This window comes from Phalacrocorax aristotelis, chromosome 5 (assembly GCF_949628215.1).
Source record: "Phalacrocorax aristotelis chromosome 5, bGulAri2.1, whole genome shotgun sequence".
Classification (NCBI taxonomy): domain Eukaryota; kingdom Metazoa; phylum Chordata; class Aves; order Suliformes; family Phalacrocoracidae; genus Phalacrocorax; species Phalacrocorax aristotelis.
In genome coordinates this window covers 45,740,319-45,884,167 of record NC_134280.1, presented here as the reverse complement: position 1 = coordinate 45,884,167, position 143,849 = coordinate 45,740,319, and the positions used below count along the sequence as shown (strand labels likewise).

General features: G+C 45.0%; 1 protein-coding gene across 1 annotated transcript; it reads left to right on the top strand.

The window, feature by feature from the left end:
- The first annotated feature begins 83,442 nt into the window (after nucleotides 1-83,442).
- Nucleotides 83,443-124,947, top strand: CD82 (CD82 molecule). The gene is made up of 9 exons (XM_075094284.1): nucleotides 83,443-83,531; nucleotides 103,780-103,861; nucleotides 109,473-109,545; nucleotides 113,019-113,143; nucleotides 114,312-114,386; nucleotides 120,946-121,053; nucleotides 123,331-123,522; nucleotides 123,810-123,893; nucleotides 124,406-124,947. Exons 2-9 carry the CDS (start codon nucleotides 103,799-103,801, stop codon nucleotides 124,481-124,483), a joined length of 798 nt encoding a protein of 265 aa, XP_074950385.1. The 5' UTR covers nucleotides 83,443-83,531; nucleotides 103,780-103,798; the 3' UTR covers nucleotides 124,484-124,947.
- Nucleotides 124,948-143,849: the final 18,902 nt, after the last annotated feature.

Here is a 143,849-nt window from a genome sequence, read left to right as displayed (position 1 = left end):
GCCTTGCTACTTCCAGACAAGAGGCATGGGCCAGATCCAGGCATTCCCACTGCTGCAGTGCCTCCAGAAGGTCCCAGTCTCTCCCGCAAATACCCCACCAGCTGCCCCGCTCTGGTTCCTTCACCCTGCATATCTGCTCTGGAGCACAAGTTCTTCTTCTGCAGACAGTGAGTTTTGGAGGGTTCCCCCTACTCTGGACCTCAAAGAGCTTCCAAGATTTCTGAGGCTGAGCAAAGTCCCTTTATAGGGCATTTTCCAAACAACTGGCATCTGTAAGCACACATATAAAACCCTGCATATAGTTCCTGAAATTAGGCACCTTGAGCAAACATCTTCTCAAGCCAGTGGAAAACAATAAAAAAAACACAACCCAGCCTAAAAAACAGAGAAGGGGAAATGGCAATTGATTAAAAAAAATCCCTTCAAATGAGTGAAATGGAAAGGAAACAGTAACTTTGCCAAAGTGCCTTGACTATGGTGGTATTTTCATTCTGGGTTGCACACAAGCCTACTATTGATATATCAGGTCAGAAGTCATATATTTCTTTCACTTCATAAAGCTGAACTCTCTGGATGAATTTGATATTAGAATTGAGGGGTTTTTTTCATTTTGGTTTCGGGTATTTTTTTTTGGTGTGGGTTTTTTTTTTTGTTAATGGCAAATTTGCTTCGACAGCTTTAGGAGAATGAAAGGACTGACAAATATGAGTCAAATTTTGCATACACACTCCAGCTTAGGACAATAAAATACTGACTTTTCTTAAAAGAAATTCTGAGTTTTCTCTTTGAATTTTTTTTTAATTTCTTTTAATGGTAAATTTTTGATTTTTTTTAAAAAAAGGGAGATAAAAAGAGAAGACTGCATTTTAGTTCGTCTGAGGCAGACATAAATCACCCAATTGCAGGCACTCACATCTGGAGGTGACTTTGCTGAGGGTCCATCCTGGATGATCAGAGGAAAGAGGGAAACTCCTCTGAGGGGGAGCTGGTACCTGAGCAGGACGTACAGTGAAGGTGCAGGGCGCAGACGCTTCACCAGCCACCTTCTATTAAAGGCCACAGGTACACAGATATTTTTAGATTTTTGTTTAATGTTGCTAAGACAGAAAACACGGAGAAGCAGGATCTTCTGAAAAAACAGCACAAAGGTAGATCATGGCAACAGCTAGTATGTGATTCTCAGGGCTGACATCCATATGTAAGATGGGACTGGAATCAGGAAGGTGTTTAGGGCAACAAAGTGGATTGTATCTTGATTTGATTTCTGAGACTCTGACTTGGAAGACTTCACCATTTACAACCTTGGGCATGAGCTAGCTACATATTTAGTGAGGTGAATTTATATGGCAAGAAAATGAACTAGGGCAGCTCAGGAAAATGAACAGGGTGTGTTGGTGGGGCAGTCGACTACAGATAAGTTTTAACTTGGTTGAATCCAAAGTGACACAACCCTGCAGGAGACCAAATATGGTGGCAGGCACACTAAGATGTTGGAAAGGTGGTGGACAGCAAGCATTCAAAGAGGGTCTCCCATGAACTGCTCAAGTCACAGATGTTGGATGTGGCTGGGCTGCCGTCAGTTGTTTCCAGCCTGGCTGTATTCCTGGACCTGCAGGACCCCTCCCCAGCAAAGACTGGTTTAACCTGAGCTTCTAGGGAAAGTTCTGTCCCTGATTGCTGGCTATTTTCCGAAGAGAGGAGTCCCATAGGCCAGGTCCCAGCATATTCATCCTCCAAGCAATCACCACGCCCAGAGCAAAGCCCACTGCTGTGGCCCATGGAGGCAACTGCCAACAAAGGCGAAGCTCCATGGTCCCCGCAGAGGTTTCACTCCAGCTGTGGGACCAGCATTATCATGGCCATGCTTTCCCATGTTGTGATTACCCTCTCGGGTTTCATGTGTTTCCTTGGGCTCCCTTTGGTAAACCTTTGTCAAACCTTTGGCTTCAGCACATTATTAGGAAAACAAGAGCTTGGTATTAAGTGATGATTACACAATTTATTCTGACAGCGAAAAACGTGAAAAGGGGAAATCGACATTTGTGATTTTAGTTATGCGCTGACAACTATAATTAATCTTAATTCCAGCAAGAAGCAGATAAGTGAATGTGATGGGAAAGCTTGCATTTTCATTGCTGATGCCTAGGGACAGCTACTTAATCATGGCAATAAAGTGGCACAAGTTACTTTAAACTAGTTTAAATAAAAATATAAAAGACATGAAAATGCAATGAAATTAATATACATAAAAGGCACAAAATTAACTATACAGAGAAATACCACTGTACAAGGGTAAAATAACAAGAGATAAGTTTATAAAGTTATAAAGTTATAAAACCCAGCAAGGGGCAATTGTAAACAGAAACAGGAAAGGGTTAAGCTTATATCTAATATACAGAAAAAGGCAGAGTAACTATTTTTCACTTAATTGGTTAAAAACTTTTTATGAAAGTGAATTAAGATTGATCTTTTTAATTTGACCTTTAAGAATGAAAAATTGTTTTTTTATACATTATTTTTAAACTAAAAACTACTGGTGATATTCATCAACAAAATACATTCACTGTGTTAAATGAAGAAGCCTAAGTCAGTTTTAAACCACATGAAGTGAAAACTAACATTTTTTTTGTAAGTTCTGGTGGGGAAAAAGAAAATCTTTCAGCCATTTCACTTCTGTTCATTATATATCAAATAAAGAGATGGTACCCACTGCCTTTGGGCAGGAGGACAGACTAGATGACTTCTTAAGGTCTTCTTTCCCTCTACTTCTCCTAGCTGTACTCGAATGGAATAGGATATGTAGTGTTCCATTTCCTCTTCTCACAGAGCTTTTTTTAGGCTTATTTAAAGAATTTGCTGAGTGCAGGGCGAGCGCTTGCTTCACAAATACAGCATTGACTGGGGTCTCTAGCCTTGCCATAATCGAGATAAGAAGAGAAGAAACCCAACTGCTGAGGAACATTTGAGTGGTGTTGGTATCACCCTGCAGTTACATCCAAGGCCATGGGTTCTTCCACAGATGCAGGTCTACCTGTAGTTTTGGGTACCCTCTAGGGTCTCTTGAGGGAATGAGGTATCTTCTCCCACCAACCGAATATACCTTAATTTTGTGGAATTTACTTCGTTGCAAGGTAGAGTCAGACTGTATTGTTACCAGTAGATCCTGTTTGGGTGTATCCCTGTTCTCAGCCTGTGGCTCCTGGCAGCTGGTGGAGAGGAACCCATGGGGCCAGTGCTTTTGGATGTGTCTCTCACAGAACATCCACCACTGTATGGAGCGCTGCTGGCTCAGAGGGGAGCCCAAGGTTGGTCCCATGCTTTCTCCAGATTTTAAATTTGCAAAATCTCTCTCTGTCCTGTTTTAAAACAAGTAAAACCACTCACATTTGTGCACAGACTCTACAACCTACTGGGATTCTAAATATCTAATACTAACTCTGTCTGACAACTAAGGCACAGATGAAAGTGGAGGTGGTTTGAAGTCAGCTTGAAATTGTAGACCAGGGTCTGAAACCCTGCCATTCCATTCACACTTTGTTAATAAATTACACATCTTGACTTTTTTTCTCACACAACTCTCTCCTCTCTGATAAACTGCATTCAGAGGGAAAACAAGCTTGCCTTCCATGAATATGGCCTGACCCTGATAGTCATCTCACCTGTCTGGCACCTGCCCTGTGCCAGTTACTGGCATGACCTGATTTGTCTCCTAGAAAATATGACCATCCATGGTGCTGTGAAGAGAATGAGGTTGAGCTACGACACTTCTGAGGTGGAGCCAAACAAGTTGTTCAATGCAAAATCATCCTGTTGGTGATTTTCAACTGCTTTTTGCTTGGGTAGAGGCAAATTTACTGGGGAGGGGAAGGGAGATGGGGAAGGCAACTAGGGAAGTTTCAGCTCACACCTGCCTGGACCCACCTCCGATTCCCCCTTCCAGAGTGCTATCAAGCATTCCCATCACAGCAGCACCATGGTTTCTTTATGGGCCAAAAAGCATGTGCTAGACACAGCAGGTCAGCCTGCTGATCAGCTACAGGCACATGGGTCCTGCTGCCACACGATGCTGCGTGCAGCTGGCAGCTGGCCAGATCACAAGCTTCTTTGGTCCACCGTGTGCAGTGGGGCACAGACTTCTTCACTTCTTCAGCAAATATGGCTCTGTCTAATGATACTCTGATGATATTACAATTCTTTTTGTGGCTTTTTTTGTTAGAGAAAACTGGTATTTTTTTTAGCCAAAATGTAACTTGGTTCTTTGAGTCAACTCTCTTAAAGAAATGTTCAGACATGTATTCATATGGAGTATCTTGATGAAAGTTTCTCTCATACTCAGCATTTTTTTTTACTTTCCACTGCCAAACATGATTCCTCATCTCAAATCATCCTCAGCTGATAAATTCTATATCCAAACTGAGGTTTACAAAAACCTCCATTTACAGTCAGCCTGTGGAAATCCCAACCACAGAAAGCTGCAAGTCAAATGTGGTAAATGTTTTTTTAAAAAATTATAAATAAATGTATAACTAGGATTTTGTTATATTTAGGATAAGCAAATCTGATACCCCATGGCATTAAGCCAGCCATGTGAGGGTCAGGAAGAAATTTCCACCACAGATAATTTCTGTACGTTACTGTACAATCAGACAGGTGCTTTGTGTGATGTTTAAGCTTGCTCTGGATAGAAAGGTAGTGGTCAACACAGACCACTGTGTAATGAACACCAGTGGTCTAATCTGGCATTTCATTCATTCCTTCTTTCCTGCAACTGTCTGCTAAGGCCCATGAAAGAGCCGCTGGGATTTTTTTTCTTGGGAGTTTCTCTCTGTGAGGCAAAAGACATAAAAAGGTTGTGAATAAGAAACAGAATCCCCCCTCTTGCATCCATCCACTGTCATGTGTGTCACCATTAATGAAAATGAAGGCCATGTGTTAGTCCATTCACAGAGATCAGAATGGTCATCTCAGGGCCACAAAATAGACTTTACAGCTGTTCTTCTTAAAGACAGCTAATGTTAAAAAGGTCAACTATTCCATCCGGAAAGCCATCCTGGTGGATAAATCAGAATACAAGAAGACATATAAGTGTTTTGAATTAAAAATGTAGTCTCTATGACATGGCTGGAAGGCTCCCAGTGCTGCCAAGCACCTCCTTGTGCACATCAACAGGGATATTTTTGCAGGGTTGGAGATGACAGCCTAGAGATCCCATCTAAGCCGTGGCACAAAAAGCCTTTTGTGTCATTCAATTCCACCTCCAGTACAAGAAAAATCTTCACCAGAAAGAATTTAAAAATTGCAACAGAGGTGATTGCGTAGCAACATTGACATTCAAACAGTGAGCTGCTTTAATAACAGGTACCAGAATAACAGCTTGGTTGAGAAATCTAGTGTTTTGAGACAGATTTAGTTGGAGATACAGTGTGATGTGTTAGATCATAGTTAACCAGGTTCATTAGTTCCTTTAGGGTTACTAAGTCTGCACTTTCTAGCCAATTACATGCCCACAAGAAGACACATTTACTTACAGTAACTTGACCATTATGGTGTCTCAGCATCCCGTTGAAGGAGCCTGTACAATGAGGGAAGAAAAGTCCTTGCTGTATCTCAGCAAGTAGCTACAGGGTGGATCATGTTGCCCAACCGCTTAGGACTGATGGGCTGTCAGACAATTTGCCTTTTTCACAGAGGGAACCACTGAGAAGAAAGAGAAACCATGGCACCAATTTTGCAAATAGGTGTGAATTCATTAACATGAATTGATTTTAGCAGTCTTACGCTGTGGCTGAACTTGGCTTATGCCTTAAAGGGAAGGCTTGCAGTAGGTATGAAGGAAAGTTATTGACAAGAACATTTTCCATGCTAATCAAAGCCTGTTTTGTTTTTTGATCTGCCAAGACTGTCAGTCTCCATTTCTTCTGCAACAACATTGCATAAGGATGGCATTAGAAGGCAGCATTCAAGTCTGCTGGAACAGTCTGTGATTCCATCAGTGCATCCAGGAGAAAAATTAAAAACTCCAAAGCTTAAGTGAGAGCTTGACAGGTAACTGAAAACAGAACCATTTCTTACTGCAGCACAAGATTAAATAACTCTTTGTATTGCCAAGAACAAAATAGAAAAATCCACCCAACCACATGACTTTGGAGCAATTTCTAGGCTGTACAAAGAGTGTGGTGGTGCATTAACTCTAAGGCCATTCTTAGTCTTGTAAGTCACAAACAGGTCTGAAAATGAAAACATCACAATTTTGTTTTGGGCTTTGTCTTGTACTAACCATGAGGCCAGATAAGGTATTGATAAGATAAAGGAAATGATGCTGATCTGCCTGGTAAGGGACAGAGCAGTTAAAATACTGAAATTCATAACCATGTGACTAAGGAGCTGTGTGCAGAGCCTTCAAGTCAAGATAACCATCACTAGCTCACCATCACCATCCTCCAAAAAAAGGAAGTAGCCACTTTAACGCTGTAACAACTGGCTGGGGTTCCCTGGTAACTACTCCTCTTCAGGATATGCAAAACTTGCAATATTTGGAATGCTACCTTGCAAAGGTTTCAGTGTTCTTTGACTATTGGAGACTTTATCTAGTAGGATACATTTCTTGATCCCAGAAAACATTTCTTTCTCAGCTGAAGTTTTATTTCAGAAGAAGCTTCTTTAGGGAAAGGCTGGATGTCAGCCCTGGGCATGGTGCATCCTTACTGATGAACAGACATTTGGATCTGCAATTTCAGCAGGCCTTGGAGAAAACACTCCTAGTTAATAAGTTAAATGTTTCCATCAGCATACATAGCACAGGCACATGCAGTTAAAAGACAGTCTGAGCTGGTTCAGAGGCTGCGTATATTTCCAAATAAATTCAATTTACTAAGACTGACTTCTAAATGGAGTCTAGTGTCAGTAAGCCCTCTAATGGAAAACTTGCAGTCTTTATATTTTCCGCACTGAGTAAGTACCAAACCAGATGGCACTGGCTCTGGGATGCAACAACAAAGTCTCCTTTCCCTGCAGGGACAAATGTGCTGACACTACATAATGCTTACAGGTGCTATTCAATATTACAAACACTAATAATAGACTTTCATCTACAGGAGTCTCTCGCCCAAAGGCCTCCAGGCTCCTGAACACAAATGAACTCCAAACATAATTTACATTAAACAGGCTATATGTCCGACTGAATCACATAGCAGGAACAAAGTCTGGGAGAAAATTTGGTATGCTGTGGTCATCTATCCGCAATGCTTAGCGGCAACATCAAGAGTGAGGAAGTTACAGCAGCCTTGTCTCCTGTTCCCTCTGCTTGTGGTAGGAAGGGATTCTCCCAGCTGGGAGGACTTGGATAGCAAGGAGCATGGTGCAAGAAGGACCTTTGCTATGTGGGCAATCCCTTACAGAGGGTCTTGGCCTATTACTCATTCCCTCTAAGATATACCCTGGCCCCAAGGATTTTTCAGGTTTGGATGTGATCCCAGCCCCATAAAATGTCTGGGAACAAAGCTATGCAAAGAAGAACTGGCAATTCCTGAGTCTTGGTCTATGGGTTTCCCTCTGGAGGTGAGAGCTGGCTGGCACATTTCAAGCAGAACTGACCCTCCTTCCAGCCCAAGCAGTCTCCTCCCTCCTTGCAGGGATCTGTGGTGAGCCTGTAACTACAGGTGTTGATGCTGCCCACTGTGAGCAGCAGCTGAGATTTGTTACTGTGGGGTTATGTCGGAATCCTCCTTATCCATGGTCTCAACCATGGCTCCTTACTCGTGGCAGACAAGACATGAAGACACAGCCCAAGAAAGACACGTCTTAATGATGAGAAAATATAAAGGCTGTTGTATAAACCAATGAAATCATCTCTTAGAGGAGTAGGTTAGTTCTCAATACTCATACAGGGCTAATGCCCATCTTGGAGAGGATACAAAGAGCTGGATCAGAACTACTAATGACCCCTGTCTATTCCATATGGGTGAGTTTGCAAGTAGTTTGCTGGCATAAACCCAGAGACCATAAAGCATCAAGTCTTCAGTCTTTACTGGAGGAAATGAATTACAAAAAAGATATTAAAGCAATATGTCTGCACTCATTTTGGATCAGAAAGACGGAAGGAGTTCATTTCAATCCTCCCTCCCCCCTGTCATCAAGTGTCCTAACACCAGTGAAATCCCTTTCACATCAGGTCAGGCAGATCGCCTTTCAGCGGCTGCTTCCCATAGCCAACAGGGAGAGCAGCACTGGCCAGGCAGCAGCCAGGAGCTGGGGCAGGCAGCAGATGCCGAACACTAGTGGAGCCCCAGTGTTGCCCACCCCTGAGACCAGGACTGGGCAAGCAGCAGCAGGGAGAGGGCTTTTCTCAGCTTGTGCTCTGGATGGGGCTGGAGGAATGCTGCATCACACCAGCATGCGTGCCCCAGGGCAAGCAGGATAGTTGGATGTGAGGGGATGCTGGGGCATCTGGGGCAGAGGTACTGCCAATACCAAGCCATTTAGGGCTGCAGGGGAATGAGTAACTCTTGGTTGTGTGAGCAAGTATGGGCTCGACAGGGTGAAAGCTGCAGAGTCTGCCCTCACCTCATGTTAGCTCTGGCTGTTGCATGCCCTCTGCAGTGCAGGGTATGCAGGGTAGGACAGGAAACACATGGCAGAGGTTGCAGCAGATGGGAAAGGAGAGGAATAGCACTGTGCTGAGTGTGGTTGACAAGGGGTGGTGAATGCATGAGTGGGAAAGTGCCTGCCGTGTGTCCAAATGCACATTCCCTGCAGTGGTTATTAGGATGTGTTTCTGTGCCATGCATCTACCTAATCACACATTCACAAACTTGTCTGCTGTCAGCCTGTTTAAACCAGATGTCTTGTGGACCAAAAGGCTTCTTTCATGTACAAGGGAACCACTGGCATGGAGCAATATTAGGTACAAGAGATGGTGAAAGACGGACGGGGAAGCTGGACACCACTGCACCTGTGGCAGTGAGGGGAGCCATGGCCTTGCAGCCCACATGCAGCTCCTCTGGAAAAGGTACCTAATACCCTTGTCACAGAGAAGGTTACAGCAAGATGAAGTGCAAGTTGAAGGTGCAGCAAGATGAAGTGGCTGTCAGATAATATGAATCCTGAACACATTTGGCCATTGGTGATAAAGATTAATGTCAACCCAAACCAACACCACAAGTGCCCCTGAGCAAATTAAAAAGATAGCTCCTCTGCCTTGGGCAGTCCTTGCTGGAGAGTGCCCTCCTGCAGTACTGCTGTGTGTTTTTCCTTGCTCTACATGCAGTTTGGGGCACTGCCAGATGTCAGATATTGGCTAGACCATGAAGGGCTCTTTTAATGTTCATTGAAGCTGGGTGAATTCAATTTCTGATACAGGCTGTCTGCCTATAATAGAGTTGAAGAGGCCATGCCACTGAGCAGGATTCCAGTGAGTATTAACTAACATTTATTTTTGAGTGTGAGGGGTCGTTTTTTAATTTTTACTACCACTCTCAAGCCTTACCAACACTGAGAACTTGGAACAAAAGAAAAAGTAATTGAATTTCTAAAGGTGGATAGGTATTACTATATCAGTTGTTACTTACTAAGACTGGGGTAGAGAAAGTCCTAAGCTGGTCCAGAAGGAGCTATGCCTCCCTTGTGTGACCTGTCCATCTAACAGTAGCTATAGGACTTTCTTGATTTAATTCTCAGTAGAACATATGTGGATTCATGATTGAGAGGGGCAGTAGATCTGTGGTCTTGACTCACATCCCATGGGTCATGGGACTGTGGGACAATGCGTCATTTACCCATGATCTCTTTCTTGGGAGACACTGACTTCATAACTCAGATGTTCCTTGGACCTAGGATTTTTTCCCTTCATTTTCCTCACCTTAAATTCACAACAACCACAACTTTTTGCACTGCTGAAGCTTCAAGTTCTCCTTGGCCTGATTTCTCAGCTTGCCAACTCTTAAGGCTGTGAGTCTCAGGCAGAGTGAGAGGTGATGAAGCCAGGGCAGTGGAGCAGCAATGAGGAATTATGAATGCTTTTGTTCAGGTGGGTTCCACTGTATCCAAACCCCAAAACTTCTGGCAGAGATGGAGGAGAATAACACTATTAATTAGCAGAGTCCTACTAAATGTAACAGTGCAAATAGGACATAATATTTAAAAACAGCAATGCTATGTGTAGAGAGAAAACCAAGAATCATTGGTATTTAGGTTCCAATTCAAGTTGTCCTTTGGCACAACATTCAATTAGAAATACATTAATTGTTTTTTTCACTTTGGAAAAAAATAAGATTTCTCTTTAGTTCCTCTTGTTCTTATACCAAGGATAACACTTATGCATCCAAACAGTTTCCTCATTACCTGAGAGGAATATTCCTAATTTCACCCTCAACCTTTGGCCTTCCCTGGCATACATAACAAAGCGAAGAGAATCTGCTTGACATATTACAAAGCCTAACAATCAGCATTGCTCATCTTATTAAAAAGAAGCAAAAGATGAAACTCTCAACCTTGGATTTTCCAGGTTCTGAGGCAGGATTTCCCACTACTCTGCAGCTGATCATCTCCAAGGGCTTAACAAGAACTTCTCTGGTTTGGAGCCTCCAAGGAAATATCCCTCGATATCACACATTAAACTAGATTCTTTTTACACGTGTCAGAGGATTGGAGCTATCACTGTTCCCGTCTCCTTTTTTTTTATGGTGATACAAAACAGGCCCAAGTATTCCCTCACTACCTAAATTTTCCATTGCAGAGGACAACCAGTCATTTTCCACGCAGGTTGACTTTCAAAGCACAGCTACTTCTCAGTTATGCATAGAAGGCCATGAAATGTGTTGCTGAAAAAAGGAAGAGGCTTGGACTTCTGGTCTTATGGTTTCTCGTCTGCAATGGGATCTCTTGTTCTTTTAGAGCCTTGTTTAGATTGATCAGTTTGGAAGTGAGGGAAATACAGAAAACACTAATGTTTACCATACACTCACACCCAGATTTTTCCATTTGTATGTGCAAAAGCATCACCAGGAGTCACTGGGCTGGGGAGCTTCTACTCTGCTTCTGTCAGGTAGCTACAAGGATACCTTGCCACCACAAACGGAAGCTTTCCTGTGGAGGCTGTAACCTTGCTCTTATGGCAGAGCAGGGCAGAGGCATTGCCGAACTGCTACCTCTCATCAAGCCACCTTGCTTGAAAAACTATGGCAATAATATTCTTTCAAGCCTATTTCATTCTGAAAGGATGAAAAGTCTTCAGCATTCCTCTGAAGAGATGTAACACACTAGTGAGTGTGACACAGTCCCAGCTGGACTGACATTGTTGAGAGAAAGGGAAGAAAACATAAACTAATAGGTGAACCCTTGGTGGCAGCAATTTGCATGTGGTCACTGCAAGCTTGATGGGTTGGTTTGCAGCATGTAAAGTAAGAATACAAGTGAACCTCAACTCTCCATGTGGAAACATCTGCTTCTCCAGTCACTGGGGAGCTGCTGCTCAGCTGAGCAGGTGGGCTGTACTGTTGGTATAGCTGTGCCTGCAGGCAGGGTCTGCTGGCCCCAGTGGTGCAGGCTTGAATTAAGTGTTGCTCAGTTGTTGCTCAAGCAGGTTGAACTAACTTGTACTTGCAATTCAGTGGAGCACACCAGAGGTCCCACACTGAGGTTCCTCCAGGAAGAGAAGTGGTCTGGGAGTACTGCTAGTGTGCTCTGCCTGAAAGAAGAGGGGTTATAAATGCAAGCACATCCCCTCCTAAACAAGGCTGGACTGCTTTCAAGGTCTCTGCTAGAAAAATCCCCTCAATGCAGTCCCTGGATGCAGGGACATGCCAACTCTGGACAACAGCAGCTCAGACCCCTCTGCAGTTCACTCCCTTGCAGGGTAGGAATATCCACAGTCATCAACACAAGTTGAGAATAATTTTTATATAGTAAAAAATGCACAACTGATATGAGAGAAACAGGAGGAAGAATTATACATTAAGTTTTGATGGCAAAGATGTGTTTGATGAAGACTTAACTGGGGAATTAGTAGAAGGATACAAGGGTACAAGAGTTCTCATCGATGCTTTATTACTTGGTCTGTTCTTTAAGAAGTCCAGGCCATTTTAGCTGTGAGAAGTCAGCCCCTTTGATTTAGAAAGCCTTGGATAGAGACCACTCTTTCAAAATAAAAACTATTACATAAGACAGGTGCCTTCTTAAACATTGATGCAGGTCCTTTTGTTGCTTTGCATTAAAATTTAAAGTGACATTAGCAAATCAAAGACTTTTGGGGTTTTTTTCATCTAGGAATGCAGAAGTTTTTCTATTTCTATATGCTATATTTCTATATTTCTATAATATTCTAAATTCTAAATATTTCTAAATTCTAAAAATTCTAAATATTTCTATATTTCTATATGCTATTTCTATAGAGATCAGAGGATAATCCTACTAGACTTCTGCAAATCTACTTCTTTCTCAAGTGAAAATGACTACTTCTATGCAGGGCACTCAGATGAATTGCAATGAAGTGTGATTTAGGAATTCAAGTTTATCAGTATGGTGACACCAGAATGCAATATTTTTCTACATTAAAAACTTTAATAGTCTGTGTTTCCTCTTTCAATGTTAGAAGGAAAAAATAACGCTTAGCCTTTTAGATTTGGTATTTTTCAGTTGTGACTCTTCAGATCCAGTCAGCGATGTTGAAGATTTGCTCCCAGAATTGGTAATGCTGATCTGGTCTTCTTACCTCCAAGCTGCAGGGCTGGACATACCCTGGAAACTGCCATAAGACATACCTTATAATCAGTACAGCTAATAAAGAGTCCTTTTGTTGCTGGAAACTTTTTGTGTAAGCTGTAAGCTGTATGCTCTTCTCCGTTTTTCCTTTCCCTTGTGGGTGGTCAGAGCTGGAAGTAAAACATTTTTAAAAAATCAAACCATTTCAAATGCAAGGAATTTTCAGTTCACAGACTGTGGTTCATTGTCACTAACAATTTCCTCTGGAATGGTGAAGAGAAGGTTTTTTTCTTTCTTAGAAAAAGCGACTTTTCTGTCTCTATTTTTTGGCTTGCAATGCTAGAGTGATGTACTCCATTCAACAATTCAGAAGAGCAAATCTTTTTTTAAAAAAACTGTTAAAATCTGTAGCTTAAGGAAATATTACCTTCCTCCCTCTCCCTCCTAATACCAACATTTTTTTCCTATAATAACTTCTTATTTTTGCTGAAAAAAGCGCCCCAAATTGTTCCATTAAAAATTATGACATTTTCTGAAATTTAGTGCTAGAACACATTTTGTCTTGTAAACAGAGGTTAAGAGAGTTCTTGTAAGCGGAACATTTGGAACAAGAGAGCTCTGTTCAGACTCCTGTTTAGAAAAAATGTAAAACCTAACCAGTCATTTTCCACTGTTAAATGAGGTAAGAGCTGCCACCTGCTTCCCAAACCAGTACTATTTGTATTTCACAATAATTCCTGAGAGGATGACACACATGGTAGTGGGGCTGTTGGAGCAGCTTCCAGTCCTGCTGTTCCCTGCACACCATCACTACTGGTCCTGTGCTAGGTGCAAGCAGGGCCCTGGCACCAACTGGGTCAGAAAATGGTCCCAACTCAGCTCTGCTGCACTGTAGTCACAATATGCATTACTTGTGATGTGGGGTCCTGTGCCTCCTTTTTACTCATACACATTATGACACTACTTCTGCTTGCCCAGACAAAATTACTCAATGAAAGTATACTTTTGGTTAGCTTCTTCAGATTCCTAACTGACTCCAGTTAAATCAAAATAACACTGATTTAAAGCAGGATGAGAATTACACTTTTTCCAATCTGTTTAAATTTCATCTTAAAATTTTCTCCTTTCTGCCCAAGAATCACATGACAAATGTCAGAACCCCTGACATTCCCAGTCAGGTACAAAACTGGCATCCCTTTCTGAAGTCCACCCTCTGTTATGCTGAAAAATTGTCTCATCATTACCACACCATCTAGCAACAGGACTTGGACAGGTTACCAAAATAAGAATTGGTTGGTTTTTATACACAATTTCTGATGTCTTGACATGATCTTGGAGGCAGAGGGGACAGCAAGAGGCATGTAAATCAGAAGGAATGCATTGGTTAGGGAGCATAGCAAGGCTATTAACTTGGAGCAGTGGACAGAGCTGGTTAATTGTATGTGTCCATTTTATCTCCAAGGAACAGAGGAGGATAGGAATTTGTTGCAGTCAGACTCAAGGAAAAAAGTCTTTCATTCCTAAAGCATACACAGCACATTGCATTTATTTATGTATTGCTCTCTGAAAACCGCAGTGGACAAAAGTTCCTGAATCATGCTCAGCATCAGGACTGCATCAGAACACAGTCCAGCTCTGCCCTGTCAAGGGATGGGGAAGCGGCTGTTAATGGCACCTAACTTCAGAGACCTTCCTAGGACAAGCCAGCCCTGTAATGTGAAAGAGCCCATTTTCCAAGCAGAAAATACACTAATATCTCAGCTAGCAAAGACAGTTCTCCTCCTGCACAGAAAAATGCATGGTGCAAGAGTCAGCTGGGAATCAGATCCCAATGAAACTCCAGCAAATCTTGTCCTGAGGAGTAATATTTAGGGCTAGAGAGGCTGATTTGCTTAAGTAGCTCCTCAGCACCATGCTAACCAGACCTTTCATTAGTTCCTGTTCAAGGGAATGTATACAAATACTGGGGGTGTGATGTTCAATCTGGCCTTGAGCATCAAGCCTGTGGTCCTGCCCATCTGTTGCAGACCCTAAAAGAAGCAGCTGCAAAGGAGCTGGAGTCCTTCCTCTCTTCAGCTGGAAGAGAAAAATCCTGAGGAAGTAGAAAACTAAATGTCAATAAACTTAGAAATGTAAACCCCAAACATTATTTCCTTGTCTCTGTACATTGCCGTCTTTGCCTTGCCCTTGACAGAAGAAAGTAGATTTGTAATTAATCTTCTGATTACAATTTATTGAATTATATAGAATTTATTGTGTTCTCTGAAGGAAGCTAACATGGCCAATATATATTGTTCATTCAACTGGTGAATCAATATACATGTTCAAGTAGACACCCTGAAAATATGCCTATTAAGTATATTTAACTTGGGGATGGCACATCTATTTGAAACATCTAGCTCCATTCCTACTTTCCTTTCCTCCTCAAGTATGACCCAGAAACGATTATTTTTATTATCTTTTTTTTTTTTTTTAAAATCAGAAGAAACATGGTCCAAATTAACCAATGAGACTGAACATGCAGATTATGTTTCCTATTTCCTTCCTCCTCATTATCTTACTTTCGTGAGCTCAGGAATATGTCCTCAGCTGAAAGAAGCTGGCTCTCCACTGCTGCAAGAAGTCCCAGGCCAGGGCTGAGAAACTTTGTGTGAAAGTGGGCCAACTGCTGCTCCTCTTGCTTTTGCAATATGCTACCCTTCTGTGTGTGGGCTTTGATTCCTGCACCCTATTGGAGGCAGTCCTAGGAATTTTTCAGCAGCTTCAGATAAATAAAAATGAATAATGCCTTCAGCACAATAACTGTTGTGCTAATTGCTTGGATATTAAGCTACATTCCTTTTACTTTGCCCTTACGCTTACAGATTCTTGCATTAACATTGCAGTGGTACTGTGGAAGTGGTTAGGGTGAAAAATGGAAAAGTTAAGGCATCTGGCTAGAAGAAACCAAAGCATTTGATATTTTGCGGCATGTGGAAAGCAATGTGGGACACTGATAAAGATTGCTTGGCTTTCTCTAGAAAAATGATGCCATCATGTCAATTAACAATGATAACTAGAAGTCTACAGACAAAGGTGTTAATGCCCCTTTGTCACTGGGATGAGCAGGGCAAGCTGCATCCTTCAGCTCTGGTGTCCCACCAAGATGTCCATGCTGTCCTGTGCAGCCCTCCATGGGGCAGCCAAGTCAAGCTCAAGTGGGAGGAATGTTTTCTGCTATGAAGTGAAAAGCACAGATTTTATGTCTGTGTTTCAAAGCCAGGAGTGGATTTTAAAGCCTTTCCTCTAGCTTCAGCATGGCATTAACGGAGCTGATTGAGCATGTTCAAAACTCAGAGTGGCTGGGGCCTTGGGAATTGCTTATGATACATGATCAAGTTTCAGTATAAAATTCATGCGGATCATAAAAATAATCTAAAATCTATGCTGTTTGATGTTATTGTCCAAAACATGTCAAGGAGAGCTCTGAACGGAGCAAGAGAATAATTTTGTTAGCACAAGAAGCAAAGGATGATTTCAATCATCAGGAACATCTCTCTCTGGCAGGAGAAAGGTATGGAGGGGGTGTCTCAGCAAAGATGGAAAGAAGAAAGGCCTCAAAGTACATCGTGGACAGAGAGACATTGAGGGAAGCTGCTCTAAGCAACAAAGGAAATTTTGAACATTACATGAACAGAGGTGGTAAGAGGCAACTAAGACTATTCATATTAGCATGTTACACAAAGACTGGAGGGAAACAGAAAGGTCAAAAAGAAGATTAGTTGTGATAAAGGTTTTTGTTCATCAGTGTAGGAAGTATTCTGAGTTTTCACAGACTGGGCCCTACCTGAAAAAATGTATTTCCTCTGAAGGGAAGCTCTACTCCAGTACATCTGGAACTGATTTCTAGGAGAAGCCAGAGGCATTTTGCTGCACTCCTATATGAGATGCACCTGTGAGAGGCCCACAAACCGTGTTAATAAAGGCAAGCATAGAAAGAGTCATGGGCTTATGCAGTGGGGAACCCATGTGGAGGGCTCAGATGCATGCTGGTGTTACCATACATCAGATGAGCCCTCCTGTTCCAGCATGTGTCCTCAGACATCACTCAAAGGAGGCAGCGTGTGCTCACTTACACTCCCTGCCTGGAGCTTGAGCCTTGGGGACCAACCCAGGTGTGCTGCAGGTTCAGGGCAGCCAGATGCCTTGGCTGGTGTGCAGCAAGTTGCTCAATTGTGTGCCTGATCCCTGTGACTCTGCCTGAGAGGATTTTGGTGGTGCTATGTGGTCAAGAAAAGCCACAACTATTCATCAGCAGCAAAACTTTAGTGCTACGGGCTACTGTTGTCTTCTGCACCCTATATAAGATGGAGAGAGAGAGAGAGCTTGCAGGCAAGGGGAGTTTGGATGCCTCATGTTCATCCTCCATGAGTCCAGATGAATGCTGAGTTGGGGACAGCAGCCAGAGCCACTAGAGGTCTCATGAATTATTTTAAACTTTGTGAAGGACAGCTGCTGCCAACATCCATTCACAGTGTCCTTCATTTGCTGGATTTTGAATCAGGCCCTGATTTGCTTCATCCTTACTGTCTGGTCTTGCTCATGCCACCAAAGTAATCTTCCTTCCAAGCTTCTGAATGTTTTTATTTAAGTATTTCCCTTCCTGCCCTGTGCCAAGGCTGCAGCCTAGCAGATGAGTGCCTGAGGTGGGAAGGATGATGACTAGCTGTGGAGGAGTGGCCCCAGACAGGAGCTTGGAGCAGTGTGTTCCCCAAAGCTTGCGCTGCAGAACTGCAAAGGGGAACAAGCAATTAGCAAAATAGATTGAGAAAGGAATGAGAAGGAGGGGGAGATTAAGGCAACTTTTTTTTTTCAGTACATTAGCTGGGCAGCGTTGCCAGCAGGTGAATAGTAGGTAGATGAAATATCACATGCAGAGACATGAGAATGAACTGAAAAATGTGCAGGGGGACTAATTTTCTCACTGGCTTTGATTGCCACTGTATCTTATCACTGGAGGGTATTTTCATTCATTTCAGTTCTTCTCAGAAGATGCTACATATCTTGAACAGACACAGGGAGACTTCACTTCCACACCCGTTCTGATCTTTACCATAATATCGTACTCATCTCCCTGTGCTTTACCTTATTTTAATATGCTGTCATTGAATGGGTCCCCTTCCAGACTCCTAGGTGGAGAAGCAAGCAGTGCAGCCTGAGGCCCAGTGCCAGCCACTCTCCAGAAAGTTTTGTTGGATGAGATCTCCCTTGCTGAGCACCTCACAGCACTTGCTGGAAGCCAGGGTGGCTGCAGCTGGGTGATTGCTCCAGTGCTCAAGAGCAGAGGGTCAGTGCCCTAGAATGTGGATTCCCTGGAAGATGTGGCTGTCTTTAGTGACAGCACAGACATGGTGCTGTGTCTTCACCGTTCATTCTGGGCCAGCCATTCAGTCCAGGAAATATGCAGGGAGAGCGGGGCTCAGAAACCAGGACTGGGCTCAGAGACCAGGCCACCTGGTCTAAGGTGGAGATGTTATGAAGGTGCTATATGCAAAGATTTCAGTCAGAAGCAGAGTTCGGCCAACAGTAGTGGAGAATTTCTTTAGTCAGAGGGCTTCCCAAGATTACACATTGAAAAACATCTATCACTGCAGCAACCAAGGCCACATATCCGTTAATGATGTGCCAAACTGAAAATACATGCAGTGAGCAAGAGCCCCAGCCCAAAGATGAGAGAGAAAAAAAAAACCTGAGAGATTTGGTACTGTGACAGACACAGCAGTAATGTGAATGAGGAAAGATCATGATGTTATGTGGCAGCCCCTGTGCTGCATTAGTGGGACACAAGCACAGTGTTGAGAGGCACTAATGGCAATGCTTATGTTGCCTGGTCCCCAGGTAAATGCTCCAGGGAGACAGGGTCAGGGCAGAACAAGGAGCAGAGCTCAGGTCATCTTTGTCCCAGCCCTTTGCTCTGTTTGTCTTTGTTGTTTGTAAAATTCTGATTTTCTGAAAAATCTCCCTGTACAGATTACCATGTTGCCCCACTATCAAAAATAAAAATCATTTATTACTTTAATTTTTCCCTGTGTTTCACATGTACATTCATATAGGTGCTTTGCAGTCATTTCATAGACTAACTCCTGGGGTTTTGTGGGGCACAGGATGCTAAGCACGTCTGTGCAAGTCTCTTGCAGGCAGAATGAATCAAAGGCCAGAGATTTCCAGCCTCCCTCAACACAAGTGTTAGCTGGCACATGCTTGTAGCTGTACATGCTTCATGTATGGGTGCAGCTCCTTTGTACACACACTTCACAAAGGACACATTGGCTTTCTCTCACCCTGCCACACACTCCCAGCCCCCCAGTACTTTCATACCCACAGACAGTTTTCTAGACAAAACCTCATCAAAGTCCTCCCAAGAGCCTGCATGCACCTCAGTTCTTCCTCATCTGAAAATAAATCCACTGCATTTGGAGCATTTCCTCCCCACTCCATGTGATTCTGATTTCACTAATTAAGGTTAATCTGATAAAGGAAGGAACTGCAGAAAAGAATAAGAGCAAAAAGGCAGGAAAGCAAGGGTCACCCAGCATACTACAGAGAGAGGGCTTTGTGGCTAGGGAGCCATGCTGCTGCAGGGCACAAAGGGATGTGGTAGATTGAACTGCTTCATCTGTTTGGCCTATGGGCTGAGGCTGAACCACCAGCCACCCTTGCTGCCTGTTCTGACCTCCTCACTGCCCTGCAGCAGAACCAAAACTTGCAAGGTGGGATCTAATGAAAGGCATCAGGGAACAGAAGGAGTGCTTCTGCACCCTGATTGTATTTATCCAGAACAAAACATGATGTAGGCTGGCTTGGGGGATGAGTAATAGATAACAGAGCAGCTTCTCATCTCCAGGCCCCTAATCTAACTGATGCCTGGAGGGCAGTGGTGATTAAAATTCTTTGCCACCTGATGGTGGTTGAAGGGCTTCTGTAGGAAATAAAACACTTGGATATCAGGATAAAATGGTGCCTCTGTGGACAAAATGGTTCCTGGGGTAAGGGAGCAGAAAGTGGAAGCAGCGTGTGGTGGTTAGTATCCCGAAGAGAGCAAAGCTGCTGTTCGTGGCTTTGCTAAATGCAGAGCTACTTCCTTCCAACTCCCCTGGCAACACTGCTGGGTGGAAAAAAAGCATGTTGGCACATAACAATCCAGCTCAGTGTGAAAGACACTCAACAAGGTGTTGTGTCTCTACCACGCAGAGCAGGCAGGGCCATGGCATTCAACTTGATTGTTCAATAGGTGGCAGCTACCTTCACCAAAGCATCCTAGGATCCTTGTGTCCAGCAGACTTATAGAGAAGGAGATCTTCAGAGAGAAATGACTGCCCAAGCCACACCTGTGCATGCATGGAATATCAGAGACTGATAACTGGAAAGTTAGGAAATGAGGTGAGTGCACTTTACTTCTTTTTTTAAATTATCTTGATGGTTTGGCAGTACTGGAATTAATTTGGTGGAGCACAATGCAGCAAATCAATCTAAAGGCACCAGGGATTAACTTTATCTAGCTTCTGCCTGGGCAACAAGCAGCCATAGGTAAGGTAGAGCAGGCAGCAGGATGGCCTCTTGCTCCGAACATGGTAACAGAGATGTTTGCAGAACATCTCTGCTGAGGCACGATATTTGCACTCAGCTAGATTTACCACCTCTCTGCTTTCTTTAAATAGCTGGTACATACATCGATTTCGACAGCACCCTTGCCCCTCCTCCACAAACCCCATTCATTGTTAACTTGCTTAAATTAAACACAAGCACGGACAGGATCAGCAAGCAGCTGTCTGTTTTATTAGTGCTTCTACTTCAAATGTCAGTCTTAGTCCCTCCTTGCTGGGCTCTGATCTCTCATGACAATTTGATTAACTTTACATTTCCTTTTATTGTTGGAGAAACATTTGGAAAATCTTAACATGTCTTACTGGCTGGTTCCGAGACCAACATGGTGATTATGTCCATGCTTAGCATCATCCATCAAAATCAGGCATCTGATAGACCACCTACAAAATGCATCATTCCCGAGAAATTCATGGGCCATAAAATGTTTCCTACTTGTGAATAATCACAAAACCTTTTTCCCCTTACAGCAATGCTACATTAGGAACTGCTTAAACATCTTCATTAGAAGGGAACAGTTTCTACTTTGTACCAGTCTGCCCAGATAAGAGCACCTTCTCAGCTCCCACAGCTAGAAACTGGTATCTGGGTTTTTCCAACAGCCATGCTCCTGCAGTGTCCCCCTGATGGGAACACATCATTAATGAAGGACTGCCAGGATGTGACAGATCCCAGGGAAAAGGATGCTCCGTTTCAATTTGACAGAACAGCTTGGAACTTTTTCCTCTTTCTTCATGCTCAATCTAATACAGTCTCAAGCCTCTGGCACATACTTATCGCTACCCTTCTGCTGGCCTCTGAGCTTCTGGATCTTGGCTCAGCCCCAGAGTGTCAAGGAACCAGTGGAAAAGGCTGGAAGTTAGCCTGTTTTAGTATTTTTTTTTTGAGACCAGGATCAGAAATAGAAGTGGTAAGAACCTCATGGAAAAAGCCTGGTTTCCTGGTGGTTTTGTCAGAGTTAAATCACATGTAGATGTTTAATTTCTTTCCCTGGCATCATTTTCATTGATTTGAAGGTGTGGATACTTGGTCATTCTGAAAAGCCACACCACTTGCCTCTCTGAGGATATTAAGATGACTTATTCAGGAAATACTCAGATATCACAGTTCAACTGATGGCATTAAGGCATGATAACTCTATTCAATGCCTGAGCCACCCATTCATCTGTTAGTTAAAAGCCAAAATTAGTGCTAACACATTATGGTCATCCAAGAACATGGCTGGGAGACTTGGTATCAGGTCCCAGTCCATGACAGAAACTCCCAGGGTCTCAAGCAGTGCAAAGTACTGAGGGTCTCATGGTAGCTTCTGTAAAAAGTTAAGCCTCATGCCAAACTTTGGGATATATGGGTCATACAGCATATGAATTCCCATTGCTTCTTGTGTGATTTGCAGCTGCTGCTGAACAACACAAGTAATTAATGATGGTACCAGGAATGCCCTGATGGAAATCTTTAATAATTTTCTTCTATTCTGTCATTTTCAGGCCCTAGTGAAGTCCTGCTGCAATTCTCAGATATTTCTAGTCTATCTCCTGAGAAAAGCTACCATTTCAGGCTCTGGAAATAAGCAGTTCTGTTCTCAGGCTATTTATTGAACATACACAAAATTATACACCTTCCTTTTCCAGGTTGAGTGTAGGTGGCCTGCCTACCCAGGTAAAGACTGGTAATTAATGTCTTTTGGTAGGATAGATGAGGCCTCATGATTGAGCCCATTGTAATCTCTACACACTATTGCAACCCTATTATGTCACGCTTGCCCTTTTGCCTAAGATTTTGTCTCCCTTGGCACTCTCCTGGGCAATCCGGCTTCCACCTGGGATAGATATAAAGAATCAGTTTATTTACAAGTCATTAAATAATATCTTTACAATTCATTAAGATCTTACAACAGTCTGTGCTTGCTTAGCAAACATATGTACAATGTCCACTAAACAAAATAATTCAATAAACAACAAGCAACCTTTTCTTGTCAGGAATTAGAAAGTCCTAGTTCTTTTAATAACTCATAATTGCCTTGATAACATTTTCCATGTTCTCCCAAAGGAAATTCTAGAAATTTAATAGTATTATTATTCATCAGTTCTTGAATTTGATCTTTTAGGTGTTGATATTTAACTTTTTCTGCTGCTGCTTCCACCAAAGACATCGATTTACTCTCATACCTAACTAGAGCTTGATCTCCTTTAACAAATACCAGGTCCAGCTTATATAGTTCACTTTGTTCATCTTTTAGCAGGAGCTCCTGGAATACTACCCATTCCTTCTTTTTGGCCTCATCCACCAATAATTCACATGGCTGGTCATGCCTTTTAGTCCTGGCGTCTTGCACTGCTGGGCAGTATCCAATAACATACAAACAGGTCTCATTCCCTACCTGATGATATTGTCAGGATTTAATTTGAGTCTCGTCCTCCCCCTGTTAAAATTCTCTTTTGAAGTAGACATTGGCTATCAGCTGTAATGCCATGATGAACTTTCTGTAGGGAATTCCCCTATAAAATTCTAACCAGCTGTTACTGATCTTATCCTTCTTGAAGTTGGAAATTCCATGGCCCTGGGAAACCGACTGGGTCCAATTTACAAATTCCTGGATTTGCCAGTTACAGGGTCTCAGAAAAATAACCTTTAGAGTGGGTATCTCCCATTCCAAGGCTGGTTCCTCACCAACAAAATCCTCCGGTATCACCATAACATATCTCCTGCTGCAATCCACAATCTTTCAAATTCTTTCTCAGTGCCCTCTTATTGAACAACTATTATTGTTTCATCTGAACACTGCAATTTGTGTGCCCTTCAAGCCTGTACACTGGGAATCAAACCCAAGAGCATGGTAATACCTAAACCTCCATCCCAGGTGCTGCAATACAGGGTAGCACGACAAGTAATTGTTGGAAGATGTAGCCATTCCTGGACAGCCACTCAAATTACCAAGTCAAGGGTTTCTAAGTATGTTGCTTTCATGTTGGCTTGGTCTGCTGGGTAGATCAGTCACAGAATAGTGTATCCTTTCAAGATGTCAGCTTTCTGAAATGGCTTTAATGCAGTGTTCCCAATTAATTGTAACTATCCCTTCATTTTCTCCAGTAGTTCTGGTTTTGATATTCTAGTCCCTGGGTCAACACATAAGCCCAGGTACTTTTCAGAGCTACCAGGTTCAATCATATTGAGGAGGGTGCTGTTAATCATCCATGAGGGACAGTCATTGATCATGTATGAATCTTTTATCAGGTGGATATAAAAGCCATGATACTTCTCCCCTTGTGTCTTGAGGCCATTTAGTTTGCAAAAGACCTCCAAAATGTCAATATTTTTCTGCATTCCCTCCCATGATCTACTCAACAGTACCAAGTAATCTGTGAAAGCTATAGTTGTCATCTTTTTCAAACAGTGTTGGAAACCACTTCCTTCCTCCTCCAACTTGCACAGCAGAGGGTCCACAGGTAAGTTAAATAATACTGGGGCCACTGGATCACCCTGTTTTACACCAATCCGAATTCCAATGGTATCTGACTATTAATTCTTCAGGTTAATAGAGGCACTGATGTTATGATACAAGTTTGTAATCAGGGCAATAATGATTGTCCACACCCTTCTGTTTAAGAGCTGAAATGAAGTGAGAATGGCTCACAGTTGTCAATGGCTTTTGCTAAATCAATGAAGACTACCCCCAGAGGTCAATGTTCTTTTCTGGCGTTACAAGGTTAGAGGTGTAGTAGTTTCAGATTTTCCACACATCCTGATGACTTGATAAACCCCCTTTGTCATGGATTAATGGGACATGCCTTAGTCAACCTTGCTCTTAACACAGTGTGACATTCTCTCACCATATCCAGTATAATACTAGATACCAACCATAGATTGAAAAGTTCTATTAATTGGATATAGTGAGGACTGATCTTAATGGAATCTCTCAAACTAAACCAGTCCAGTTCTGGTGCCCTTGGCTGGTCAGTATTAGGCTACAGAAGAAGAGTGGTCAGCACTTCAAAAAATAGAGGTTTTCCTTAAGGAAATCTCATTTCAATCTACCAAAAAAAAACCAACAACCCAGAACAACAACAATCTTATCTCCCATTCTCAGACAAAGTGCTGTTTATATCTTCTGAGAAATGTCTGACTTTTCTAGTAAAGAAGAGAAAGTAGAGAAAAAGAAAAGGAGATAGGAGAGAATTAGGAGTAGCTATAAAATAACAGTAGAATTTATAATAATCACACTGAGACTCTAACACTTCTGCAGCCCAAACTCCTGCAATAGATAGGTCTAGACACTTAAGAAGTACTTATATTTTTTAATATATGTAGTTTTACCCTGCAGTAACATACTAAAACTCTCTTCCAGGCCTTCAAGCCATTTATGCCAACTTGATACAACAACAGTTTTAGAGGAAAAAAGCTTCCCTGACCCAAGAGAGCATGTAATGGAAGCTGGAATCTGGCTCTGTATCATCAGCTCTCCCTGTCTGAGTGCCCATAAGCCACAGGCCTAATCCAGCATCTTGCTTTCAGTGTTAAGGGTCCTGGAAGGAGTCCAGCCCCTGCCGTCCCAGACAAGTGATAAAACCCCATGTGCTAGTTAAAGCATTGCCTCTTATAGGTCCATGCAGCAGGTAAGCAATTATCACTTGTAGTCTAGTTTAATGCTTTACAGAGCCCAAGAGCTGTTTCCAATTAGCCTCAGTATGCCATGGAAGTTAACTCATTTGTGTCACCTTGGTTTACAAGTTGGCTGTCAGGAACTGATGAAACAATGGGAATTAAGTGCAGGTGGCACCTCCCCTATCCTCCTGCTCCTTGGTACTCCTTGCACTGAATCCAGAGGGACTATATTTCATGGAAGAAAATATGGATGGAAAAACCAACTTGATCCATAACCAGGACCTGAGAGTCTTGTCTCCATGGCATTTTTCCAGACTGGTTCTCTATGTCCCAAGAAACAGGCTTCCAAGCACTTCCCTTTGGATTATTTAGTATATCTCATGAGGCTTCTTGGCCTTTTGCCTATAAAAGCCTCTCTTTATAAAGAACTGTGTCATGTGTGCATTTTATCTATAAGCCTTGTTTAATGAATGCTTTCAGACATTATGAGCCCATTTGGAGCCTGTTGTAAAGCCAGTGCCATTCTATCAAGCTTGCTGCAGTGTCACTGCTACTAGGCATTTTCTCTAAAAAGGATGTTCTAAAAGTTGATGTTGGGGCTAAAATTAAATTAAATACTTTTAGGCCTCATTCTGTGATCTCCTAATACAACTTCATTGCCTATGAATGGTGTACATATCAAAGGAAGGACGATCCCATGGACAAAGACCATGAGGATTGAGGAGCTCTCGACAGTTTTCTCAGTTTTGCCATAAAATACCCTGTGTAATTTTGAGTATATCACCTCATCTCTGTGCTTCAGTTTTCTCCCTTCAGAGGTTGCAGTAATCACCTCTTGGTGAGATTATGGAGATAAACATATTGTAATTGTAAAGTGATTCTTGCGTAATAGTCAGGAAGAGAAGCATTTAACTTCAATGTTTAAGAGATCTTTTGCTTTGATATCTTGATTTTGAGCTTGGTGAACTCTGCTTACATAAGCTCCTTGTAGCACCTCATTCTTGATGAAAGGACATGAGCTATAAGCTGAATGTGATGGTGTATCCATCTATAATTATCTGTAAAACAACTGATTAAAATTTAGGGGTAGTGTGTCTGATTTATATTTGGAGGAAACATAAATTAAAAGCCAAATTCAGCTCTCATATGGAAGGATCCAGTTCTGTTGATGACCTGTTTATAAAATGACTGAAGAAGAGACTTTGAGAAAAAAAGCAAAATAGCATAAAATATGAACTGAAAATTCATATCCAAAATGCATTCCACAAAACAAATATCAGGCATTGAGTGACAGCTTGCTCACCTGGGTGAAAGGTGGGTCAGAAGTACAATGTTCTCCAGGGAAACACACTTCAGTTCATCAGAATGTGAACAACAAATGAAAGTTAATTACACTGAATTTTAGAGTTTGTTGTAGCAGTGGAGATCAGTGCTGCATTGTATTGACACAGCAGGAGACATTGCTTGCTCTTGAGAGGTGGCCAATATGTACTATATGATGTAGTTTTCCCCACCTTGGAGATGTATGGCTGGTGAGTGATTTGCTTAAGGCTGTACACTAAATTTTTAGTAAAGACAGGAGCTTTGAAGCCCAGGGATCCTGTTTCTGTGTCCTGTAGTGTGAACATGTTACCACCACATGTAAAGATGGTTATAGAGTTCTGAGCTGCAGAAAGATGGCCAAAGATTTAAACTGAATTCTGAAAAACCTATTATCATTTGATCATCTGTGTTTCCCTGTGGGCAACACATAGCTGCAAAGAGCACGGTTCATCCAGGTTTTAGCACTCACAGGAACCAAAATGCCACAGCAGCATGATGGAAGGCATGTGCCTGTCACTACAGCAATTGAATTAGTGGCAGTAATGACAGGCAGGGGCTTTTGAAAAACCCGGACCAGCAGGAGAGCTTTCGGCAGCAAAGGGCTGGACCCCAGGGGTGGCTCTGCATGAGGGAGCAGCTGTGTGCCCAGGGAGGGGAGCTTCCCAGAACTGGAAATGTCAAACTGCTTCCTAAGAAGAGTCAGGCCTGGGCCCAAACCCAAAACATCACGCCAAATCTGAACTGCCCCAAATTTGGATCTGGATGTGAAATCTGTGGCTTGGGACCATTTCTGGTTTATATTTAAAAAGCTAATTGTCTCTTGCCATGGGTAGCTAAGTATCACAAGAACAAACATGGAAGCAGCAGACTGAAATCTGTTGGGATCCCATTTTGCAGTAGTCGAAAAAACCCTCCTTTCCTGGATGCAGGCAACAAGCTTTGCCACATCTGTGAGCCAGGGAAAATCACTGGAAACTCTGGAGTGAATAATTATACACAAATGTTTACAAAAAATAATACAAAGAATGTATGCGTAAGTCAAGAATAACAAATGACATGTGGCCAAAACCCTGAATAGCTACTAAGGGCCGGGACTGGGATATGCAATTTTCACATCATTTGCAGCCTTGGGCTGCTTGAAAGGGTGGTTAGGAGATATTCGTATACAATGGCTGCTAAGTACCTGGTATTTATAGTAAATTTCCAGTGGCCAAGGAAACAGATCACAAAAACCCAGACTGGGAAAGGATGGAAAAAGGCCAGGATAGCCAGTTTTCTGGGTATTCCTGGCCAAGAGAGAGGTCTTGGGCAATATGCGTGCCTCCTTCAGGCCTGTGTACGCACAAAGCCAGATTCCTACTTCTGTTGCTGTCCCTGGCTCTCTTCACGGCCCTTTGTTTAGTTCTCATTTCAGATGCAACTTCTATGTCTTTTTCTTCCAAGGACTGATAGGTCTCATCTCCCAGTAAGCATTACCTTCTTTCATGCATTTTCTCCCAACCCACCTACGCATCCCTGAAGGATGGGCTCTGTCCTTCAGAGCCTGCAGGACTTTCACTTTGGTTTCTATGTTTTGCCAAAAGCAGCTAAAGCCTGAGCTCTGGGTGCCCTGGCCAGCTTGGGTTCCTTGGGGTTCCCACCTACCTACAGGATCACAGTCCTTTCTAGGGTGTCTTGCTTCTCTTGTGCAGACCCTCAGCCTTGCCTGATGCTAATCCTGAGCAAGAAAAAAGTACAAAACCTGCACATGAGCAGAAGAGATCTCATTTCTCCCGATCCCCAAAGGACGCGTAATAGAGAGGTCAGCTGCCTGGTGCCATCAACATTGTCTCTCTTTGGAAGTGACCTGCCCCCAGAAGAATGAGTCCCTCAGTGGTTTGCTCTTCCCAAGGCTGAAATCATGGGTACTCAGCAGTGATGAGAGGAGGCTGGAAGCTGTACCATCTCTCAAGGAGTGTGAGAAAAGCCTTTCTTGCTCATCTTTTTGAGTTACAGGAGGGTGGTAACTCTGCAGGCTCGTGCTTAGTAGCAGATAGCTGAGCTTCTGGAATAGAACAATATTCCTGAGCACCTTTTGGCTCCTTCCAGCAGATTAATGGGGACCAATTTACCATTTACTGATCTTATGAAAAATAAAAGACAGAGAGAAAAGCAATTTGGGAACTATCAAAGTGAGTAGCTCTAGCTTTTACAGAGCTGTTTTTATGAGAGATTGTTTCCAGGTGACTCTTAGCTGGTGCAAGGGTTCACCTGACACAGAATGATTCAGTCTGTAGAAGGGGCTTGAGGCAATCAAATGAAAGTGACAGCCCACTTTACCCTCATCCTGGGCAAGCGCTGGCGCTCAGACAGAGCAGCTTGGTGAGAATCTCCTGGGTGATTTGAAGCGATTACCTTTCTGCTTATAAAAAATATATTATTCATGTATATGGAGAAGGGTTGTTGACAGCAAGTCAGAAAGGAAAGCAGAACCATATCTGCCTGTGGGACTGGCCTGCAGAAGATGATGCGTTAAGAAGTACATTGCAGGGAGTTCCTCCTTGTTATTGTTCAGTAACAGGGCCCATTGCACACATAATTTGCAATACCTGGGTAGGAAAGCATGTAGGATGTGGCAGCCACATAATATTCTTCACCTCCTCCCAACTCTCACAGCTGACTGTGAGAGAACAAAATCACTGCAAGCTGCCTCTGAAAGTAGAGTGTGTTTAATTGTGATGTGACCGTGAGGCTGTTGGGCAAGAATTCAGCTTTAGCTAGAGGTGGGCATGATATAAAGTGAGGCAGATCTCAACTGGATTCTCTCCAAAATTAAAGTCTATTTTGATTTGGGATTTGCAGCCAGGCCATTTGAAAGACTTTTCTGACATTCAGACCCATGGTGAGATGCAAACTCCTTTGCTTTCCCACCCCTTCTGGTAATCAAGTTCAACAGCCATGCACAAATACATCTGCCCAAATCAGAAATCCACCCAGAGAGCAGACCATGCTGCAACTCCCCTCCATCACTGTAAGACTGCAGAATGTGATTGCCATCTCTGTGATATCTTGCCAAGCCACCAGTGCTAACAGGGTGTCTCTGGTAACCATGCTGTGAAACGCGGGAGCTTCTGCTGGAAGACCCACCCAGCACAGTATCAGTGGTTGGGCTGAAGCGGCTGGAATTCAGCGTACATACTCAGTGCTGATGTTAGCAAGGCATGGGGGTTGGAAAGGAAGCCACCCAGATGTCGCTCTGTTATGGTGACGCATGGTTTAATGCATGTAAGGCTGGATGCTGCAGAGGAGGAGGGGCTCACAGAGTTCCTCTCTCCCTCTCTCTGAGACAACTGAGCTCTAATGAAGACACAGTAGCAAGGAGCATTGTTCCTTATCAAAAATGGACTTAGAGAAAGGCAATTTTGAGGTCATTCTTGTTCTGCAAGTTTGAAAAGTTTTGTGGGCTTTTTCATTTTTATAGACACATTTTAATTTTCTTATTTTCTATTCCATCCTTTCTTTCCCTTCTTTTTTCACCTCCTTCAAATCTCTTCTTTCTATTTAGGGAAAGGCAGAAGGCTCTGCAATTTTCAAAGCCAAGAAGTGCAGAACTGACAGCCAAAAAGCAAAAACTACAATATCGCTCCAAGCCCATACCTTGTGATTTCTCAGTTTTGTTCAGATAAAACCCCAAACAATAGCATGTTGTTACTAGAAGTAATCCTTAGCTTTCTAATAAAAGAAAGCCCTAAAATGACACCGTTTTCACCAAAAAGAAAAAAAGACAACAAAAGAAAAAAACCTCAAATTTAAAAAAAGACCCTTTTTAAATGGAAGAAACCTCTAAAAACGTTCAGCTACTTCTAAGAATAATGATTGACTGTTGTTTTTATCTGAAACCTGGACCTAGTTTTTAGTTTGGCAGCTTTAAAGCAGACAGCAGAACATACTGATATACAATATGGGGCATGTGAGAGCACAGTGGGCAGGATGCAACAGCCAGGTTTCCCAGTCCTGGTACTTATAAATACCTGGATAATAAGGAGCCTGCTAATTACTGGCAGTGGCAAGACAGTGCATCTTCTACCTGCTTCATCAGACCCCATGGGCATGGAAGCTTTCTGTTTTCTGTGCAAGGAAGACCCAAAGGACAGGAAAAGAGGATGAAATAACATTTTTGTCCCAACAGTGGATGCTGAGGCCAGCTCAGCAGCTGCTCCTGTGTCAGTCTCCTCATGACAGTGTTGTCACAATATTGTGGCTTCCCTCCATGTTTGTTATTTGGCGTCTCTTGACAAAATCAACCTGAGAAAAGCTTTCTTCACTGTGTTCCTAAATTCAAGAGGTAAGATCCTGTCCTCCTGGAAATCTGTAGGAGCATTCCCACTAACTTTCCTTGGCCTGAGATTCAGCACATAGCCGTGAACCTCAGTGCCTTTGCAAATGTCTCCTGCTCCATGGGGAGGACTGTATTGTCCCTTGCAGACACCTACTGCTCCCACAGCGATCTTGCTAGGGGAAGACCCCTTTTCTCTTGTTGTTTAGGTTGTTTTCTGGTATTATATAATTTTGTGGTTTGTGCCAATACCAAGCGTCAATTGGCCTTTTTATTTCCAATCCCTCCAATACTCAGTTGTTTATCTTAACTTTCCTTTTTTTTTGTTTCCTGGTGATGCTTTTGGCTCCTCCTGTTGCAGCAGCACTCCACTGTCCGGCACATCAGCTGTTACCATGAGGGCATAAGCTCATTCAGGCATGGTCCGTGCCACCCAGGATCAGTAAATTGCTGTATTTATTTGGCACTATATAGGGGCCAAAAAGCACTGATTGCGCCCGGTTGTTCAATCAGTGTTGCTGCTGGATTGGCATGGGGGAAGAATTCAGTGTTGTCTACTTTCACCTGTTGCTGCTTGCCTCTGCACCATGTCTGCCTGCACACCTGAGGCTGAAAGTGCTGTGCCAGGTTTTCTGCTGTAGGGACTTTATCTCATCCTCTGCATACAAAGAGTTAACTCCCTCCCCAACTCTCCTGCAAGAGGAGGATTTAGAAGGGATTGCAGCATCATTCCTTAGGCATACCCAGATGCTCAGTATTAACATAGGCAGCTCTGTGAAGATTGTTTCCTGCTACTCATCAATGGGAAGAATATGAGGATGAAGTAGCGGTTTGGGTATCACTTTGCAGGTCTGGAGTATAACTCAAGTGGAAAGAGATTTAACTCCAATTACTTGATGTAATTCAGAATACAGAAGAGCCCTCTGTTACTAAGACAGTAGTTAGCTTTTGGTTAGCTTTTACTTCACTGGCAAAAGCCACAGCAAGCTGCACTCTGATGCTTTTCTTTGTGAGCATATGTATGTATGCATGTGAGCCCAAAATCTCAGTCTGAGTGTCCTGAGCATCAGAGCAGGCCCTGAGATATGACTTAAAGGTGTGTATTTAGCTACAGTCTCTAATGAAATACAAAAAAAAAAAAAAAGACCAAACTGGAAATAAGTAAATTAGCTGAGGCTAATTTAAAAAAACAACCCACAAATCTTTATTCTTTTCAGTGTTTTTCTGTAAGCTTATTTTATTCCTTTGGCTCTGGATGGCTGGTGAAACTGAACTCCTCTCCTGGCAGTTTAATGCAGTTCCCACGCCATAGGCAGGTATTGCTTTGTTAGGGTCTCCAACACTATTGTTTGGATCTAGCCCTGGTTTCATCTATATTGAGAGCAAAAGCAACAATGACAAAATAAAGAGTGGAGAAAAATAGCCTTGTTTAGTGCTTCTATTCTCCCTTTTATGATAAAACTTCAGTCTGAGCCTAAACTAAGCTGATGATGTTCTTTAAAATTTGGTTACAAATGGACAAAATCTGTTCACTAAAGTAGAGGAGGGGAATGGGTGACATGTCTGACCTGTAAAACCCCACTGACAAGAGGGACCGTAAACCGCCCCCCCCAGTACTCAGGGACCAGAAAGAGAGGTCACTAAGGGACAAATGCTGCAGAAACTTTGAAAAAATACAATGCTGCCTGGCTGAATAGCAGCTATTGCTGCAAACATGTGCAAGAGGATCACTAAAGTAGAGATTTTCCAGAAAAGTAAACCTTGATCTCCCATTTGTTTAGAACTAAGTATAATTTCAGCCTAGTATTTGTTCCAACAACTCAGTTTAATGCTGCAGCTTGAAGAAATGTGAAATATACTGGGGAAGATACAAGAACAGACGCTTGTTCCAGTACAAAATCCTGCAACTCTTGATAAATAACAGAGCATGATCCCAAGCTGTCTCCTAGATTGCCTGAGCAGAAAGCATTTCCCCACAAACCTCCAAGGTTTGTTTTCTGTTTCCAATCATTGAGACTGCAGGCTCCTTGAGGCAGGGACTGCTCTTTGTCATCCTTAGTGCCTCGATGGGCCACAGTCTAGTTCTGCCCTCTCCCAGGTGACGAGGGAGGTCAGTCATTTCAGTCCTAAAGTTATTTCTATTCCTCACTGTTTCTCTTCGGCATTATTGGCGTTTATATATGTCTAAAGGAAAAAAAATAGAGGTTATAAGGAGAGGTAAGAAAGAGTTGCCTCTCACAGTAAAGCTGTCCATCTGCACAACCTCTGCATGTTCTTTGCATCTCTGAACTATTTTGAGTCCCAAGCTTTGGCTTCGTTCTGTTCCAGGATCCCTCCTTGTTCAGTCTTCAGTGAATTCAACTCAAGACCTGGGCAAATTAAAAGAACTTGTGCCAGATTCATCAATACCTTTCTAAAAACAAAACCAAAAAAGCAACACCAGAGAGTTGAGCTAAATGTGTTTGACAGGCTGTGCTTTTCCTGCTGGGCTTTAAAGTCCAGGCAGTCCTGACTATGCACAAATATGGGGTGGTTGTCTCCCCACCCTTCCAAAATGATTTAAGCCAAAATCAGGGTGCCTGATTCCTAGCCTGATACAAACTCCAGAAAAGTGCAAGGCTGATTTTGCTGTGTCACAAGCTGATCTTTCGCAGATGCTGAAAATCTAGGAAGTGCAATTATGGGAAAATTGCACTAAGGCAAACAAGTACAAGCCAAGTTCTGCCATTTTCCATTACCCACCTGAGCCCCTTGATTGTGGCAGACAACACACCATCTGTATATGCTTTGTCAGAGCCAAAAAAATATAATCCCAAGAGCAGTGCCTGAATGGAGGAGCGGGAGAAGAGAGGGAGGCTCCCAGAAGGAGCAGGCACCCAAGAGCCACTGCAAAGCCATGGCAGTGTCCAGGAGCAGTGCTAGCACAGGAGTTGTGGTTAGCTGGGACCTTCTCCAGGGTGACCCCAGATAGGGTGACCTCAGTACTACCACATGGTAGTTCCCGTTGTGTTTGGCCACTGGGGGCTTCTTCGAATCCTTGAGCTCTGGCCCTCCTGTGCATGCTCTGTGAAGCTCTGTTCTCATGAGAACAAGCTTTCCGGGCACTGGGAGATGTCAGATACTTCCAGCTCCTGCTTGGGCCAGAAATAACTCATTATCTTCTTTTCTCAGGATATTCTGGCAATGCTGTTTCCTAACCTGGCTGGATCCCGCTATTCCTGAGGTACCAAAACATAAAAAAGAAGAAAACAAATAACGCCAGGGAAATGAAAGAGCTACCCATCATCATTGAGCCTCAGAGATGGCTCGGTTTTGTTTTCAGGTGAACCCTGGGTTAAAAGATGCTGTCCTTTTCTGAATCTAAATAATGCAGTAACTCTCTGTGGCGTACCCCACATTTCAGAGGCAAGATGGCTTGCAAGTCAGGTTGCTGTTCTGGTTTTAGTTCCTTGCCCTGTTACACATTTCCTGAGTGATCTTGTTCAAGCCATCGGTTATCCCCATTTTAGGAAAGGGCTGAATAACATCCCCTCCCTTAGCAGGCATGGTGTAGGATAAACACCCCAAGAGGCCCCCACAGGACAGGAACAGGAGCTGAACAGACGAGATAAAGAAATACCTGCACTGGCCGCAGGAGGTTCATCTAGTGGGTTCCCAGGGGAGAATATCCGCCTGGGAAAGCACAGCTAAGCTATAGTGGGGGTGGAAAGGCCACTGCCTCCACAAGGTTACACCACAGGGCAGTGTATTTGCAGTATTGCAATATTTGCAGGTAAACCTGCTCTTCTTGAGGCTACTCACACTCCACAGGACTACAAAGAGAGGTAGGCTTGTCTCCTTTCAAAGCATGGGTACCTGAATTATAGTTACAAAGTCTCGTTTATGTTGTCGATTTTGTCAGTACATTATCACTGCAGCGTTTTTCATTTATCAAAGTCTGAGTGTCCCAGAGGGGAAAACTGAGGACCAGGGAACAGGTTTTTATAATTATTACTATTTTTCTAAGTGGTATTTGGAGTAATGATCACAATAAAAAGACTGAAGGGAAATACTGATGATATGGTGAAAAAAATCACCAAAACCAGGTGGAGGCGTTTCACGGCCGAAGCAGCACCCTCGCTCTATTGTGCTGAGCAACTATCGCGTAACATTGAGAATTTTCAGTGCAAAAAAAACCATCTTGAGAGAGGGCAGGTTCTCCTCCTCTCCTTCGATCCGGGGGCAGTGGTGTCCATGGAGAGATCCCCAGCTCCCTCTGCCGGTGCCTGCCCTTCCTGATGTGGTCCACCCTGGGAGCTTTTCCAAGGGCCCACCTTGAGTGAGCAAGTAGCCCAAGGACCCTCCCGGGCATCCTCCCGTTTGGGGCTGCCTCATCGGCCTCTGCTTGCAGCCTGCTCCCTGCTCGGCTGAGCGACAGCGCTATGTGCAAGGATGGCAACAGGGGCTGGGAAAACACAAAGTCTGCCTGAAAACACAGTGATTTCCCTTTGGCTTTCTCTGCATCCTGTCATGCTGGCTTTTCTCAAGTGCTCTAGCAAATGCATTTGCTTGCAAGAACATTGGCAGGATCATCAGCATTTAGAGAATGTCCACGGGTGGGCCCAGCTGTGTTGTGAAGTGGGGATTGCTAGAGGAGGAGAGGCTGTGTGGCCATGTGTCATATGCCTCAAAACATTTGGGTGGTGTATATGGAGCAGAGGACAGGGTGGGAGACCAGTCCCCCCAGTCTCTGCATAAATCCACTCATCGCATTGACAGAAAGTGAATTGTGGATCCTAGAAATCATGAAGCAGAAACGCCCATGTTGGACAGCTGTGTTCACCAAGTGTGGAAACAGAAGCTCCCCAAATGCCAGTGTGGGACAGGAGAGCGGCGGGGTACAGCTTGGCAGCACTGTTCACGGAGGAGCCACAGAGGGGGAATGCTGTATCCAAAGTCACAAAGTGTCATGCCAAATGCATCCCACGTGAAATGTATGTAAAATTCAGACTTTGGCACACAAGTAATTCTTTTCTGAAGAAAACACTGCAAAAATGCACAGTTTTGTTTTTAGTGTTCCTGAGATCAGCACAGCAGTGCTTAAGGGTCATGGCTATGGAGAAGGCCTCCCTGTCCTCCGTACTGTGCTCACCCTGTCAGCTGGATGGGGCTCTCAAACACATCTGAGATCCTCTCTGTAATTTATTCTGGCTCTGAGCAGGACTTAGAGAATGATTAAAGCAGGAAACAAAACTCACACTAGTCCCCTTGTTTCAGAATGACACTTTTACACTCAGCTGTTTCTTTTGGGACAGTGCCGTAATCAGGGAAATGGTAGTTTGCAACATTGGAGGAAACAGAAAATCCGTGATTACTGTATTTGCCTAGTAATCACCCTTTAATACCCCTCTACTCAATACATGGGGCACAAAAATGGTTGGGTGGTAGAGGTTGCAGATTAAAAGAAAGCAAGAAAGCAACTCATGGCAATGCTTTAAGGGTTTTTACTGCTTTGGGACCTGGAGAAACCATTTTGACTGTCTTTCACCCCAGGGAGACCTTGTAATAGGTGTAAAGGCATCTGAAATGTAGCTGATGAGGAGTTAGGGACTTCTGCATGTGTAATGGAAGCTGGAGCAGATGAGCTCTTCAGAAGCATCCATCTTGTTATACATATGTCCAGAATGGTGCAGAGAGCTGAGCACATCACACTTCAAGGTTGAACTGGTTTTGTTGTCATGTACTCAGGAGGCTCAAGACAGCCTCCTAAGGAATGTATCTGGGTGGGTGGGCGTGTTTGGGTGAGGAATCATTCAGATGAATTCATAAAGGCTTTTGCTGGAAGCTAAGGATGTGCCTGAATAGCAGACTCGGTTTTGAATGAAGATTGGGGTTTTTGCTCTTTTTGGCTGAATGTCTGGTTCTGGCCGACTGTCTGGTTCTGGCCTAAGGTACCTGGAGGCTGAAAGGACACATTAGGTCACTACTTCCCCTCAAATTTCTTCAGGCTCAACTACTGGGCAGGATTGCTCCTGGACAACAAATACCTGTGGGTTTGCAGGACCAGCTGCAATGCGGTACAAGGGGGCAAATCTTCTATGCTAGAACTGCTGAGACACACTATCTTCCCTCTTCACTAGTTTTAAGAGTGCCCCTGGTGCTTTTCCAACCAGATCACTTTCTGGTCATCAGGGGCTGTTCTCAGGCATCGCAGGGCTATCCCAACACCCACAACCCTTGGCAGCTATGCGGCTTGCTGGGGTGCCAGGCTTGGTGAGTGGGGAGAGCAGTGCAGTGGGGCAGTTTGGCCCAAAGGCCCTGTTTAGAGAGGTGGCAGGTTCCCAGAGGTAACCTGTTGTGCTCCCATGTCCCGTAAATACCTCTTTGCAAAGGGAGGAGCACAATTTCTTGCACTGAGTTGAAACTGCATGGGAGTTAGGAAAATAGACTGGGGTTATTTGAGCTGGGTCATCTCAGATCTTATGGCAACCCTTTACAACTGTGCATAGTTGGGATGGCACCTGTGGAGTGGCATTTCAAATAGCCCAGGACGTGTTGGTCCAGCCTCAATGTCAGCTACTGGAGGCACAGCACCTCTTCTTATATCACATGGATTTTGTTTGAAGGTAGTTTTATCTAGGAGAAGAGTAGGTCCTATCCTCCCCCACTACAAAAAACCCTGGGCCGAGCCTGGTGTCTCAGTGTATCACTAGAATAATGGAGATCTGGCCAAGAGGGAGAAAACTGCTGCTGTGATACACTCTGTCTCCAATCCAACACCCACTCTGAGAAGCAGTTCATAATTTGAGGCTTTTTTTTTTTCCTGAGTGAGAGAGCAGCAATTAACAGACCAGGGAAGAGCTGCCTTTGCCAGTAGTAACTGGACTTTTCTGCCCTAACTTTAGACATCTACACTGGAGGCATCTGAAACTCTTCTTGTAACCAATGGGGGAAAAGAAGCACTTCCAGAGCTCAATCTATTTCACTGATTTTAGATGTCTGTCTCTGAATGAGATGCATTACACCCTGGAAATATCTGTTTATCTCCCATTAGGGACACTTAGGGATGACAGCCAGGTAGTGCCAGCCTAAACATCAGTATTGCAAAGGTTTAAAGCCAGGCATGGGAATCCACCCTCGGTGTTTCACCTCCCGCCCTTGCCTGGTCATGCCCTGGCCTCCTGCTTGAGCTGTTCCCAGCGCAGTCACACCTGCCTGGCAAATAAGGCCCTAGCAAGGGGTCTTTTGCACCATAGTCATAGGTAAGAAGCTGGGTTAAAAGGGAGGGAAATAGGAGACTAATGGAATAAGCATAAGGAATGGTGATGATTTAATATTCCCTTTATTGGTTCAAAAAGAGCTCTGATGTGCTACAGTGAAGGCTAAATAACATTGTGGTTTTTAATAGCTGTCTAGGAAAGAGGTTCCTCCCAAGGTGGGTGCAGGCAGCAGAATGTGTGCCTCTGAGCAGAGAAGCCATTTTCTTCTGCTTGCTGTGCCCAGCCAGAGCTTGGGCATGCCGTTGTGTAAAAATATGGACCAGGCTGCAAGTCCTTGCTGGCTGGCTCCGATGGCTGCAGGGCTGGGTCAGTTTTCACCAGAGCAAGGAAATGACAGCTCCCTCAACTGCCAGAGATCCCTCTGGCATCTCCTCTCTCTAAAGGGTTGCCTTTCCTCAAGTCCACTCAGGTGTGAAGTATGTGAAATTACTGGGCATTTCTGTGGCAAGTGGGGCAGTTTTCTGCCACAGAAGAGGTTTTAGAGCAGGGACAATTGACCCTGAATTCAGTTGCTGTTCATTTTGTCTGCTTAAATTGCATGTTTCCAGATATGCTGTGACTCTCATTTCTTCATCTGTGGATACCAGTGCTATCAGCAAAGCATTTATTTGGATGCTAGAAATCAGGTACAAGACAGAAACTTTTATTGCCTTTGTCAAATTTCGCTTCATAAATGTATGGATTATTGGGCAATATTTGAGTACTCTAACTGATTGAAATTTCTTTTATCAGCTAGATGTTTACCTCTTGGAGGAGTGCCTGCAGAGTGAGTAAAAACTCCAAGGTGTTAACCTTGACACCTGCTTGAGCCCCCTCACAGGGCAGCTGCAGTGTCCCCATTCCAGATAGCTGCAGCACCACACAGTGTGGGTTCCTGCAGGTGGGACTCCAGATGCCAACCGTACCAAGCTACACTGGGAGCTTGGCAGTGTTTCTCTTTCAAGGGAAGAGCATGAGTTTTAGGAAGCTGAGGATCTTTGAGAAAATGGAGATTTCTCATTTCAGGAACAAGCACAGACGTATCATGTGTGTATTGGTTAGTCATTTCAGTGCTGTTTGCTCTGACCTTACAGCATTTTAGACCTGATCTGGCAGGACTCCAGCATCCTGAACTCCAAAGACATAAATACTCATTCTGAAGTCCGTGGCTATTGCTAGGCTGTCTTCTGAGAGATACCTCTATGGTAAGGAAGGGAACCTGAAAAGTGTGTGGCTTTGGGTGTAGCCAGAGCACATGCAGTCTGATGTGCCTGTGCTTGCCCAGGCAGACCAAAGCATGGGATTATGAGGTGTGATCCAGCCTCAGTCATGCCAGGACATGCATAGGTTGCACCTCTAGACAGGAGCAGGGGTAGATCACATGCCCTGCTCACCACTGCTCCCTTCACAGTCCATCAAAGGCTGGACAAACATAGGCTATAGGACCATGCATGTTTAAGTGTGTTTTGGATGAAGAACTGCCTGTGCTCTAGTCCTTTTGGATCAAGCTTGAGAGTGTTTGTTGAGATGATTTGCATGCACACCATAAATGTAGAAAATGAACCTCCACTACCAAAAGACATTTTTGCCTGAAACCTGAAACCAAGTGAAAGGGAAAAGAAAAAAAAGTGAGCATATATGTAACTTCCTCCCTCTAGTCTAAAAATTGCACTGGCAAGCTTACAGTTGGCAAGAGACAGCAACGGATGCAACTATTTTTTTGCATTCCCGTAAATTTAGTATGATTGGTCTAATTCAGGAGTTTACAAGCAGTTCCCTTGTTTGCATCAGATCTCAATATAGCACCTCATGCTTCATTCCATTCCTGACTGCACTCCTTCAGTGCATAGACTATCTTCCTCACTTACTCTCCTCCAGCCATCCTGAAGTTGTTCCCCTGGCAAGCCAACATGAGGAAAATGTTTGCTGTCTTTATAGCTGTTTTTCATGCAAGCTAGTGTGCAGAAAGAATGAGACATCCACTGGCTGTAACCCCCAACACACTAGGAGCCATTAATGTGTGGGGCTAGGTCCTGTGACTCTGCCAGTGGTGCTGTGCTGACAGGAGGGCTGCTGGGGAGTCTGAGTTGCAGAAGCAGGAGGAAGAAAACCAGCTTGGGATGCTGGGACCAACCCCACTGCATTGTCCTGGATCCCATGTTGCTCCGAGCCCAAGCCAGCTGCCATCTTCATGGAACAATGGGAGTCCTGGGGACAATATCATCTCCTGTCTGGAAGCTGCTCCTGGAGACCTTCCCCCTTGGCACTGCTAGGGGCTGTTGTGGTTTCCAGACAAATGGACATTTTCATATGGGACTTGTAGAAGCTTAGTCATTCCTGGCCAGATGACCATTGCTGTTACCCCACTTATTTACCTCTCTCTCCAGAAAGAAAATAAATTCTCGTTGCATCTTTGTTCAAGACATGCACAGCTTTCCATTTGGTTTTGAGTTGTTGTTGGGATCTTTTGGGGAAATATCTGAAAATATATTAGAATTCAGTCTTCACAAAATAGGGGGTTTGGAAGAGCACCTGTTGCACAGAGCACAATTCCCTTCTTCACTCCATCCCGTGAGTATCCTGTTGACTGTGTCTAGAAATTGAGTCCAGAAATTCAGCTGCTGGTTCTGCCCAATCTCACCTGGTCCAGTTCTGAAGCCACACCAGGCTCCTGCTAAGTGCACTTGAAAGATCCACCACTGCTGACAGCCATGCTCAGACATATCCAGCAATCTTCAGGACTGGCATTGGGTCACACTTCATCAGCTTGAAATGTGTGGAGTCATCAGCACCTTACGTTATTGACAAGCCCTCTATCTTCTGCTGAACTATCTGCGGCCATAACTCTTGTTATTCTCCAGTTCTAACAAAGCAAGCAGAAAATAATGCCTTTCCCTTATTTCTGATGCTGCTGGAAGTTTCAGGGCTAAGTTCCTGCTGCTTTCAGTCTTTCTTAAGAGGCTGGGTTTATGGTGGACATGCTCACTGAAAACTGGAGGTAGCGATAGTTTCATCTTCTCCCTGGACTTTGAGAGACTTTGGAGCTGGGCCTGCATCTGGACATTCCAGTTTCCTCTGAAGTGCTGAGCATCACACTGACATAGCTGCAAATCTGTGGGGAAATGCAGCTTTGGATCTAGTTCTGGGCCAGAGCATGTGAGACACGGGTTCATCTCAGTCCCAGATAGGTGCTTCTGCTGTTTGCAGTTCCCTGTGAGACACATGCAGTGAAACTCCAGCTTTCCCCCCTGTAGTGCCTGCTCTGTCTCTGGGCTTCCATGCAAAATTTGTCTATAGAGAATCAGATATAGCAGCTTGGGAAGGCTTTTGTAGCCAGATACTAGGGAGAAATTAGCACAGACAGCAGGGAGAAAAAGAAACCAAGAAAACATACAGATGGGACTTCAAGTGGGATATTAAATCAAATGAGTGAGCTTATTTATGTAGGCAAGCATCACAGTTGTCATGACTTGTAAACCAGGTTTGAATTGTGAAGTCCTTCTAAAGGAAAGGGTTGTTTGCAGCTCTCAGTAGAGAAAGAAAAGGGCCAGGAGCCCCATGTTACCATTTGGATTTGAAGGCTTAGCCTAAATATATTTCTAATTGATATAAACCTTCTGAGGTTGAAGCATCATTGTATTGCTAGGAGATGACAGGCTGCAGCCTTTTACTTTACTCTCCATGTGCTTCTTAGGGCTTCCTAGAACATGTTTTGTTATCCCTTGAGTGTGCTCTTACCCTGCATTTATCAACATCATTGCAACCTTGAAGTGACTACAGTCATTTTTGGCATCAGGTATAGATGGGAACCAGAACTGCTGTTTGCTCCTGCTAAGCCCGGGTACATGGCCAGCATGGTGTGTGGTGTCAGAGGCACAGGCACACATGAGAATGAGCTGGCCCCTGAAATTCAGCGGGGCTGAGATTGGGGTGGGGGAGAACAGGGCAGCGGCACCAAATTCCGCCATTGCTGACTGTTCCCAAGCTCACAGAATTATGTTGGTGTCAGTACTAATTAAACTTTTTCAAGGCCAGTTTGAACTTTGATTACCAGTTGACAGGTATGTACAATTCCCCTTCTGGGATCTATATCTCCCTGCAAATCATCAAACTGTCTTCAGTCAGCTTTGGACCAGAGGAGTTTTGCCAGAGGCATCCTGCATCTGTTGCATCATATACAGTACATTAAAACCATCTTTATTGCTCTTTATAAAGAAACCACAGTTGTTAGAGAGTCCTGAATGCTCAGCCCTCATGCACTTCCTTGCCTGTGTACTTATTTGCCCGTGTTACCCCCCATTGCTTTGAGACATGGTAGTACATAAGGCAGCTAATCATTTAAAGCTATATTCATCCTTCCTCTTGCAAAGCAATAGTGGCAGATACATAAAGACACACTGGATCTAGAGGCGGGGTGATTTGGGCCCATCTGTAATTTATCCAGTGGGAAAAGCAGGGGGAATGCCTTTTTTTCATTTGTCTTATTCCAACATGCCTATTGCAGCCTCTTGATGTCTGTGTGATGACTGGGGAGGGCAGAGGGAGAAGAAATTAAAGAGGAACAAATTGATGACAGCCATTGCGAAAGAGGCAGAGCCCCCAGCAGTGCCCAGCAGAGAGCTGCAGAGCCTGTTCCCTCGGAGAAGGGCCACAAGCTGAGGGCTCGCTGGGGACAGGGGTGGCTTGCACTTCACACCCCAGAGTGAGAAGTATGCGGCATGTGCTGGGAGATGCAGCTGCTCTTCTTGTGCATTTGCCAGGACACTTAATGTGAAAGCAAAGGAGAGGTTTCCAACCAGGTAGTTTATAAACCCCCTAAGATTGGATTAGTAGATGTTCTTCTCAGATGTTCATGTCAGCGGCCACTTTCTTTTTCTTAATCTAGGAGGTTTTAAAAACAAATAAAGCTATACTAGTTGTCAAGATTTGCCCTTATTCAGGTAGTATTATGGGATTAATTAAACTTTGCAGCGTCTTGAGACTCCATGAGGAAACAATGGAGACTGCCCCTCTTGTACAGAGGAGAAAACTTAACAAAGGAAGTTGGTTTTTAGAAAGGATGCAGAGCCAGTGTCCAATTTCTCAGGCTAGAGCGAGGTTGGGCTGTTACTGTTATGCTAGTAATGCTCAGTGAGCAGCAGGATCTCCTGCAGAGTGCAAGACTTTACCGTGACTGGCCGGCATTTGCAGCAGGAATCAGGACACAGCTGAGGGATCCTTGTCCTGCCTGCCGTCAGCCCTCTGCCCAGGGCAGAGTGGCCATGCTGAGCCCCAGCACAGTGATTCCCACTCCCACAGCTCCCTGTCCCTTGCTTTGTTTTCAGAATTATGTTCAGTGCTTTGGCTAATTTCATTGTCAGTTGCAAAGTATATGAAATATTCATGGATATACCAGGGGTCACATTTAACACGCAGCTTCATGTTTTGATGCTATAAAAACAGAGAAGTTCCACACAAGTAGGAGACGATGCATCAACAGCTACAAATTGAAATGTTTCAGTGTTTTATTCCAAGGGAAATTCATGAAGACTGTTTTTCATTTCCACTCAGAATAACATCTCAGTTTTAAACGTGAAAATTTCTCACAAAGTAGAATTTTAGCTTTCCATCATCGAGGGTTGCCAGAAGCATTTTGCAAGCCCCTTTATTTATACAAGTTATGAAAGCAGAAAGGTCACTTCTCTGGGTAGCTCTCAAGATTCAACAAAAACAATAAAGGTGCCCAGACATCACTGGAAGAACCATAAAACTTTGACAGACAGGCTGTGTTTCACTTTTAAAACTGGTCTTATGCCAAACCTTAATGCGAAAGCATGAGAATGGCAAGAAGGAATGGCATTACTAGGTATTTCCTGCATGGTCTAAAATCTCAGCATCTCCCCAAACTACGAAAGTGAGCAGACCATTCTTACTGTCAGAGACAAATAGAAAGTTGAAGGGAAATGAATAAAAAATTGTATCTTGCAAGTCAGATTGTTGAAATTCTGTCTATTCTTAAATTAATATTTTCAACATAGCAAAATTTAAAAATATTTTCTTATCTTGGCAGTTCCAATTAAACATAGCTTTTAATCAGAATCCATGCCATTTACCTAAAACAGGAAAGAAACTAAGCTCAGATTTTAGCCATTTTGAAAGAGAAGAAAACATAAAAATATTTTTCCTGACCATATCTGGTGGGTAGGCAGAACAAAAGACAAAACATTGCTTCCTGGAGCCCTTATAGTATCACAAGGTTTAGAAACAAACTGCTCTGATACCTCAGAAATATCCTTTAGATTTCCTTTTTGAATTCAATCCATACCCATTATTTTAATTGATGCAAGTAGGAAGGGTGTCGCAGCAGCTTGGTTGGGATGACAGTAGGTTCAAAAGCTTTTCTGCACAGCCAGATTTTCTTATTTCTATTGAGCTTCCCCCAGAAAAAGAACTTTTCCCCATAAATCTTCATATCTCTTTCTTCTTTTCCCTGGTCAGTAAAATCATGTAAGGAGCCAGTTTCCAAAGCCTGGATGCTGTATTCCAGCATACAAGATTCAGAGCCACACCTGAGCATCTTGAAAGACCAGCAGCATTTGCATACAGAATGAGAAGAGATTCAGGGAGTCAGTTCTTCTCCATTGCTGGTGGAGATCAGAGGCCCTGAGCCTTGTACATCAGTTTTCACGAGCGTAGTTTTACTGACTTTCTTGCGGTTATTCCTGATTTACAGCAATAGGAGATTAAAATGAGGCTCAGGGAAGATAGCTTCCTGCTGAATTCCCCAAAGAGACCAGATCTTGCATTATTTCACATCAGAGTAAATGATTTCTTTGGACAAAAGAAACGCATGAAAGAGATAAATATCCATCCAAATGCTAAGACAGATGGGTTCCTTCAGAGCTTCCTTACTAATCAAATACATCAGTGCTCCCTTCAGTAATGTGACAGGCGATTTAATGCGGGATATGTTTCACAGGGTTTGGGGGAGAGTGTCCAGGACCAGCCCTCCACAGATGGGAATGCCCATTCTGATGACCTGGAAGGCTGTTCCATGCATATATTCTGTACCAGGAGTTTTCCTTCCTCCCCATCATCTCCTGCCACAGCCATACAGATAGACCAGAAGAGTACAAGCAGCTGCTGCAGAAAAACCAAGTTAGCAGGAGAGAAGTTGTCAGGAGGCAGACATTTGTGGTTAGGACACAGAGAGGGTGGAAAGCTGGTACGTGCCATTTGCAAAGAAACTGTATTTCTGAGAACAAATAGAAAAAAGGCATTTCAGGCTTTTGCAGAAAAAGCTAGAACAAGTGAACAGACCTTGGCAGTAAAATTCCCCCCAGAAACGAACAATGGAAAGTAACAGAAGCCTCAGGGCATTATTAAGAATTAAAAATAACAGCTAGCAGAGCCGAACCTGGCACTCGCCTGGCATTTGGCACATGCAGCTCCACAGAAGGCAGAGGTGTGGCGCTGCCCTGCAGACCTCCACAGGGCCCCAGGGCTGGTCAGAGCCCAGCACTGTGTAGGTAAGCCAGAGGAGGTGAGTGACATGGCACAGAGATTGTGTCGCCAAGTACAAACCCGGGATAATAATTCATACTGATGGGCAAGAAGTGCATTTCCCATCCTGAGCTTCTAAGATTTTTCTTCTGTTTCTCTTCAGGATGGATTAGGGCTTGTTTGAGGCTTTTCAATGAAAAAAAATGCAAACGCAACTACCCATTCAATAAAGTTTGGAGTGAGGTGGGAACTGCTTAGACCTACTGTAAGCCAGGGCTTTAAGTCTGGGTCTCCTACAGGCCCTGAGAAGGCCTTAGCTGCTGGCTGTCCTTGAGAAGGAGCACCCACCTCGATTTTGACCTTCTGAGGCACAAGAAACTCTTCTTTTACCAAATCCTTCAGAAGGTTTAGGACATGGCAAACAAATTTTTTCCTGGCAGAAAAAAATTATGTAAGAAAATTCTTGCTCTGCTTTCATGACCCGCTGAACTGCTAGAGCTGTTTAGAGCTGATGCTGCCTCTGAAGCTGCTCATCCACACTGCCCCCACATTCCCACACAACCGCCAGGACACCAGGGTCTATTTGCCCCCTGACAAATCCATCAGACACCAGTGAGGTCTTCTTCTGCACCTCAGTAGCATCTTCTGCACCTTTGGGCTCTCTAGCTATCATCAGCTTTACCATGGTCCTTGTTGCCTTCAGGCCTGGCAGTTTGGTGTTGTGGCCAAAAATGCCCTACCTCCTCCATCCTGCCGCTGGGGCACACCCCGCTTGTGCTCTCTCCTGATGTCCCCCAACACTAGGTGCTGCTGTGCCACCCTGGAACACCCCTGTGGGCACCCAGCCGCTGAAAAAAGGGGCTGTCGTGCAACAGACACCAAGATGCTGCAGCCAACAGACTGTCTGTCATCTGCATCTACTTTGTTCAGGAAAACCACTTAGTTTACAAATATTTCTATTTAAATGCTTCTCTGCCCACTTAATTCAAGCCTGTGCTGAAAAAAAAAAAAAAAGGAAACCTTCCTTAGAGAAAAGCAAAACACAGTGCTGAGGCAGAGGGCACTGCTCATTCACTAATGCCATATTTTCCACAGTGGAAATAATTGTCTTTCTTCATGTTTGACAGTAATCTGCAGTCCCAAAATAAACAGGCTCCTCTTAATTTTGCTTCAGGGTGTTTTCTATCTGTCAAAGGGGAGCAGGAGATTGCAGCCAGCCTAGCGGATGTGCACCATGCTTGGCTTCATGGCTCCTTGTTTTCACCTCAGAGGATCCCAGTGGCAAAGGGTTAAAATCTTTTGTTGGCCATCAGGGCAGACTACAGGTACCTGTTGCTCCCTCATTAGTCAGTGGAAAGCTGGGACTGGCAAGGGAAGGAAATAGGCTTGTTAGAAGTGGTGTAACAAATTGCCTGTATATGGGTCTCAGAGCCAGAAGGAAAGAGAATGTTCCACACCGGAGCTGAAACACATTTGTGGCATCTTGGGGAACCAAGACATGCAGCACGAAATTGTCCAAGATTCACCAATTCTATGTCTAATATTGTCTCCTTTACTGCAACATATTTTTGCAGAAACAGTAAATTCATGCCAGTATTTTGCAGGAGTTAATTTTGCACAAGCTGAAATCACAATTCCACATTTAATAAAATATCTGCACCCAGAATACTTCACACAGAGACTAATGCTGGGAAAATCCCAAAGAAATACCAAGTGGCTCTGATGGATGGGTTACTGAGTAGCTCTGGTACAACCTAGCAGTCAACACGGTTGGGATAACCCAGCCCACCTGCAGGACAGGCTGAGAGGAATTCTGGGAGCTGATTGAAGAGTTCAAAAGAGACTATATGTTGCTTACTAGTTAATTTTACTTTCATAAGCATGAGTGCAGTTTTCCTAACTCTTACCTAGATTTAAGTATTATATGACTGTGGGTGCAATACAAGGGAAGACAGAAGGAGCATGAGATGGAATATTGCTTTCTGGTTACAGCAGAGGCTCAAGCCTTGGGAGAGATGATCCTTCTGCCTTCAGTAGGACAATGTGTTTGGGCATTCCATAAGCTTAAGAATCTCCCCAGTACACAAACTGCAACTTATCTCTCTCTTGATTTGTGTTTGCATATTAGAAAGGAGAAAAAGCAGTAAGCCTGGGATAGAAGAAAGGTCCTCTGAAAGAGCAATATAGGCTGTAACACAACATGATCTAAACATACAAAGGACTGCATGACCCTTTGACACAGTAGCTGACCAAAGGTTCAGCTACTCTGCCACCCTCTGATACCTGCACAACAGATGCCTAGGAAAGGCAGATTTTAAGCACATATTCCCAGACCTCCAGCAATTTAACATCCTCGTGTTTAACAGCTCTGGATGATTTTTATCCTCAATTTATCCTTTACATCCAAGCATGCTGTGACAAGGAATTCCATGGCTTAACTCTAGCCTGGATGAAGAAGTATCTCTTGGTGTTTCTGAGTCTATCACTTGCTGTTTTTTGTCTACGTGCCTTCCATTCTAGGAATAGAAGATTTGGTGACTAACCCAGGGCAACCATTATTGTGTGGGCCTTTGTCCTATGTTTTCTCAGGCTTCTCTTTACAGGCAATGGAAGATACATTTGAGAGCTGGGTCTGTAGCTGACTCAGCCAGTGGGACACCAGGGAAACCTAAATTAGTACATACACACACCTTACTGGCCTACACTCAATCTAGTTTTGTTTTTCCTCATTGTTGGTTATCTTGTTCTGAATTAAAAGTAATTTTGAACAGAAAGTAAATTACTTCACTGTCTATGACATGAAGAGGTTCAAAAGTTACTACCTCTCTCTGTTTGGGTTTGGTTGGTTGGTTGGTTTGGCTTTTTTTCTCTGGAGGCTGGTGGCAAGATCTGTTTGGTGAAAGGACTGCAACTCCATGTAACGGTACTTCTCTCCTCGAGATGAACCAGTTCTAAGACTGATATTTGCCTGCGGTCAAAGCTTGGCTTTTACCAGACGATCTGTCGGGGGATACACAGCAGGCAGAAGGAAATAATCATGGTGTCCCAAAAGGATCCTTAACACATGGAGGCTCAGACAAGGAGATCAGGTTTTGGGAATAATGACTGGGAGAATGCTGGCAGGGAAGGGGATGCAGACATCTGCACCATGTGGCTGACAGACCAGAGAAAATTCAGGTCCAGAAAAGAGCAAAAATCTCACTATAAAGTTTAAAATAAAATCTGTGAAGGAAAGGAAAAGATTCCACTCTCAGGCTCTCTGGGGATCTTTTCCAGTTAGCACTCAAGACCTTTCCAGATTTTGAGCTGCTATTTGATATCTGGTGTAAAACTAAAGCCACCCAACTCTTTCAGAAAGCATTAGGAAAAGCAGTCCAATGAGCTGGTTTCTATTTCCCAAATGCATCAGGACTGTGCCAACTGGAATGTAACCCTGTGCCTTCTAAAAGGAAACCTCCTCTAAGAGTCTGGTTTTGTGACAGTCTTGCACTGTTGGACTTGAACTTCTGGAGAGAGGTAGGAGCAGCTGACAGCTATCGAGTGGTCTTGTATCAGTGAGAGTCAGAAAAAACGGTTAGCTTCCTGAAGGCTCAGTTCTTCCTTTCTTCTACAGAAAGAATAAATCACCAAATACAAAAAGGATCTTCAGATCAGAAAGGGAGACCTGCATATAAGTAGCATCCCAGAGACCTGCTGGAGGCTGCACATTCCTGAATCCAGCCAGGAAACTGGTAATTTTGTGCCACTTTTGATTGCCCCCTTCTCTGTGGACTTCAGAAGCTCTGGCCTGTGAAGTGCTACTGATGGGTATCAACACAGGATGAGAAGCACAGCAGTAAGAGGGAAGCCCAGAGGAGCCCTGTGGCTTCAGTCACAGTTTCTTCCTAGACAGTTTGGCTCAATTCAGAGTCAAACTCAGAAAAAGGAGGTGGGCAAGAGACAGCAAATGAATGAGAGAAGGTTTCTGCATCACAGTTTACTCACCCTTAGGGAGAGCTGTTAGTTAACATTAGCGATAACCCCAGTGTTGTACTAAATACTGAAGCAGCTTCCCGCAGGGGGAACAGGCTGCCTGCAGTTACAACAGCAGCCTTAATAGTATCAGCACAGAGCTGCACTTACAGCTGATCTAAAAACATGGGGGTTTTATAACATTAAAAATGTAAAAATTTCATCTGAACTACTTTTAACATTGAAAATGTTTATCCTTTTCCATTTTATGTATATGACATTGTCTTACTTAATCAGAACTTCAGTGAGAGTTCTTCATGCCCACACTCAACTCTACAGATGAGATGCTGGAATAAGACCACAGATCCCATGATGCCCATTTAGCAATATTTGATCATGAGTAACTGGAGACATTGGCTCTTAAAAGTGAAAAGTGACCTGGAGCTATTTACAAGATGTGTAAATGTGGTGTTTAGGAACACAGTTTAGTGGGCTTGGCAGTGCCAGGGTAGTGGTTGGACTTGATCTTAAAAGTCTTTTCCAGCCTCAATGATTCTATGATTCTATGATAGCTAGCTGAAGTTCCTACTGCATTTTTTTTGAGACAAAATACCTTGTTTTTGGCTGAAAACCCCAAACTTATTTTTTTCAGGCATTTTCCTTTCTAAAGAAAATTTGAAAGTGTCCAGAAAAGCACAAGCAAGATTTTTAAGGTCAGCTACTATCTGTTAGGAAATAAATTAATATAAGGAAGAAAGGAATACTTAAAAACACAGAAGCCCTTCTGCAGGCAAGCACACATTTTCTGCACACAAAAAAATCACTTTATAAAATATTTCCCAATTTGAGCAATGTTATATTTTGACAGTTGTAATTATAATGGCCTGCAGCCTTTGACTTTCCCTTCATGGAGCCTTTGCTGTTAATGCAGAACTGATTTAGGGACTGGGTTCCCTAACAGCAGCTGACTCTTATTAGGTCTTGTTTCTGGCAGTAAGAGAGTGAGGTAAATGACCAGGTAGCCCAAGACAAGCAGGAGGAAGGCCCTCAACCCATGGCTAGGGCACAGAGGAGAATGGTAACTCAGGTCAGCTCAAAGGGAACAAGAACACAAATAACGTCTTCGTTTTCCAAAGTCCAATGGATGCAAATGACTTGGGCTTGTAAGACAGGATTTTCTGACTTTGGAGCTTTCTGAGATCAGTTTGATCCTTGATGCTGGGTAAAGTCATGATCACGAGAGTCCTGTCTCATCCACTATGCTGCTAGTGCAGGAACACATGGCAGTGAGGAATGACAGTTGCACTATGCTTCCTGTGGTACTTGATTTACTTTTTCCTCCTCTGCTTTTGCTTTGTACCCTGCCCCATGCTGTGAGCCCTCTTTGGGCAGTGTGGGAGTTTCCATGCCAGTGCCATGCAGCGGGCAGAGGAAGGAAGAGGAACTGAGCGGACCATGGGTGACTGCTCTGTTTGCAAGTGGAGTTTGACCTGAGTCATTAGCACTGACTGATGCCAGGAGCCTGGGAGCACTCTGGCCTCAAGGTCTGTCATGCCCATCCCTTTCAGATAACCTGGTTGCTGATATTTTCTCACTGGGGCTCAGGAAAAGGAGGTTTCCATACCCTCCTGGACTGAAGCATTTCAGACTTTAATGACTCAAGTCTGTGGAACAGAAGCAATAAAGATGTGGGAGAGAAGGAGGGGAAGCAAACTCTCTCTCAAAGGTACCAAAGTGCGTAACACCTCGTAAAGCAGTGGGAACTGGAGCTCGGAAAGTTATTGGAATCAAGACTTTCATCTCCTGTCAATAAAGCGTTATCAGCACCGAGCCCAATTTTCGGCTCTTAATTCCAGATGTGCACATTGGAACTTCGTGCCTCTTCTCCTGCCGAAACCTGCAGCTAAGTTCAGGCCCTGGGGCAGATGGAAGGCAAACTAGAAAACAGGCAAGTTCCTTCTACTTGTGTCCAAATACAGGAGTGTTAGAGTATGTGCAAGATCTAATCCCCACTTTCCTGGGTTCCAGTCAGGAGGACAGGCTGTGACCTTGCAATATTCCCTTCATGAGCCTGAAGTATATGGCTGACATAACAGGAAAGACCACGAGCTGTGGCTTCTCTGACGTCTAGAAAAAGAGAAGCCATTCAATTTCCTGGATAATCTGAAGCCTTTCACTTGGAAAAATTATTTGGACAAAAGCATCTGGCTACATCTTTCCTCCAAAGGGATCATAGTATGGACAGAAATGAAGCCATACATTTACATAATATTGTGCCATAGTCCAGAAGAGATGGAGACGACAGCTTACAGTTTTCACTGCCTTTTATTCATCCCCCATTGCCTGTTGGTGGAAACACAGCTATGCCAGTTAGAAGCATGTCCTGCTCTTCCCTGCCAATCTCAGCCTGCATCTCAGTCCTGAAAAGCTGAATGTCACTAATCTTAATGAGTGAGTTGAAAGCTTTATACCACAAGAAGGTGAACAATGCTACCATTGGAGTATAGGTGAGGACCATGAGGCCAAGAATAGTCTGGTATTCTTCAGTTGGGGTGCTGAGGTAATATCTAATCCCCATTGCCTTTGAAAGTAGGCAATTTACTTAACTGCCTAACTTTACTCAGCAGTACTTAACTATGTTGTTCCATGAGGGTTAGCTGAGAGGTCCCCTCACAGCATCAGGAAGGGCACCTCACCTGCTCAAGTCCTGCCTTACTTTAGAGAGAGGGTGTTGAGAGATGTGCAAGTAAGGTGGAAGTCACATGATGGTTGAGTTCATTGACAATAAAAAGAATGTGCAACTTGTCTCTCTTCACTGGGCAGTTACAAAATGTCCCTGTTGCCTGTGCCTTAGGAGACCTTAGGGCACACTTTGGCCCTTCATCGATTACACTTTGAGACCTGTGTTTGAAGTCACAACAAAAGCATACAAAATCAAAACAAGCCAAGGATGAAAGTTGCACCAGCCACCTCTGACAGCCAATTTACACAGTAAAATAATTAAATATAGTGGTTTTTGGGGTAGATGAGAGATTAGCACTCTTTTTTAAATCTCAACTGCATATTTGCTAAGGAACAATCAGAGAACAGGGAGCTCCCTTCAGTGGCAGACAGCCACACTGTTTGGAACAAAGCACACAGGGATTTGGAGATATTCCCATAAAAATCCATGGTAAATTCTCTGCGAATAGGGAATACTGAAGAAAAATGGCAAAGTGAGAAAGAATAAGGAAGATAAAAGGACAGAGAAATCCCTCTTGTGAGTTGCAGTAAGTCTTCATGTTCAAAGTGAAAGCGATAGAAACACTAAACATTTTATAGTGCAGCTTCATTTGTTTAGGCTTCCCTATTGAGCATTAAATTTTATGGCACTTTAAAGAAAGCTTGATAGTTTTGTAAAGCCTTGCATTAAACACACACACGTGCATGTGCACATGCACACGCACACACACACACACATGCACACACAGATACACAGCTTTAACAGCCTCAGAACCTTGTAGTGGCCCAATACATTCTAATTTTACACTGTGAACTTAATGCAAAGCATCAGAAAACACCTTGCTAGGAGAGTAGCGTTTGATGTCAAAAAGGAGAGAGGAACAGAGGGAGAAAGTTCAGAAGGAGGCAAACAAAGGCCAGTGGAGTCCCCTCCAGCCCTGTCCCCAGGCAGTCTCAAGACAGCCAGGTCTCACCAGTGAAGCAGCCCGCCCTGTGTGCGGTGTCCATAGGAGATGGTTGTCTTCTCTGGAGGACTGTCACCACGTGGGTTGTGCCCCATAGTCATCTCCCCTGACATGAACAGACATTTGCACTGGTTTGCAGCGAGCAGGGTGCACAGGAGGCACCAAGCGGGAGGCATGTTCTGTTGAGAGGCTATCAGATGGATTAACATATTATCTGGACACCAAGGAGACTCCCAGGAACTGGCCTGGCTTCCCTGCACCCAGATGTATTTGTATTTCATAGAAGGAACTGGTGCCTTCTAAAGGATTTCCTTTCGTGTTCCCTGCACCACACACCCTCCATACCTTCTGCCAAAGCCGTGATGGACTTTTCATGTGATGAGACAGAAAAATGAGGTAGGTCTTAAGCAGGTCTGAGACTCCAATAGCTTCAAGGAAATGCTGGAGGCACAGAAGGACTGTGCTTCCTTGAAAACACCTAATCCCCTTCACATGAGAAAATTTAACCTGTGTGATCTGAGAGCCATGAATCACCAACCAACGGCCTGACCCTCAGAATGCTTCCCTGTCAGTTTAGCGGTGGAAAAGGTCTTTCTTTATGGTTTTCACTCAGGCACACTCTGTCTGCTTAGGACTTCAGAGGGAAACCATTTATCAACAACTTTTTCTACCCTAACATCTCTCTATGACACCGCGAGCTCCACACTGTGACAAGAAGATGAATGTCAAGCTGTGGATACAGATGATGCCATGTTGCTAAAACAGGCAAGAAACAGGGTGTTTCCTGAACTCCCCTAGTTCCTCCAGCAAGCTTTGGCAGACGGGAAGCTGTTGGTCAAAGCAAGCAGAGCTGCTCTTGTCACACTCACTGGGCTGCAGCACTGTGTTAGGGCAGCAGAGGGGCATGCTAATGGCATGTGAGCCTCTCAGGAAGGGCTGAGTGGCACGAGCAAGAGCTGAGGGCATACAGGAGTGTATGGTTTTGAACTATTTGAGAAAGTAGCGCTGAACTGCCACATGACTGCCTGATGCCAAGACTTCCCTTGGGGGTTTTGAGGGAGCATTTTGATGCCACTGAAATTGCAAGCACAGTTCTTGCTGAATCTCCCTTTCAGAGTGGCATAGCTCTTCCTATACATTCTTAAACTCATTGGGCTGCTGGCATAAATCTGCTTCCATCTGGGCTACTTCTAAATCCATCTAAAACCTTTCTTTGCTCCATGCCACCTCTACTTAGTTGCTAGGAAATACAGCCCTATATGAGACAACTTGATGTGGGAAAAGCATTTCTGAGACTTGCCTTGCAGATCTGAAAATAACTGAGAGAGAATAAATATGTTATCCCATCAGGACCTGGATTTTGGTTGCTTTTTTCTTTTTTCTTTTCTTTTTGGGTTATTTTAAAAGCAACTCTTTATTAAAATGAGTATCCATGGGCTATTGCAGAGATTCCTGTTACATCCTGAGGGGCTTTGATCTTACAAAAACAAGGAATCCAATGAAAGAAGACTTCATGCAATTATATCTAGACAAGGTTTGCAACCTAAAAAAAGAAAAGACATGCTGCTTTTATCAGAACTGGCTTTTCGTTCATTGACGGTGATGTTGTGAAATCACTGAATGCCCTTCAGAACTGTTTGGGTTCTCTGCTTTATCTACTGTTGTACATGTTTTTAAGAAGAAAAAGAGTGTGAAGACTTGTCTGCTGTGAGAGCTAGGTGGTTTCCTGGCTCTAGCTGCAGGCTAGAGTTGTGTCTGACTTGCAGCTTAAAAACTGGTGCTTCACAAGTTTTGTCTTTGTCCTCCACGGTGGCTACAGTGCAATTCAAGGACTATTGTGTATACATACAGCTGTTGCCTTCAGTGTAGCTGCCCCAGCCCCACTGGCAGAGAAGAATCAACAGCAGAGCCTTATATACCTACTGTGCAAGACTGTGGAGGACTTTGGTCACCTACCTGGCCAGATGATAGCCCGCCCTGAAGGCTAAGACCTGGAAGGTAATCATAGGTGTAGAAACCTACACCAGAGATGTAGCAGATACGCTGCAAACATGCCCCATGCACTGCCATACTGACATCTTATGATGTAGCAAGAGGTGAGACAGAGGAGGACAGCACAGAAGTAAATTGGGAGCAGGCTTTCCTTTCTTGTTTTACTTCCCGAGTAATATAACTGCTTTGCTGAGATCACAGGTTGTCCTTCTAACACAGATCAATGCTCAGCTTTCTATTCCATTTCTCAATCACAATGTCCACAACCAAGCACCTTGCCTGGCCAAGCCAAGCCAGGAGGCCAGGCTCTTTGTCCCTCATGTAGTCAAAAGATAGAGACAGGCTCTGCCGAAGGGCAACCAGAGCATTTCAGTGAAGTTTCATTTCTGCATTGCGCCCAGTCAAGATACCAGCTGCTCTTCAAATCTGTCACAAGAAATTGCTTGGGTTTTTAACAAAACTGACAACAGGACAGTGAATTTGCTGAGGTTTTTTTCTGTACCAAACATGTCTTAAGGAGAAGATCCCAAAAAATCTGTGATGGTCAGGTCCCCTAGAAGCTGTGTGCTTTAGGCAAGGACAGTCTAGGGACTTGCAAATTAAGTCCCTTGATTGTCCTTGCAATTTAAGATGCTAAAGATGGGATTTAAATAGTGGAGGACACAAGTTATGTAGATTTGGAACATGCATGTTCTGTACTTAGTAAGCATTTGTTATGTTTAGGGGAGGTTTCCAATGTCACTGTAAGAGTGCTTAATACCTACTTTTTCTAGACAGTCAAGTACCTTTGTTTTTAATTATGTAGGTTAAACACTAGTATGCCTGAATTTTCCATTAAAAGTTGTAGTTTGAGCATCCTGAGTGACACAGATCTCATGCAGAGGTACTGCATGAGATGTGATGCTGCTGTCACGCAGTGAGGGAATGCTTCTCATCACCCTTGCCTCTTGCAAGGACCTGAATTGGCACTGGTGTGCTGGCTGGCTCCTAACCCTGGGGCAGAGCAGGTTTTGAAACCAGGACTGAGAAAGCCAGGACCAAGACTTGGGATATGAGCAAGTAGAAATTAAGCCAGGCTTAGGCTTTAGCCATGGGGTCTAACTCCAGTGTAAGACATGGTGTGACTGTACCCACAGACATGAATCGACTCAGCCTCGCCAAGCAAGCAGCCCAAGCCCATATCTGTGCTGCAGAGTGAAGGGAAAGCATATATCCTAGCTCAGTACTGGCTCCCACAGCGAGCCGGCAGCGAAGTCAGGAGCAGAATCATGGTTCTCAAGAATCCCACTTGACTGGTCCTTTATTGTCTTTGGGAACCCACCAGCAGGCAGGCAACAAATTATGCAGATAGGGAAGCTTAAAAACATGCTTCTAATTATTCAGGTGCCTAGTAAAAAGCCCCACACTTTTACTTGTGGTAAAAATGACATATCTTTTTCTTGGGCCTTCTCCCTTCCTCCTTCCTCTAACTTTAGCTCTTAGTCTTTCTGTCTTTCCTGAGAAAGAGAACTGGCTGTTTAAACATCATTAAAGCCAACTACTTTTCACAAAATATAGGCTTGCAGGCATAACCCCATGGCACTGGGGACAAATACATCCTGGTCCCAGAGCTGTCATCACAACCATATGCTTTGTTCTGTGTCTCTGAATGGATTCATCCCAAGGTGAATACAGTAATGCTTTAAAGTAGTGTATTTATTAAGTATTCTGTCAGGAGCATAAATCATAACAGGACAGCGTCATTTCTGCTGGGCAGGCAGGATCCTAGCAGGATCCTAGAGCCTCATGAGTGGCAGTCATGAGGACTGAATATCATACCACATCCCCTCCCTGGCGGCGAGGAGGAGCTCAGGACAAGCTCATGGGAAGATGTTCCCAAACTAGTGCTCACAAGCCCTGCCAGGGCCATGAATCCAGATGTGCAAACAGAAGTAAGAGCTGCAATCCCACTAGTGAGGGCAGAAATGAAAAAGAGCCCGGGGATCACTAGTGCAATGTGTTTTCTAGACAGGTCACTCAAGGCAGACTTGCACCAATTTAGTCATCCCTTGAAGGACAGTATCTACTTCTCATGAGATTGTGCTGCTTCTGGGAACCATGACAGCATAGGCACCCAGATATTTCATGTCATGGAAAGCCAGTCTGTGTCTAAACTTCACCACATCATTTAAAGTTTGGGATGTGGCAGTTGGGTACGTACCAGAAAGAAGCAGCCACAAAGTCTGAACTCTCCCCAAGTTTGGGAGTAGTCGGATCCCTGCGTTCACTTCAGTTTCCTCTCTGGCTTTGGCTGGGAATGTTTGTGCCAGCAACCTGGAGAAGAAAATGAAGTCCATTGCACACAGATGCTTGGCCAGCTCTCAGTAATGAAACACGTCTTTATCGTCCACAATATTTGATTTAAGGAAAGGGGCAAAACTGCCCACAGTTTGCAGAGAAAATAAAATATATAAAAAAAGAAGCAAGCCTCAATGCTTAGGTTGTGAAATGCAGCTTCCTCGGGACAATAAAGACGTGTTTCATTATGGAAAGTGGCCGACCATCTGTGTGTGTTTGACTTGTATCCCTCAGATCTGGGAAGTAACAAGGCCAGTTTTACACTCACTTCGTTGACTGTAACTGCGCTGACGTGTCTGACTTTGTAAACATTGCCAGCATTTTCGAAGCAAAGACCACATGCCTCCTGGTCCTCTGGGCACGCTTCTCCTGTGGGGCGCGGGGGAGCCCTCCTGCCTCCCCTCCGGTGGGCAGAGATGTTCAGCACACTGCCTGTCTGTTATGCGTTGCTCTGAAGGGCTCTTTCCCATGTGACTGACAGCCTCTAGCATGGCTGAAATTATCTCAGAGCAGCAACACTCGTGCCGTTTAAAGGGCATAGCGTGATATACTGCTTCAGGCCAAAATAATAGTAGGCAGCCCATGCTTTGTTGGTAAAATCCTGCAATGGCCCCATGCACACTGCTCTGCTGTTTGCTCTGTTCAGGCTGATTTTCAAGCAAGGAGGAGCTGCTGGATGGATGCACCTGGAGCTGGATGCTTCTCATCTGTACGTAGTGTATGTTAATGGCAGTGAAAGTACCCGTACCACCTCTGGTCCCCCAGCTCTGCCCCGAAATTGCCCAAAGCTGCTCAAACATTGTCTGGCCCTTGCCTCCCCTACTGACACTGCCCACAAGGCTCCTGCTTGCCGTGAGGCTTTTTGAGCTGTGGATGCTTTTTCCTGAACCCCTGGGCAGCCCTGTGCTGGGCTGCTTGTGCTGAGGAATAGAGAAAAAGGGAGATCCAACATGTGCAAAGATGGTGTTATGCCCTTGGATGATGCTTCTTCATACCAGCCACTGTGCCTGACTCATGGGGGCTTGCTGGAGAGGACACTGTGGTGGAACCACTTCCCCCACTGTGACCTCCAGCCAGTGCCATGGCTTTGCCACCACTTGCATCTTTCCCTCCACCTAACACAGGCAGTGTCCACCTCTGCCAATCAGCCCTCGACCTGGCAGCTGTTAGGCAGGCAGTACTTTTGTGTCTTGTTGCAGAAATGGTCAGGGTGGTGGTGGAGGAGCCGCTGTGGGAAGAGTGGGAAGGGTGTTTTGCATGTGAAGAGTGGGATGGAGCAGAAGGTGAGATGTGCTGGGGTTGGCTCCATTTTGGGGTCAGGTTCTTCATGACTTGGAAGGTTTGAGCTCTCATATCTCACCTGTTGAAGGCCTAACATTCATGCAGATCTTTGAATTTTACATTTTAAACACATCCTTTTATATGTCTGACTCACCATGCAGTCTAACTGTCCATCTACCTCTGATGCTTCCTATGGCCATCCAAGTACCAAGGCTGCCACTGCTTAGGAAAAAAATCCTCCAATTTCAGGAGAGACAGAGCTCTGGGGAGAGTAACAGTTGATACCTACCCAACATGATTGAAGATGTACCAAAATCTACTCAGGCTGCTCCAAAATCCATCAAAGACAGCATAAAGACTCCAGCTGTGACCACCAGCCCTTGGATTGGGTCCTAAATGAAGCCATGTGAACTATCTGTGGACAAAAGAAACACAGCCCTAAGTGCACAATGTGGCAAAGATATGACATTTCCCAAACAGCAGGCAAATTGATATTAAAAAAAAAAAAAAAGGCCAGAAGAGCAGAACAGCACTGGCTTCCTCCATGTCTGTTCTGTACAGCTCAGAAAGGGTAATACAGTACCAGGAGCCCTCATTTCTAAACATGACACAAGGAGCTGGAATTGGTGTTTACACAGTCATTTTAGGGAAGGAAGAGAGTTTAATTTCAACAGCACCCCACCTACATGTGTGCCTGGATACCATTATTGGCAGGTGTATGTAATCACAAAAACACCAATCAAATAATAAAAACATTAAGTTTCAGCTTCAGATCAAAAGATTGACCCAAAATCTCTACCCTGGCTCAGCCTGGTGTGTCAGCCACATGCCTCAATACCTATAGCTTCAAGATTACTCATTCCTCCAAGGCACATATGTTTGGCTCTCTGGGAAAGCTGAGGAGATTCTCCGCCTTGGTGCTCACCGGTAAAATCAGTCAGCAGCAGCGTTCCTTGGAGTAATGCAATGAAACCAAGCTAGGGGAAATTTCTGGATGGTGAGGTCTTATAAAGGGCTATAGGCAAAACCCCAAGGATCAGCACAGCTCAGGTAACTGACGCTGGTGAGCAGATGTCCAGCTGTGCCTGCTGAGGGTTTGCATTACACCTTTGGGGATGGAGGTGGCTGAACAGGCTGGTCAGGGACAGATGGGTGACAATGCAGCATTATTAAAAATGAGAAAGGTAGTAGCATGGCACTGACCAAAAATAAATGTCTTTCCAAGGCTGGGGTCACATGCTCATCATTTAGGTAATTTTAAAACTAGATTAGATAAGGAGTTGAAGAAGACATGGCCTGGATCAGTCCTGCATTGGGTTCCCAGGGGAAAGCTTGAGATAGGATTTAATAGCTTTTTTGCCCAGTTCTAATTTCCATTAAGTGGAAGGCTTTGTGCCTGCCAAAACCAGAAGGCATGGGTTCTTTGAAATGCTTGGCTAAATATTCCTCTCGCTTGCACCAGGAGAAGCATGGATTTAATTCCACAGCAATCACTGGAGCTTACCCAGGACCTCTGGTGTTCAGGACAGGAGCCTGCCTGTTGTTCCTGCCATGTCCCCTGCTCCAGCTGTCACACAAATGCTGCTTGTGTCTGTCCAGTGCACAAAGTGGCTGCCCCATCACCCAGGGAAAGTCGGTCCCTGTCTCTGTTGGGCTGTGGTGCAATGTGGCTTTCTTGGGGTTTTATTCTTTGCAAGCTAACTAGCTGCTGGCTACTGAAACTGGTGTTTTAGAGTCACTAAATTGCAGCTGCTTGGCATAGCGTGTCCAGACAAGTGAGGAAAAAGGGAAAGGGAGCAAGAGATTTGTGCACACAGAGTCCAGGTCAACAGTGGTTTATTAAGGCCCATTAACCATATGGTCATGATTATAATAAAAGTCTGAGTTATGGCCAGTGACATGTGTAAACCACTCCCCCTCCTCAAAACCTGATATATATGATGGGTGTAGATTCAATGTGAACACAAACCTATATCACAGGGTTTTTTTTAACCCTTTCTGATCCCCAGGGGAAAGGAAGAAAGACATGAACACAGCCCGACTATGTCTGACAACTCTCCAGCAGAGCAAAGCCTCTCAAAAGATACAGCCTCTCCTGCTACTGCCCTCCTTTCCTTCAATGGCTCACTGCAACTGCTGGGGTTGGGAGACCACTCTTACACCATCAGACCCCAGTAATTAGGATACTTTTCCATGTACCACCAGCAGTCCCAGCTCCTACTCCCTCTCGATCTGCCCTGTGAAGAACCTGCATGGCTCCCGCGGGATCCCCCCAAGCTGGGTGGGTATAATTCAGAGCATAATTTGGCCCTGCATATATCTGGGCAGCTTTGTAATGGACTAGCTCTGGACTAAAACACCTGCAGGCTGACCCTTTCAGATGAAGAAATATTCCTGACGCTGTGAAGACATCACGTTTCTTTAGTACCACCCATTGAAGGTGCTCACAGTACTCCACTGGCACATAACGATTCAACATGTGAGATGCAAAGGTTCTTCAGCTATTTCACAGGTCAAAGAACTAAGGTAAAAAGAGGCATTAGCTAACATAAGTGATGACATTGGTGACACACCTAGAAAGAAAATTTAGAGAGCATGAGTAGGAAGAAGCAGCAAAACTTTCTGAGGTATTTTCCTGGCCGGGCCCGAGAAGGCAAACAGAAAAGGAATATGCAATTTTAAAAATTCTTTCCATTTTAATCATTGCAGGAGTTATTAACCCCTGGAAGAAAATTTGAATGTGTGAATTTTTGCTTTAGCAAAGTTCCAGTGAAACAGAAAGACTGAACTGGCTGTGAAGGGCAATGACTCCTACTGGGCTGCCTCCTCTGCTATGCAATGTGGCTGCAAGCAGCAGGGCTGTGGCTCCTTTGGCTCCCTCACTGGCAAATGCAAGCCCAGCTTGCCCTCAGCCTCCCACAGCCACAAGCAAGGGAGCTGGAGGAGCCATGTGGAGGCCAGGAGTCCCACGTAGAGCCTGCAGGCAGCCCAGTGCTGGTCCCTCTGGCTCCTGCTGCCTTGCCACCACCTCTCCTGGGCTGCAGCTGAGCCCTCTGGAAAGGCAGTGGTATTGACAGCTCTGCTGCATTGACTCTGGCTGCTCGCCTTGAGATCTCCAAGTCTGTGACATAACTGCAATGCAATTCACACTCTGTCCTGTCTTTCCAAGCGATTAATTTGCTGGAGAGTATCTCTTCTCTCAATGCTCCTTCCTTAGCCTGTGTATTAGCGTATCCTCCTCCCATGTGAACACACACCAGGCAGACCTCCAGCTTTTGTAAATTGGAGCATGTCTGGTAGCACCTTGCCCCAATAGAGGTTTTGGCCTGTTGGTTTTTTGACAATAACAATGATATTATAAAAGATATTTCCATTTCCTGGCTCTGAGAAGAATCAAAACCCAGCTCTTTGCGGTTTGGATACATCATCACTAAGGCATGGAAAGAATCCCCCCTCCTTGTCACTGATACGTGGTTGATCTGAAAAGCAGCAGAATTTGTGTCCTGATCTACACTAGGAGCAAATCTGGTGGCAGAGAGCAGATGGGTGCAGCAAGGCACGGGCTGGCATGACAGTGGCTGGGATGACTGTTGAAGAAGGCCTGGGATTTTGGAAAGATTATTTCTGCATGCAGCAGTGGTTAAAATGGAAAGCCCACTGGTGACAATACCTGGGCCTGTTCTTCCCTTGGGCATCTCAACAACCTGAAGAGCAAGCACCATGGCCAAGCAATTCCTAACGTGCCTTCGTCGTGCCTAAACCACAAGTCCCTCCATCTTCTCTTCCAACACGGCTGCACGTCCAGTCTCAGCCCAAAGTCATGCAAAACTCAGCCAAGCACTCCCTTCTACACCCCCCCCACCTGTCCTCTCCCTTCAGCAGCTTCCTAAATCTCTGTCCTAAGCAGTGATTTGTCTGGAGGACTCCAGTTCTGCTGGAGAAAAGGTCCCGGTCAGGAGCTCAACTTGCCTTTCCATCACTGGAGAGTTTCAGACAGCAAAGCCTAGGGCATAAATAAAAATTTGGTCAAGACAGCATTGGAAAGTGCCGGACGTGCAAAGAAATGACCTAAAAGGTAAAAGTCAAAGATAAATAAGAACAGTCCGTGTAAACTGTGTGCTCATCTTAACAATAAACAGAGCGGCTAATGCAGAGGAACTTGAAAGAGCTCCACTTTGCAGAGATGAATGGTTTGCTGAGCCTGCTCTGGGCTCCATTCGAGGGGCTTCAGCATGAGTAATTGGGTGTGAGAAGCGCTTGCTCACCAGGGCCAAAGCAGGCAAGCTCCAAGGAGGGGGAACACGTAATGATCACTGGGGTTATTTATTGTTTCATTTGCTCATTAGCTTGGCATCACCTTAAGTCTCCAGCCGCAGCACGTGACGGCTTTGAACTGGCGCCCCGGGTGTTGCGGACACAGTGACACGCAGTTTTGATGTGTGCCCCACAGCTCCCGTAGGATTTCCGCTCTCCGCTCCGCTTAGTCCAGCCGTTTGGCTGGGGATAAATCACCCTCCCCTCCCCAGAACAGCTTGGGGGCTTATTGGTATTATCTATCATTGTAGAGTCCTTGTCTGGATGTGTGCAAGCTTACTGTCTCTCAACAGTGAGGGCAGGATTTCCGTGTGCTGGGAGAGCTAAAACACGGGGAGCTAAAGCCTTGTGGGCTTCCCCAGACTTGCTATTCATCACAGGCAGCATGCGAAACTGGAGACAGGCCGTGGGATATAGCTTGGTCAGCTCTTGCTGAAGGCTCTTCTCTGCGGAGGGGCAAGCTCTGCAGCCAGCCCGTGCATTGCTCTCTAAGAGCAGGGAGCAGGGCCAGCCCTGCTCTCTGTGGGTCTTGGCTGGAGGCCGGCTGAACTTGCACTCCTTTTTTCTCCTCAGAAAGGGAAATCTTCCCCTTAGAGGCACTGGGGAGGATGCAATGTTGAAGACAAGCCCAAGGAGAAAAGAGGAACTTAAAGAGGAATCAGTTCAGGGATACCAGCACCAATCCAAAACAGCTGGGCACATGCCAGTCCACTGCTTGCAAATGTAACCTGTAACAAAGGACTTTGTCCAACACATTATGGGCTTCAGCAGGCCATCTGCACAGAGGGAGACTGTCAGTATCAGCATCTTCTGCCATTAGCCACCTTCATTCCTTTAATTTGGCACCAATAATTCCCTAACCTAGAGAAAGCTTGAGTTGCAAATGGCAGACAGAGGCCACGGTCTTCCTTAAGCCACCCTAATGTCACTCATGATCATGACAATGTGTCATGTGACTGCCATGATAAAATACAAGCTCAGCAAAACTACACTGGCAGGAGGATGTCAAGAAAACACCTCTGTGACCTGAGAAAAGCAAATAAGATCCCAAACTGCATTGAAGTAACATTTACTCTGTCCTTGTTCTTCTAGATGAGCTGGTCTGCTCGACTTACCCTCACTTTTTATTAAGCAGTGTTTGACCACATTCTGTGTTAATGGCTTGCTAGAGCATACTGCTTAGGGTGAGCCTTGGGAAAGTACCTACCAGCAGGAATGGGTGCATCATCAAACTTGTTGGTAGGCAGATTCATTGCCCAACCTCCTGTATCCTAGTGATGAGTATAAAATAATTGAATGAGAACTTGGTGGTAAAAGAAACATGGGAATTCCTTTATTTCTCCTTTCAGAAAAACCAGCTAGTTGGCAAAAGCCAATGCAAACAACTAAATGTTTCAACACGCAGTAAAAGGCAGCAAGATTTGAGTTCTGCTGGGAGGAACCTCAAAAGTCCTCTGCTGAGAAAATCATGTGCTCTGACATGGGAAACTGGAGACTGGAAGCAAGAGCCTTTTAGAAGCTCCTAGGTATTGGGAGACAACTCATGTCCTTAGCTTGTAGCCAACACAAGAGATCTAACACAGAGAAGAGCAATAAGCACATGGCTTTGCCATAAGGGCAAACACAATGTCGATGATGTGTCCAGGGTGCTGGATGTAAGGGGCATTAGAAGGCAAAAGGGTGTTTTTAAAGCTGTGGACCCACTTGCAAATATCAGGTGGGTTTTCTGTCAGTGTCCACCCAAGAGGCATCACCCCAGCTTCTCTGGAGACAGACAGAATTACAGTGCTCCCAGACATTGTTCTGAGCATCCAGCCTGGCACAACCATCTTACAAATGCCTCTATAATCTCTCCTGCAGTTTTCAAGCTCCAGATAATGCCAACACTTAGACTTTTCCCCTGGCCTCTCTCTGACTCCCCTGCCACCTTCCCATCCCTGCTCCATGCAACAGGAGTAGCAGATCTCCCTTCTCAGGGTTGTTCTCCCATTTTTTCTTGCGGTGCTGTGTTCTGTCATATGCCCCACACACATGCCAGTGTTTGTCTCCCTGGGGCTGCAGGCATGGGGCAGCTGCATGGCATGGGTACTACCCTTATTAACACACTTCCTCCCTGGGCGCCGAAAGTGAATGTCTCTGAAATGCTCTGGGTGGCAGTCATGGCTCTCTGCAGTCTCTCCTGCACCAGCAGAGAGGATTGCAGGGATGAGCAGAGCCAGGTTTTGCAAAGGCAGCTCCATTCCCTTCTCACTAGCCATGAACACACGCAGCAGATCCCTGTCCAGGCTTCCTCTGTTGCTCTACCTGGAGCCATCCAGGTGAGTGCAGATGCAGTTCCCAGGTAACTGGACCCTGGAGGGAGATGGAGGGGCCCTGGAAGCTTGCAGGAACAGAGTGCTCCAGCTGAAAAACCCAAGTGCACCTCTGTGATGCTGAATGACAGGCACATTAAAGGCATCTATTTCAGCTCCTTGGAGCCAGATGCCTCCTCCTTCCTCCACTGGGCAGAGAGCTGGCTCAGCGTGGAGTTTTCTCTCCCATTTCCTAGGGATGTCAGTCAAAGCCAGGCTCTTGGAAGTTCATGCGTGGCCAAAAGGAAGCAGATTTCAAAACACACCCCTCCCTCCACTCCCCCCTTCCTAGGCCTTTTGTTTCAAGTTCCCCTTCCTCCCATCAAAGAAAGAAACAAGAAAAGATTCTGGAGTCACCAAGCCATGATCTATCATTCTTTCAGGGGAGTTTCTTCTAATATTAATCAACACAAGCCTCCCTCTCTGCCTCCCTGGCCCCAAGGGAGTAGCAGGCTTGGAAAGCTCAAACGGGTTTCGGATGGGTCTTGCAGCAAAATTCCTTAGTTCTCAGTTGGAGCAAGATGGTGTTGGGGCAGTTGCCAGGCTTTCTGAGATCCTTGGAAGATGAATGAGATTCACCGCATATTGCCTAGTGCCATGAAGGCATACGACACCCAGAAACTCCACTGTTTTCTGCAAAGTGACTGGCAGTTTCATCATGTGAATTAGGGCCAGAGGCCTTGCTTCACTGCAGTCATCCCCAGTGAAGAAGGTAAGGCTCCAGCTGGGAGCTGATGGCACCTTCTGTATTTTTCTTTTCAACCCTGGACTGGATTGCAGAAGCATAAAGATTACTCTAAATATGTCAGCTGCTGACAGACCTCTGGAGGTGGCCTCCCAGTGACATGGAGTACAATTTCTTAGGCCACTTTTTCCCCTTCATGTCCCTCCCCTCAGTCCCTCAGGGGTGCCAGCAGATCAGCACAGGAGTGAGCTGTTCCATCCCTGTGCCCGGTGGTGACAGCTTTGCACTGGGACGTGGAGCAAGTTTGGGCTGTTTGGAGGGTGCAGAGGGACCGAAGTGAGGTTAAGAATTTCCTTTGTCTTGCAGTCTCTCCCCCTAGAACGGCATGAATGCCTCTGGTGTTAAGCTCTGCAGTTGAGCCAAAGAATGTCCTCAGTGGCTGCCAAGTGAGACACTCCCATCCACACAGTTCAAGATGCTGGCTGGCCTCCCCTCAGGCTAGGGCTTGGGTCCCTAGATGGCAAGATGCATGGCAAGGAGCTCCCAGCTCCTCCTTACCAGGATGTAGAGCAGGTGTCCTGTCAGCATTTAATCTCCTGGTGAAGAAAGAAGGACACTTTCAGGTGTCCAAGTAATCTTAGAAGAGAGACATATTCCTTCCTCTGTATCTGGCTCCCATAGCACACTCTTGGCTAGGGATGACTTTATTTTCTGCTCTGCCTATCACTGCTGATTTGGCTGTTTTGCATAACACCATTTGCCAAACCTTGAACCCATGCTGTCGATATAATTTTGCTATTAGATGTACTCTAGTTCATTAAAACCACAGTGAAGGTGCTCTAACCTTTCATGAATTCTTGTAGGCTGACTTCATGGATCTTGCCATGATCTCTCTCCTTGACATCCCTTTGACTTTTCCTTTCTTTTGTTATTTAGTTAGTTTAAGCATCAACAGCCATCAACAACCACTAAGCAACTGTCTTACTAATCCTCCTGTTAGCCTTAGAAGTACAACAGACAAGAGAGAACAAAAGGAAGCCTTCCAAAATGCCACATGAGAACCTGGGTGCTGAAGCATAAGTAAACCACATCACCCCTGAAATATCTCCCAAGAGAGTCAAAACAAGCCACAGCAGAAGAATTTGCTGACAAAATAGTATGACCTCCTGAACACTTTGGTTAAGACAGCTAATTAATCTGACAGATAAAGATGGTGACCTGTACCAAGAGTAGGGACACTCTCTAAAGCATACCCACGTGAGTGCTCAAACTGGCTTGCGGAGGTCTCCTTCTGATCACAGATGATCTTGTAACAATCCCTTCAATTTATGTTACCAGCAATAACGGTCTCCTCTGGATCTTAATCTCCAGAACACTCTTGACATATTTTATTCACTTTTCACCTTACTGTAAAGGGAGATGATTCCACACTGACTGATTTCTGATTTTCACTCTCATTTTCCTTTTTAACCCTGCAAGATCTTTTTTTTTTCTTTTTCTTTTTTTGCAAATGTCAGATTAAAGAGTCATAAATATTGATATGATGTTGAGGACCAGCCTGTAATTACATGTGGCCCATTCTTCTTCCAGAGATCAGGACTGCCAAGGAAAAAGTGAAGTGTAACACTTAAAGTACTTTTTAAATTCCTTTTTAAACTCAGCATCAAAATCTGCTAGCTCTGGGACAGGCTTCAGTCACTGGCTTATTCCCAAGGGACAGCCTGGGCAGTTGGCACAGAGCCAAGGGCCAGGGCAGCACAGCCATCCCTAGGGCTGACCTGCTCCAATATGCCTACCCATGAGACTCTTCCAGAGAAAACCTCACTATATTCACTATATACAGTGAATATGTTAGTATTTTTAATTTGTCTCATGGTCCCTTTCATGGCTCAAGGATAATAACTGATACAGAATTAAAAACATAGTCCCCATCTCAAGGATCTTACGGTCTGGCTGCGCTAGACCCAAATGCCTTTCAAGCTGAGGTTCAACCCTGATGTAAATTCTCTTGAAGACTTCTGTTGAGACTTACCTCATTATTTTTGGTTGGATGTTTGAAACACTTTCCAATAACTTTGGAGGAAAGTGCTGAAATCACATTGATTTTGGTGAAAATTCCCACAGAAATTGTGTTGGAGTTTCAAAAATACTATTTGATTAGGTTTATCTTATTTCATTTAATTTATTTGTATGTTATTCTTGTTTCCACTATTTCGTTGTACATTACCATAAGCACATGCTAGGAAACTCATCAGTGATGACATCTTCTGCACAAGTGGCATTCGGAGGCTGAAGCAGCCCTTGGTGTGTGTCTTTAAGAAGGAGGGATGACAAGAGGCTGGTGTGCAGCAGCTGTTAACATTTCCAAGATGCTTTGTATTATGGCAGGACAGAAGAGTTGACAGTCTCTTCTCAGTTCTGTGGTTAGCTGGCTACAGGCATGTAGTCATTACTTTATATTAATGTGAGATGTGAACATTGTTTTGCTGGTTATAATTATTCTCCAAGTGGTACAACCTTAAAAATTACAGCTTTGGAGAATCTCTTCCTCTGTAGTTCTTCCTGGGAGTCCCTGCCTGGGTCGGTTCCCAGTAATGAGATTTTCTAAGGGGGCTGGGAATGTATTGATTGATTTATTTGCTTTTGGATGCTCATTAACTTTGATGTTCTACAGCCACACTCCTGGCTGCCATACCGCATGCAGGGGAACAGCGGGGCTGAGCCTCTATTTAGGAAAAAGACCACAGCGGGGGTCAGATGTGAGTGAGTGTCACTGGCTTGTGTTGCATTTTGCTCCAAAGACAGAATTAGAAACCTTTCTGAAGAGCCCTTCTTTTCACAAGACACCCCATCGGACAAGACTAGGGATGTCCCTGTGCACCAGGCATTTCTAATATGACCAAGACAGATGGAGATGCTCTGGCGTGGGGCTGCCCTCCAGCAAACTGGGAGTGGAAACTGCCCATGCCCCCACAGGCAGCTGCATCTTCTGGCAAATGCTGTCCTGCAGCCTCCAGGGCCCCTGGCTTCCGCCCTGAACAGAACAAAAGCAAGGAAAGACATCTGAAACAATTGCTTAAGCAGTGATGAAAGACACCAGCCTCCCTTTATCTCCACAAAACACACTGTGTCATCAGTCTTTGCACCATATTTCAGCACTGTCCTCTCCACCGAGCCTGCCAACGAGGGGCTGTGCAGCTACACAAGCAGATGTGGTGATGGGTTCAGCACTGTTGAGTCTAAGGCTTGCATGAAAACCTCTCACATAGGCAAGAGCCATCAGCAGCGATGACCCCTGGTAACACTCAGCTCTTAACAAGATCTTAACCAGAGCCTTCCCCTCCATCATTGGAGCCCCTCAGCACACATTGAAATGAGGCTAGAAGCCCACCCAAGCCTTACTAGGCCTTGGCCTTGTGTTGCTGTGGCACACCAGTCCTCAGGCCAGCAATGGGAATTTAGGAAGGCATGTAGGTGGCTAGTGCCATGCACTGATGTTTCCTCCTCAGCCCAAAAGACCGGTAGCCTTTGCAAATATACCAAAAGTGGCTGGCCTTCAGTTCCAGAGTGTGCTTCAAGGTCCAAGTGAGGCTGCGACATCCAAAATGCTTGAATGGTGGAAGCGTAAGCCCTTATTTATCTTCTTTACTACCTCCCTCCTCACTCTTTTTGTTTTGTCTTAGTGCATAGTGGGGCGAAGTGTAATAGGAACAGAGGGATGTACTCATTTCTTCTGGTAATGGAGAACAGAGAAGGCCTCTTTTGTAGAGGAAATAACCCTGTGCTTACAGAATACCATTTCAAGAGTCCTTGCATTAATGTTTACATGATGCTGCATCTACTAAAGCAACACATGTGATACCCACATTTATGGTAGCAGCTTCCTCAGCCATTGGTTTGCCACACACATCATAAGTCAGCAAGACCTCCTGCGCGTTGCTTATGGAGCTCTGGCTCTGTGCCTCTCCTCTAACCAATTTGTACCATACTCTGAGTATTTAGCAGCTTGCCACAGTGTGGAGCAAAGCCAAAAATCCCTTGTGGGGAGCTGTGCTATAAATGTCCACTTGGACCTCTGCAATGCCAGGATGAAGCAGGCTGTCCTCTGAGGACACCAGAAAGTGGACCCTTCCCTGCTCCTGATCGTGGAGTGAACCGTAGAGCAGAAAGCGCCAGGTGCCCACTGCTGCTACTTAAAGAAGACACAGTCTGGTTTGAGTGTGGTGGTGTGTTCAATCATAGGACACAACATGCTGCCTTTCCTTTCAGTTGCGTCCAAAACTCTCAGTAGCAGCCTCAGTTACCAATAGGTGACCTAATAGTCTGAGATCTGGACACAGCTTGGTAGTTGCTTTTCCATCTCGCATGTAAAAAGCAAGTCTATAAATGATGCCACAGCAGAAGTGAGTGAGGAAAGCCCCAATTAATGTGGACAATTCACTCCTGAGCAGGATGCAGAGAGCCTTACTGAACTTAAAGTGAGACAACAGCAACTCACTTTAGGATGGATCTGTCATAGATAGATGGTACAATGGAGCAAAGTCAAACAGCCTTCATGCTGCAGCAAGAGATGGATCAATGAGAAGGGGCTAGAAAAGCCATGGAGTCACCCATTCCTGCTTATGACATGGAAGCAGCAGAGAGCTGGTGCCGCTCATCAGCAGGGTGGATGCAAGTATCCCTCTAGAGAGCAGGCAAGTATTAAGGTGTACTCATTCATTGACAGTAAACTGAACTTTGGGCTCCTGCTTCCTCTCTCTTTCTAACCTAGGCCCAGATTCCCCAGGGTTATTCAGATATCTAACTCCTCTTTAGACACATACTTCCCATTAATGTTAATGAAAGGTTCCTAAATAGGAGGCAGATCCTAGATCCTTTAGAGGACCTGGGATCCTGGCAGTCACTGATTTCTGTCAATTAACTCATATTTTCTGCTTGTGGAAATGACAACAGAATTTTGCTCATTGCTTTCAGAGCACTCAGTGGGCACATGTGCTGTTGCACATTCAAAGAACAGATATCTCTAAATACTGGGATGGGTAAATTTTATTCTCAACAGCAGCAATTAAAATGTTTGCTTTCTGCAAATGGAATTTCTTTAGAAATCTCTGACATAATTTCATGACCCCTTTTTGAGCACCCAGTTGGCATCTTTCAATTTACTTCATTCTCTTTCCTCTTCTTCAAAGTTTTTATCTTGAGATTGCAGGTTGGAAAAGTTTAGCTATCAGCAGACCCATTTGCCCTTTCTTTTCCAGCTTCTCTGGTCATCTGTGCATCCTTCCCCTTTTGCTTTGTATCACAGAATCACAGAATCAGAATCACAGAATGGTAGGGGTTGGAAGGGACCTCTGGAGATCATCTTGTCCAACCCCCCTGCTTGAGCAGGAACACCTAAAGCAAGGGGCACAGGAATGCATCCAGGCAGGGAATGTCTCCAGGGAAGGAGACTCCACAGCCTCTCTGGGCAGCCTGTTCCACTGCTCTGTCACCCTCACAGGAAAGAAGTTTTTCTCATATTGAGGTGGAACTTCCTGTGTTCCAACTTGTGCCCATTGCCCCTTGTCCTGTCACGGGGCACTACTGAAAAGAGCCTAGTCCCATCATCCTGACACCCACCCTTTAGATATTTATAGGATTGATGAAATCCCCCCTCAGTCTTCCCTTCTCCAGGCTGAACAAACCCAAGTCTCTTGGCGTTTCCTCATAAGGGAGATACTCCCGTCCCCTGATCATCTTGGTAGCTCTCCACTGGACTTGTTCAAGGAGTTCCCTGTCCTTCTTAAACTGTCGGGCCCACAACCGGACACAGTACTCCAAATCTGGTCTCACCTGTTATATCTTTGGGATCTGCCTTTTCCCAGCTCTTCATGATGACTAGCTCCTTGATTTCTGCAGCATTTTAGCACATAGAAACTCTTTGAGTCTATTCCCTTCCTTGGGTCTCTATGAAATCTGTTTGATCTGCTAACTATACTTCCCATTACCGAGGTAATAACCAAAGTTTGATTGCATGTAGGCCAATGCTTTCTGTGTTACACTAATCAGGACACAGCAATTCAAGCCAGCTCTGTACAGTCAGTGGCACCTGGATGGTTGATGCATGGCCAGAGTGTCTTAGTCTGGTTTGTGGTAAAATGTAAAGGCCCATAGTTTGCATAAAGCCCAGGTTCCAGTGCTTGGGCTCTGGGCACTCAAAACCGTAGTCTCAACATTTCACATTGTGCTGAATGTGAAAAAATAGCCAGGACTGAAGTTTTGAATAAGAGCAGCTCTTAACCACTCCATGTTCAGAGGAAAGCAGCTCTTGGAAGCCAAACAGCTGCTGCATCGCACCCCTCCCCCCACCCCATTCCCTTGTCCAAATCTTACAAGTGACCAAAACTCTCAACTTTGTTTCAGAGATTTTCTGAATCTCTGCTGACTCTTTGTGGTTTTCTATGACTAGCTTTCTGTTGACTGATAACAGAACCTAAAACCATAAAGGTTAGCAATAGCCAAGTTCCTCTCTACCCTGAGTTCTCTGAAAGAAAAGAAACAAGCCAGCAGAGCAGCACTCATTTTTATTCCTCCAAGGAGGACCAGGGAAACCAGCAGCCTTTTGTCCTCCTAAGCTTTCTAGAGCACCTCAGAGAAGCAAAAGACATTGACTCACAACAGAATACTCTCCCTTTCTCTCTGTATTTCTAATCCCACCCAATGGCTGGGTCAGGCATGTGGGATGGGTGAATCCATACCTTATTGTATCTGTGGTAGAGTGCAAAACTGCCTCAGTGCCCATGACCAGCATGCTGACCCCTAAAGAAATGCAGAGATTTCCAGCAATGTGACACAAGTGTTCAAAATCAAGCCTCAGGCATCATCCATCCGGTCTCCAACACAGTCCAAACTATGTGAGAGACTTTGTGAAACAGTGGCAGCTGAGCTGGACTTACCAGGGCTCTTTTAGCTGCCATGAACTGCACTAGCAATATAGCTATTGGCCAACAGTCTGAGCTGTCTGCAACAGATGACTGCGTGCTATGGGATCATTCTCTGAGGTCTCAGACAATGAAAGGCCTGGTTTTTTCCCAAGCCTCTTCACTAATGCCACATTTAATGAAGATACATATTAGTACAGTCAGCACCTTAGGTGGTGAGACCATCAGTTGTCTTCTGCAATGAAAGGGGCTCTTTTTTTCATCCTTCTAGTTACTGAAGCTTATTGAGAGAGACTGTAAGAGATGAATTATCCCAGCTGAAAAGTCTGGGCCTGTTAAAACTTGTAGGGTGGCTAGTTGGGCAGCACTATTGCAACACAAAGATGACTCAGCCACATAGCATCTTTGTTGGCATCCTATTAGCTGCTGCGGAGACGATTATTTCTTTATTGCTAAACAGAATCTGTCAGTGGCTTGGGGCATTTTTGTGAAAAATGTAACAGAGGCAGAATAATAATTCAAAACATGCTAGACCAGAAAGCCATGGCTCATCATATCAGACTCCTTCTGCCTGAAAATTAACCAGTCCAAATTGTTCAGGGTGGGTGAACCAATGCCATGTGACTTCACCAGAAGCAGGACATCCTTCCAGGAAAGCAGGATCCCCTTCTCATGCAAATGGCCTTAGAAATACAGAAGCAGAAGGGAGCAGAGAAATTATTTGAGTGGAAGCTACATCAGCAGAACTGACTCAGAAGAGAAATTTGCTTTTCAAAGTTTTCCATGAGGCGTCAGCTGCTCTTGGGTGAAGTGATGCTAGCAGGCAGTGTCCCAGTTACTTTCCCACTGTGGGAACCGAACCCTTTTAAAACTGTTTTGACTGTAACTAAGGAATTAGAGAGATGGATGAAGCCAGCCGAAAGTGTGACAATCTCCTAAAGGCATACAGATGGTGAGCAGACCCTGGAAACTGATTCACTTTGAGCAATCACTTTCCTGAACCACATTTTGGACAGTTTTCAACCTCTCTGAGGGCCTGAGGAAACCCGTAAGTTCTCCGAGGCAAAATGAGGAGTGGGGGAAGACAGGAAAAAAAGCATGATCTTTCCTTGAAACACACATTCACACATAGTTATTTATTTATTTGCCCTTTGACATCGAGAGAAGCTCATCTCTCAGAGGACAATCATCTGTGGCTCAGCCCAGATGGAGGTGGGATACAAATTTCATTGCCAGTGCTAACCATGAAAAGATTTTCCCATTTTACCAGAAACCACAATCTCCCATAGTTCCCGGACTGCTCAAGTGATGTATAGCTTAGTAATTGTCCTGAAAGATAAGGGAAAGCCTCCTCTGCAGTTGCATTTGATATTGGCCTGATGTATGGGATCACTCAGTGCAGGCTCAGTGGAGGGTGTCTAGAGACAGCATGGAGTATGCCTTTTCTGCCTTCTTCTTCTCACTGGGGAACCTCTGCTGGTGGCAAGCAGGATCCTGAGGGTTGCAAATTGCTTTCCCACATCTAACATCCCTTTCATAGCAGCCTTAGTCAGTTTTTGGCATGAATAGGAGAGTTAAAGAGCTGTTTATAGCTGCTCTGGAGTCTCCTCTGCAGTGCTGCCACCCCTGTGGCAGCCCTGCACTAGGGACTGAAAGGAGCTGCTGAGGGCAGGCCAAAAGGACAGAATTGAAATGGGGCGGGGGAAGCCTTGCAAGTGGAAGAGGAAGAAAAGCTTCTGGCGAAGGAAACCTTTGCTCACAGCAAATGGCAGAAGCCCCTTTTCTTGGGCCAGAGCAAGTGACACTGGACAAACCCTCACTCGATCACCTATTAGAAACACTGGTTGTGGCAAATCCTGCTGAGCAGCTGGAGCCTGATACCTTCCAGGGTGGTGCTGTATAGAAAAGGTGGACAACTTAAGAATTTCAGATAGGACTCTGTGATGATTAATTTTCCACTTTCCAGACAGAAATGAGGATCCTGTTAAGAATTTGGGATAAGATTGTCCAAGATTGTCCAAGCGATCAGGACGAGCAGCCACTAGATGGCACATCCATTCTCTTAAAACTCGGTAGCCCATAGACATTAAAGTCCAGGATGCCCCGCTCATCCCACGCAGGAACAGCAAAAGTATGAAACGTTATTTCAGCATCTGCTCTAAGGAAACGCTGTCACACTTTCTAGTTATTTTGTGTTGGGGTTCTGCAATCTGATGAACATTCCTTTGTGATTTTGAAAGCATTTAAAAACAAGCTACACACAGATTTTTGTAAACTTGCTCTCACTGGTTTCAGTGGAGATGTGCTAGGACTACAAAGAGCATTTATGTGCAAAACAGCTCATAAAAGGAAATATACAGTGCTTTGTTCTCCCACAGGAGGGCTAGTGAATTATTTGGGTAGAACCCACTTGAAGTAAGAAGTTATTGGTAGATACTATTGTTCCAGATCCTCACCTGCTGTTATGTGGTATACTTCCCTCGTTTATACTAGCTGAGAGTCTAGTCTCTAGGTCTTCAGGTCAGAATCAAGCAAGACACCAAGATGTCTTTGGAGAAAGGAGCTTTTATTTGAGGGGGCTGCCAAACACATTAGATTTGGACAACTTTCAGAGATTTAACCTCAGAGGAACTGGCAAAACAGAAAAGGCCCAGAAACAGAGGTAAATCAAGCACATTAAGGCATTTATGCTTAAGCCACAGTGTTTTCCATGTGTAGCAGCAAATATCTGAAGTCCTTCAGAGTTCCAGTGTAGCTTTTGTCATTGAAAAACTGGCTTGCACTATACAGAATCGAAAAGGAAGCCAAGCTTATAGATTTCTCTATCAAATCAGTCTTGTATACCCTAAAGAAGTTGGGTTAAGGTGTCAAAAGACTTAAATAACCTTACCTGCCCCCCCCCCCCCAAATTTTTCCACTACAATATGAAGAAGGATTAGAAGTATTGTACTGGGTTTTTAAAATTCTCCCTCATCTTCTCTGTGCACAAGGGCAAAGACTGTGCTTTTATTTGGTGTTATTTTGAAATTATCCCTTTAAAAATTGCTATTTTGTGAATTCAGTAAAGTAACTCTTTGTGTTTCACTTGCATGCCTGTAAACATTTCAACACTTGTTAGAGGGTGATTCAAACCAACCCTAGCTCTCTGTAACATGAATTAGATCAAGTTGGACTATGAACATGTTACTGTCATGAAAAAAAAAACCAGCAACCAAAAATAAATATTTGAATTTCCTAAACACATTTCAAACTGATGGGGGGCATAGAGCAGAGCTATACAGCTGGGAGAGAAGGAAAAGGGAGTCTCACATTTTGTGAGCTCTCTAGATTGCTAATCAGTGTAGAGTCTTAGTGCCCCACTGAAACTTTGGGGTAATTCTATGAAGCAAATAACAAATAATCATCCCCAGGAAAGCACTACTGGAGATCCATCCCCCGATTTGAGACTAAAGAGAGACACCAAGTGGAAGAAAGGCACATGACCAGTTGCAAGTCGTCAGTGGACCTCAAGGATTCAATTCCTACATGCGGTTCACTGTAGCTTTATGTGCATAAATAGGTGGCACCTCACTGCCCATGTAGGCATTGAAACATGCATCTGGGTAAGAAACAGCAAGGAAGCAAAGGTGGAAAAGAGACTTCTTTCAATGCAAGATTTTAAATTGGCTCTATGTAGCAAGGAGGTACTTGGATGCCTTCATAGATGAAATTGAAGGGAATTAAGCCTCTAAATACTTTTGTGGCACTCAGCTTTTCTAAGAAGTATTAGTATTATAGGACTGTTTGTTCCACTTACTTTGCTCTTTCAGGTAAATTGTGCCAGTGCTGTACACATTTCCTTGAGAAAATACCGAGCCTGCCAGTGCCAGCTCCTGAGTGCTTTCATTTACTTTGGCAGACCTTGAACTGGGTTCTCCTCCCTTGAGTTTTGTTTATAATAACTGGACTGAAAGGCATGACTTCTCACCAGTCTCTGGGGCTGTGAGGTGTGGAATTAATACTGCCTAAGCAACAGCATCTTTCCCAGCACACCTCCAAAGCAGATCCACAGGGAAACTTTCCCCATTGCTGGGTAATGTCAGTTTCTCTCAGTCAAGGTAACAGGCAGTTAAAAGAAGTGTCAAGAAACAGATGAGTGTTTAAACACACTTATTCAGCCTTGTATCACAAACAGAGCTGGGCCAGGCCAACGTGGGTGCCAGCAGTGGATCACATATGAGATCTGCCCAGATGTGCCCATTTTTCTCTGGTGCCAATTCTGTTCCTCCTTTTTGAAAGACAAGGGCAGATCCATGAAACTTTGCATTCAAGTTATGATCTCAGGAGGAAAGTAGTCTTACTATCACTGCTCTTGCTCCTTCTTCCTATTATGCAGAAAAATGCACGCACTCATCCAGGCAGCCTAATCTCAGAAACACTGTTACGGAAAAAATATTATGCAAAATAGCTCAAATCTTGTGGGAGGGATCTCCTGGTGCTTTGGCATTTTATAACCTCGGAGTGCAAAGCTAGACATAAGATCCAGAATATCACTGTAAGTACTAGATCAAAGCAAGATTGTAAGTGGAATTGATTGTGCTCCAGCAGGCTGCCTTTAGAAACAAGACCCTACTTGGTTCCTGGAGGAATGATGGCTACTCTTGCTGCCCTCTGAACAGGAGGTTGTGATTCAAGGTAAGGTCTCCTGTGCAAATGGCACAAACAAGATGCCTTGTATCTCCAAAGACAGAGAGCACATTGGAAGAAGCAGAAGAGGAAGAAGAAAGATTTTGGTGTCTAGTATGGAAGCCTCAGGAGTAAGGTCAAATTCTTCAGGTGTTTATCCATAGCTACACATGTTTAAAGTGACTGAGCCTGAATGCTACCTCTTTGGAATTAGTTTCTGGTTGCCAAAGAGGACTGCAAAATTGGGTTAAGTCCTAGCTCCACCAAGTTCTGTAAAGTCACACTATGGAGGTTTTTTAGCCCAGGCATACCCAGGTGCTGAACAGAGCTCAGCAGCACAAGAAAGGTCTCCTTAGTGACTGGGATGCTTTTTTGAAACTCATCTGGCATTTTATGTCTTATCTACCTCAAATGAGCAAGCCCATGGCAACAGTCATGGTCTCTTCTCAATCCAGAGAATCTCAATCCACTCTGTGGAAGACCTTTTAAGATTTGTTTGTATGAGGATTTTTAAAAAGCGATAAATTCTGGAAAGCACAGAATGGTAAATCTTGATGATTTGTTTCAGCAAATTTCCCATCCTGAGGGTCAGATAGATATCCAACTCATTGGGGCATATGCTCCCATACTTGCTAATGCTCAATGGCTCACAAAAGCTTAGAGTTCAGCAGTCCCAAGTTAGTGCAGAGGAAGACACAGCCCTGTGTGCTGCATTTTCCAGCGCCCATCAAGGGGGGAGTAATCTTTTCTTGCAAATTAGTGAGTTTGGGAGTGCAGTCACCTCTGTAATAGCCAGCTGTGAGGGACCCCCACCAGGGTCCAAAATAACCAAGCTATAGAAGACTCTGCTTCCTGGTTACACGGTGTCTCCATCAGAGCAGTTTCTCTTTTGGCTTGTCCAAGACTGACTTCTGCTGGAAAATTTAAATTGCCTGCATTTCTCACTTCAGTCAGAGGAGGGCAACTGATCATCAGGAAAATTAATTCAGTTCACTAAAGCTGACTGGTTTACTTTGAAGTCAGAAAACTCAGAATTAGTAAAAATAATGAGTCGTGAAAAAAACCTCCAGACTAATTTAAAAACATACCTTTTGATAAACATTTTTTCCCTAATGCAAGTTAAAATAGTCTCCCCTCGCCTCACAAGCCCCAGCAACCATTGCATTTTTATTGCTCTTCATGCTAACCGTTATTCTTCGTATATGATTAATCTGCTAGTGAATCACTGGTTTTGGCAAATAAAAGGGGATTCCACTTACAGTGCCATGAAAACACTTCTGTCAAATTAGACTCGACAAAATCTGTAATTTTAAATCATGCTTTGCATTCTGTTTTATACTGTGTTGTTAAACAGATACTAACTGTGAACTCTAAGTTGTTCGATCATGGTGGTTTTTTTAACTTGGAATTTAAACAGAAAAATACAGCAATTCTTTGCTCTATTTTTGAAGTCTTTCCTTCTTATCAAAGCAATTTTGAAAGAACATTTTTTTCAAAGTTAGGCAGTTTGTATTGATAATTACAACACTCATCACTGTCACCTGAACCCCTCAATGTTTTGGCCCTGTCAGCACCAAAATCCTTCCCCTCTTAGAGACACAGTAATGTGTGGCCAGTTCAAAGATATTTTAAGGGTAAGACATAAACCCACATGTGTCGTCTTCTTTCTCTGTTCTCCCTAGTGCCAAAGAGTAATTTCCTGCTTCTGATATATGTAACACTGGGAGCAACCTGTGCCAGCTGAACCTCAGGCCCTTTCTTCTCAGGGATCCGCTGAGACTAGAGGAAGGCAGCTTGGTCCCTTCCACTCTGCAGCTTGCTGCAGAACAACCCTGAGACACTCTGCCCCTGCTTCACAGAGAGACATGAAGTGCTGCCAGTACATAAAATGGTGGGAACTTGCTGCATCCCACTGTTCCAGGATGGCTCCCACCCAGCCAGGCATGGTTTTACCAACAGAGAATGAGGGGGCTGTGGCTCCCTCCATCATTAGCAGCCACCCATAAGCAGTAGCCACACAGGCAGTACCTGTGCTTTTCATCACAAAGCAGTGGGGCTCTGAGGACTGTGCAGCTTCTCACAACCCACAGCAAGGCTGCAAACGGCTGTAAAGGCACAGCACAGCCAGCTCTGTGCAGGGCATTAGTATTCCCTGTGCCTGAAGGAGACAGACCTTGTGTACAAATGAATCAGGACCTGTACCAGGCTGCGTCCCAGGGACTTGGACTCTTGTGCAGACTTCCCATGTTTATCCACAGAATAGGCCATGACTTGATCGGGTAAAGAGATTGACTCCTAAAAAGAAAGTATTCATTTGACAGGGAATGGTTGTTGTGTTTGAAATTAAGATGGCCCATGGCAAAAACAGATTGCTTGGCTGAATGACCTGTTGGCTGGTCTCTGGCTGCCTTTGAAATGGCATTGGTCTTCAGCCTTACATGCCACATAATGGTGGGTTTATCCAGTCTGCGTGTTTTCTTACAAGCACTTTTGTCTAATCACTAGCTGAGAATCCAGCCTACTGTGTACATTGTAAAAGATGCTGTTTATACTTAAGCTTTTAGTTTACCATCTGTGCACAGCTCAGCTGCAACATCTCTGCAGATCTGTTTTTCCTCTCTTGCCAAGTCTTTGTTTCAAGCCCTCAGAAGAGCATGATTCACTTCAGACTTTCTAATAAAATTCAGGCTCTTTGCAAGGTCTCTTTTAAAACCTATCCCCCATTCTCAGCAAATGCAGTGGTATAGACTTAATGCTTTTCTACAGGCTTACTGATTCATATCCGAGTGGCACTGAAGCATAACCAGTTATATATGCAATCACTGATGCATACATAGCTCCACACTGCCCTTCCTAACATGTATCCCATTTTCAAAGCTATTGACACAAATTCATTCAGGCACCAGAGCTGCTGGCACATACAGAATCCATTTGCACTACACCTTGTAATCACTTTTTATTTTAAACCCATTTTCTCCAAGAAAGAGCCTTTGCACTAATTCTCAGGGGGAATATTTTGAGCCCAGGCTTCCTTCTTCAAAGTAGGACACTTTTTGTAAGAATCAGAAACAAACTACATGCTCAGAACCTGTAGGCTTGGATACTCTCTCAGCACACAGGTGAGGAAGACTGAATATAAATGAGAACAGGAAGATACTACTTCACCTGCCTCACAGAGCCTTGCGTCTTTATAAGGAAACATTCTGGCTTACAAAGTACAGGCCTAAGCCTGACCAGATGTTTAAATTAAAGACAAAGCCTATTAGAGAGAGAGAAAGGGGAAAGAAAACGTACTTTAAATATTCTGAGGAGTGTTTTTACTGAAGGTTAATTCTGCTTAAAAAGAGGTGCTGGTGTGCTACTGATTTCTAGAGACAAAAATGTCCCCAAGAGTGGTTGTAAATGAGTTTTCAGATACGGCTCCAAATAATTCTGATGCAAAATTTGTCTTCATCTTAGACACTAACAACTGACCTTACAAATCTTTTGGTAAGAGAGAGGAGCCTGAACGAAGTTAGGTTTATTAGACAGTTTGCAGGCAATAGATAGCCTGGTATTGCTGTGTACAGCTGCAGAAATAGTGACAAGACCATACTGACAAAAGCCCTGTGCAGAGCAAGTAATTTCACTTCCACCTTATTGGCCCTGTTCTGCTTCAGCACTTGCATTTCAACCACCTCTCCCTGGCTGAGCCCATATGGAAGCTGCAGCTGATGAGCCTGCAGTTACCTGTCAGTGGCACAGAGGATGGCATGCAGCCCAGGGTGCTGCATGCAATGTGTGTGGCACTCAGCAAGCAGCACTTGCTCTCCAGGTGTGGCCTCCTCCCATGGCCCCTGTCTCACCCTATCCAAGATACATGAAGGAGGACTCGTCATGCGGCCTGTGTTTGCCCATTACATGACTACACGCTCATCCTGTCAACAATGTAAGATATCTCCAGGATAGTGGGAAGGCTGCTGAGCTCCACTGCTGCAAAGAGGAGAAGGATGTGTTTAATCCTGGTGCCAGAGGAAGACAATGGGAGCTGTAGGGAAAGATTTGAACTGGATGGGGCTCTGAATGCAAGAATTAAAACCAAGTGCATGCAGCAAATAAAGCACAGCATAGAAAAGGACGTTTGAAAATATTTTCTTCAAAGGCTGGTGGCATAGTGAGGAATCACCCTGCAGATGTAGAAAGAATGAGAGGAGATAAGAGATTGAGAGGAGAGAGAGAGAAAGATGACTGAGAAGAGAGCATCTTGTAAGGACAGAGTAATGTGGCCATTGTAGACCTGTCTCAGTACAAAGGCCAAGCTGGGTTTTGCTGCCCTCAGGAATTAGAACTGGGGCCTTGAGCTGCATGAGCTTGCTGTTCTTCCTCCTGCTGGCACAGCAGAAACCATCAAAGTGAGGAATTCTACTCCTCAGAAGGGTAAGGGACCTCCTGATCTTCCCTCATTCTCGGATTGGCTTGACTGATTTGGTTTTGGTATCTTTGAAATGAGGATTTAAAGAGGATCACATTATTGTTACTATTAGATTGCCTTACCGTTATTATTTTTATTTCTGTTCTGCCAGGAGAGAAGAGGCAGGATCTGATCGGGCTGGTTATACCACACTCCAAGATCAAAGAGCCCATGCTGTGAGCTTGCTGCCTGCTGTACAAGGTGGATACACCACAGAAAATGGGGAAGCCCTGGGAAACAATGCAGTGACTCCAGTCAGCAGACTAGCCACAGCATGCTAGGCACTTCACTGTCATCACATTGCTGTAATCACTGGGGCAAACACAAGCTTAATGGGGTTTGGATGGGGAATAATGTGGCAGCCCAGCTCATGTTTGCAGAGTTCACTAGGATAGCAAAATTACTCATTGGAAAAATCTTAGAGCGGGTCATCCGGCTTGCTTTTACTTGGCAGAGAGCCATAGGCTCATCTCTCAGGAGCAGACAAGCTGTGAGCAGCCTTAAATATTAAGGTGCATAGGTACCTACTTGATAGAATCATAGAATCATTAAGGTTGGAAAAGACCTCTACGATCATCAAGTCCAACCGTCAGCCCAACATCCCTATGTCTTCTAGATCATGTCCTAAAGTGCCACATGTACACGTTTTTTGAACACCTCCAGGGATGGCGACTCCACCACCTTTCTGGGCAGCCTGTTCAAATGCTTGACCACTCTTTCAATGAAGAAATTTTTCCTAATATCCAAACTAAACCTCCCTCGATGCAGCTTGAGGCTATTTCCTCTCGTTCTATCACTCATTACTGGAGAGAAGAGACCAACACGCACATCACCACAACCTCCTTTCAGATAGTTGTAGAGAGCAATAAGGTGTCCCCTCAGCCTCCTCTTCTCCAGGCTAAACAACCTCAGTTCCCTCAGCTGCTCCTCATAAAACCTGCTCTTTAGACCCTTCACCAGATTTGTTGCCCTTCTCTAGACACACTCCAGCACCTCAATGTCCTTCTTGTACTGGGGGGCCCAAAAGTTCACACAGGGTTTGAGGTGTGGCCTCACCATTGCCCAGTACAGGGGCATGAGCCAGAGCCCTGGCCACAAGCAAGAAGCTATGAAGTGAGAGCCTCTCATGAGGTGGGTGACACAACAAATGCAGCAAGTGTGGACAAACGACCCTAAAGCAGCACCTGGGATACCTCTGTAAATGGAGGAAGTTGAATTGATCACAGCTGAGGGGCAGCTGAGCCCCAACAGGTGACAAGGGCCCGCGCGAGCCTAGCAGAAAACGCGTTATTTGGTTTGGGGAGCGAATGGAAGCAGGATGCGGTAGCTGAGGGAGGGGCTGGCCCCGAAGGCGGGAGGCGAGGCGGAGGGGGACAGTGTAGAGCCCCGGGAGAGCCCGCCGGTGGAGGCAGGGTGCCCCACCACGGCAGGCCCGGGCGAGGCGCCAGCGCCTCGCAACCAGGGCCGGGTGGGGGGCGGTGGCGGCCCGCCCCGGGGCCGGCTCAGTGCAGCCACCGGCTCCGCCCCGTGGGGCTAGGACCAGAGCCGGGGCCACATCGGCGGAGGGAAGAAGGGCGCGGATCGCCGAGGCGTGCTGAGCAGGTAGGCGCGCGGCCGGTACCCTCTCTGTGAGGCAGGGGAGCCGGAGAAGAGGGCGAGAGCTCGGGTCCCTCGGCCGGGTCCCGCTCCCCTCGGCCCAGGGGTCGCGGCGGGATGGTGCGGGGCGGAAGGGCCGGTCCGGCGGGGATCTTGGCGGCGGGGATTTCCCGAGGGCTTTCCGCGGGGCGCGGCGGCCGGCAGCGGGAGCACCGAGAGCCGCGCGGCACTCAGTGCGGCCCCTTCCCGTGGTCGGGATCCTCCTGTGTAGTTGGTAAACGTCCTGAAAACCCCCACCATCAGGTGCAGCGGACCGGGTGTCAGGCGGGAGTGAGTCCTACAGGCCGGACGTGTTGTTACTGTAAAGCGCTTTTGGCAGGCTGACTGTGCCTCGGCGGCGTACCGATGAGTCCGGGCAATGCTGCTGTCTTCAGCGTGATTCCGCCTTGATAGATTTCTAAGATCTAGGTTAGGTGTCTCTGTAGTAATCTTACCCCTATTACAGCTACAGTAATCTGCTACTGGCACAGCCTGCTGTGTCCCCCCTTCTCCCTCCCTCCCTGCCTTGCTTTTAATATCCTAGTGAAGAGTTCAGAGTAGTGTCTGCATTTCAACAGCGAGGTAGATGTTGGCTGGGTAGGTGTTGGCTGTGGATTGTCTTGCACTGTGACTGCTAACAGATCCGTTGATACGGGGGTAAGGACTTGTTACAACCTAGGTATGCAATTTCTGCCCGAGTATAAAAGCTCTTGCTGTGCGTGCTTTAACATAAAATGGAGCACTCAGTACAAAAGAAAAAAAAAGAGCCTGGGGGGATGGACCCAACATCCTGGAATCTAAATGTTGGCTTCAGTAAACTGTAAAGCTAGTTCAGGATGAAGTGTTCCTATGTTTTGGACCCTCTCTAGCGTTTCCATTTTGTGCATGAGACGAGAGCTTTGAAGCTTTACTAGCTGTGGGAGGGAGGGCAAGAGTATCCTCCTGCTGTGCTCTTAGAGGTGGCAGCTGGGGAGAAGAGTAGCTCTTGAAGATGTTTGTGGTGGTAAGGGTTTGCAGAGATAATAACCCATCCCAGCACTAGCGAGGCTTCTCGATGTATAGCTTCTCAATGTCCAGCTCCCCCTGCATGCGCTTCTGTGCGAGCAAGGATGTATAACTGGAGAGTGCCATCTTGAAATGTGCTGTCAGTGATACTTCTCTATGGAAGACTTTTTTTTAAAAAAGAAAACATTTTCTCAGGCACCTTGGGCTTGAGAAAAATCCTCTTCAAAGCCTGAGGTGTGAGCCTGCTGCTGTGAAGTGTGCTTGCTGCATGAGAACCATCAAGCAGAAGCGTGTGGCTAGGATCCTTTTGGTGGACCCCAAGGTCCAGGTGTAGAAACACTGCTCTGAAAATCTAGAAGGAGGTTTTGAATGTTTCTGGTCTGTTGGCTGGAGCAAGAACTCCCATACCTACAGTTGAGCTTATTTACAAAAAAAAAAAAAAATCCACAGTTGCTTTTTCATGGTGGGCTGCCACATGGGTGAGAAGGACTTTTGCCAGTTGCTTGATAAGCCAATGTGTGGATTTGGAGGGGCTTGGGGAAGTGAGTAGCCTCTCCTCACATCTTGTGTCCTTTCATTTAACACCTCTTTAGTAGAAGGATCTTGCTTCCAAAATAGCTTCACTCTCTGGGCCTGAAACCCCTCTTGGCCTGGGCTTTTCTGTCCTTGCTGAGGGCTCTGGGGACTGCTGGGATGACACCCTTGTCCCTCTGCTGCATGGCAGGGGTGGCTGGGTAAAGTCTTGCAGTGTTTTCTCAGCTTCTTACCTGCATACAACAGAAATCGAGCAAGATGCAAGCTCCGTGTCTGAAGAAAGCTCTCCCTGCAGGCTATCTCTGCCCTGCTGAGTGGAAGGAAGCTCCTCCCTTAGGAGGATTTAGCAGCTTTAATGATGTGGCCTATCTGTACTCTCTTCATTCCTGTTGTTGTCTTTGTTTTAGTTCTTGGGGGACAGGCAGGTGTAGTGTGACCTACACCCGTAAGCTGGCGCAGGAGATGCTCTAAGAAGGCCATCCCACAGCTCTGTGGAGGTTTCCTGCCCCTGCTACCCAAGCCACACTCTGCTTCAGACTCCATGAAGTTCAGGGCAGGATTCCTATTAAATTCCTCATCTGACTGTAGCTGAGGAAAGGTTTTATCCCTCTCCTGTTTCTCTGGGACCTTGTGTTATAGCTGTAATGCAGCAGGGGACCATCCAGGACTGCAGGCATTCATCCAGTAAGTGTTTAAATTGGAGAGGTGCAGGTGGGAGTTTTGCGGACCTCCAGTAACCACAGGCCCCAAGGCACTTTCCAACTCAAACCATGGCTGTGGTTCTTGGTGTCCACTGGCACTGTTACAGCAGGAGGCATGCAGCAGAGGCAAAAGGTGCTGCTGCAAGGGCCTCTGGCACTGATGGCTCAGGATCTGTTACAGGGAAGCCAGGGTGCTGCTGGGAGGTGGACCATGCCCTGTCCTATCTGAAGTAAGAATTATTGCTCCACTTTAATGGTGCCTGTGGGGTGGCAGCTGCTTTCTTCCTGGTCTCTATTCTGTTTCTGCTTTCTGATGAGTGGGAGGTGCTGGCATGGGTCTAGCAGCACTTGGGCTACGGTTGAGTGGCTTGAAGGCTGGAGGAGGTAGAGATGCTTCCAGTGGGTCTGTGCAATAAGGGGTGATTTGAGCCACAGTTCTTGGACTTCTTCCTCAGTTTCCTCTTTTGAAAAACTTGTGTGTGTCAAAATTAAATTCTTATGGCTAGGAACTCTGGCCTTCACCCTAAGTGCCTTAACTTCACCCCTCTACAATAGGAGCACCACATCTGCATCACTTTCTCCTTACCTGCCTTCATTTGCCTCTGAACATGGTTAATGACATCCTGGGATCTGGGGTCCATATGTACAGCAAAGGGTGACCTAGGCCCAGTAGCCTTGTCCCTGCCCTGCTGTTGTCAGCTTTGATGGGCTAAGAAATAAACTGTGCTCTTGCACTGATGCTTCTGTTGGAGGAATGTGGGATCAGAGCTTTCCACAGGCAAATGATTAACAACACATGCGTGAGGGGATGGTTGCATGAGCCACCTTCCATTTAGGAGCTGTGAAATGAGCTGCAATTGTTACCTAACCACCTCCATCTCTTCCTGGCTCATCTGTATTCTTAAAGAGGAAATTAAATGGAGGAAAGGCTAAAAATTACAGGCTCTCTCTTGGCATGGTAAAAGGAATAATATGGGAGGCACAGCCAGTGCCAGCAGTTCCTTGACAGTTGGTTGGCTGTGGCAGAGCCTGTTTGCTGAAAGCTCTCTGTGCTGTCAGGGCTCAGAAACAATGAAGTGGTTAATGGCTGACTTGAACCTAGACAGGGCGATAAGTGAAGCACAAGGAACTGCATGCTAGAGATTGCTTAAATCATTGCTTGCATGCGCTGACAGATTCAGAGCAAGCTAATATTCTGGAAGAAAGATGAGGCGTTACTGTGGGCAGCTCTGCGAAAAGAACTGCCTGGTAGCTGACAGCAGAAAAGGGGAATAAAACAGTAGCCTGCTGGGATGGGTACGGGGATTGGAGATTGCCAGCACTGTACCCAAGGCTGTGTCCTCAGACCCAGTAGGGCTGGGGAAGCTGGGTGGTTTAAGGCTCATCCAAAGTGTCAGGGAGAAAGGGAAGGAGGCTAAGCTGGAGGCAGGCTTTCTCCTGTGGGAAGAGATGCAGGCATGGGCTGCCTGGCTGACTGCTCTAGTTCTTTTATCTCCTTTATGGAGCTTTAGAACTGGGACAACATAATTTAAAAGCAATTCAAATCAAAGTGCAGTGCCTGTACTTAATTTCTGACACTTGCTGCTGAGGTAAGTGTCCTGTCTGTCTTTAAGAAGCTCAGGAGCTAGAAAGGGTCAGCTCTCCTGTGCCACCAGGAACCTTGCACAAGGGCAAAGGACTGGTGGCATTTGTTAAGGGTGGTGCTGTTTCAGTTTCTTTGCAGTGCAGCCTTGAGCAAAAAGGTGCATCATGAAAGTGCTTTACCCTCTACTGCAAAATTGTTGCTGGGCTGTAAGCAGATCACTGATCTCTTCTAGTATGGTGATAATCCCGTGGCCATTTGTCCTGGAGAGATGCTGATCTGGGACGAGCTATATATGTTAGGATATCCAGCAGCCTGGAGATTGGAAGTTATGTAATAGAGAGTCCCCTTTTAGGCAAAAATAATTCCGCTTCAGTCTGAGGATGGTCTCTGCAAGCAAAGGAAGGGATGAGCTGTTGGAGCTGCAGTGTGCATCTTGGGCTGAGCTGACCTTCCCAAACACAGCTGGAGTCAGGGCCTTCCTTTGGTCCCTTCTGCTGCTGCTTCTTATCCATTGCCATGGAGGTAGTTTGGGAAAGGGGAGGGAGAGGAACTAGCTTACAGGGATTTGCACAGCTGGGTCTGAACTTGCTGTAAAGCAGTTTTACCCATTAGGAACGAAGGAGGCTGTTGCCCAGAGTTCACCTCTACCCTTGAAAAGGTGTTATGGGCACTGGATGTGGCCATATCCTCCACCAGCACCTTCCTTTGGCCACCACCTCTGCAATCCGTGAGGTTTCTGTGCTCTTGTTGGGATGAGGTTAAGGGGCCACATGGGAGCTTGATGCCCTTAGCTCCTGCCTCTACGGGAGAGGCTTCGTGCAGTAAATTGTCTGTCTAGTTTTAAAAGTAACCCACTCTAGGACCCTTACTTTGCTTGGGCCTGCACACCAGACTGGCATAGTTTGGAGTGAGCTGCCTCTAGATGTTTTCTTTACTGGGGGGCTGTGGCATCACAAACTGCCCTGTATTGGTGTGGGACTTCAGGACTGGCATGCGAGGCAGGTGTGGAAGTGATATCTTAGCAGGGACTGCAAGGACTGCTGCCATCATCCCATAACATGTGAAAATCCTTAACACCCAGAAAGGGTGTCTCCTGTGACAGATGATTATCATTTGGGTTGGGAATCAGCTGTGAAGTCTAAATTCACTAGAGGAGCTCTACTATTGCACAAAATGGCTTGGTGCTCTAGTTAGACTGTTCCAAGGAAGTTTCTGTACCTTTCATGGCATTTCAGTTTCTAGGTGCTCTAGTCTCAGAGGCAAAAATATGTGTTGGGAATGTCTTATTGCCTTCCTACCTGATTTTTCTTCTGATTCTTCCTCGGTCCTGCAAATGGCTTCCTTATCATTACTTGGAATACAGGACAGGAATTGAAGAGAGGTGTCAATATGAGTGGTTTTTTTGTACTTTGGTCCCCAGAACTAATGTGCCTGCTTTCAAAAGGCATCATACAGACTGCTCTTCTCATCTCCTTTCTGCTTGTAATCAAATAATTTGTAGAGTACCCTTTGTATCAAAGGGTGCCATTCTGGCTGCTTTGGTGATAGGACATCATCTCTAGTACTGCAATTATAATTGTATGTTGGTTCTGGGCTTTGTTTCATGCTGGTGGTGTGGCGTAATCGAAGCATTCTCTTGACCGCTGTGGAGCCAGTCATGTGTCTGCCCTGTGTCAGCATGGCCTGAAGCTGCTGGTGATGAGTCAGTCTTGAGTGGCTTTGCTGGAATGTCCTCAACTTCTCAGCGTGCTTTACTAAGTAAAATCTGTTTCCTGTCCCCTCACTCCCTGTCTTCCGTGTCTTGTGATCACAGAGCTAGGCTCCCCATTCATACAGAAGTGCGAATCCAGAATACTGGGCTGGACTTAGACTGAGGACGCTGCTGACCTGCAGGTTAGCAAGGCTGTTTCCCCCCCGGCTGTTGCTTGAATTTTGCACTGACCAAGCGGAGATGGGAACTATTTTACAGCATCTGTGCTGGATGCTTGAAGAAACTGCGGCTTAAAAGGCAGGCAGCAGTTCTAATTATGGTAATCTCTGAAGTCCCTTCTGGGGAAAAAAACCCAACCAGGCAAAACTGAGCTGCCTGGATGTACTTTCCCAACAGTCTAAGAATCTGCTGGGCTCTTCTTTGTATTCAGGTCCCTTTCTAATGCAGGTTTGCAGAGACACTGCACATCTTATTCCTAAAGACCCCTCTGAGCTGTGTAGTAAATCTGCCTATTCCTGAAGGAAGCTTTTTTAATTAGAGAAGACTTCTGCTGGGCAGCTGCTGTGCAGGACAGTGCTAGATCACAGTTGCGCAGCGAAGCCCTGGTGAGCCATGTGAAACAAGTTAAAGGCACAGTGCTTCTTTTTCTGCTCTCAAGGGGTCTGCTGCACAAGAGCTGGGGGAGGCTGCAGATACAGTGGAGGTTCCTGGAGGCTGTTGGTGAGGGGGAGTGGGGCCCTGTGGGGCAGGCCAGCCTTGCAATTGAGCCGCAGCCGCTCTGTCGGACTTCCTGCTGGAGGTGGCTGCTCTGCCTGCAACAGGGCTCAGCAGATCCCTCCCACTGGATCCTCCAAGGGTGATAACACCTTGTCTGAGTGCAACTAAAATGGGGGTGGTTGTGCCTGCTCCTAAGGGGTGGGAGGTGACGTCCATGGCCACTGGCACCTCTCCTGCCTGATGTGAGGGGACCTGAAAAGTCAGAGTTCCCTCTTGCCCCCACGCCCTGGGGGAGGTGTTGTAACTTGCAGTTTCCTGGAATGAAACTGGGGTGACCAAAATGCCGTTTCCAAAACTGCATGGGAATTTCTTAATGTCAAAAGTGGTATCAAACTGGCTGATACCTTGGCAGAAGAGGCCATTTCAAGTGAGGGCTATTCTGAGGAGCAGCAAGCTGCTTTAATGCCTGAGTCCAAGACCTTAAAGGCTCCTTTGATTTGATGCAGGAGTCCTGCTGATGATCTTGGAGCCTGCATGTTTCTGCATTCATTCCCAATCCATCATGTTGCAGCTTTGGAGGCTGTCGTGGTGGTTTAGGCTTGATCTGTAGTAAAACAGTAACTTCCTGCTTTGTGTAGCTTCAGGCAGATGGGAAACCTCTTCCCAGCTCAGCTGTCAGATGCAAGCCTACCAGTGTGTATACAAGTAGATGACCATGTACCCAGTGTTGTCCCATGGGAACCTAAATAGTTGCTCCTTTTTTGCCTAGAAGAGAGACAGCTTTTGCCACAGGGTGTTTACTGTCAGAAGGAACAGCCTGTGGAGTTGTGTGCAAGCTGAGCTGGGTCAGCAGCTGTGTTCCTGTGGTGCTCTCTGCTTAGTCCTGTGCCCAGGGGCTCGGTGGAGAGCCCTGGCGTCCTGCGTTGGGTGGCTCTGCTGTTGCCTGCTCCTCCTCCAACTGGGCTTTGCTGGGCTGGGTTTCAAGCTGCTGTGCTAGTATCCTGGGAGCAGAGGAAGTCTTGTGTCACAGCTCTAGGTAGCATGTGTGAGACACCTTGCTGTAATTTTGTTATTAGTACGTTTGGCTTGATTAAGAATTGTAGAACTGATGTGAAGTAGAAACAGCCTCTGGATCAGGCTGTGGGGGAAAGAGCACAATGTGGTGGGACAAGAGGCAAGGAAGAAGTGTCTCCAGCCCTATTAAAAAGTAATCTTAGCCTCAATTGCGATTCACTAATTAAAGATGAAACAGCCCTGCTTCCCCCCCACCCCCAATAGGAGCATTTATCTCTGCATTGAGGCTTTTACATCTGATATCTGTAAATCAGTTAGTTATTCTGGATAAAAGTTCTGTCTTTTTAAAATAAATACCTCTGAACTACTCTTTCCCATCTAATTCTTCTAGCATTGCTTCATCAAGTAGTCTCCTGAAATATTTGTGCTCTAAATTTAGAACAGGAGACCCTTTCAAGGAAGTAGAAAAGGCCACGCAGCCTCCCTTGGTTTGGGTTCAGCTGAACCTGTTTTCCAGACTGCCATGCATAGAGCTGCAGACTCCAAGGAGGCCCCTCCTTTCTCCAAAACAGATCCAGCTTTTTGAAGTCTTGTGGTCTATTTTAACTGCCAAATTCCTGGGAACTTATCCCATATGGCTGTTCCTGTTGCCCTGAAGCAGCCCTGTCCATAACCTGAGCATGTGGTGCTCGGAAGGCTGGGTTGGTTGTCTTAACTGCAGGTGGCAAGTCTATAATTGAGTAATGTTCTCACACTGCTCCAATTAAGTTGCTCCAATTAAGTCCGCTGGGATTACCTGCCTGGTAAAGCAGCAGTCAGCAGGGTAGCAAAACACCTGCATGTATTGCGGTCTGCCTCAGCCTCCAGGACAGTCTTCACAGAAGTGAAACTAAAACCTTTTGAGCATCTCTTCCAGCTGGCTAAGTGTTTTCTAGAGGTCCCCTTTGTTTTCCAGCTTTGTCTGCTGAGATTTCTTATTGTGGCATTTAACTTCCTAAAATGCTTAGGCTGGGAATAAAGTGGCTTCATTGCAGCTTCTGTAAAAGTTTGTGCTGTGTTACTTTTTCTCCTCACAGTGCTGCCCTTTACTGCCTTACAGTGCAGCTTGCTTTTCCTCTTTCTTCCTCCTGTAGGAAGGGCTTGGAGTGAGGAGACTGCACTGTGAAGGTGGAAGGAAGAAGTGATAGGCAATGCTGCTGTACATCTTGGAGACTGTACAGCAACCCCTGCTGGGACTGACTTCCATAGTAAAGCATGAAATAGCTTCTGAGCTGCATCCTCAGAGTGATCAGACCAATAAGGGGTTTGGCTGTTGTGGCCAGGTTCTGCCAGTTACAAATGTGAAACTATTTGTATTGTTTACATTGATATTGGGGGGGGGAAATGTAGTTGCAGGCGGATAATTTTGAGTAGAAGGGACTCAAAACATCTGTGCTCTAAACTCCTGTACTTTAGGGCTTTTCTTGCCCTGCTACCCTCTCTAAATCATCATTTTGGAAAGAGGGGCTCCTTGAGGCAGTCCTTTGAAGCTTTTTTTTAATAGTTCTGGCTTTCTCTATTCGTTCATGCCCACTGATGGTGCCAAGTGGTATCTGTGACGTGAAACTCAGGATGTTGTGAAATGCTCATCCTCGGAGTGTCTGTGATGGTGCTCATCTTACCAGTGGGGAGACCAGGCGCTGGCAGGGTGTGGGGTCTTGTGTGACCCTGGCATGGTCTGATGGGTAGTAGAGCTTCTCTGAGGGCAGTGAGGGCAGAGGCTGCATCTGACAGTAAACTTTCATGGCTGTGGCACTGCTGTTGTGCGAATGGCTCCATACCATTGAGTCTTGAGACCTCTCACTTAGCTGTTCCTGTCTACTTGTAGGAAACAGCTTTGAGTTGCTTTCCTTGTCCTCCCGGATATACGTGTCTGGGAGATACCATGAGAATCTTGCAGGAGTCCTGTTCTTCTGACTCTGGGTACTGGCAGCCCTGCAATGGGGTCCTTTAGGTCGTAGAGTGGAGGGGCTGTGGCTATGGTAGGGCAGACCTTGTTGAGGAGGGATGATGATTACAGCTGCTGGTCTTCTGCTCTAGAATCACAAGTAACAGTGCCAACGTACTAGCAGGGTAACAGGAGTGGTTCAGTAGCCACAGGCGTACAGACAGCTGCTAAATAGTGAGTGTGCTGCAATCAGCAAATGGTGTATTTGGCAAAAAGAAGATTCCTGAGATCACAAATAGTAAAGAGACTGTTTTTGTGAACAGGCCAAAAGATGCATCCCTTTGTGGGCTGAGGCACTTTTCTGTGCCAGTTGGACTTCTGTGACTTTTTGGTCATGTTTGGTCTGCAGTAGTCTTCTAGCTCCACTTGATCTGTAGGGCTGAAGAGTTAAAACCTCTGCTTCTTGAGATCAGTGCCTTGCTATCAGCAAAGGACCTGATGCAAAGCATGAGATATGATTAAAGTAGACGAATAGCCTCTGTCTTCTGTTGTGGAAGAAAGCTGACATAATTCTAAAGCTTCATAATTGTTGGGAATAACAAGCCAAAGGTCTCTTCTCTGTTTGTTTTGTGGTGTGTTTGTGGGGTGTTTTTCTTCCTTTCTGCTACTTAAGAGCATGTGGATGGACCCTAGGGGGGCGAGGTCTTGGGAAGAATCCTGGTGCCAGAAGACACTTGCATTGTCCAGTGGGCTGGTCCTGCAGCAGTGTGGGACTTCCATGCTCTGGTGAGCACTCGGCTATCTTGGCAGTGTGTCCCAGCTCCTCTAGAAGCTTAGCCTGAGAAGCATGAGGGAGTGCTCATCCTCCTATTCTCTTCTGGGTGGGTGATCTCTACCGCTTGGCTTCTAGCAGTATCTGGCTTCAGCTATGGAGTGAACTACTGGAGAGCCTGTTATTGCTGGGAATGCCAGTGCATAAGCCTAGCTGGGCTCAACTTCCTTCCCATGCTGAGTGCTGGTGCCTGGGCTCTGCTCAGACCTGCCCCCTTGTCTGTGGAGAAGAGGGGTGAGGTCCCAAGGCTCTACAGGCAGAGGGGAGGTGGAGAGAGAGGGTGTTTAATAGCTGTTTAGGTTGCTACGCTGGGGAAAACTTCCTGCCCTTGAAGTAAAACTACTCCCTCTGCACCTTTACTACATCCTGCTAATTCCTGGAAAGAACCAAAAGAATAGGAAGCCTCATTTCCCAGTTCAGGCAGATGCTGTGACTTCTCAGAAACATTTTTGGCATGGGTGTGCTGAATCTAAACACGCACTAGTTATCTGACCTACCATCTGAGAAAATAGAAGTAACTGAAAAGCAGTTTGTTTTGAAAGGGAACTTTACCGTAGAAAGTCCTTGACCTTGACCTCTTGCTTCTTATGGGAGGAGGAGGCAGAAAAGATAAAAATCAACTATGCTACCTGGCTCTTATGTCAGTCTGGCAATCTCTGGTGGTGTCTCGTAAGACAGAAAAAAACCTTGTGTTAAGTCTTTCTTCCTGCCTGGACTGTGGTCGCCTTTGGGTGTTTTCAGAGGCAGGGCAGGCTGCTGGGTCTCAGGAAGGTATCTCTAAGCTGAGTGGCATTGGGAGGGATATTGTGCAGCTCCTCAGAGATCTGTTGACCTCCAAGGCATTGCTTGCATGAGGAGGGAGGCTTGGGAACCCGTCCTGTGCATGTACTTGCACCAGGGATTGCCAGTCTGATGACTCAGATAGCAATGGCAAATGCTTAGTAGCACCCTCCGCCCACTGTAGAGCCATGCTGGGGAAAAGCTTACCTGAGCATGAGCAGGGTGCTGCTCGTCTGTGTCGGTCACCCTGCTGTGCTTTGGGGTGTAGGTCCTGCTCAGGGGCTTCACTCCTGCGTGGGGCAAGCCAGCACAGGGGACTGCCTTTGGCACACAGGCACCCATTGTGGGCGGGGGAGCTGGCAGAGGCATCCATTTCAGAGGTTAAGTTTACAGTGTAACAGCTCCAGCTGCAGAAAACAAAGCTGAGATGGCCTCGGTTTTGGAGCCATTAAAGAGCCAGTGTAGTCAAGCGACAGAGTTGCCCAACCAGTTTTGTGAAAACTATGTATTTTTACTGCACCTTATGCTGGCTTTAGTCAGTGTGCAGACCTCTTTCTGGACCCTACCTGCAGCGTTGTTGTGCAAATTAATTCTAGTATGTGGTAATCAAAAAAGAAGTCCAGTAAACTGTACTTTTGGCTTTTTCTTCTGTCTGCTTTTTCTGGTAAGTTGCTTTGGTTTTTGTTAGGGTTGTTTTTTTTAAGGGGAGAGGAAAACCAAATGACTTCTGGAACAGGTTGTGGGGTTTTTATATTTTTTTTTTCTTTCCATTTTTTGGGCAGACTTTTATCTTTGGTCTTGCTGAATGGAAAGATTTGCTTAAATAGGAGAAATACTGTCCTGCAAATACTGTTATGCTGTGCAAGCATGAGCGTATAGACTGAAAAGAGCAAAGACCTTTCTCAATTTGCCAGTTGTAGGGACTGAAGACCTACTTAAATGTCGGCTCTCAAACTGATGTGTGAAGTCCAGATGTTCTTAAAACCTGATTGCACCCCTAGCAAATAGAGAGATGATAATGGGCGCTTCTAAAACCTGTGCTGCTCTCTGATACCAAACTGAGTTGTTTTTTCAACGGTATGATAGGGGTTTATAAATATCTAATCACTTCCCCTTGCATCAGAAGTACATTTCTAAAATATTCGTTTCCTTTCTACAAAATGCAGAACATGTGCTTGCTGTGGTAGAACATGCTGCAAAATCTCTGCCATCCTAGATAGTCCTATGAGTGCTTTCTAATCCAGGGTTTCACTGGATGACACTGTCACTTGTCAGATTATACACACCAATAGTATACTAACTACCTAAGTCAAATGGAAAAGCTTAATATCTTTTAGGTGTACCAGAAGCAAGTCTACCTTTGCAGTGTCAGTTGGGAAGCTCAGAAGCTCGTCTAGCTTTCTGAGAAATCCAGTCTTTCTACTGATAGTTCTGCAGTACTTGCAGCCAACTATTGCCTTGCTTTAGTGTGCTCCCCTTAATCAAGGGATAGCAAATGTGCAGGGACTGCATGCACACGTGAGTCTCTGGCTTACAAATGTCTTGCAGAGGCTCATGTAAGAGTGTCACTCACCATACATGTCTGCACTCCTAAGTGGTGAGATTGAAGTTTGTGGACAATTAAGTATCGTGCTGCAGGTTTCAGGCTGATGTAGCTATGCTGCTATCTCTGACTTTATGCTTAGCCCTCAAACTATCTGTCTAGCTTCAAGGCAATTGGTTCTGCTTGAGAAGCAACTGTCTCTAGAGTAGATGGAATTAAGAGAGTTTGTTCCACATTTGTTCTTCTCTTCTGTTTCCAAAGTTTGTATTACGCAGAAATACACTTTTCTACCTTGTCCTGACACTTTCCTTCAGAAAGAACCTGTAGCTGAATCAGTGACACATGCACACACAAATAAAAATAAAAATAATCTCTGCATCCACAAGTGTGGCCTGTTTGAGAGGTAACCCTAATTAGCAGCCTTAATTTTAGGATCCGGCTTTTCCCTCAAATCCTCCATTGTAACTTTAGAAAAGCTGCTGTTTGGAAAATCTCCATGACGAACATGATCTTGTTTATGTTTTCAAGGTCATTACACAGCTGGTATTATCTCAGTGGAGCTTAAAGAAAAGTTCAGTGAATTCAGACCTGGGTCATTCGTTGGCTCTGCAGTTATTTGCTTGCCAGAGACAAGATGTACTTACCAGGCCTTTGAATATTATGTCAACAAGATTAACTCCTTTGGATATTCTTTCTATGTTAACATGGCTTTAACTTGCAGTCTCTGCCCTGAGGGCAGTGCTGTACCTGGTTAGCAGGAGACTTAACTTTGTCATTGTTTATTAACTGGTACTGTGTGTGAAGCTGTCCTGTCTCATCACTGATGACCGGGAGACCTGATTGCCAAGTTCTTGTTCTTCACCTGCATGGATAGAGAAGAATTCCCGGCAGCTGGGCTTTGTGGTGCAAGGACTTAAAATCCTGCAAAAGATAAGCTGTTTCCTCCCCTGCTGTTAAAGATCATGGCTGCCTGGGCTGCTCCTTCTCCAGCCTATCCTGCCTGCAGGTGTTTGGCTTGGAGCTGGAAGGGGAAGTGACCATTTAGTGAGCAACTTCTGATCACCAGCTGGCTTTTGTGGGTCTCTATCCTGGTATGTGGGTGATCTTAAATCATAGAAAGCTTTGGGTTGGAGGGGAGATCATCTTGTCCAACCCCCCCTGCAGTGAGCAGGGACATCTTCAGATCAGGTTGCTCAGAGCCCCATCCAACCTGACTTTGAATGATTCTAGGGCTGGGGCCTCCACTACCTCTCTGGGCAACCTGTTCAGTGCTAACGTAGCTCTGGTTTCTGGATTGGGATAATACTGTAAAAAGTAACTGCACTAGCCTTCAAAATGGTCTTAACCTCATGCAAATTAGTGTGCAGATAAACATCTTTATGGAACCAGCAGCTTGCTGATCCCCTCATAGAGACAGGTGCTCATTGCTTTCATCACAGGGAGCCTGACTCCATCAGTGGGAGCTCCTCCTCCAGGGCTTCTTGGTTGATCTGTCTACAAATGAGCTCATCTAACCTTGGTCACTGTCGTGTGAAAAGAAGGCAGGGAAGTGAGACCAGATCAGAGAGAGCTTTAGTGATTTTCAAAGCCCAGCCTGGTAATAGTATCTCAAGGGAAACAAACTGTTGCAATGTACAAGGCTTGGGTAGGCATGGGGAAGGTGGGGCTTGCCTGCTCGGTCAGGAAGCACGTGCAGTACTCATGATCAGCTGAGGCTGCTTTCACAGGATCAAGTCCAACTGTCAACCCAGCGCCGCCATGCCTCCTAAACCATGTCCTGAAGTGCCATGTCTATGTGTTTTCTGAATGCCTCCAGGGATGGTGACTCCACCACCTCTCTGGGCAGCCTCTTCCAATGCCTTTGGAGGTTGCTTCAGTGGACAAGCCGAACTTTCATCTGAAGATCCCACCTGCCACATCAGAGGCAAGCTGTGAAGGATCAGAAGCTTCAGAATATGCTGCAGAACCTTAGTTCGCAGCACTGGCTGCTGCATCTATGTGTCTGTCAAGTTGGAAGTTTGTACTTTGGCAGGCAGGAGTGATAGCAGAAATGAGCTGGCATGCCAGCAATACAGGGCCTTCAATGTGTTTCTGGGGACAGGGGGAAACTAGTGCTGGTGCTGGTTTGACCTCATCCTAGCCTGGTAAAAGCTAGTAGCAGCACATCCGGTTGAGTCTGCCTTTGTTTTACGCTCCCTGGGGTTAGAGCCTGAGGGGTGGTAGTGGAGAGTAACTGGCCAAAGTATGTAGAAACAACCTGCAGCTGCTTTGTAACTGATCGTTTCCTTTCCTTAAGGAAGAGGTCTGGGGGAGAGGAGACAGCATCTTCCAGGCTATGTAAATGCATTCAAATGTGAACACTTTTCTACTTGATTTGGCGTATTGGGGCTGACCTTCAGAGCTCATTGCTTTTAGGAGCATGTGTGCCCTCCTTGAGGGTTTGCAGGAAGTTTGCACTTGACTGTAAATGTACTGAGATGGTGATTTCCACAACTGATCTACTCCGTTTTTTGAGGTTGTTCCTGTTTGTCTCTCTCTTTTACCATGCTCATAAATGAGCCCCTTATTTGTGCTGTACAGTAACTTGGCAGCTGAGGTGCTTCAGCTGCTGGAGCTCATCAGGAAGAAACCCGCACTGCAAGAGCAAGGGCGCTACAGTGGAGGGAGGCTGAGCTCTTACTGGCGGAGCTGCATGGCACAGACATGTACATCATAAGCCTGAGCCAAGTATCATAAACCTCAGTGAGCACCAAACATGCAGTGCTTGCTAGGTGAAGGCAGTACAGGATCTAATTCCTGAGAGAATTGCAATTAAAAATTAACTTAGCTTCTCTGCCCCTTGACTGATGTGACTATAGCATCTGTACATGAGTGTTCCCTTTCCTACCCCACCGACTGGTGGTGAGACCAGGAGGCAGAGGCGTTTGGCCCTCTTTATATCGCCTGCCCTTCTCCATGGTCACCTTTTGTGGGAGGGGGCTGGGAGTATCGCAGGCTCTTGTAGCAAAAATAAATTTATCTCTGAGCTATGATGGGACTCCTGCTGTTGCTAACAAAGCAGGCCTCTGTCTGCCTCTCCTCAGACACACGTGTCCTGGATTTTATGCTCCACATACTGGTCTTGTTGTAGCTGTTGCTGGGAAAACGACAGGCCTGAGAGTTTGAGGGGGCATAAAGTCATCCTGTGATGCTGGTTTAGCCTGTGCAGAGTCGTCCTGTTCCTTCCCTATGGGGAACCCCGAGGTCCTGGATCAATTGATGCTTCCTGGACTTCTCCTTTCAGGTCCTGGGGCTGATATTAAGAAAGACGCAGGATCAGCTGCACAGGAGCTGACCAGACAGTGTTGACAACCAAATTTTTATGGCAGTAGTGCCTCAAAGCAGCAAACTGATAGATGTGCATAAATAATCCTACATATCTTTCAGGATGGGAAATGAGAGGCTGGGAGAAACACTACTCTGCAAGTTGACAGTATGGTCTCTTATGAAACCCTCTGCAGAGTTGGCATCAAGCTGGAGAATGACAGGGAAAAATTGGTGGCATATGGGCAGGATTGTTGAAAAGACTGGGTGTGGCTGCTTGGGGAGGGAAGTTCAAATGCTCAAAGCAGTTGGGGTAGAGAGGAAAAGGAGGAAATGGCTGTAGAAAATCAGTGGAATTTGAAAGTTGCAAACTTCATGTATTAAACCTTTGCACATGTTGCTGCAGGATGTTAAGGCTCAAAGGTTGACCAACTTCAAAAGGCGTATGGTCAGCTCTGGCTGCCACAGTCCACAGGCAGTAGTGGCTGGCAAGACTTTGGTATTTAAGCCAGCTCTTTGCTGGCAAATGACCTGTGGATATGCCCCATTGTGATAACTACAAGCTCATCTACTGCCAAACCTGACCCATCTCAAACTTTGAGCTGCTGTATGGCAGTGTTGCTAGTTCTGTGACTGCAATTTCAGAAGATAGGGTTTTGAGGAGTTAATGCTTAACATAGAGAACAAAAGTAAGTTTAAATTCTTAAGCAGAAGAATTGGAAAATCTGTAATGTTTAAGTATGTGGATCCCTAATGTGTCTTAAAAGCTCAGAGCAAAAGCTTAAAAACCTCGTTCCCTTTTGACTTTAAAACTGTACTTTCAATTGCTTTATGGCTAGGAGCCACAAAAGAGGTGTATCTCCCTGTGGCAAGAGGAGAACGGTGCATAATGCTGTAATGCATAGTTAAGTTTTGGGGTTTTTAATAAACATTGAAGATGATATACCTTTAACAAATAGCTAGGAGCAGAAGAGCCCTGTAAGCAATCTTTTACACATGTCACCTCAAGCATGTCGTTTTCTACACGAGCTCTTCTCAACTTGTTGGACTACTTAGTTATCTTAGATAATTATTGTAAACATCCTAACAGCTCTGCAAATTTATGTTTTCCTGACTAATCAAAGCAGTGTGGACAGTTGGAAACAGGCAGCATGTGACTACTTAGTGCTAGGAAGCAAATCAGCAAGGACTGGGAGTTGTCCCTGCAGCCTGAAAATAAGGAGGGTTGCACCTGGGACTGGACATCTTAAGGTAAGAAGTCCAATGCCTTGTGCAGGAGGTTATTATCTAGCTTAGTTCTTGGCTAAGTTGAGGAGTAGAAAAACACTTTTATCCCCCACAACAGACATTCATTATCACCTAGGGACCTGGCTGCCTCAATGTTCTGGTTAGACTGCTGTCAAGACCAACCGTTGGGTTGAACAGTTTGGCAGAGGTTAAACCCCCTTGCTTTCTAACCGACCTCAGGTAATTCTGGGAGGTTGGGGGCAGCTGGACTTAACTTTTGATTAACTCCAATGTGTTATCGTGACTAGGTTCCTTTTACATTCTCAAACAGAATTAAGACTCAAAATGGAGTCAAGTGCCAAGTCACTTTATTTGGCCAGAAATAGATACAGGAGAGAAAAGCAAAGAAAGAGAGGAAAAAAAGGTGGAAAAGGGAACAAGAGGGAGAGAGTGGGACTGTTGTGATAGCTGTCACCACGGATTTGCGGCAGTCGATCTGGTCCAGGCAGGGAGTCCAGGTGTCTGATGCATCTTTGAAGCTGGTGGAGGGGGAGATGTTCCAGAACGCACCCCCTGTCGTCTCTGCTGGTTTCCCCTGTTATAAGGTTGCTCTGTTGCATAGTCAGTAACTGTTCTGCATATGCCTGCCTCCCACTCTGCAGTGGTGCAAATGCCCAGTACTGTCACTAAAAGGTGCTTGAAAGTTCTAGGGGGTCCGAGCCCCCCCCATATGTTGCCAATCAGCCTTGGGCCTGGGCATATGCGTGGAGGACAAGTACTCTGAGATAACGGGGCGTGCGTTCCTGCTGGGTCAACCTTGGTGATTAAACTGTTCCACTCAGCTGCAGTAGTGATCAGGCTTTAGTAGTGAACCTTGCCTGCCAACAATGTTGAGACAAGTTTCTAGACCCTGACAACTGCCAGGCTCCAGTTTGTGATGCTATTAAGAGGATATGTGTTCATGGTGAAGCCAGTAAGCAAGCCAGCTGGATGGGAGAACTTATGTCTTAGTTATCCTCTCCAAGCGCAGTCTTAAGTGTTGTTACCTGCCAGGATTAACAGCCCAAGAGAATGTATCCCCTCCAGAGTAAAGGAGGGGAGCACGCAGTTTGAAGGAAGTGATGTTTGTGCTGTCTCTGCTCAAATACTCACTCCTTTTCTGAGCTCACATTAAAGGGCACAGTAGTCTGTGCCCTATAGTGGGTTATAACTGTTGTATGCCAGGTTGGTGTCACACATTTTGTGGTAGGAGAGTTGCTCTAACATTAGCGAGGCTTATGGAATAAATTTGCTGTCATTAACCAAGGGTAAAAATTCACTCTTCATAGGCTGGTTGTGATACAGCTTTGCATAGTACATCAGTGCTGGAACAGAACCAGCTCATAGCCAGTGGCTGCACCGAGGGGGAGTGGAAATGGGATGCTGTATATTTGATATTTGGTGTAAGTACAGACCAGAAATTATTAGAGGAACTTTCCCTGGCTAATTTGAAGGACCTGCTTTTGGGTGCCACTGGATCTATAAACTCAGACCTGAGGAGTTAACTGAATAAAAAGTGACTGAGATGATGCTAACCTGGCTGTGCAGTAAGAGCTCCTTAGGTGCAATGACTGCTCTATAGATGTGATTTTTAAGATCAGCCTGGCTGAGATTGTATTTCTCTGCTGCTTTCCCATCTCGGTAGTATCTTGCCATGTGCTGTGCAGCGATGGGCTTAGTGTAGCCTATAATTATGGCATCCCTTGAAGTTAGAGCAGTAGCATTGTCTTCAGCCACAGAGTTCAGACTCATGCCCTCTCCTGGTAGTCAGAGGGTGACCATTACTTGGTGGGAAGACTAGCCAGTTGTAACAAGGCCCATGTACCAGTTTAGCTCCAGAGCTAACCTAAATATTTAGTAGGAGTAAGAAAAAGCCTTTGATTGAAACAAAAGAACATACTGGACTCTGGTGACTCTTGGTATACCCAGGCTGGCAGCAGGGAACTCTGCTGACTGCTGCCTGTTAGGGTTGGGTCTTCCCAGACCCGACTGGTGACCCCAGCCTAGTATTGCTCTTCCTCTGGCTGTTACTTCTTAAAGCAGGATGGTCTATTCTGAGCAAGGAACTTGATAGAGCCAATTTTAAGGAAGTTAGATGTCCTCTGTTGCCTATGCAGGAAACATAACTGAACATGGGGGAGGAAGGAGAAGCAGGAAAGCTGACCTGAGACGTTCCCCCACTGGTCCTCATGAGATACTCAGCTGTGCTTCTTCCCCAGGAGGAGGCTTACTCCAGCAGTGGGGATGGTCTGTGGGACTTTTTTCAAACTTCTGAGCTCTTTGCTGTCAGACAAGTGAGAATTGGAGTAGCTTGCAGTAATACAGATCTATTTACTCCCCAGGTCCTCTAGCCCAAATGAGGATTCATTGTTGATAAGCTACCTAATTGGCAGTGTTGAGAGCAACCTTGTCATCTCTCCTCATACAGGTTTACGTTGGCTTCAGCCATGGTAATTGAGCAGAGTTAACTTCAGATACAGTGAAGTATTTTTCTCTGTGGCAAAAACCCTGTCCTGGAGTTTCTCTTGCCCTCTCTGTATTGCTTGCTAGTCACCCTGTGGATATGTGTGGTTTGTGTGGCTGGTACCAACAAACTAAAACGAGCATCTTGTCTTATCAGTGCTCCTACAGTGCCTTGAACTTGTGAGGTTGGCTTTGGAAACCGGGACTTGTTGAAATCTTGCCCATCTTGATCTTACAGCAGAGTTGGTCGTATGTGGCCGTGGAGCAGATTTGCTGGTCCTCATGTATTGTCAAAGTATCAGGTCCCAAGTCACACACAGGAAGCTTGATTGAATGCTGCCTTTTAAATTGACCCCTTGGCCTTGCTCTTCAGTGTTCCTTCAGCTGCCTAGGTGTCACAAGAGCTGAGATTTTTTGGGGGGAGGGAGCTGGCCTTGTGAGCTCCTTCTTCAGATAACTGCATCCCTTTTCCCCACTGGGAGCAGTAGCTAGAGTTGGTGTTTTGGCTGATGCTGTTAATGCAAAGTCTGTATAATAGTGATGGAATTAGCAGTGTATTTGTGATTAAATCCCTTCACTAAATGCTGATAGCCCTCTGTCACTCTCCAGGAGACCTTGGTAGCAGTGGCTGTTTGTATTTGTAGTGACAGTGGTGTCCTGTTCTGCTGCCCTGAAAAGGCAACCCAGGTAGCCTATGGAGCACATGCTTTCTGTGCATCTGCTGAGACCCATCAGATGATCCAGAGCTCTGCACAGGGTAAGGGTGTGCTCTGAAACTTTCTGGAGGACCTGCCACTACTAACATAATGGGTTGTCTCTCCTCTTTCACTTTAGGTCCTGTAAGTAAAAGAAGATGGGGTCTGGCTGCCTAAAAGTCACCAAGTATTTCCTCTTCCTCTTCAATCTCCTGTTCTTTGTAAGTATCATGGGCATCTGCAGAATAGAAGGCCTAGATTAAAATTAGCTGGAAAGGTGTGTTTTGTGGATGTTGGCCCAGTGTGTTCATTAAATAAAATGGCCAGAGTTTTGGAAGGAGGAAGGGAATCCCTGAAGCTGAGGGACATCAGAGCTGCTGTGCGGCTCCCAGGTATGTTGAGCATCTCCATTCCTAGTACCCACCTGCTGTCTCTGATGCACACAGCTCCCTTCTTGCAGTATGAAATAAAAACAGGAGTTAAGGGTTCTTTCTGGAAGGGAAGTAGTTGTAACTACTTTCTTTGCCACATCTGGAGCAGCACAGAGCTGCTACTGATCAGCAAAGCTACAAAACCTGACAAGTAATGGCAGTGCCATCCTAAATAGGCCAGGCAAGCTTCAAAGAACAACTCTAATTTTGTTTGAGTCCCAACGGCTGGTTTTGATTTTTAACAGGATGAATTAGTCCAAGTCCCCTATTTGAAATGGAGCTGGGAGAGACTGGGGCAGGCTTGCCTAGGGAAACGAGGCAGCCCACTGGATGCAGTTATTTTGAAGTGTGAGCCTCAGCAAAAGATGAGCTCCTTTTAGATCAGAGTGGGTCTGGGAGGGCCACAGATTCTTGCATGCATCCTTTGGTGCAGCTTAGATATTGTGTGTCATGTGGACAGTGATGGTACTGTTGGTGCTGCTCTCCAGCAGTGGGATGGTGTAGTGAGGAAGCATAAGTTTTCAGCTTTCCACATATCAGCAAGAAAATAGCTTGTCTGATACTGTTACTCTTTGTGCAGTGTATAAAGGGAAGGAAGGGCCGGGCAGGGAGGGAAATGGAGCACGATAAGGTGAGCACTACTTTCTGGTCTCTGTCCCTGCACACAGCTTCACTCTTGCTTCCTGCCTGGCTGTGCTGTGCTGCTGGCACGTGGGCTTGAACTTGAGGCACGTCTGGATCTGGTTTCCCTTGGCTTACTCTGCTGGTTCTTTCCTCTGTGTTTTGCTTCCACCCTAAGAGTAGTTAGCTCTGGTCTAATGGCTGAAAGTCAGGGGTGTTCAAAGCATCCACGGGGAAGACTCTTGGGAGGGAGGGGCGAGGAGATGTTTTTCAAGTGCCACTAGATCTTTCAGAGTATGATTTGGTCTACTTTAAGGACAGGAGAAATCCAGTGGAGTCCAGGCCTGTCCTCCTACTAGTGCAGGAGTCCTCTGAACCAGCATCCAGGCCATCTCCTCCCTTGAAGAGGTGGTACTTTCTCAGCAACATATAACTTAACCAGTCTACCCTGGGAAGCAGAGCTGCATTTTTTAAGGCAGTGTGTGAGTCTTGCTGAAGCCCAGTATGTGGGCACTGTCTAGTCTTCCTTTACCCCCAAGACTAGGTCCAAGTTCATTAGCTAATCACTGTATAGAGAAAGTTCCTTTCAAGAAAGCCAGCCTAGTAAGGAAAGGGGAAAGATGACAGCCCAAAATACTATGGTGTCTTACAACATTGTCGCTGGTTTTGCTGAATGCTATCAATGGTCATTGTGACACCTCTATGCCATGCTGCTGCTTTCCTCTCCCCTCCCTGCTGAGCGAGGCGTGTTCATGGGCAGCCTGCAGGGATAGCTGTGCTGTCAGGAGGCAGAGTTGAACTGCTTTGGGCTGACCCATGTCTGCACTGAAAAGCATTTTCCTATATTTTGCAAGACTGGGAGGATGGCAGGCACTTAATCCCACTGCAGGTCTTGGAGGCTTGAGCACTCCTGTCTGGATTGTAAGTTGTGAGCAGCTGTTCTTTGTCCTGTTCACACCCTACTCTGGTGTAACAGCCAGCCCCTCTCAGGGAAAGCTGATCAGATGCACTGAGCTGAGCCTGGAGAGAAAGAGTTTTAAGGTGGAATGTGAGGAGGTCTGTGCTGACTGAAGGTAGAAGCTGCGTTAGTGAGCTCTTTGCTATATCTGTGGTGCAGGCAGCATGGGTGCTGTCTTCCCCTCAGGCTGCTCTGTGGAAGTGAGGTCTCTGAAGCCACTGTGTTCTGGTGGGGAGCTTGATACTTCTGTAGGTGAAGATTTGGAATGAGCTTCTGCCTTGACTGATGGCAGGCTTTTTGCACGTGCCAGATGTTGAGGAGGGTGGTATCCATTACTTTCTTGGTGTCATAGGAAGTAGTTGACATGAGAAGCTTCTTCCAGTATGGTGGTTCAAGGTCTGAATGGGGGAGAGATTCTTGAGCTTACGCAGTGTGGTAGATCAATATTAATCTACCAGAGAAACTGCTTCTATTGAGTTACTCTGAGCTCCCAGCATGGACAGGGTTGCATATCTCATGCTGGTTTCCCAGAGCTGCTATGTTTTTTCGAGAAGAGTGCTTGCACAGACATGAATATTAATGATGGTGAGAAAGCTCTGTCTGCTCTGGACCTAGAGCTAGACCTGTGATTGCACCCTGGGCAGGCCAGCCCTCGCTGTCTGAAGTGTGTTCTCCAGCCATGTTTGGAGCTGATGAATTAAGACTTTAGAGACATGCTAGTGACTCTTTTAGAGGTTAGTTATTGAAATAGCACTCCTTTACAGCTCGAGGTCTGTGAGAAGGTCCCTTGCTATAGCTGAAGTATTTCAGGGACTTGGTATTTAGTAGGCTTGGAGCCTTACTTCAGGGAAGGGTTTGACCTGCTTTGATTAAAGGTAAGAAGGTTATTTGGACTGCTTGTCTACTTGCTAAAAAAAAAAAAATGCCAAAAACATAAGCTTGGAGTGTAAGCTTAGTCTCTTTAATGAAAACTTAACACATCTCTACCTTTTATGGGTAGCAGACGTGGGCCACAGCAGATGCTTCTCCTTAAAGGGAAAACAGTTCTGTGAGACAGCTTCAGCCATCTCTGGGAACTATTTGTTTAGAATATATAGCTGCCTGTCCTACTTCTAACCCTTCTGTAAATGAGCAGAGGGCTACTACCTAAAACCAAGCCTGAAGTTTAAGAGTCTTTCTGTTGGCCACTGTGCCAGGCTCAACATTACCTCATGCAGTCTGAGTGTGAAGGAGGGCAGCGCTGGGGGAGGACAGCCAGGGACTCCCAGCTGCTCTTCCCAGAATGGTGAGTCAGATCCATCACTGCTTAGTTCCTCCATGCCCCTCTTCACTTGGCTCTGCTGTGGGAAACTGCTGTCCCTGCCTTGAGGGAGCTGCATCCTTCTGGCATGGGTGTGGAAGGGGATCTTGCTGAAATCAGGGGTGAAATCTTTACCTCCAGGGTGAAGGGGAGACATCTGCCCCCACTTCAGGAGTTTAAAGCAGTGGAGCAGAGGAATTAAACTGTGTGGAAGGCAGATGTGATTTCTCCTATGGAGGGTCTGAAGTGGCAGAAGCAGCCTTGCTTTGCTGTGCAAATTCCTGAAGATGCTGAGCAGAGACACTGTCCTGCTAGGAAGTAAATATACTGTTGTTGATAGAACAGTGTTTTTTCCCCATGGTTTATTTTCTCCCTGCCTTCCCCTTTCAGTGTTTTCTACAGCAGATCCTGGCAAACGAACAAGTTGTGAGCTAGAGCAAAGATCAGTGTGAAAACAGGCCTTGGATAATCTGAGCACCTCATAACAAAAAGCTTCCCAGGAACTCAGCTCAGCAGCCATTCTGTATTTTGTCAGCAACAGCAAAACTTAGGTGACATTTCAGGGTCAGCAAGCCAACAGAGATGTCACATACATCTTTGTTCAGATGCACACATGCATCTTTGTTAAGACAAATATTGTATTAAGACTATAGTTTAAATGTGAGACTGCCTCAAACTGTAAATTCAGCAGTTCTTGGCAATACCGAGTTTGAGAAGAATTTTTTAGGTGCCACAGCTGTTGCATGTTCAAGGGACCTTTCTAGTTTGATCAGCAGACCAAGTGCTGTAATGCAGCATGTTAGAACATATAAGGCAAGGGGGAATTCTTGCTACTGCATCTTGTCTTTTTATCTTTTTGTTTTTTCTTTTTCTTTTTTTCTTCTGGGATACAAGAGCTACATGCTTTCTGCAGCTGAGTCAGTCTTCTTCATCCATCTTCATAGATAGGAACTTGCTTGCAACTTTCTCATCCTGTCCCCAGAGCTAACTACATGTTGTGCCCTCTGCCAAGCCAGGAAAGCTTGCAAGCAGCTTACTTCAGACCATTGCTTTATCTTTGCTCAGAAAAGCTTCTTTATATGAGGAGCTGAACTTTTAAAATGCAGAGCCAGTGCCTGTCCATACAGCCCTCTCTGCCAGCTTGCTTCAGGTGGTGGTTTGGCATTTCCCTTGTCTCCCAAACGTCAGAACCTTCTCTAATGAAGCACAGAATTGCAATGTCTCTTCAGCCCTGTTGGTTTATTTAGTATTTCACTTCATCCTGTCTTGAAATCCTGCTGGTGTAAGAACTGCTGCTTGCAGTTCATGTCCTCTGGAAGCATCTTACTTGCACACTTTGTTTCTTCAAAGTCTGTTTTAGATCTTTGCACAAGTGGTTTCCAGCCTTTACCACTTCTAGTTGGCTGAATGGTACAAGTTTCAGCTTCTTGTCAAACCTGCAGGCTTACAAGCTTCTTGGCATAATTACTTTATTATGGGTATAATGGTGCATCCTCCTAATTAGGGGGTCATCTGCGTGCAAACACCTCACAGTGTAGTATAAAACATGGTGATACCTGGAAGCTAAAACAGAGCATGCTTTCTCCCTCATCTCTCATCTCCCCTCCTTCAAAATGAGATGGGAAAACTGTATGTCTCTTGTCTTCTCAATTCAATGTCTGGATTCAGCTGAGTCCTCACAGGGACATATTGCTCTACTAATCCTTGCCCTAGATAAGATTGTGTGGTGACTGCGGCTGATGTTTCATAATGCTTGACTCTGTTAGCGGTAAGATGTGTTGGCTTGAAGGGCGGGAGTATTCTGGCATGAAGTAGTGACCAGGCCAAAATGCCTAAGCTTAGCTTTGGAACGGGTAAAGCACTTCATTCAAGGGAACCTGTATGCAAAGTGAATGCTGCTGGTTTTTTGCATTTGTGGGTTGAAGCCATAACATTATAACAGAGCCTGACAAGACCAAGATTTCCTTCCTGGGAGGGTTCCAGCTGGCTCCCAGCCTGGTCCCCTAGGGTCAGGGATTTCTCTTTTTCTTTTTTTGTTTAATAACCCACCGCACCCCAAAACAACAAACAAACAAAAAACCAAAACAACAAAGACAAAAAAAACCCCAAAACAAACCAACCAACCAAATCTAGCATATGATTTTGAAGTTTGTTTTTGTTGTCCTTCCTTGGTTCTTCACAGAAGCAATGCATTTACCTTTTGCTTCTGACAGCAAGGTTCTAGCAGCAGGCCATCTCTTCCTCAGTCTGTTTTGAATTGTGTTCCTATACCACATTATGTACTACTAAAATACTGTGTGAAGGACTGCCAAGCAGAACCTGGGGCTCCTGTGCAGTTGGCTGAGGTGCTCTTCCTGGAGTCGTGCTAATCCTGTTTACTTTGGGAGGAGTACCATGGGGGAGATGGGTGGGAACAGCAAAAGAATGGTTGTTTTTACTCTGGAAGCATAGAGAATGGCGACTGCCTCTTATTTGTCTGAACTAATAAGCCAGCTGTACGTGTCTTGTTCTTACTCTTTCAGATCCTGGGTGCTGTGATCCTGGGTTGTGGAATATGGATTCTGGCCGACAAAACCAGTTTCATTGCAGTTCTACGTAAGACCCATGTTTCTTCATCTCCTTTCTCCTTCTGAACTGATGCTAGTCCAGGGCTGTGCTTGATCATGATGTAGTCTAAGGTTGTCAATGCTTTTATGTACAGTCTGTGACCTAAGCAGTAACATGGTGTATAGCAAGATGGGACTCTCTCAGGGACAGGGTGAAAGGGAGCAACCCTGGAGCCACAGCATTCCTCCTAGTCTTGTGGATTGCAACACCAGGGTCAGACTGAGACCATTGCCTCTTCACCCAACAATCCAAATTCTTAATCTTAAGCATAGGGACTAGTATTTCATCCTACTTTCACTGCATGCTCTGTGTTTCCACAACAGCTTCCTTATTACCATTGTATCCAAAGGCCCCCAATGCCTTAATGTTGTTTTGCTATGTGAGTCCCCTATGCTCCTGCTGCTTTCTGAAATGATCTATTTCAATTTGACTGTTTTAAATGCCAAAGAAAGTACCTGGTTTTATTAATGCTTCATGTACATTGAAAGTAGACAGTATGTTTGTTCCTAAGCAGTAGAGGATGTAGATCGGCGGGGGACAGAAGGTATGGGTCTTAGAAGCCAGAGCACTAAGACTTCACAAACATACTCGATTACACACACTTCATGATACTTAGCCTGACCATCGTAGGTGTTTCATGTCGCTGCACATGCAAGGGGCTAGCTTCCTTCAAGTCAGCCAAAAGCATGGACTTGAGTCTTAACAGTGGGTCTGTTTTCTGCAACAACCAAAAATCTGAGCAGGCTTAGCAGAGCCTGGGCTTCGCAGGGCTGTAAGTGGACTCTCACCAAATTAGTAACTCAGCTCCACCTTTCACAAGCTCGGCTGCTTTTGTGCTTTTTTCCTAGAGGGGACTTCAAACATCTTTTCTGTTTGGTAGATCTGGTTACCCATCTCTGCTACCTTCAGAATTGCTGACTCTGGCACCAGTGTTAAGTGCTGCAGGAGGGCTACCTGCACACTGCTTGCAGCCCCAGAGAATGAACAGTAATAGCATTCATAGCCCTGTTCCCTCCTGCACTGATCCTGCAAAGGGCTTTATCTCCCAAGTCCTGCTGAACACTCTGGCCTGTCTTTGGAAGGTGCTGGGTGGAGGCAACACCCTCACTAATGCCATACACACAGATACTGCTGCTTGCTCTTTATGTTGTGCTGTGGCATCTGGCTTGCTACCGCAGTGCTAGAAGGGCAAGAAGCACAACAAGGGGTGTTGGTTAATAAAGTGGGAGCATGAGCAGAAATGCACTTTTAATACAGGCAGCCCAAAAGGAGCTTATAAGGGCATGGCTATTTGCAGCACCCCTCGTGGTCTGAGGTGCATTTGGTACCAGTGGGCCAGCAGCTGTTCCCCCAGGCTGATGGGTGTTACTGCTACCTGTGGAGGTACAGTCTCTGAGCTTGGCTCTGCTTCATCACATTTTACACAGAATCTCTGCTAACAGAGCACTTAAGGATTTAGCTTCCTTCCTGGAGACTTCCTGTATCAGCTCTTTCTCCCTGCTCCCTGGCTTCCTTTCCCATGCCTTGCCTCTCTTTCCATCTGCTTTAGTAACCCAGGCATCAGGGAGGGAGCCTGGCACAGCAGGGCACTCCAGCCACTGCCAAAGGACCCTGTTGTACTTGCTTGGCCACCTGCCCAGTGCAGGGGAAAACACGGAGTGACAGCAAACAGAGCAGGAGTTGTCTTGCCAGCAGAGCTTTCTCTTGCAAGACAAGGTGTATTGCAAGTGAGATGTGCAAGCATGGCTCCTGTCCCCTGCCACTGTCACTTCTCCAAAGGGCTTTTGAGTTGGAGATGCCTTTTTCTTTCTTCTAATGAGAAGTTGACTAAGCAACTGCTTTCTAGCTCTGTGGAGGTGCTGCAGCTCAGGCACTTGAAAACTTTTATGATGGCTGAGCGGACTTGTAGGGAGGGAATAGTGTAGCCTTGTGAAGGCTGCTCCTGTAAGGCTGCTACTTCAGTAAATGCTTTGCAGTGTCAACACCTAACCTACATAGCAAAAGTCTCAGGACTAGTGAGGAAGGTGGAGCAGGATCCTGGGTTTTGTGGTGTAATGTTGGACTAGATGATCCCTGAGGTCCTGTCCAACCTGGGATTCTGATGTCCAGCCATGGAGAGTCTGGCCTGGAAATGGATCAAGGCTGAAGTGTCTGTGTAGCAAACAGGTCTTGTTCATTTTTTGATAACTGATCTTTTTCCTCCATTTGGCATGTTCTAGGGAAAAAGTTTGGAAGCTGGTGACTTGCACCAAGTATGAGAAGTGGGGGGAGGTATGTGTTAGGGGGGGAGAGTATTAGTCTGGATTTGGCTTCTTTCTCTTAACCTATTTCAGGAGGAGCTCAGAGGAAGCTTGCCTCCTGGGACTTCTGTCCAGGAAATTAAATGCTGAGCTCTAGGAACATTATTGCCATTAATCAGTGGACATCAGAATTCCCCTACACTGTGCAGCTTGCAGGTTTAAGAATGTCTCTTAAAGATAAATGAGTTCTGGTTACTATTTCTATACAGAGTGTCTCTTTAACATTTGTGCTGTAATGCTTGCTCCCTACAATCCTATTCTGCAGGAAATAGTCCTGTGACCAACCCAAATGTAAAAGCTTGTTTCTTCTGTTGCTCACAGTATTAAATGTTATGGGGAGAGGACTGATAGCACCAGCATATCTGAAATAATACTACCTAAACTTAGTTGAAAAAGCTGTTGATCCTTCAAGACCAGAGTCATTCCAGCAGGGGATAGCTATGAGGATATGTAAAAGTAGCTAGTTTAGGCATGATATCTGTTTGGTCCTGGAATAGCATCTATTTTCAGGGGGTCCTACACAGGTGCTGCAACAGCCTGCATTGAGTTCCTGGCCAGAAGCCATTCAACACTGACTTGGCAAGTAACCTGTCACATCATCTATGCTCAGCACTAGCTGTAGCTCTTGCATCGCGTTTCAGTCCATGGAGTTTGTGTGTTCCACTGTTGACTGTAAGTGGATAAGTAAAATCAGAATGGCTGGAACAAGGAATAGTGCATTAAAGTGAAAAGCCAAACCAAAATTGGGTTTTAGGACTTGAAAAAAAGATTCCCTGAAGATAGCGAAGGGAATTGAAGCAAATGGGCAATTGTTGTGGGGTAAAACATACTTTATCTTACTCTCACTCAAGAGTGCATTCATGAGGGAGTTAAATCCAGTAAGCAGCTAACTTTCTCCAAACAAGGTTAATTTGTTTGGAGTGACCTTGAGTCTTCCTGGCTCTGAGATAATGGAGACCTGCAGGTTGGCTTTGAGAGTTTTCCTTCATCAGAAGACACCCAGCAGCAGCCTTCTGTCCCCATATTCAACATGCCTCTGTGCGGTCTCTTTGTAGGTGACAACAGACTGTTATAAACAGATATGGAGGCAAATCTCTAAATGGTGATAGTATATGTGTTCTTTGTCAGTGCTAATTTTGTTCCCTCTTCTGGCCCCTACAGAGATGTCATCTCCATCCCTGAAGACTGGTGCATACATCCTCATCAGTGTTGGGGCTCTCACCATTCTGATGGGGTTCCTGGGCTGTCTTGGAGTAGTCAATGAAATCCGATGTCTCTTGGGTCTGGTGAGACAATTCATGCTATATTTTAGATCCACCTGCAAAATATCTGTTGGACTGTAGCTGGGGTCAGGTCTCACAGGAGCAGTACTTCTGCTTGGTCAACTTAGATCCAATTCTTAATTTGCACACAGTAAATTCTCCTATAGTCAACAGGCTGCAGCAGCAGTTCCTCAGACATTACTGATGATGAGCTAGTAACTCTGCAAAATGAGAGGGGATGTCACTGACACTTTCTGCAAACAGTGGGTTGAGGACTGCCAGCTGGGGAGAGATGTCCTAGGTGACTTTGTATCTCATCATGCCCACCCTGACTTCCCAGTCAGCATTGGGCTCTCAGTGATGCAAGGACAGGTACCAAGGGCAGTGAGAGAGAAGATTGATATTGTCCTTCTGGGTTGTAAAGTTCATCTTCTGTGGAAAGTGTAAGAGTTGAGAGAGACTTGACTAGGAATGTCCTGTATGTCAGGACTTCTCTTCAAACGGTTCACCTATAGGAAATTTTCTGGCTGTGATGAGTGAGACGGCACTAGGTGCACACACCTCAGCCTGCTACTTGAATCCTGCTTATTCAGAGCACACAATTTAGGAAACCAAGTATGGCCAACATGTCCTGGCATTAGGAACATCTCCTAATGTAATGGTAGTAGCTGCCACTGTTTATAAGTAACCTCAGATGTCAAACTTTCCTTAAAAGCAGTTTGCTGGTGAGTCTTAAACTTAGACCCTCAAACAAATTAAATGGAATTTTTTTAAAAAAGATAATTTACTTTAAAAATAATAGTAATAGAAATATGTTTGTAAAATTTACTTTTCTTGCCGTGGAGGTTTGGGGTAGTCAGAGTCCAACTGCTTGAGGTCAGAGAGGGCTGGGAATGGAGCTGGGGGTGGGAGAGGGAGTCCCAGCTGGAATGACACACGCAGAGGGTGCCTGTAAACCCTCTCCCTCCTGAAGTCTTCCTGTTGGCCTTTTGGGAGAAGTGTCTGATGTAGATACTTGTACTTAAGCCTTTTACTGGGGAGACCATTGTAGATAGCAGAGCTTGCCTGCAGGCAAAGATGTTGGCTCAGTGTTGTGGATTCTCCTGTATATGAAATCTTACTAAAACTTGTGCTATTATATAAAGACCTTTCTAAAGGCTGATAGCGGTCATCTATTCTCTTTTGTTTCTAGTACTTCACGTGCTTGATGGTAATCCTCATAACTCAGGTTGCTGCTGGACTGGTCATCTACTTCCAGAAAGAAACAGTAAGTGTTTCTTACTGCTTGTGTTTTCCTTGGCCGTGGTTTGGGGGAACAGGAGACACCTGGAAATTTTCTTCCAAACTGGGTTATACAGTTAGCAGGCATAACTAGATTCTTATTTCCTCTACCCCAGCTCAGCAGCTTTGCTCTACAGTTGGCTGCTTCTCTATCTGCCAGCCTTGGTAGTGCTACTTTTTCAAGCATTATGAAGCTCCATTTGGTATGCTGGCTTAATTTTGGGTGGTGGAGACAGTAAGAAGAAATTCCTGAAAGGCTTTTCACCACGCCTCTTGATTCTGCTGTGGACTATTATTTGGGCATGTAATAGCAGTGATTACTACCATGTTACCATCACTGGTGCCTTTAGCGGTTACCAGCTGGAGTGACTGCTTTTCTGACTGGCCTCCCTCACTGTGTCATCTTGTTCCATTCTTTCAGCTCTTCTGCATCTGTATCTAAAACTCCCATTGGAAGAGCTGTCTCCTCTTTCCCCAAGAGCAAACCCAAGTATCTGACAGTTCCTGTACTACAGTCTGAGCTTAAAGTCAAGTGATGTAGCATTTTGAAGTGGATCTTTGTCAGGAATGCAGTTTCACAGTGTGTGCTTCTAGAACTCAATAGGCTTGGCAGTGTAAAGAGAATAACTTTTGACCTACTTAAGTGCATTGCAACAGCCTGTCCTGGCTATAGGTTCCCTGGCCCAGGCAGTGACCGGTCAGGTCTCCAGCTCTTTGACAGCCAAACTCAGAACCACATTCACATGGTGGGAGCAAGTTATAATTGTGGGGTCCCTGCTGGCTTCTGTCCTGGTATGCAAGTTTCTGGTGCCAGTTGTGTAGGTAACCCTGTCCCTTGCCACATAACTGTATGTCTATACCACTGCATGGCTGTGCTTGCTCCTCTTAACCCAACCCTCCTGCTAGATGGTTACAGAAAACAGGTGGTTGAGGAAGTTATGGATGGGGCTTGGTGGTGAAGTTTGCGGGTGGTAGGAAGGTGCCTGCCTCCGGTGTAGCTGATACGAGCTTTGTACAAGTGACTGTGGTGACTGTTAGCAGCTGTTGGCTGGGTTCCTTGCCTAATGTGGTGTGAATGTATCTTGCTCTCTGCGTTGGCTGGAGCTGAAGGAGAAACTGAAATATTGGCTAGCTGGTAGGTAAAGTTACAGCTTTAAACAAGCTGCTAATTCGCAAGCTTTGACGAATTCAGAGGAGGTGTGGAGATAGGCATTCCCCTGCAGTGGGGAAATGTGACTTTTTGAACCATGAAACTCCATACTTCTGTTGGTATTTCTCCTCCAGCTGTCACTCTACTCTAGAAAACTCCAGCTTTTGAGCTGTAGCTCTTCGTTTGAATCTCAGTCAGACCAGGGACAGAATAAGAGTTCTGGGGGTTATTCTGCACAGCCCTTGGAGCTGATGTGGCTGAGATCAGGGGAAGGTGGGCTTTGAACAGATGCTCCTGTACAGTCCTCAGTGAACAAAATTTACGGAAGAGCTCTTCTAGAGCCCTTCTATTCCAAGGATCCTCTGAAGTACCTGCCTAGAGCACTAAGAAAAACTGTTTCAGAAAGGTCTTGGCTGAAACCTCCTACGCACTGGTTTGTGGCTGCGCTTCAGTGATGTTATGCATGTCGCTCTGCTTCACTTCATGTACGTCATCCCAGGGCAGCTCTGAACACAAGTAAAGCAAACTGAAAACTGCTCGAGATCCAGTCCGTAGATGTCTATTATGTGTTTGTTTCTTTCTGAGTTCAGGAACTTGGTTAAATATAAGACAAGGAATAACAAGAGTGGAGGAAAGGATCTTGGGTCCAGAATGCAGCAAGGTGACACTCACTCCTCCACTTCTGGTAACTGAAGTATTTATTTCTGCACTGCAGGAGAGTAGACAGGATTATTGTTGTACTCCTCTCTACCTGCCCTTTTCTTGATTAGTAGCTACTGAACAGATTCACTTTATTTTTTTGTTGTTGGGATATCTGTTCCTTTGCAGTGTCAAATCCTTCCCCACCCCTGACATATGAAAGTATGCTGAAATAGAGTTAGCGTAACTTTAAAAGACTGAGTCTCTGACAGGAAGGCTGCTGCTTTGCCTTCCCCATTGGCATTGCTAGAGAAATGCCCCTTCAGACAGGAATTGCCTGGTTCTACTGGAGAATATTGATGCAACATCCATTTCCCTGCATGAGTTGGTGACTGAAACTGGGTAGTGGTGTGGGTTTTTTTGTGGGACAACAAAATAGTAATGTTACAAATGCTGCGCAAAGGGCGTTCTGCTTTGTGAGCTGAATGTTGCTACTCACCTACATCTAGTGGATCACAAGCCCGTAAACATGTGAGAGCCTGGGCAAGGTCTCTCTTGGCCTAGTTCATATAGTTCTCTGCAGCTTGGCCCTAAATGCCTTGAGGGAAGGAGAGCATGGTCTTTTTGGAATTGCCCTACTTGCTAGCTATTGTTTGCAGCAAACAGGCCTGTGTGATTGCAAGCAGCAACTTGCCTGGGGCTGTGGACTATGCCTTAGGTTAAGAATCTGAAATGCCTTGGGGGGGGGGAGCGGCGGGCAGTGAGAGCCCTTTCTGGTTTTTTGAGTCTATTTTCCTGTGCAGGCTAGATGCTAGTGAATGCTGGGGGAAGGATCTAGCTTGAGTCTTGGATAGGGGGAACAGGATAGATGACTGACGGTGTCTGACAATGGAAGAAGCCTTGATGATTCATTCAGAGACTGGAATCAAAAGACCTACGCTCTTGCCTATGGTGTTCAGCTTTTCCCCAGCTCCCTCTTCAGTAAGCCTGTGTGAAGGGGAGACTGGCAGCCCTGCTGCTTTCTGACAGTGGTCCAGCTTTGGTGCTGTACTGGTTTTGACTGGGCTAAAGTTAATTTTTTTCCATAGTAGCTTGTACGAGGCTATGTTTTGGATTTGTGCCAAAAACAGTGTTGGTAATACAGAGATGTTTTAGTTATTGCTGAGCCGTGCTTGCATAGAGAGAGGCAGGACCTTTTCTGCTTCTCACCCCAGCCCACCAGTGAGTGGGCTGGGGATGCACAAGAATCTGTGAGGGGGACACAGCTGGGACAGCTGACCCCAGCAGACCCAAGGGATATCCCACACCATATGGTGTCATACTCAGCACATAAAGCTGGGGGAAGAAAGAAAGGGGGGATGTTCAGAGGGATGGCATTTGACTTCCCAAGTAACTATTACATGTGATGGAGCTGTGCTTTCCTGGAGATGGCTGAACACCTGCCTGTTGATGGGAAGGAGTGAATGAATTCCTCGTCTTGATTTGCCTGCATGTGTGGCTCTTGCTTTACCTATCAATCTGTCTCTATCTCAACCCACGAGTTTTCTCACTTCTACCCTTCCAATTCTCTCCCCCATCCCACCAGGGGGGAGTGAGTGAGTGGCTTTGTAGGGCTTAGTCACTGGCTGGGGTTAAACCACGACAGGTGCCTAGGCTTTGAATGTCCTTGTTATGGGCTGGTGGGGTTGTACCTTCTGACACCAGGCTAGCTAGAGCTGGGAAGCAGCAGGAGCCCAGAAAGCAAAGGTAGTGATTTCTTAGAGCAATCATGCTCCACACAGTACTGAGTCCTGACAGGTCTTAAATGGGTGAAGATGGTGAGGATTTTGAAAGCCTGTCTAAGCGTTCAATATGCCTTTCCAGCTTGTTGCTCTTTCGTCACCCACTTTCTGCTGAGTGCGGAAGGGTGCTCAGCTGCAGGTGCCTGTGTTTCCTCTTTGGGCTGCCTTGCCAGTTAAACTTGTGAACAAGCTGCCTCTGAGTGTGTGTGCTCTCTAGAACTGTGCTATTGTTTCCATAATATTTGCCCTTTCTCCAATTATTTTCTGAAACACCTAAGAATGCCTGAGTTTTTCTTTAATTTAAATGCCTCAATTTGAAACCAGAGCTGTTTGTAAGGCTTCTTGCCTGTTCTTGTGTGAGAGTAGAAGAGCAGATACACAGCTTCCCTATGCAGCTGTGACTGGGGACATCTAGTTCAGGCCCTGTGTCTGCTTGTGGTGAGGTCCTAGGATGGAGAACAGAGGCACTGCTTGGGATTCTTGCAGAAGTAACCCTAGGTTCTCTCTGGCCTGATAGCTAAGTGGTCAGATGGGCCTAGGGTAGGACAGCAAACCCAGCTCTCCTTCCCTCCCTCCCTCTGCATGTGGAGCAGCAGTGTGTGGGAGGGGTGAGGGTGGAACTCAGAGGTTCAGTAACAGATAGGCTTATGGCAGTAGCCAAGGCCAATCTCCTTAGTGAGAACCAGGTCAGCTTGCCTTGATTGGAAGGGAAGGAAAAGGGGAAATGGAGTAATTAAAAGGGGAAGAGCTAGACATGGTGAGAAGAAAGGTCATGCACCTCTCATCTGTCTGGCCTGACATAGCTGATCCCAGTTTGCTGAGCTGCAGTTTTTCCAGGAAGAGTTGCTGATGTAGAGAAGCTTCTCTCTAACAGTAGGCACTGCATCCTCTTGTTAGGTGTCCCTGGGTTTATCGTGGTCATTTGTAACATTTAGCAGTAGAAGGAAAGGGAAGAACTGTTCCCACTGATCTGAAATATGCTGTAGCACCACAGACAAAAAGGTGAGACACGGGATGGGAGCATCCTAGTGTTCAGGCTGATGTAACTATACCATCCCTCAAGCAGTCTAATGATGCTTCTCTCCAACCTTTTGTGATCTGGGTCTATCCCTAGCAATAATAGGTGTCCTCATGTACAGGCTGGCTGAGAAGAGCTTCAGAATGAGGTTGGAGGAAGAAGATGAGTCTACTGGGTGGTAGCTTGCACCCCTCATCAAACTGAAAGGTGTTATAAATATCTCTCGATAATGAATGAGGGTGAAGGGATGATTTGATACACCTAAGCTTTGTGGTAAGACTGTTAACAAGCAGTTTAGGTAGTTGTAGTACTTCCTGTCTTAATATTGAAGCAGCAGTTGTAGGAGTCTGTGGAGAGGCCTTGTGAAAAAGGGAAGTTTCCACTAGCTGTATGTCGGAAAACCCAGCTGCATACAGGAGCAGAGTGACTCATACCTTCCCTGAGTGGTGGAGATGAACTGCAGTGACTGAGATTCTGGACCACAGTCTTGCTTGCAGTGCAAGGTTAGGAATATGTTACCTTTGAGTACTTCAGGCAGTGTTGTCCTTTAGCTTGCACATACCTTTCACCTCTAGCTCGTTAGGAGCAGGCAGCGGTTGTTCAGCCTGTGTCTTACCATACCCAGTTCTGTTTCCATTGCTCATCAGGTTTATAGCCCTTCTATGTGCCTGGGCAAGGACTTGCTGGGAAGTACTGGTGCTTCAGCTGTTACATTGCAGAGCAAAGCTGCTATCTTGTCTTCCCCTCAAGACTGAGGCTATATATAACTCCTCATCTGTACTTGTTACTTCTTGCACTTAGCTTTTTTTTTTTGGAGTGACTGAAGCTGCATATAACACTTCTGAAGAGATATAGTTTGTGCGTCGTACAATTGTTTTACTATCTTCCTGTCTCTCTTGTTGGGATTTTTCTAAGATTTTCTAACCATCTTTTCTAAGATTGCTTCTGTTCTCTGACTCTGGACCACTGGAGCCTATAGGGGTTTTTGTTTGTGTTTCATGGCCACCGAGCATCCCAAGTTTTTCTGTGGTAGATCTCCAGCTGCCCTCCATACATTATAACACTTATTTGCCCAGGACTCCACAACTTTGGTTTCTTGTGAGTTAAATTTATCTCCCTTTCTGTTCTGATCAGATCTGCTTGATCTGATGTCTGAACTTCCCTGGGTATTAAATGTGCTTCCCATCAACACTGTAACAAGTATAACGTTGTACTCAATAAGCAAAGGAATTTATTCCAAGCCTCACCTTCTGAGGAACCCGAGTAGCAGTCTCCCATCTCCTAAATAAGCTTAAGAAATTGATGGAGGAAACGGGGACCTAGAATGAACTAATTTTCTCTAGGACAACTTTCCTCTAACCAGGAACAGGCTATGCAACACTGAAAACTAGGGTGGAGAAATGCCACCTGGTCATCATAGTGGGACTTCATCTTGGTAAACCTATTCTGTGTTTCACCCTGTTAGTCATATTTATTGCCTCTTCTCAAAAGCATAGACAAGACTGTAGAGTAAGGTATTTGAAGTTCAGTCTGGGGGATTTGTCACTGTCTGGTTGCTTTTTTTCCTTTAAGCATTGCTTTGTATGCTAATTAAATGCTCATTTTCCAATTATTTTAGTCATGGTTCTATCTGTCTTTTTGCTGTAACTTAAAAATAGCTGTATTGTGGGAGTGTGGTAGCCCAAGCACCTATTACTGTTTCCTTTAGATCCTTTAGAGAAGGTTTAAGCAGAAGCTACTGCACATTTCACTTTTTTTTCATTCACAGGGGCTAGAGCAAAGCAAAATGTTTTCACACTCATGACACCGAGCCCCTGTTTTTTCTCCGCTGTGGGGAAAGTGGACCCACAGCAGGACTAACACAGTTGATAGGGAAGGGGTTTATGTACCCTAAGCCCCAAAGAAGAGCCTGCAAGGAATTAACTAATCTAACTTTCCTGCCTTTTTTCCTTGCCAGCTGAGAGGAGAGTTGTCCCACATAGTTGGAAGTGTGATTGAAAATTACGGCACTTTGGATGATGATGGGAGGAACTTAGAAGATGCATGGGACTATGTGCAAACACAGGTGAGTCATGGATGGCAGCAAGAGGCAGATGGTGCTATTTGTCACTGCAGTAAATGGCCTATAAAACTAGGCTGAGGACAGGGAAATGGGGATTGTAAGAGGCAATACTGTAGCACATTGATCTGGCTGATCTGCAAAGTTGCCTGTGAGGTTTGGTGCCTGCATACTAGAAAACTGTCTTGCTTGCTGTTACTAGGTGAGACCCTGAACCATTCCTGCATGCTGGCTGTTACGACTAGCTAGTATTGGCTGCATAGCCTAATGTATTTGGCCTATCAAATGGCACCCCAAAACTTCCCTTTGTCTACAGGGCCTCCAGAATACTAGCATGTGTGAAAGCCACAGTGCATAGTATTTTAGCAGGTAAAGTCCCTAGCTTGTTGCCCGGCAAGTCAGCAGCACGTTCCACCTTACTACTTGGGGCATGTTGCTTATTGTGATGGCTCTTCTACAAGTGTCAACGTTCTTGGGAGCCATCCAACTGCACATGGTTTCTGTTTTAGCATCAGGGTCAGTGCTTGAGCAACTAGGTCAGTGTTGAGGCACCCTGGAGTCATGATAGCTGTTTACTACCAAACCATAAGCTTGAGGGTGGGCTGGCTGTTGTGGTTAAATACATGCCTGGCATGGGACTGGTGTGTAGTAAATACAAGTAATAGCATTTTTCTTCTGTCTGTTCTTAGGTCTGCAAAACAGTGACCGGCAGTATTTCCCCTCCTTGGAGGGAGAATGATTTATTTAGGTTTTATCACTGTAGTTACATCTCCTTGCTAGTGGACTCAAGAAGGCTGAGTCTACTGTGGAGAGAGGATCCTGCCCGAGCCTTTCTTTTATGTAAGAACAGAATAAGAAGGTTTTGTAGAGGTGAAGTCAAGTGCTAGGAGTCTAATTCCTCTCATACACTAGAATATTTGAAAGGGGGTGGGTGTTCTATAGATCAGTCTTGAAGTTGAAGTCCAAACTTCTGTGAGGCAGAGGTAGTTCTAGAGGCTGGATCTTCAACACTTGTTTAGAAACCAAATGCTCATCGTGGTGTGGGTGTTCAACTGTTAACCCCTGCTCTCACATATGTTATGTCAGACTGAAACATTACATTTCCTTTCTGAGCAGGGGGGATTTTCCCTAAACTTCCACCTCAGTTTGAGAGCCCTTCTGCTCTATACCACCATGAAAGCACTGGGATCCGGGCTTACGATAAGATAGTCTTTGCTGGTCTTTCTGATGTGGTTTCCCCTCCAGCAACTGCAGTTGTATCACGTGGCTGTATAGGAATGTAAAAGTTTCTTCGAATGGAAAACTTTTCTCATCCCATCTTCCAGCCAGTCCCAACTGCAGCCAGGCAGGTGCAAACTTCTTGTGAATCACTGGGGCTCAGCAGCATGTTGACGCCATCATGCGGTGGCTGCTGGTGTCCCCCGGGGCCACAGCTAAGATCAGTGGTACCTTGCAGTTGGGAATCAGAAAATGAAAAGTCCCTGCTTCATGCCAATTAAAAAAAAAAAGTGTGCTTCTCAAAGAAAAATAAAGTCTTAGCATTTAAACCTAAGGAAATGGCATCACTAGTGGAAGACTATGTAGTCATTCTACATAGTATATCTTTAAATACACAGGATGTCTTGTCAATGCATTAATATCTTGCGTCCCTTGCATCTCCTTCACCATCATCATATGATGATGAATTGGACGGACTGAAAGTGTCTCGCAAATGTGTCACACTGGACAACTGTCCTCTTCCAGCTGACTCACCAGCAACATCTGTTTTGCACTTTCACTTCTGTTTAGCATTGTCACCTGGAGATAAGATGAGGTTTGCTAGTATTTAGTCTGCAAAAACTAATCAGAATTATGCTCTGTAAAATTGATGTAAAGCTGCATGGCCTGCTGAAATTTGAGTATCTAGGCTTCATGCAGTAAGGCTTGTGAAGGATTCATAGTCTAGCATGACTGGTGTGCTAGAACTTTATGGATGGCCTGTGCATAATCCAGTCTACTATGCTCAAAGTCTGCTAGAAGCGGCCCTTTAACTCTTGTTTTGTTTGTAGAGTGATTATTTGGTAGGAAATAACACCTCTGTCTTCTGCATGGCCTTATGGATAAGTTATCTTCTGGTAACTAGGGTGATGTTCTAATGTAATTAATTCATGCAAACTGTATGGCCTGGCTGTTGTTACGTGGAGACCTCCTGTGTAGTTCTACTTCCACTGCCTGTTTGTTTTCACATGCAGTATGTTAGCAATGCAAAGTGTAAGACCATGATGATGTCTCTCTGCTTATTAGATTGCCTGCTGTGGCTGGACTGGAGCAAAGGACTGGGAAAAAAATAAGATTATTATCAACGAAAGTGTGACTGTATATCCCTGCTCCTGCTTCAATAGCTCCAAGGGCTTTCAGGCAGATAGCCGTTTCTGTAATCTGGATGTCCCTATCAACAGCACTGCAACAGATGCTGACTGGCCTGTTCATAAGCAGGTGAGTGGGTATGTCTGTACCCTGTGAAGCTTCCACTGAAGTTGCATTGTCTTTGTTCCTCTAGGAATTATTCTGAGCACTTTTTTCATGTCAGTATTGCTTGAAGTATCTGTGGAAACTTGAGCAAGGTAGGACAGGGATCCTACCTACTATGCAGCTACTGTGAAACTTGGTATAGCATGTAACTAGGATAATCTCTGCATGCGCAAGGAGATGTGTTATGGATTTTCAGTCCTGAGATACTTAGATTCATGCTTCTTTCTGTTGTGACAATGTTTTCTCCATAGGGATGCATGGATGGAGTAGAGAAGTGGTTGAAGGACAACCTCGGTGTCATTCTTGGGGTCTGCACCGGTGTGGCTGTTATAGAGGTAAGTGATGTGAACATATACTGTCTTACCGTGCAGACTCTTTTAAAGGTAATTCTATTTTTTTCAAGTAATAGACACCTGGTTTAATGGCAGAGTTCAGCTGTAGCTCTTGATTGTGTCTACCTGGAGCTTTGAACTGCTGCTTTCATTGGCTGGATTAAAAATTGAATAAAGCCTTATCTACTTGTGGTTCCTGCTGCTGTGTCTGACACTTGGCAATTCACTGTATGTGCATAACCAAGAGGAATGAGACAAGCAACATCCCACTAGTGAGATCCCACTTTTTGCTTTAAAAAGCCTGTAATGTAGATGCCAGATGAAGGCACATCTTTTTGCAGGAAGATATTTTTTTCATCCTAATTAGTGCATTTTCCTTGCATTGGGGACCAGCTTTGTTCACCTGTGTGGTGACATTAAAAGGAGACCACTGTATTCTCCCCTGTACCACCCTTTCTTCCCACCTTATCTGTCTGGTTTCTGATTGTGTTCCCATTCTTCATTACTTATTCCAGCTGCTGGGAATGATACTGTCCATTTCACTCTGCAAGAACATACACAGCGAAGACTACACCAAAGTGCCCAAGTCTTGAGTTGGCTGAGTCCGGAGCTACGGCACCACAGAAAAAAGAGCAAACAGAACATTCCTGCCTCACACCCAGACTGTCCAACCGTTGACCATTATTCCTGTGACATCCCATTTCTGATACCACTCTGCTAAGAACTGTTAGAGCTGCAATACAGCCTGATCTTCTGGCAATAGGGTCCTTGGGCCACCTACATCCTGCCTCTGGATTACTTCTACTTCAAGAAGCAGAACTTAACTGTCTTGTATCACATGAGACACCGACTAACCTGAGGGGACAATGCTTTTGCTGCCTGCTCCATGTTAAACAATACTATTCATCTCCATTTTGCAACCCCCTGGGCCTAATATACAATAACCCCTCTTGCCCCTCGTTCTCCTTCCACATATCTTTCTCCCCACCCCTCCCAGAAGTCCCATCTCTGTCTTGTGAGTCAGGATTGCTGTTGAGATTTTAGTGCTTTGGTAGCTCCACCTACTTTACTGACTTGTGGTGGTAACTAGTTGTGCTTTATAGGCCTTCTCCTCCGTTGCAGTTAACGTGATCTGGCTCCTACTATGCATCTTCCAGCCTAGGCTCTCATCTGAAATATCGAGCACTACCCTCATACTAGCTTCTCCTGCTTCTGGAGTCAGCTTTGCCTTGCCTTCGGTGAAGCTCTTCCCTTTGAGCATGATGAGAAGCCACGGGGAGGGATCCAAGCCTACCTATTCCTAGTGTGGCCTGGCAGACTGTGGTGGTGGTGCTCAGCTGCTTCTGGAATGGGTCTCTTGGGTTCTGGACTTGACACCTATGTGTTTCTCCCACTTGCCTCTTCACCTTGTCCTCTTCTAGAACCAGCTTTTCTGGCTCCTGTCAGCTTGGAGGTACTTCAGAGACTGCTTCAGAGTATGGACTCAGCCCCAGGCTGGCTCTGCTGGTTGCATTCTTGGGTTGCCAACTTTTATAGAGCTTATGATTAACTTGATTCTTCCCCGTCCCCTTTATGAGCAGCTGTGGTTTTTAATTATGAATGTGGAGGGATCTGACTGGATTGCTGATGCTGTATATTGGAGACATCACTGTTAACTGGTACCCGGTTTAAGTTCCTTAGTTTGGATGCAAGGATAAGCTGCTTTTATTTCAGTTGTCCAGTCTTCTGACTCCACTGTGGTCTGGATCCATGGTTGCATCCTGAGCTGTCTGGAGTGTAAGCACTGCAGCAGATATGTAGCTGGTTCTGCAGCTTGCAGGCTGGGTGGTTTCTGTACTTAATGGCTGGGCTATTAGCTCTGTTCAGCTAGCGGCCAGCAGCTGGTATAGAGCAGAAGAAAGTAGGAAATGTATGTGGAAAAACTCTCCTAACTTCTTAGATAAGGGAGCTGGGTGCAAATCCTCAGTCTCAGAAGTGGCTTGGGCACAACAGTTTTCCTGCAGTTGCACATGTATGCAATCACCTTGACAGTAGGAAGCTGTATGAGAGAAAAGTGGATGGTCTTTGCCTGAGACCTGATAACAGGGTACTTTGTGAGAGAGCCTTTGCCTTACAGAGGTGGTCTCTTGTCAGGGGTGGGGTTGATAGGGATAACCCTAGTAGCAGTTCAAAGGGATGGCTTCACTACCTACTCAGTTCTCCTTCTGGGAAGAAAGGCTCATGCAGGGGATCAGGGCCCCAGCAGTTGGGTCCCTGCTTTGCCCTTATCTCTGGACACAGCAGTGATTGGGGAGAGTGGATATGACTGGGCAGCTGTTTTCTATGGAGGTCTGATAAGGCTTTGCTATTTTGAGACACCTGCCCCCTCCTGCACAGATCCTTCAAGCTGACCTTTACTATAGCAGAAGGCACCCTTCTTAGCAGTAAAGCTTGCTAGCTTTTGTAGCACAACGTCTGTTCTCTAATGTGTTCTTATATGTAAAATTCTTGTTCAGTTACAGCTGCCCATGCCAAGCAGCAAGTAAAAACCAGCCCATGCTGGGTTTTCTTTTTGTTTTTGTCTGCTTTTAGCAACATCTTCCTACTGGAAGATATGTGTGTACAGATATAAAACTCTAGAGGGTGAATATTTCTGTAATAAAGACTTTGCTAAAAAATGTATCTCTGCCTACAACTTGTGCATTGCAGTGGTTTCTCCTTGTTTCCTCTCCACCCCCTTCTGCTTACATGCGATTCACTGACACCATCTTTGTTCAAGGTGGCAAAGGACCTGCCAAAAGCTGTTGAGGCCCATGTGTGAGATCAGTGTGGACTGTGAAGATACTGTCCAGCAGAGAGGTGACAATTTTTCTAGGCTATATTCTAGAGTAAACTTTGCCTTGTTTTATGAAGAAAGTCTCTCCTAGGGTGAGCTGACTGAGTGGTAGCTCCTTTGAATTACCTGTTATCTCCTAAGCTAAGTGATATCCTGTATTTGGAGATGTTGCTTCAGATCTTTACAGTCTGTGCCGTATGAAGTCATAAGCCTCAGGGACTACTTCTGACAAAACACAAGCTTGCTGCTGTGCCCACAGTGCATACAGCTATTGCTAGCTTAGCTTTATAATTTTTCCCTCTTCCTACTCACCTTCAGTAGGGTCCTGCCTCCAGGCTGCTATTTTAAAGAAAGGTTTCTCAGCTCCTACCCTGCCACTGTGAGGAGGAACAAAGCTGAGGTAGCCATTTTTGTAGGTTATGCCACCACACACTGGGCTTGACTCTGAAAAGCTCTTGAGAAATAGAGCAACTGTATGAATCTTCTTCAGCTTTCCTCAGCTAAGCAGTTAAGAAATGGATATGAGCTGCATCTCAAAATTCCTTCAGATCCTGCTCCATGGTGGTGTTTCTGGCCATTTAAAATGGCTGCTCTTAGAATGACCTATGTTAGTGTGCTAATGGGGTCTGGAGTTGTTTCTTTAGGGGCTAATGACCTAAGTGCTCATACATGTTTGAAGTAACAAGAGTGAAGTTTGCAGAGAAGAAAGTGCTGGGGTGCTACTAGCAAATGATGGTAGCAACTGGTCTAAAGTCTAAACTAAAGTCAAGACTTTAGTTACCCTGACCAGCTGGCTGAGTGCAGAGTGAGAGTGCTTAAATGGATCCTGCACCCAGAGTAGGGTGCAATGATCTGTGAGTACAGTTTCTTTAGGCTGTCTTGGGCTGTGCTTGAGAGCTTTGTTCTTGGTCATATGGGATATCCCTTCTTTCCGGTTGGTTTCCCAGAGCACCGTGCTTTAATCAGGTGACAATGCTTTCCTAGGGCCTCACAACTTACAGGGCTGCACTTCATGGCAAAGCTGCCAAACATGACCAGATGACTGCCAGGTGGGGAAGGGCACTACTGGTTCTCCTTCAGCCTGACATGGAGCTGGAAGGAGAAAGGAGGGAAGGTGAGGACTGCTGCTTATCCCCAGCTTGGGTCCTCAACTGCCTGAGCTCTATGGAAACCACTTGCCTTTGGCCACTGGAGGGAGGTGTTCCACCAAGAAAGCTCAGCCTGGGTGCTGCAGTAACAGCAGCATCAGCTGGTCCCTGGGGTACAAGATGATGACACTGCTCCTAGTTACTCCTGGCAGCAGGGTAGCTAAAATAACTTGTAATTACAAACGTATTCTCCTTGTAAACGATTTGTGCTGCATGCTTGGCATTTTAGGGATAATTTTCCCTTCCATTTCTTGGAGCAGCCCACAGTTGGATATTTTGTTGCATGTCTTCAACTGCTGTATATGGGTTGTGCTTGCTTCTAAGATTTCTGCCCTGAGTAGCTCTGGAAGTTTAAGATAGCATGAGGAGCTTTTCCTGCTGCTTCTTTCCTTGTCCCCTTCCTCTTCCTGTTTCCCTCCATCCTCGGTTCCTTTCTGTGGTTAGTCTGGGGGAAGGAGGGGGTATTTCATCCTTACAAACCTGTTCTAAAACAGGATTCCAGGAAGAAATGCTTCAGACTTTCAGAGAGCAACAAACCTGCTGCTGTTCCCTGGGCCAGGTTCCCAGCTCATCTCCAGAGGTAGAGGTTTGCTGCTGGAGCTAGAAATCAGAATAGCACTCAGACTTGTTGGGACCTGCAGTGTTTGTCTAGCAAAACCCACAGCACCAGCCTCTGCAGTAGCTCAGCACATGGAAGCATTTTGTATGTAACCAATAAGCTGCTACATAGCTGTCCCAGGCCAATAATATTGCAAGAGTATAGCGGTGACCTCCCAGTGGCCTTAAGCAAGGCCCCTAGTAATGAACTGGTAACACTCATTCTGTGTGCTCATGAGGAACTCAGAAGCTGCTATAATTCTTCCCATGAGGTGTTTTTTCCTTCTGGAAAGGCAAGAGGGATTGCATTAGTTAGAGTGGGGATGGGTAAGCCTATAGGTTGCAATGCATCTTGTTTTCTGTGATGGTTTCTGCACAGCACATACTCCAGTGAAACATATGGCAGCTGTTCTTTTCTTTGCAGCTCTCCCATTTGTGGTGGTGTGGCTGGTCTCTGCTGGCTTTGCTCAGGAATTGAGGCTGAATTTAGTAGTTTTCAGAAAAGGCCTAATTTCTGGCTGCCAAAGAACAGACTGAAAGTGGTGGTGTCAGACTCTGTGACTTAGTCGGGGAAGGTGAAGATAAGCAGCCACAGGGGCTCATTGCTGAAAAGCCTCAGGACCCTGGCATTCCCACAAATGCATTTTCACAGCCAGTTGCTGCCACTTAGTGCCATAAATGGAGAATATACGTTCAATTATTCATGATCTGGCTCTAACCCATTAGCCTCTGAGACTCTTGGCTCTAGCCTTTGCCTTTTATTACAAGGAATAAACCTCAGTTAGCAGCCAGGATTTCTGAATGACATCTTAAGCTAGGTTGACACTAAAAACCTTGTCAGTGTGAAATCGACTAATGTGGAAGTCTTCAAATACCTGTAAGCCGGCAAAAGGTCCCTAGCAAAAATTATGCTATTAGTGAACCAAAGCTATTAGTAAAATGTTCCTGGTAAAGCTACTAAGTGTGCTTTAGCCATTATAAGCAGTTTCTAGCAGGTATGTGCTGGTAAAGCACATGCAATTTCTTGCCTTGTGGCAAGAATACCTTCTGCCAAACATGGGAAATCACCTTCTCCTAAGCAGATTGTCTTAACCTAGCCATACGTTCTTACTTCTCATAGGTATGAATTTTTTGGTTTCTCCCTTCTAAGCTCCTAATAATATAATTGGCTGGGGGTGTGCATATGCTGTTTGGCTCTTGTTGGGTGGGATTAGGGGAATATTGGATAGTATTTATGTGGAGAAAAGGTATTCTCAGTTCTCTAGGCAAAAATACATATAAATATAAAACCCTATTTAAAATAGGGGTTTAAGAGAAGGGTGAGGCTCCAAGTAGTGTGTAGATATTCTAAGAAGTGTGGAATCTGAGAGTGAAAATTATGCTTTAGCCCCCAAGGTTGGTATTTGCACACGCTTGAATTAAATTTCTCGGGGGTCTTCTTTCCTATACCTTTCTCACCTCATGATGCTGTTCATTAATGACTTGTTTGTCCACAAAAATCCAGAGTCAAGCAGAAAATATAGAAATCTACTTCTGTAACCACAACAGGCCCCCCTCTCTAGGAAACTATAGAGCACATTTCCCTTCTTTCCTATAAGCTCCAGATGTTGGTAACTCATTCCTTCACAATGTTTCTTTGAGCAATGGCAGCAGCTTGGGGGTTATCTTGATATTGCTCTTTGTTTTGTGAGTGTTCACCAGGCTAGGAACTATTGGTTTACACGTATGTGAGGCTATCATGCTACTGCTTCAGACCTCCTCCAGCACCCCAGATCCTCACTACATCACCATAGTGGCAGACCTTGTCCATCGTGTGACTTTTACCAGCATTACCTGCTGTTCATAAGCTGAAGCCTTCTCCATGTTGTCTCTTCTTGGCCAAGCTATTCTCCTAGAAGTTCTTGGTCTGCAGTTCTCTCTGGATCTGGTTGCCCTGGCATCAGGTAACTAACTTCAAAACAACAGTTGTGACAGTGCTGGATATCAGAGGAATGTGTGCCAGACTAACTTTTTCTTTTTGCCCTGCTTAGAGTTACAAACTGGACATATGGAAGCTCTTCAGAGACAGAAAGAATCCCAGAGCATGCAATCATCTGAATTGCTTACCCAGCATGCTTCCTGGGTATTTTTTACATAGTGCTTCTGGAAACTATTTAGGATTTACTAGGTGAGGTCCTGTCAAGACTGTATTATAGTATAGGCATGTGCTTTGGGCACTGACTGTGCAAAATGATGTCAGAATAGTATAACTCATGCAGTGATGTCTGCAGACGGCATGGAACAATAACCCAGTAGAGAGCAGACCTTTAATTTTGGCAGAGGTTGTTTCACGATGCTCTTAAGTATTTGAAAAGAAGTTGTCTTCTTAATACCATGTTGTAACTAACTCTGGTTAGCGCTGGTTGGGAATTCTTTTGATGAAACAGTTTTTCCCTAGAGGGTGTAGGTTCCTATAAAACAAGGTGTGTTTTGTATATGGGCTTTTCCTTTTGCTTAAAAAGGACTGAAAATAGTTGGTTAACTTCTGATGGAGGGTTTTCTTCTGCATTCTTAGTGGTTGCCTCATAGTAAACATTATGTAAAAAGCCTGGATTTGGTAAAAATAGGATTATGAAACTATATTCTAAACACTTGTGAGGTGAGATAGACTGGAGAGATGGGTACATTTTAGTGAAGAAATTTTTCCCAATATCCAATCTAAACCTTCCCTAGCACAACTTGAGGCCGTTTTCTCTCATCCTGTCACTTGAGTTCCACATGGTGTATGAGAAGCTGCCTGGAGAAACCAGTGGGCCTCCTTTCCTCAAAACTATTATGGGAACCTGTCACAAATGCAGGTTTGTGGATATGGCTGACTACACCAAATTGTCACAAATACAACCTTGTGTATCCTGCTGACTACACCAAATTGTCGGGAATATGATTTGTTACACAGCTTTAGCAATTTAAGATTTATTAATGTTTTTGAGAAAGATCACAATATTAGGTTGTGTAATTCTTAACAGCATCAGCCAATTTAAGAGTTTGATGGAATTTTTTACAATCAACATAGCAACTTAGTTAAAGAATTGAAAATGGCACGGTTCGCTCCATTGCTTACATGGAAGGAGTGCACAAAGGAAAATTGAGGTATACTTGAGTTAGAATGATTTGGAGGGACTGTGGATGCAGGGGCTAAGGAGGACCCTCCCGTTGAGTCAGGAGGTTCAGAATAGACCCCCTTGCTTTCTAAACTTCTTTCAGAGAGAAGTCTAGCTGCGGCTAGGCCCAATCTTAGTCTTGGACTTGGTCAACGGTTTATGTGATTACGGATTATATATATAGTCAAATCGCATGCACACACACACTGACCCACACACCCACCAAGGTTAACCTGTAAATAAAATTTCCCTTTTTGTGAGTTTCATAAATTACTCACTTTTATGTCCTGTCATTCCTTAGTGCATGGCCGCCAAACCTCGCAAAATCAGGCCTTTGAGTCCTTGCAAAATCATCAACAGACCATCCTTTAATCCTTGCAAAATCTACCCTGAGAGGTGTCCCAGCCCAGGGGGAGGTACAGGGTCACACAGCCTGCTGTGGTCCCAGAGAGCTCAAAGGGTCTCCCTCTTGGATTGCTATTTATAGGATATAGATGATTGGCTTTGGTCAATATTTTACACTCTGGCCACAATTCTGGTATACGAGTCAGGCAGCAGATGGCCCAGGTGTGGACAGAGATTGCCTGGCACCCAAGTCCTTAGGACTAAGATAACACAATAGGGCTTGTGCTGGGATCGCAGAGTGGGCTGGGGTGGGGTGGGGGCTGCACCACCATGTATCACCGTGGAACCTGGGAACAGAGTACAGTTTGCAGGGCCTTTGGCTTGAGTGCCTGCATGGCAGCGGGTGTGTTGCCAATTTCATGTTGCTGCCCAGTGGAAAGCTAACATGCCTCTTCATGTGCTGTGAGGCGGGGATGGACTGGTGGAGATGCTGTGAAATGCTGCCGATGCTACTAATGTTGTGTATGTTCAAAGAGGGTTTGGACAAGATCATGGAAGGTGGGAAAGTCCATTGAGGCCTATTAAATAAACAGAGGCAGATGTAACTTCTGCTTGGGCAAGTTATTTTTTAACTATACACTGTGTAGCTGGTGCACAGTGTTTGGAAGAAAGAAGTGTTAAGTTTTAAACCATGGAAATAGCTGGAAAATCACAGCCTGAAGTGAAATCCCACCTGAGGTGCCAGTGGTGCTGTGTATCTGAGTGCTGTGCTTTGTTCCCACTGCAAATGTTTAATTGGATGTTTGCTCAGCTGGGGATAGGGAGAGGAAAGGGAACTCCATGATGAAATCAAACCTAAAGTAGGTGATACTTAAATTATGGCAGAAATCTACATGCACAGAAATTATGGCTGCCTGCTGCTGCTGTGTTGTGGTTCAGCCCCAGTTGGCAACTAAACACCACGCAGCCGCTTGCTCACTCCCCCCACCCCTGTGGGATGGGGGAGAGAATCGGAAGAGCAAAAGCACGAAAAAAAACTTGTGGGTTGAGATAAGAACAGTTTAATAATTAAAATAAAATGATAATGATAATAATGATGATTATGATAATAACAATATAAGGAAAAGAGAAGAAACCAGAAACACAAACGATACAACTGCTTACCACCCACCCACCGATCCTGCTGATCCCTGAGCTGTGATTGCTGCCTGCCTCCCCCAGCCAGCTCCTCCCAGTTAACATATGGGGCATGACATTACATGATATGGAATACCCCTTTGGCCAGTTTGAATCCACTCTCTTAGCTGTGCCCCCTCCCCTCTGGCTTCTTGTGCACCTGGCAGAGCATGGGAAGCTAGAAGAGTCCTTGACTAGTACAAGTGCTACCCAGCAACAACCAAAACATTGGTGTGTTATCAACATTGTTTTCATACTAAGTCCAAAGCACAGCACTATGGCAGCTGCAGTGAAGAAATAATAACTCTATCCGAGCTAAAACCATGACATGCTGGGTATGGGGTTTTTTTGTTTAGTGTTTTGGTGGGGTTTTGGTGTTTGTTTTGTGGGTTTGGGGTTTTTGTTTTTGTTTTGTTTTGGTTGTTTTTTTTTTAATGCCCCTAGAAGTTACTTCTCAAAGCAGTGTGTAAAATTAGTAAATGGTACAACTGTATTGTAAGCCGACATCACTGTACTTCAGTGACTCTGAAAAGCAACATCCCAGCAACTTGTATGTCTGACATGCTGACAACAGTGTTTCATTGATACATGTTTATAGGGTTTGATTTTTTGTTGTTTCTGGTTTTGTTTGTTTTCTTGTTCTGAAGTGGAAATGCACCAGTGCTAGGGTGCCAGGTCTGTATGAACCTGTGGAATTGAGGTGGTATGGGAGCTGGGCCAGGGTAGTGTGGAAGCCTCCAGAAGATTCTGGAAGGTGAGGGGGCAGCAGTGGGAGGGGGTGGCCTGGGGAGTGGGGGGAGCCCTTGGTGCATGGCCTGGAGGTGAGGGAGGCAGCTGGCACAGAAGGAGGTGGCATGGGGTTTGCCCTGACAGGAGGGAGCTGGAGCAGAGGGCAGGCCCCTGCAATGAGCAGGATGAGAAGCTGGTAAGGATCCATTTCCAGGCATTTAGCCGTAGCCATTTGCCCTAGCAAATCTGAATGACTATTTAGAAAGGGGCTTAGCTGTGACTTGTGTTCTTATTGGAAACCTAGTTTATGTCCCAAGGCGGTTTGTAAGGCAATGGCGAGACCACCACCTCGGGGCCATCGCCCACTATAAACCAAGCGGGACCTGTCTGGCAGCAGCGTCAGTGCATCTGGGAACTACTTGCCTCCTCAAGGCAGGAAAGGATGAGCATGCCAGCACCAAGGCCTTGCTTCCCTGTTCTGTGAGGTGCCATGGACGTGACAGGAGCAGGGTGCAGGGGCATGTCCCACCTGCAAGGGAGGTGTGCCTGGCAGAGCCTCAGGAAGAGACCCCCACAGAGCAACGCTCATGAGTCCACCACTGCCCTGAGGAGCCAGCCAGCATGGCCAGGCAGGTTGATTTGCTGAGGAAATGCCAAGCTGTGGTCTCACCATGAAGGGCAGCAGGATGAGCTGCAGTCAGCCCCAGAGGGGACATAGAAGGAAGATTTGAGACATGAGACATGGGACGTGAGACATGCTGAGGGCAGCAGCCCGGCATGCTGTGTCAGGTTTAGGGTTATCCAGAATTTGGGCAGGAAGTGTTTGAAGAGCCCCGTGTACAGTGATGAATGAAAACTGTGGATGCAAAGCCTAAGAGTCAAGCTTTTTTTATGTTTTGTTTTGTTTGGTGTGTGTGGAGTTAGTTACTAGTACAGTGAGGGTTGGGGCAAGAAACACTGAAGCTGGAGTTTGCCCAGTCCTCAGGAATGGATGAAGGCTGGTGTTGAGAGGATTCTGTAGCTTCAGTAGCTTCTCGTTCATGGGAATGAAATGAGACATGAACAAGATAAAAGTTATTAGCCACATGAGGAGGTTCTAGTTTAGGAAAACATCTGGTAGTGGAAATTCTTATTAATATATAGCTAAATTTAGGGTTAGCTTTAGGACTGTGCCGAGAATAACCAGCAGCTGTGGTCACCTTCCTATCAGTACTTTGTTACTTGGTCAGGGGAGACAGAAGTTCAGTCTGATTCCTGCCTAGGCCTAGGCTTAGTCACAGCATGGTGTCAGTGAAGTAACTGCAAGCTATAGGACCCTACTGAGTGTAGTTCTTTAAGCTATCCATGGAAGCCTTCCAGTATGTAAAACCAACTCACATTCTCCTAATTTTTCTTGCAAACCCTGACACTGCATCATAACTGCTGAGACCCTGTGTCTTCTAAATAACACCCTTGAATGCTGCTCTTTTCTTGTTCTACTTCTGCAAGCCTTGAGGGCATAATAAGAACTGGTCATGGCCCATACTACTTCTCCAAAAGCAAAGCCTAACCCCAGCTATACCTCCAGTATTCAAGATAGTTTAATGTTGCAGGCTCAGCCACAAATAAAGCACAAGCCCAGGAGCCCTAGCTGCAACAGTTCTTGTCTACTTGTGCAAATTTCTGGAATTCATCAACAAAAGGAGCTCCTAGTTATTTCCTATCCATAATTCTAACTTTAATGAAAGGCTGCTGAGGCACTGTGTCCCTGAAAGTAATCACGGCTTGGAGGAGCTTTCTGGCAGGCTGTCACAGTTTACGTTTGGAAACCTACATGCAGGAGACAGACTGAAACTCTCTGATGCTTATATTTTGGAAGAAGAAGTAGCAATCCAATCTGAACCCTGGAGTTCACTTAGCACTGAAATAGGCCTCCCTGCAAGCTCAGCAGGAGTCACCAGGTCTTTGCCACAGCAGCCTCATTATATCTGCAAGCCTTCTGCTATTGCAGTAAAAGCTGTTTATTACTACCTCCTAATGCTAGTCTAAACTGTGGTCTACTAAAGCCCAATGGTCTCAAAGCGGTGGTACTTCCTAGGATGCTGCTGGTGTCTACCCTTTGGGATGTGTCTGTGAATGCAGCTTAGTGTTGAGGAACTTTATTCCTAACTTGATCTTTTAGTGACAGCACAGAGTCGTAGGACTGCTTTGAAGTTCAGCACAGGTGACAGGACCCTAAACAGAACTGCTTGGTGTCTTGCCACCAGAGCCAAGGCCAGGATTTAAGATTTATTGTTCTGTCCTGCCTTGTCTACAGGGCAGGAATAAGAGCTGGTTCTAAGAGGGGCCAATGGATGTGTACGTCCCAGTCAGGACAGCTTGAGGTGAGGCTAGGGTTGGTCAGCATTCAGGAGAGCTGGGGATTAAAAGGGGTTTTCGTGATCTATTCAGGGTTTGTAGTATTAAGAAAATCTGGTGAAGGCCTTGGCAAATGGATGAGGCATAATGTGGGGAGTGGTCACTGGGCTAGGTTTAAAACTAAAATCAAGAAATAATGGAGAGTGGACTTATCAGTGAGCTCTGGAGGATATGCAGTATTTGGGTGAAGACTTGGACCATTAACACTACCCTTGAGAGGAGAGATCGCAGGTAGTCTAGAGTCCTCGTGAGACCTTCAGTATACTCTTTGTGTCAACGTAAGTCTTAATGTCTGAAAAATTCTCTCTGAGTAACTTAATGGTATCAATTTCCAGAAGGACCAAGATGTCAGATTGGTCCTTCTGGAACCTCTTGGTGGTCTTGGTCTCAACTGCATTCTTAGCATCTCGTCCAAGAATCCCACACGTTTCTCATCTTTAACCATTAAAGAGCCCTTTCTGCCTGCTTCTACATGATTCCTGTGAAATATCTGATTCTTACCTATAAGTTTCACCTTGGCCAAAAGCTGATCTGATCTTTTTGTGGAAGCTGCACCAGAACAGCTTTGATGGGGTGCTGCAGCATTATCAGCTGCTGAACCTGCTGTCACCATTGTCCTACAGTCAGGACCTGAAACTGTTCTTTTATGAGTCATACAATGTATCAAAGTGCTGATTCCATTCCTTGGAAGTCAAAAGTCACGCTAGGTAATAACTCACGGTTGTTTTTGATCTTGCCTCATTCCGATGATACGATGTACTTCAGGATAGATCAGGTTTCTGTTTTTAAAAATGTCATTGCATTGTCTTTTAGCAGGTTTTATCCTTTTAGAAATTTTTCTTTCTGCCTCGCAACACTCTCCTGCCTTCAACACTTCTCAAACTAGGGACTTGGAGGAGTGTGTTGTTATATGGGATAAAATGCAACATTTAATTTGAGACATTATTTTAAATTATTATTATTTGATGGGACACGTTTAGTTGCATAGCTAGCAGCTTGAAATGTTCTGATCTCTTAAAAATCCAGGAAGTGGGGTGATTTGGCTGGAATCTCTCTTTTCCCTTCCCTTGAAGGTCTCCATTAGGCCTTGGAAAGCAGAATGAATTTCGATGTCCTTTAAGGAAGTTGCTTTGATATGGAAGGAGTTCAAGTTCCTGTGATCTGTGTGTATGAGGATTTTTTTTTGGAACCAGTTCCTCAGACCCATGTGGCAGACCACCTTGTCGCCTTAGTACACTAATGTTCCTTTCCAAAATGCTCTAAGGGGGGTTGTTTGGGTTTAAAGGAAAGAGGAGGGGGAGGGAGTTTTCCTTGTGCTTGCCAAGGTAAAAGGCAATCCTCTTCTGAAGCCACTCCCAGCCCCTATTAGCCTAGAGTGCTATTTGTTGTCTCCTGCTGTTACCGGAGAGTTTATGAATCCCTTGATGGCTGGTTTCAAACTAAAATATCCATGTTCTTTCTAGAGCCTGCTGCTTACCAGCTCCCTCCTAAATGCAAGGGCATGGGAGAGATTCTCAGAGCTTCAAACTTACCTCTAGCCATAAGCTTTCAGCATATTACATTAAATGCTGTCCCAGCTTTACTCAGGGAATGCAGGGTACCTCTCAGCAAGAGGAGATGAGAACCTGGTTTAATTGGGACATCCAAAGGTGTGGACTTCATTAAAAATCCAGGAGTGGGGTGCTTTGGCAGGAATCTCTCTTTTCCCTCCCCTTGAAGGTCTCCAACTTTTTTCATCTCATCCAGGGATAGGAGGAATCACTGTAAATAGCCAATGGAAAGTTTTATGAGAACAGTTGAGTATCTGCTGCCATTTCTTGTGCTTTCCCATGCAGGTTGGAGCTTTTCAGACTACTTTCAACTCATACCAGGCTTTTTTGTAATTTACAAGTGCTGCTCCCCATCACCCCTTCAGCAGCCTTGTGCCACATACTGTTCTACTTGGCTGTTTCCCCATGGGGACTGTGCTTTTCCCCACATGTGATCCATAGCGGAGTGTGACTGTTTGGGTCAGATAGATACCTCATCTAACAGTGAGGTGATTCCCAAACTCTTCTCATCCCAGAAAAATTCAAAGGTTATATCATCTTCCAAAGAGATAAACATGCTTGCTTTCTTTTGTCATTTCTTCTCTTTCTGTCAATAATCTGCAATCACATTTTTGTTTAAAAGAAACTTTTTTTCTTGTTGAAATGCCTACAACTTTTTGTGAAAATTAATAAAATCTGGAATGAAAAGAATGAAGGGGATATGCAGATTTTTTCTATTTTTTTTAGTAACTGAAAATCTTCAAAAGAAATCTTTCACACATTGCCCTTCATCTTTAAAAAAACTAATTTCTTGTTAGCCCTTGTGTTTATATAAAACACCTTATCCTTTCCCCTCTCTAATGTTAAGATTTATAGGCTTCCTTCCCAGCTCCTAGCCTTTCTTTCATTGAAGAAAAATAAAAACAGCAATAGATTCATAGTACTAAGGCTATAGATTTCTAAATTCAGTTGCCAAAACTAATCATTTGAACATAGGCGCAAACTCCAATAAGATATGGACCTGCAACTTTCAGCCCATTCCACAAATTTTTTACTTAGTTACTGCACTTACTCCATTGAGAAAAAATTCTACTGAAGCTAAAAATTGATGGGTTGTTTCCCAGCTAACATTTCCATAGTGATGTCAGAGGTGTTACCTACCAGGTCTCCATGGGACAGAACTGTGGCTGGTTGGGAGCATTGTTCTGTTGCTCTGTATTTAGTTGAAGTCTCAGTACTGGGTATATAAATTTGAAGTGTTTCTCCTGTCTTTCTGCTCCCTCTTCATTTACAGCACTATAAAATTCCTCAGCCTATGTCCCAGGTACCTGGAAATATTTAGCTGTCTTTTAAAGCTAGTACAGAAACATTTATGATAAATAAAATTACATATTTATATAAACTGTCTCATTCTCCTAATGGGTACTCCCTAAATTAACATATTACCACAGTAATGTGTTAGTACATGTATTTGTATTCCTGCTTTTCTTTAATATCTTTTCAGGAGTTTTAAAGAAATTATAAGTCTCCAAGTCTATCAAACTTAGAAAATTATTTTTCCAAACCCTCTCCATTAAATGTATACATTTAAGTTCAATTTTTAGAAGAACTGTATGAGATACCATATGAACACTCTGTGACCCACAGTAAGCCTCTTGCTGTATTTAATTTCTTTTTTGCTAGTAACATTTAGCTTCCTTACTTCTGATCTGACCTGATGTTGTATTCACTCTTAAGCAACCATTTATTCTGGCATACTTTGGATTTAGCTGAATGAGGAGGCATTTTCTTTTATGCTCAGGGAGTTTGTGTGAAAATTGATAAACCAAAATGGTTCCCTTGGGGTCTGACTTCAGTGCTAGTGGGGGGAGAGGCAGAGGTAGGGGCAAGAAAGGAAGGAGCCATAAAATTCAAAGAAACATTTAAGAACCTTATTTCAAAAGCCAAGTGTTCCCCAAAGGAAGCTTCATCTCTCTAACTTTGGGAACATACCTGAGGTGTCTAAACTGGTAGCCTAGTCACAGTTGAAAACCTAATCTAAACTATGAGCTGAGCCCTTCAGTAGTCACTGAAGAGACTTAGAGATTAGACGTGCTACTCAGGGCCATTTGTATCTCTCTATCCATTGCCTGCAGAAACTGAACATGGGCAACTCCATTATGTTTGGCATACATGGTTACCCTGCCCTGCTTCTTTAAAGTTTCAACTCTTGAGTAAGATTTGGAATGTGTCTTGGGCTATGCTCATTGCAAACATATGTTGGGGTGTAAACCACATCTGTGGTGGTGATGGGAGAGAAGAAATGGTATGTGGAAACTTTTCTCTCCACTCTATCTCCATCATTGTCACCAATCCATCTCCATGGTTTAACATTTGTGATCTGAAGAGTCTGTTCCCCAGGCCCTATTTCTGGCTTGCTCTGCAAGTGATTCCATTCAACAGGCCTTGCCAAAAATGGTTGATGCTAGCATGAGAGAAAAGTATAATGGCTTTCAGCTACAGTATTCACATTAAACCTCTGCTATAGAGCTGACATTAAGTGAAATGACTGCTGAACTGGAACGTTCTCATCTCATTCAGTAGAACTTGCTTTTACCGAGGTGTCACATCCTTCCCACAGTGGCAGTGCTTGCCATGAAACTGTTGAAGATCTGCAGATCATCCCTATTTACAGAATTATATGGCAAATGTTTTTACTATGCTGACTATATTAGAGATGCGCTGTTTCCACTTCACTGAAACTGACAGATCCCAGACTACTAGGTTGTGTTGTTTGGTGTTTTTTTTTGTTTTGTTTGTTTGGTTTGTTGTTTGTTTTTGTTTTTTTTTTTAATTTTGCACTATCGTTGGCTTGGATCTAGGAACCTCAGGTAAAATATCAATCATGTTGTCTGTGATGCCTGACACTGGTCAGGAAAGCTATTTCAAGGACTATTGAGTAATGACTGTGAGGAGACTCCAGAATTCCTTACTGAAAGCAGGCTGATAGCTATGTTGTTTAAAACTGGAGAAAACTCTTAGCCATGAGAATTTGTTGCTGGGAAGCAGAAAGATGGGGATGGTGACTAGGTCATATAAGCACTGCTAATGTCTCAGTTCCCTAACTCCTGAAAGCTTAGGCACTCCTAGTAGAAATCCAAGAGGCAGTTTCAGTGATAATGTATAAGCTGGGGGTGGTGGGTGCTCTGCCTTGCCACTGTTCTCCACATCACTGAAGCGAGCACAGAGTCAGCATGTGATGGTGAAAGAGGGATGAATGTTACAGCTTTTGTAGGTCCTATAAATGTAACTAGTTCACAAGTAAACACGTGGTTAGTTCCCACCTAAATCAAGAGCTAATCACATTTGTTCAGGTCCACCCCCACTAAGCATTATATTAGCTGTCTGAGCATCAAGTTCTGGAAACTGCACTTTTCCTGGCAGCCCTATGACCAAGGAGAGCAATTCTACTGCTTTATTAGGGTCTAGATCTATTCTCCTAACTGCTGGCCCATGGAAGGACAGAAAAGTCAAGCTTTCCTTCTGAGATCCTTAGTCAACCATAATTCTGATTAGTTGTGGCTGGACAAGAACACCAGACTTCATTAGAAATGTCATCCTTTCAAAATTCTGCCGGAGACAAGCAAGGATAACAAGAGCATCTACCAAATAGAGACAATAATCTACATATAGGCTGCTGGCAACAACATGCAGAATGAGGTACATCCTGGTGCTGCTCCCTAATACTCTCCATTAACAGCCCACAGGCATCCTGGGGAAGGAAATACAGCAGACCAAAGACCAGGGAACAGACAAAACAGGAAAGGGACAAGCACTCAAGGCCCCTTGCAAATGAATCTGATGTATTAAAATGCATCCCACCTTCAGTCAGAAGCTTTATCAAGTGCCCTCCTGACCCTTTGTCCCTCTGCTTCTGTGCTTGAGGCCAGTTTGTCCTGTACGTTGCCTATCTGTGAGTGCTGCTTCAGCATTTGTACCCATCCCATTTTATCAAAATTGCTTATTCTTTGACCAAATCTTTCTCTCATGCCCCTTCAATTGAGCCAGCTGAATTTTGCCTGGTCTCCTGTAACTATTTGTTTTTTCTGCTCTCAGTGAGTGAGGGAATGGAGGAGTTTGCCTTCTTCTTGCCACTTCTGTAACTCCTTCCAAGCAGCTGGAATTTATTTTAATAAAGTTCATTTCAATAGAGCCTGGAGCCATAATACATGAGGCTGTGATCTCAGAAGAGCTCATAAATTAAATAGGGTCAGCTCTGGTCGATGCATGCATAGGAGACCTCCGAGGACACCCTGTGTGCTGATCAGCCTGTGCCAAGGATACAGCAACTGCCAGACTGTGTCTGCCCAGTAGGCTCTCTGTTTTAGTATGCTGTCTCTAGCCACTGCCAAATGCTTCAGAGGAAGACACACGACCCGTGCAGTAGACAAGTTATTCTTAACTGATAATAATATCCTTCTAGACCTTTGTGGCATGAAGATGTTGGTCTGCTGTCTCACATGTGCAAGGGTGGGGGTGGGGCACTGGGCCCTGGACCACTCTCTGACACTCAAACCAAAGGCATTCTTGTAGACCGCTGCTCTGTGATGAGCCCTATTTCAAACTTAACTGCCTTTCCTGAAGGGTGAATGTGTTACAGAGGTATCTTGACTTCACAAGGGAAGTAGCCAGCTTGAACCCTTTGCATTTTTTCCCCTGAAGCTAAATAGTGTGGTTTAAAAAGATATACACTCTTGCCATAGAGTCCAAAAGATGGTGACCTCCACAGCTATGATCTAGCTGCCCAGTAATAACATCTAATTTAACTAAGACAGAATTTGTCCTGTTGAACTTCCAACTCTTGGCTTACATTATGTCTTTGTCAGAAAGACTGACGCACCTGCCTGCTTGCTTCTTCCTCCTATTAAATCCTTTTCTATGTGTAAACCCCCATATTCAGCAATTATGTCACCTCTAAAACTTCCCTTCTGTAAGCTGAAATAATTTAATAGAATAAGCCTTACATCTGAAGGCTTGTTTTCCAGTTCCTGTGGTCCCTACTACAGATAGCCCCACTCAGTGATAAAGCCTGTGTGCTTTGAAATCCAGCAGTGTGGTTTTAATTCAGATTACAATAAAATCTAATGATTAATGGTAAAATAATCCTTTAGGCTATGTTTGACAGTAGTTTTTCTTCATCAGTGAACATACTAATGTAACTTTTCCGCTCACAAGTCAAAGAAGCTTCTGAAAATGCTAAGCATTTTTTTCTAGTAAATGTTAACTGCTTTGCTACTACCTTGACCTTGACTTGGTGGTTGAAGCTGACTATGAGGCATGGTCTCTGCTTTTTGGAATAACACAATGTGGAAAGGGTGGCCCTCAAAGAGCAGGAAGGCCTCCAGGTCAGTAACTTTCAAAAGCTGTCCTGTGACCTTCCCGCTGTAGAAGGATGTACCAAGCTCAGGAGAACCCTCTTCCCTTCTTTTATAGTCTCTGGTGGTGTTGAGTGAGATAGGACTATTTGTTTTCCTTCTCTTGTTATTCTAGTCCATTTTCCTTTTGCTATAATGTGTTACTTCACCAGCCTTGGAATCAGAGTTTGCACGGAGCTATTATTCACCAGAAGATTAAATTCTTAGCACTGCTTTGCTCTAGCAGCAAGCTAGAGCCAAGCACTGTTAGAGCAGGGATTAGGTGGGATTTTTTCCACTGACAAAACTAACTCTTCTCATTTCTGACTCATTTCTCAGTTCTTTCTGTGACTCCCTTAGGTTTTTTTCAGTCTAGGGTGAAAAATCTGCTATCTGGCTGGACTGCTTAGTGTTTCAGTTTTTATTGTTTTGAATGTGAAACACATCAACAACAGTGTCTAGGTAACAGACGAGCTAATCTCCAAGTCTTACTTGACTTTGAGTTTGTTGGTTATCTGAATCCAAGTCTCTTAAAGGGGCTGTGACACCAGCTAGCTTCATCATCTTCTGAGTGTCTGTTCCCTGCATGATGTAATAGGAGTAGCAAATATTCTGGGTCTGGATACCAGTGCTGATGCATGCTCCTGAAGTTTTGGCTGAGCAATGACAAGGATTCAGCTGGACAGTTTT

What these genes read in the sequence shown, in the direction of transcription:
- CD82 (XM_075094284.1), top strand. Translation starts at nt 103,799, where the DNA reads ATGGGGTCTGGCTGCCTAAAAGTCACCAAGTATTTCCTCTTCCTCTTC. An exon ending in TCTTCAATCTCCTGTTCTTT is followed by an intron (nt 103,862 to 109,472) that starts GTAAGTATCATG and finishes TTACTCTTTCAG; the next exon opens with ATCCTGGGTGCTGTGATCCT. An exon ending in TCTACTTCCAGAAAGAAACA is followed by an intron (nt 114,387 to 120,945) that starts GTAAGTGTTTCT and finishes TTTCCTTGCCAG; the next exon opens with CTGAGAGGAGAGTTGTCCCA.